Source organism: Rhinatrema bivittatum, chromosome 19 (assembly GCF_901001135.1).
Source record: "Rhinatrema bivittatum chromosome 19, aRhiBiv1.1, whole genome shotgun sequence".
Classification (NCBI taxonomy): Eukaryota; Metazoa; Chordata; class Amphibia; order Gymnophiona; family Rhinatrematidae; genus Rhinatrema; species Rhinatrema bivittatum.
In genome coordinates this window covers 38863724-39001471 of record NC_042633.1, presented here as the reverse complement: position 1 = coordinate 39001471, position 137748 = coordinate 38863724, and the positions used below count along the sequence as shown (strand labels likewise).

The 137748-nt window shown below is 51.1% G+C and overlaps 8 protein-coding genes across 20 annotated transcripts in view; 6 read left to right on the top strand and 2 right to left on the bottom strand.

Annotated features, from left to right (window-relative positions):
- PGLS (6-phosphogluconolactonase) overlaps positions 1-4810 on the top strand; it is a 5844-nt gene extending 1034 nt beyond the window's left edge. The window contains exons 2-5 of the mRNA XM_029585079.1: positions 2328-2435; positions 2736-2837; positions 3749-3889; positions 4402-4810. Coding sequence (XP_029440939.1) covers positions 2328-2435; positions 2736-2837; positions 3749-3889; positions 4402-4539 — 489 coding nt within the window. The 3' untranslated portion in view covers positions 4540-4810. The remainder of the gene's footprint in view (positions 1-2327; positions 2436-2735; positions 2838-3748; positions 3890-4401) is intronic.
- A 5635-nt stretch (positions 4811-10445) lies between these two features.
- Positions 10446-21420, top strand: NIBAN3 (niban apoptosis regulator 3). 3 transcript variants are annotated; one of them, XM_029585283.1, is made up of 12 exons: positions 10446-10717; positions 10945-11142; positions 12898-13028; positions 13351-13482; positions 15076-15180; positions 15341-15503; positions 15946-16130; positions 17374-17532; positions 17975-18091; positions 18421-18528; positions 18791-18902; positions 19633-21420. In XM_029585283.1, exons 2-12 carry the CDS (start codon positions 11043-11045, stop codon positions 20205-20207), a joined length of 1887 nt encoding a protein of 628 aa, XP_029441143.1. In that variant the 5' UTR covers positions 10446-10717; positions 10945-11042; the 3' UTR covers positions 20208-21420. The 3 variants fall into 3 exon arrangements, with proteins under 3 accessions (XP_029441143.1, XP_029441144.1, XP_029441145.1); XM_029585284.1 differs by lacking the exon at positions 10945-11142; XM_029585285.1 differs by lacking the exons at positions 10446-10717; positions 10945-11142; positions 12898-13028; positions 13351-13482 and adding exons at positions 14193-14530; positions 14621-14736.
- Positions 21421-22198: 778 nt separating this feature from the next.
- On the top strand, positions 22199-33653 carry COLGALT1 (collagen beta(1-O)galactosyltransferase 1). Its single transcript, XM_029584251.1, is given in 15 exon segments — positions 22199-22390; positions 22392-22504; positions 27516-27562; positions 27565-27625; positions 28072-28189; positions 28673-28807; positions 28927-29131; positions 29399-29518; positions 29816-29892; positions 30016-30122; positions 30300-30432; positions 30799-30926; positions 31104-31279; positions 31282-31309; positions 31978-33653. Coding segments are annotated over 15 exon segments (1824 nt in total). The 5' UTR covers positions 22199-22282; the 3' UTR covers positions 32246-33653.
- An 827-nt stretch (positions 33654-34480) lies between these two features.
- LOC115080163 (proline-rich receptor-like protein kinase PERK9) lies at positions 34481-41758 on the bottom strand. Of its 9 annotated transcripts, none has more exons than XR_003853531.1 (6): positions 41642-41758; positions 37592-39046; positions 36066-36164; positions 35893-35968; positions 35341-35455; positions 34481-34908 (listed from the first exon to the last, which is right to left on the bottom strand). XR_003853531.1 is itself a non-coding variant. In XM_029584259.1 (6 exons), exons 3-6 carry the CDS (start codon positions 36171-36173, stop codon positions 34506-34508), a joined length of 702 nt encoding a protein of 233 aa, XP_029440119.1. In that variant the 5' UTR covers positions 36174-36233; positions 37592-39046; positions 41642-41757; the 3' UTR covers positions 34481-34505. The 9 variants fall into 9 exon arrangements, 8 of the variants coding, with proteins under 8 accessions (XP_029440119.1, XP_029440116.1, XP_029440120.1 ...); XM_029584259.1 differs by having other exon boundaries at positions 36066-36233; positions 41642-41757; XM_029584256.1 differs by having other exon boundaries at positions 36066-38267; positions 38989-39046; positions 41642-41757.
- Positions 41759-44877: 3119 nt separating this feature from the next.
- LOC115080606 (adhesion G protein-coupled receptor E3-like) lies at positions 44878-73076 on the top strand. Its single transcript, XM_029584873.1, has 17 exons — positions 44878-44908; positions 48777-48830; positions 54019-54174; positions 58186-58350; positions 58562-58644; positions 59408-59503; positions 61265-61442; positions 63704-63829; positions 64422-64603; positions 65873-66040; positions 66683-66877; positions 67005-67240; positions 67392-67458; positions 69079-69170; positions 70158-70326; positions 70659-70763; positions 71182-73076. Exons 1-17 carry the CDS (start codon positions 44878-44880, stop codon positions 71212-71214), a joined length of 2136 nt encoding a protein of 711 aa, XP_029440733.1. The 3' UTR covers positions 71215-73076.
- A 7945-nt stretch (positions 73077-81021) lies between these two features.
- On the top strand, positions 81022-114242 carry LOC115080605 (adhesion G protein-coupled receptor E1-like). The gene is made up of 19 exons (XM_029584872.1): positions 81022-81471; positions 85202-85297; positions 85967-86180; positions 88501-88613; positions 92472-92570; positions 95134-95295; positions 97085-97161; positions 97508-97597; positions 98880-99054; positions 100264-100389; positions 100974-101155; positions 102885-103058; positions 103274-103468; positions 105192-105427; positions 106165-106231; positions 109082-109173; positions 111475-111643; positions 111968-112072; positions 112544-114242. Exons 1-19 carry the CDS (start codon positions 81441-81443, stop codon positions 112616-112618), a joined length of 2478 nt encoding a protein of 825 aa, XP_029440732.1. The 5' UTR covers positions 81022-81440; the 3' UTR covers positions 112619-114242.
- Positions 114243-115271: 1029 nt separating this feature from the next.
- On the top strand, positions 115272-118029 carry NDUFB7 (NADH:ubiquinone oxidoreductase subunit B7). The gene is made up of 3 exons (XM_029585551.1): positions 115272-115502; positions 116937-117105; positions 117842-118029. The coding sequence occupies exons 1-3, from the start codon at positions 115397-115399 to the stop codon at positions 117924-117926; spliced, it is 360 nt and encodes a 119-aa protein (XP_029441411.1). The 5' UTR covers positions 115272-115396; the 3' UTR covers positions 117927-118029.
- Positions 118030-120009: 1980 nt separating this feature from the next.
- TECR (trans-2,3-enoyl-CoA reductase) overlaps positions 120010-137748 on the bottom strand; it is a 21341-nt gene continuing 3602 nt past the window's right edge. Inside the window, exons 1-13 of one of the 3 annotated variants that reach the window (XM_029584750.1) lie at positions 135682-135786; positions 132005-132055; positions 126228-126279; positions 125960-126004; positions 124064-124167; positions 123847-123962; positions 123406-123511; positions 123201-123273; positions 122914-122957; positions 122554-122611; positions 122300-122388; positions 122034-122079; positions 120010-121304 (exon numbers count right to left, since the gene is read on the bottom strand). In XM_029584750.1, the coding sequence (XP_029440610.1) occupies positions 121177-121304; positions 122034-122079; positions 122300-122388; positions 122554-122611; positions 122914-122957; positions 123201-123273; positions 123406-123511; positions 123847-123962; positions 124064-124167; positions 125960-126004; positions 126228-126279; positions 132005-132055; positions 135682-135771 (1002 nt within the window). In that variant the 5' untranslated portion in view covers positions 135772-135786 and the 3' untranslated portion in view covers positions 120010-121176. Of the gene's footprint in view, positions 121305-122033; positions 122080-122299; positions 122389-122553; positions 122612-122913; positions 122958-123200; positions 123274-123405; positions 123512-123846; positions 123963-124063; positions 124168-125959; positions 126005-126227; positions 126280-132004; positions 132234-135681; positions 135787-137748 lie in introns of those variants that run through there. The other 2 variants (XM_029584751.1, XM_029584749.1) reach the window with 2 other exon arrangements.

Here is a 137748-nt window from a genome sequence, read left to right as displayed (position 1 = left end):
TGTCGTGTAGTGCTACTACCTCATAATTTCACAAGAGTATCAATATTATTCATAACCCTAATCGTTCGAATGTAAATATCCAACGAAGATCTCGTTTCGCCCGTTATCACGGGCTTCCTCAGGGACTCTTTATAATCACAAGCAAAAATCCTTCTTCATGCAAATGAGTTACATATGCTATACTTCTGATACTTTATATTCATCAGCTTCTTCCTTGTGATATTTTACACCACCGCACATAGAAGGGATCCTATGAAATATATATCATTCATATTAGACATAACCTTTAACTCATTATCACTAGAAATATATATAGTCGGCCATATCACAAAAACCTCCAACTGATACCATAATTCCAACATGCATCGCCTTGACCCGGTATCTTAAAACCATTCACCATAAATATACCCAGCGTGGCACTCCTTCACCGAACACCATATCCTGTACGTTTCGCAGCTTGTTGCATTTATGTATCTAAAACAAACGTATACAAAATATCCATTACTTGCACTCATTGTATCCGGTAGACAGATATACATTGCTACTTGACTCATCTTATACTCATACTCTAATGCTCCACAATTTACCACATTCTCATCATATAAACTACAAAATGTATTACAAAAAATACCAGAAACCCACACTTACCCAATTTAAACAAAGGCAGCGCTTCACGGTATATTTCACCTGCACTCCTCTGAATCCTTTCAACGGCCTCCGGGGGAAAGGAAACCGCTCTAACAATAAACAATTACTAACCACGCTCAAGCACGGCGTCCCTTTAAATTGTAAATTCTACCAATGAGCTTTATCCAATGTCACTTACGTCATCCCCTCACTAAGACACTATCCACACTCTGGCGCGGCTTACCTTTGCATCCATTCACTGCCAATCAGCTGTATCAAATATCACTTGGATCCTCATCTCACTAAACTTTATAGCACACATAAATCCCGAACAAACACATATTGAATCACGGTATATGCCCACCCCGAGCTACCACCACTATAACAAACACCGATTCAACATCTTCAACATCATTCCCACCATAGTGAACAAATATATTCCTGCAAATATCACAATGCCTCATAACAACCATACCACAACGAATCTTCCTACATTTATTGTACCGTGTCACCATTAACTAATAGAATGCCTCCCACTCTATCATCTCATTTAAACCCCATGGTTGCACTGTATTCCATAAATAAATATATTTTTGCTCAATCCTACGCAATGTATTAGTTACATCCCCCTGTTGATTAAATTGACATTGTTGAATCACAAAGAATTTTAAATGATCAACCTCATGTCCTGCCTCCGACCAATGTGACACTAGGGGAGCTCCTACCTTACCTGTTCTCAGTCTACTCTTGTGTTCTATAATACGCAATCTGATTTTACGGGTGGTATATCCAATATATACCAACCCACAAGGACATAAGATAGCTGTGCCAAGAAGTGCAGAGTCCTGCGTCTGGGGAGCGGCAATCCAGAAGAGCTGCGTGTGATGGGGGGTGAAGAGCTGCTGCGCACGAAGCGGGAGAGGGATTTTGGGGCGATAGTGGCTGGGGATCTGAAGACGTGGAAGCAATGTAACGAGGACATAAGATAGCGTAAATGACCATTGAAGAGTCACAAGAAAACTCTCCTCTTAACACAAAAGGCTGCTTGTGCTGAGATACTTGAAATGTACGTATTTCCAATACATTCTCGCAGACTGAACACCCAATATTTATATTGGAAATACGTACATTTCAAGTATCTCAGCACAAGCAGCCTTTTGTGTTAAGAGGAGAGTTTTCTTGTGACTCTTCAATGGTCATTTACGCTATCTTATGTCCTCGTTACATTGCTTCCACGTCTTCAGATCCCCAGCCACTATCGCCCCAAAATCCCTCTCCCGCTTCATGCACAGCAGCTCTTCACCCCCCATCACACGCAGCTCTTCTGGATTGCCGCTCCCCAGACGCAGGACTCTGCACTTCTTGGCACTGAATCCCAGCTGCCAGACCTTCGACCACCGTTCAGGCTTCCTTAAATCCCCGTCTCATTCTCTCCACTCCTTCCGGCGTGTCCACTCTTGCAGATCTCGGTGTCATCCACAAATGTACCAATGTAAAAATATAATCACATTAGTGCCTTATTAGTTCAGTGCATGAGTTTTCATTTGCTGATTGTATCTGCCACGCCGTCTGGGGGGAGTGGTAGCTTTCATGCAGTTTAACCATCTGTCGTACGATGGCACAGGGAAAAAGTAGTAAATCTTTGAATTCAAATTGAGAATGTGTTTTCTCTCTCCTCTTTCCCCCCCCCCCCCCCCCAGACAAACCTCCTCTCCAAGATCTCCATCCCTGAGAAGCAGGTGCTTGCCATTAACCCTTCGCTGCCCGTGGAACAGGCTGCGGAAGACTATGCCAGGAAACTGAAGGAGGTACGGGGCCGACGCGTCCACCTCTGGCACAGAGGGACTCTGCCTGAGGGACTCATTCCGCCCTCTTTGGGGGGGGGAGAGATTGGGATTCACACACGAGGGTCTTGAAGTGCCAGGTCTAATGCCAGCTACGTACCCTGTTAGTCAGAAGAGATCAGGTTGGGGTTCCCAGCGTGGCTAACTCGTCCTTCCCCGTTCGTCCCCCCGGATCAGTCCAGACCTCCTGGAAAGAGAGGAAGGGAATTCCCTTTTGCAGTCCCCGGCGCCTCAGGTTTGTTTTCTGCTCCCCTGTCCTTGCAGGAGTTCCCGGAGGATGACGTCCCCATCTTTGACGTGCTGATCCTGGGCGTGGGCCCGGACGGACACACCGCCTCCTTATTCCCGGACCACCCGCTGTTAGAGGTACCGCAGGGAGAAGGTGCTTGCACGGGGCTTCCCGAGGAAACGCTCGCTTTCGGAGCCGCATGCATGCAAATAGGTTACCAGCGCGTTTGGTAACAGTCGTCATGCCCTGGCTTTTACCGGAGGCGGGGAGGGGGATCTGCCATGTCTCGCGCTCTGCAGCTTCTGTTTTGGGTCTGCTGTGGCCGGCTCCCGAATCTCACCGGCTTCCGTTTCGGGCAGAGACCCTGTCCATGCGTCACTGGCGGTTGAGAGCTTCCGATGACGACGCCGCATCTGAGAGTTTAATTGTTTCCGAGCAGGCATCCCCTGTCCCTGGCATCGGCGCTGAGGAATCATTGCACAGGCCTGTGAGGATGCGATGAAGGCGGCAGCAGCAGCCCCAGTATAAACCTGCCCACTGCACCCTCATTTTTTTTTTCCTCTCTCAAGTTTTGTTTCTTGGGTAAATGTGTGTAACGGGATCATTTCCTAGCGTGTAGCCAGATGGACTCGGGACCAATGGGTTATGTGCTCCCCTGCCAGCAGAGGGCGGCAGAGCAAGGCTGTAAAGCTGAGGACACAGTACATGCGCCCCTGCAGTGACCTCAGCCCTTCGGTATTTCTCCGTCTCCAGCAGATGGCGGACGTGCATCTCGTGTCACTGTTTTTGTCATGCCAGCAGTCGTTTGGCCTTCCTGCCTCCTTTCTTATTGTGTGCATTGCATCTTTGGTCTCACGGGTTCTTTCCGCGTTCCCAGACCTTCCCACCGAGTTCGCCGTCTGCCATTACGGAGAATGCGCCGACCTTCGCGGCTCGCGGGAAATGTTTCACTCTGACCTTGCTCCCCGCCCTTGGTTTATTAACCCGCGTGAGGGGGCTGGAAGATGGGAAGGGGAGCGCTCTGACCCTTTTTTTCCTCCCCCCGCAGGAAGAGGAGAAGATCGTAGCGGCCATCAGCGATTCCCCCAAGCCGCCGCCCGAGCGGGTGACCCTGACGCTGCCCGTGCTGAACGCGGCGCGCACCGTGGTGTTCGTGGCGACGGGCGACGGCAAAGCCGCCGTCTTGAAGGTAAACCGCGGTGGGCTTCTCCCATTTAGGTTTGGGAGTTGGAATCCAGCAGCCATTGCGCATCTGGATGACCACAGCCTCCCCCTGCCCCCAGTGGCGTGTGGTGGTCCAAAGGGGAAATCCCACAAGGCCACAGTCAGTCCTGCCCGTATCCGAGCCCCTCCATTCTACGTGTCCTGTAATCTGGATGCTAGGCGGGTCCCGTGTCCTTAACACCTGCGTTCTCCGCTGCCGTGGCCTCTGTCGGCTCGTAGACGGGTCGCACGGTGCACCTGGGACTCGCGCTCCCGTCGCAGGAGTTTACCCGTCTGCGTTAAATGAGTACTTACCCTCTTTATCTGCCCGTGGTGGTTTGGAAGTTTTGTAAATCGTGCCACCGCAGCCGGACTCACCTGCGCTCTGATTTTAGCACCTCGCGGCTCTCCCCGTGCCGCTGCCTCCCCCCTCGCCCCCCGCCGGCCTTTTAATCTCACACAGACCCCCCCCCCTCCCCCCCTCTTGTTTCTCAACAGCGCATCCTGGAAACAGACGAGAAGGACCCCCTGCCGGCGGCCCGCGTTCAGCCGCACAGCGGGAGGCTGCTGTGGTTCCTGGACGAGGCGGCTGCCGGGGAGCTGACGGGCCCGGTGGAAAAGCACTCAGTCCTGTGAAAGCCGGCGCAGGGGAGTTTCACGTTCCGGAGCGGAAATCCGGAGGCAGCCTCGCTTCCTTTCCCTGGATGGCACCGGGGACTAGGCACTGTCGTTCCTTAATTTTATTTTTTTATTTTTTTTCAATCAAGGGTGCTTTCTAGCTGTCTGAAATTTTTTTTTTAATAGGGATGATGGGAGAGAACAGCTCTGATTTGTCATGTAATGGTTACTATGGTGCAAAAAGTGAATTTATGAGATAATAAAGTGTGTCAAAAACAAAAAACCCAAATTCAGCTGGGTCTCGTGCTTCACTCCCTGTCCTGCCCGAGTCTCTCGGCCCCTCTTATCTTATTAACACGGCTCCCACGTTTCTGTTGCTAAGCAGGGTCCGCCGCCAGTGCACGCCCGTGCCCCAGGCGGGCAGTCGTATCCCTGACGCTTTCACGTGGCTCTCTAAATGTATCATCGGCGTTTGCAGGGCGGCGAGCAAGTCTATGAAACCTGGAGCAAGAGGCTGCTGGGGGACGGTGCGGAGGAGCTCTCCCCTCCCTGAAGGAGGGGAGGGCAGATTTGCTGCTTGTGAAAGAGAGTGGGGGTCCTGCTTGGGTCCCTGGGGGAGGGCAGAGGCCGCTGTTGAGTAACAGGAAACACATTGACTAATGCAGCTGCCTCGGATACCACCTCGCCTGCTGGGTTTTGCCGTTATGTCTGGTGGAGAGGGGGAAACCACCTGCTGCTGTCTGGAAACCATACTGTGTGTTCCCCTAGGGCCGCTCCACCCCCCCCCCCCCCCCCCCTTTACCATGCCCCTGCTCTCCGCAGGGGAACCAGGAGGAGGGACGGCTCATTTCACCAGCAGGTCTGTAAAGTCCCTTGGTGCATGTCTGCGAATGAATTGCTGGGTGGGTAGAGTTTCCGCAAGCCCGTTGGCTCTCTGGCCCCACTGTGGATAGGAAAATCCCTGGGACAATTTTCTTTGCTGCTGTGTGAGCTGCAGGTGGATGAGGAGGAGAGGTGAGTCCTTGACCTGGTATCTGGAGGTGATTGTATCTGATGATCTTATGGTGGATAAAGTGAGGGTAAAAGCCAGAAAGATGCTTGGCTGCATGGGGAGAGGAAGGGTCAGCAGAAAAAGGGAGGTGACTCTGCCCCTGTATAGGTCCCTGGTGAGACCTCACTGGGAATACTGAGCACAATTCTGGAGATCGCACCTTCAGAAGGATAGAAACAGGATGGAGTCACTCCAGAGGGAGGCTGCTAACATGGTCAGTGGTCTTCATCCTAAAGCACATGGGGATAGACTTAAAGATCTAAACGTGATGCACCCTGGAGGAGAGGGGAGATAGGAAAGAGACATTCAGATATCTCAGAGGTTTCCATGCACAGGAGCTGAGCCTCTATCAATGAAAAGGAGGCTGCTAACATGGTCAGTGGTCTTCGTCCTAAAGCACATGGGGATAGACTTAAAGATCTAAACATGATGCACCCTGGAGGAGAGGGGAGATAGGATAGAGACATTCAGATATCTCACAGGTTTCCATGCACAGGAGCTGAGCCTCTATCAATGGAAAGGAGGCTCTAGAACGAGGAGGGGTCATGGGATGAAGGTGAAAGGGCTTAGGAGTAATCTTGGGAAATATTTCTTACAGAAAGTCATGGGATCTTTGAGGGAGGGGAAGGGATTGTAGAGCTGGGCAGGAAATATGAATGGGACACATGGTCTTTTATCTTCTTGCATAAGGTCATCTTGGGTTTCTCTTGAGAGCCTGTATGTATTTGTGTGAAAGCCTGTGTGGGTGAATGAGAATGGGAGCTTGAATGTGTGGGTGAGAATGGAATGGAGACATTACTTGCCTGATAATTTTGTTTTCCTTAGTGTAGACAGATGGACTCAGGACCAATGGGTTATGTGCGCCCCTGCCAGCAGATGGAGATGGAGTCAGATTTCAAAGCTGACGTCACCCTAGATACAGCCCTGCAGTGACCTCAGCCCCTCAGTATTCTCTTCAAAAGCCACTGTGGACATAGTATCGAAAAAATTTGATTAAAATTGGATAACCGTAACTGTGCTCAGCCACTGAAGCAAGGAGGTCACCCTGTTGATCACCCGGAGACTCTCTTCCATGGACTTTGTCCAGATCAACCAGTCGTTCAAGCATGGGTGCACCAGGATTCCCTCTTTTTCTCAGTGCTGCCACTACGACCCCTCTAATCTTGGAAAATGTTCTGGGGGCGGTGGCCAGAACTGCTAATGGCAACCCAGTACCGCAAAGCAAAGGAAACAATGTTCTCGGTGACCCTCTCTTGGGCTGCTGACTCCGCAAGGATTGAGACCTCTGAAATGTCGACTTTCTGTAGACGTGAAAGCGTTGGGAGCCCCTGAATTGACCCCTCGTGGGCGAGGGTCGCTGTATCTGCATTCTCTTATCTTCTGGTAGCCGGGGGTGGTACTGGAGATTATCCCATTCACGGGCCAGCTTTTCCGCTTCCCAAAGAGGAGTGATCCTTTCAAGGGCATCTTTGTGAGATTTGCCTTGGAGGTTTGATCTGATGACCAATAGCTGTCTTCTGGCCGCCACCACTGAGGCCACTTCTCTGGCTGAGGTACGGACTAGGTTCGAGCCCACGTCAGCTAAAAGGAGGGTGGCGGGTTCCATAACTGCTCTGGAATTCACCCCTGAGTCCTCCACCTCCTGAGAGGAGTGGGCACGAACAAGCTACCAGGGCACAACAAGAAGCAATCTGTAAGGTCATTGCTATTGTGTCAAGGCTTGTTTAAGGATAGATTTCATCTGCCTATCATGTGCATCCATTAAGGCTGCTCCTCCCTCCGCTGGGATTGTTGTTCACTTGGAGAAGGCCTAGACCTGTGCATCCACTTTAGAGAAACACAAACGTTCTCTCGCTGCTGGATCCAGTGGGTATAGAGCTTCTAACACTCATCCACCTTTAAAACTTGCTTATGGGGACAACCCACTTTCCAGGTCAATCAACTCCTGGATGGCTTCCAGTACTGAAAAGTAGCAAGGCTTTCCCTAGGAAATCAGACATGGGATTCTTCTTTGGTTCCATCATGGGGTCCACCGCAAGAACTCCCAGCATCTTCAGGGTCTGGGAAAACCAGGGCCAGCTATTCGTCTCTGGGACAAACGTTAACAAGGTCCCGATATAAGAACATAAGAAATTGCCATACTGGGTCACACCAAGGGTCCAATCAAGCCCAGCATCCTGTTTCCAACAGGGCCAATCCAGGCCATAAGCAACCTGGCAAGTACCCCAAACACTAAGTCTTATTCCATGTAACCATTGCTAATGGCAGTGGCTATTCTCTAAGTGAACTTAATAGCAGGTAATGGACTTCTCCTCCAAGAACTTATCCAATCCTTTTTTAAACACAGCTACACTAACTGCACTAACCCACATCCTCTGGCAACAAATTCCAGAGTTTAATTGTGCGTTGAGTGAAAAAGAACTTTCTCCGATTAGTTTTAAATGTGCCCCATGCTAACTTCATGGAGTGCCCCCTAGTCCTTCTACTATCCGAAAGAGTAAATAACAGATTCACATTTACCTGTTCTAGACCTCTCATGATTTTTTACACACCTCTATCATATCCCCCCTCAGCCGTCTCTTCTCCAGGCTGAATCTCCCTAACCTTTTTAGCCTTCCTTCATAAGGGATCTGTCCCATCCATTTTATCATTTTGGTTGCCCTACTCTGTACCGTCAAGAAAGCAAAGAGGTAGGCGATCTATGATAGCCGTCAGGAAAAACAAAAAAGAATAGATGCCTCAATCTTTTCCAATGTTTATTAAAATAGAGACGTGTTCTTAAAGTGCCCGACTCCGGCCGAGTTTCGCAGCTTGACAGCCGCTGCCTCAGGGGCTTGAACACTTCAATTTCAAAGATGAAACTCAGCAACATACCGAGACCGTGAGCAGGTGCTGCTCTTTTTGAAAGTTGGTCAGACATTTGTTGTTCACTGGATGAAACCAAATTTGCTGAGCTTCATCTTTGAAATTGAAGTGTTCAAGCCCCTGAGGCAGCGGCTGTCAAGCTGCGAAACTCGGCCGGAGTCGGGCACTTTAAAGAACACGTCTCTATTTTAATAAACATTGGAAAAGATTGAGGCATCTATTTTTTTTTGCTACTCTGTACCTTCTCCATCGCAATTATATCTTTTTTGAGATGCGGCGACCAGAATTGTACACAGTATCAAGGTGCGGTCTCACATGGAGCGATACAGAGGCATTATGACATTTTCCTTTTTATTCACCATTCCCTTCCTAATAATTCCTAACATTCTGTTTGCTTTTTTGACTGCTGCAGCTCACTGAGCCGACGATTTCAATGTGTTATCCACTATGACGTCTAGATCTCTTTCTTGGGTTGTAGCTCCTAATATGGAACCCAACATGTGTAATTTCCCCTTCTTCTAAGGAATCTGGATCCTCTTCTTGGTCCGTGCCATCCGGGGTCCCTGCCAGGGATACCTGGGTGAGGCGAGGCATGTTGCGAGGTCTGTGGATAGGCCTGGGAGAGGGAGGGCTTACCGGTTGAGGGGCCAGTGAGGCAGCAGACTGCACCTGTACGAAGGCTGGAAGGCCTTAAAAGAACTCCACCCAAGAGGGTACTGGGGTAGATGAAGCTAAATTTCCCTCTCCCATGGATGACCCAGTCCTGGGGGGATACTCAGTCCGGGGTACTTTCCGGTTAAGGCTGTGGCTGACCCATCCTCTGGATGGGAGGAGCCAGGTTTAGCAAAGTCCGACCGAAGAGGCCAACTCTCCCTGGGCTTCCTCACGGAGCTGACGTAAGCAAGACTCCAGGTCAGACTGTGCAGCCCTCATATTTATTTATTTTATTTAGTGGCATTTCTATACCGACGTACGTTGGCAACATCTCGTCGGTTTACAAAGAACAAAACTAGCAACAGGCTTTACATGGAACAAGTATGAAAAGCAGCGCAGAGAGAGAAAGGCGCTCATGTTTCTTCGCCGCCAGAGCCGTTGGCGATGGTAACTGCGTGTTCAGATGGCCCGCGCTTAAAATTTTATGTACAGGTTTCGGGCCCCTACGCAGGCTGCAGCAAGGTGTGCATGCGGCCCTTGCGCCCAGCTTTTAATTGTGTTCTGCTCCTAGTAAGTAATGCACGTACTGCACACGGCGCTGTGCGCAGAGCCGACGTGCGCTGCGTGTACCGAAGCTCCATGGGGAGGGCATTGCTGCTTTTTCCTAAGGTTGCTGTTATTTGAGTCCTGAGAGTCGGTGTGGCGGGGTTTGAGAGGTCTCTTTCTTTGCAGGGGTTTGTGTCACTTCACAAAAGGTTTAGCAGTGGAGGACTATTATTTTTCGCTGAGGTGACTGCAGCATTGGAATATTTTGTGCATGTTTGGTTGTATTAGGAATTGTTGCAGCTCTGCTCTGTCCCTGTTCTGATGATGATTTAAATCTATTTATTGTAGTTATGATGATTTCTGGCTTTCTGCAAAGAGGATTCATGAAAGAATACATTGATATTTGTTTTATCACATGATTGGCTCTGTTTGCTTTTTACATGATCTACTTGTGCATTTATAAAGTGCAATAAATATAAATTAAATTAAGACGGATTAATAAGGAATTTTCAATGCTGGTAAGTGCTTGAAATGATGGAGGTAGGATGCTTTAAAGTTTTCATGCAAGATGCATAATAATGGCTGTTGCTGCAAACTACTTAGGAAGCCTCTGTAGGGTGCAGTACCTGGCGCTATTTATCAGTGAGAATACAAGGAGTGACTCTCAGCCTGGGTGCCCTTCAGCCCACCCCCCATGTTAACCTTGTGCCCACCACAAAACTCAGTTATGGCTTACGCCTACTGGCCCGAGTTGCGAGTTTATTTTTAAGAGATCGGTGGGGGGAGGTGCTCAGTGCGCCCTCTAAACCCACAGGGCAGAAACTCGAGAGGGCGGGTGGACGGCTCTGCATCTGCCATTTCTAACCCACGCTTCCCTCCGAGGCCCTGGCACCAGAGAAAGTCGGGGTGGGTGGGGTGGACCCCGTCCGGGCCGTTCTCGGCGAGGTTGGGATCCCTCGCTCCCAAGCTGGGCGCAGGGTCACCTCTGACTTTGGAGGTGACGCTGATCTAATGCTTTTATTTTTTTCTTCTAATAGTTTTCGGTATCCTGTTAGTGCGGCGCGGCATCTGGTTTGAGTGGTAAGGAGGAGGGGGGTGGGGGAGAGCGTGGCCGCGTGTCTGTCTGTCTGTCGGTAAGCGGAGGAGTTTTCCCTTGGCGCGCTCCCTGCGCGTGGGTGCTAAGGACAGTGCTGTCAAACACGCGTTTATTCAGCTGGGTCCTGGCTCTCGGGCTGTCCGCAATGAATATGCATGAGCGAGAGCGTGCAAGAGTGTTTACGATGTGGTATTCATTTTTTAATATCCAGCAGCAGCAGTTGCTCGGTGGGGGGAAAGGCGCGGAGGTGCGATCGGGTCTGGCTCGGGCCCTCTCGGCGGGGAGCAATGGCCGCTCTCTTTTAACCCGATGCGCACGCTGAGGAGCGCCCGGCTCGCAGCACCCTGGTGGAAAATGGGAGGAGGGCACTCCAGCCGGCTGGACAAGCGACAGCAGCGGTATCTGCGAGGTGAGGGGGGAGCCGGAGGGCCATCGTGCAGTAGGTTGGGGGGGGGGATGACGCCCTAATGGGGGGATATTGACCACAGGGAAAGGTGGCTCTCAACCTCCATCCCCTGCTAACGTGTCTCTCAGCCTCGTGGAGGGGCTGATTTCGGTCTCTCTGCCCACCGGTTCTCGGGTCCTCTGCAGAGGCTGCCGGGGGGGGGGGGGGGGGTTCGGTTACGTGGGTGCGGCGCGCTGCTGCATGCCCGTGACCTGTCCTGGTTTCACCCCCTTCACTGCACGAGGGGAGATGCACTTCTGATTGCCCTAAGAAAGAGAACTACGTTTCCCTGCATGCACTGGGTGGGGTGGGGGGGGGGGCAGTGCATAAAACCAGGACTGGCTCGGTCTACCCCTCTAATGCCCTGGAATTGTTGGCACCCTCGGCAGTGCAGCTGCACAGTTTCCCTTCCCCGGATCTGCATGGAAAGGAAGCTCTGTAACGCTGGGGTTAAGCTTCACAGCTTCTGCATAAGGACCCATTGTCCACACTCATTAGAAATCCCCTCCCGGCCTTCCCACGGCTTTGCTGAACGGCTCTTTGTGCCCTGGCTTTCCTTGTGTTTCTCCATCTGGAGCGGAGGTTTGGGGGAGGGATGATGCCAGGGGAAGTGCTTGGGAGCACTGTCCAAGGGGGTCCTACCTGTCTCCGTGTCATAAGAAACTGGCGAATCCGGTCCTGGCTTTACCCCAGTACTCGCAAGGGTCTAAAGTTAGGGGCCTGCAATGGGGAAATCAGAACTACAGTTCCTAAACATACCCATATCAGTCCAGAGAAGCGGGTTGTGTACCCCTACCAGGAGGTGGAGTCAGAGAACAATTAGAACCTTGGGCACTGCCATATATACCAGTGTGCCCCCTGCAGTCCCTCAGTATTTCTCTGTCTCCAGCAGTTCCCTGTACATACCCAGATCAGTCCAGACTCCTGGGTTTTACCTCTCTGCCAGCAGATGGAGACAGAGAGAGTCTCACTGACACTGTACATAACCCAGTGTGCCCCCTGCAGTCCCTCAGTATTTCTCTGTCTCCAGCAGTTCCCTGTATGTACCCAGATCAGTCCAGACTCCTGGCTTTTACCTCTCTGCCAGCAGATGGAGACAGAGAGTCTCACTGACACTGTACATAACCCATTGTGGCTCCTGCAGTCCCTCAGTATTTCTCTGTCTCCAGCAGTTCCCTGTACATACCCAGATCAGTCCAGACTCCTGGCTTTTACCTCTCTGCCAGCAGATGGAGACAGAGAGTCTCACTGACACTGTACATAACCCAGTGTGGCTCCTGCACTCCCTCAGTATTTCTCTGATTCCATTAGTTCCCTGTATGTACCCAGATCAGTCCAGAGAAGTGGGTTGTGCACCCCTGCCAGCAGGTGGAGTCAGAGAGCAAAACTTTGGGCACTGCCGTAGATAACGAGAGTGCCACCTGCAGTCCCTCGGTATCGGAGTGTACCCAAGCCCTTAATAAAACGCAGAAAGGACGAAGCGGGTTGAACATTTCTCCTGGAAGTAGAATAGCGACTCGTTTCAGTCACCCCAGAAGTCTTTAATTCCCGGCGCATCTTTTGTCATCAGATCAGGGTGGGGGGGGTTGAACTCGGCTTGGTTTGCCTGCGATATGGAAAAAGGGTTGGGGGTTAACAGGTGTCGCACCCCTCTGGAACAGTCCCCCCCCCCCCTCCATGGTCTCTTACCCGCTGCCCTCGTCCCCCCTCTCTACGCAGGTCGGACGGGCGCCGTGCTGAGGAGCTTCATGCCCTACTACAGAAGACAGCTCGCCTTGGCGTTTCTCCGGCAGGTGCACGGGGAGCTGGAGCCGCCCGGGAAACACGGACTGCAGCTCCTCCAGAACAAGGTCAGCGCCATCTGCCCTAGCCCCCAAACTCGGACACCCCCCCCCGTCAGCGGCTCCTCCGCAGGAGGAACTGAGTTACTGTTGCCAGCAGGCGCTCAGCTGCTCTAACAAGAACAATATTAATAACTTTTTACATAACTGAATTATAGCAGGCAAAACGGACGGGTCCCCGCCCCAATCTCCATGGGAGGGGGGGGGGGGGAGTATTTCAGATGTGGGCCGCCCCCTCCTCCCCGGGGACAGGTATAACCCCGTTTTATCCTGCTGCCTCTAAGGCGTAAATCGTCCCTGACGTGGTTTCCCCCTCCCCCCCCCCCCCCAGCTGTGCAAGAATCCGGACGGCGTCCTTCACGAGGGATTCCTGCTGCACTACGAGGACAAAGCGGACAGGTGGACAGAGAGCTACGTCACCGTCCGAGGAGACTTCAGCCTGGAGTGGTTCCGTTACAGAGAGGTAACCGGGGGGGCCACGGCACGAGCAAACCCAGCCTCCTGCTTTATTGCGTGGGTGGGTTCTGGGGGTGTCCCGTCTGAGGGTCTCCTGGAAGATAGGGGTGGGAGGTTCTGCCTTCCGAGCCTTCGTGATACCTGCCAGGATTGTCGCCCCGTTCCAGGTCAACCAAAGAGGCTGATCCAGCCCCTGGCTTTGCCCCTTTGCATGGTGGGAGTTGTAGTATTGATTTTTCCTACTTAGGGGGGGGGGAATCGGAACTACGACCCCCAGCATGCACTGGGAGCAAAACCAGGTCTGTGCCGCTCACCCGACGCAGCCACCCACGTAATCCCCACTGACCTTCTCCTCCACTCCGAGCACTGTTCCTGCCTCTCCTCACCCTCACCCCCCCCCCCTTTCCACGCTCTGTCGGGGGGGACCGGAGGTTGATCTCCGAGGCTCCGGTAACGGGCGAGTCATCTGCTGCCGTGTCTCTCTCTCTCCCAGGTCCAGGGCAAGGGCCGCAGGCCCCGGGGCCGCGCCGCTCTGACGGGGTATCGGCTGGCGTCCTCGCTGAGCGAGTATTCCCGACGGAGTCCTTCTGCCAGGAGCTGACGGGTGAGGATCCCCGGGGTATTCCGTGTGCTTCTCCTTCAGCTCCTCTCACGCCGTGGGTCTCTGAAGCCGTCCGCGGGGGGGGGGGCTTTGATGGAAAAATGGGGGGCTTTGACGGAAAAACGACGCGCATCTCGTTTGATGGCCGTTTCTTCCCCGCTCAGGGCGGACGCCGGGCTGCCTGCGGGAAGAGGTGTGGGGGCCTCTCCCTGGCGTCCCCCAGCCCTCGCGCCTTCCTAAGAATCTTTCACCGCGATTCTTATTTATTTATTTTTTTCCCCCCAGGGTCCCCGTCGATCACACGGCAAGGACGCCCTCGGGTGCCCGCCTACCGAGTTTTCTCTCTTCCTCTTCCACCCCTACCGCCGGCAGTTCTGCTTCTGCCTGACCTCGGCAGAGTCGCAGGGCGCCTGGCGAGCAGTCCTCCGGGACGCCATCCGCTGGCGCAACACAGGTAATGCTGCCCCCCCCCCCCGGGGCGAGGAAGGGGGTGGGCAGGTGAGTGGGTCTTTTGCGCGTGTAGTAACAATCCTGTCTGGTCCAGCCCGGCAGCGGGGAGACGGCGCCGCGGCGGAAGCGTTCACGGAGGCCGTGCGTTTCTACCGTCAGGAGAGAGGCAGCTACGGAGCCGGCGACCACCTCCTGGGTGACATGGCCGAGGTCTGTTCCTAATCACTGTCGTCCCGTCCCCCCGTCCCCTGTATCCGGCGCGCTGCTTAATATCTCCTCCCTCCGATGACCCCTGCAGCCCAGTTCTTCACCATCCCTCCTAGTATCCGATGCCCGGGTAACTTGACCTTTCACTCCCGTGCACCCCCTCTCCAGCGTCCAACACGCTGCTAATTCCTCCTCGTCTTTCTAATCTGTGAGGCGCCAGTGATTATTATCCGCGTTATAAGGAGGCTGTTAACCCCCTGCGCACATGCTAACAGCACTGCCCGCGGCCGCTCCTGTCCTGCCGACGGGAAGGGAGCGCGCCGCCTGCTTCTCCCGTTCCAGGTCCTCAGTAACGTGGCGATGCAGGATTTGGTGCCCTGGCTGCAGACCCAGCTTCCGCCGGCCGGCAAAGACGCGCTGAGGAAAAAGAAGGGCACCTGCTTCCCGGTAAGTTACCCGGAGTGCCGTAAGACAGGGGGGGAAAGTCGCCCTGCCGCCGTGCCCGCGGGATGTGCCCACCCTGATTTCCAACCCCCCAACATCTCTGTCCCTTGCAGGGAGCGCACACCCTGATCCCCCCCCGCATCTCTCTCTGTCCGTCCCTCAGTTCCTGCAGGAAGTGTACGGTCTGGTTCTGGAACAGGTCTCTGCCGAACTCCGGGTTTATCAAGAGGAGGAAACGGAGCTTCGTAGGCAGCTGGAGAAGAAAATACGCCCAGACCTGGACCAGATGTTGACACTCAAGGCTCAGATTTCAGGGAAAATGCAAGGTGAGAACATGGGGGAAACGCTTATGCGAGCGGCTGGGCTATGAATTTGACACATGGCTTGTCCTAGGCTTTAGAGTTCTGTAATGACTCGGGGAGCAGCGTGCCCCCCCCAACGCCGTGCTGAGATAACTGCGTCGATAAAGATTCAGAGGGAAGAATGCTTTCCACTGACCCCCGTCTGTGTCCTTCCCTAAACAAACAAACCAGTGTTCTTGGAGATCTTCCGTCCTAACAGCTGGAGCCTGCAGTGGTAAGGGCAGGTCGGAGTACAATCTGTGCTGGCTCAGCATCCCGGGCAAAGCACCGACTGCTGGGATGGTAGCACACTCCAGCAACTTTCGTCTCTGGCCTGCATGCCGCGCGCCATACAGAATCCTGAATACTGCAGGACCTGCTAAGTCCCCGTCTCACGCCGCTGGCACTGTCTTTTTATGCCTCACAGCTATGGTGTACGGCGCGGCGCGGTCACTCTGCGACAGCAGCGTGGAGCCAGCCCTGGATTATGTGATCGAGGAGCTGTTGGAGCCCATCACCTCGGGCTTTGAGGAGGTACGCTCTCTCTTCGCCAGCAGGATCGACAGGATAATCGGGAGTGCTCAGAACCATCCATCTGCAGTGCTGCAGGAGGTAAGATCCGAGGGTGGAGGCGTGAAGAGAGGCTGAACGCATTAATCACAGATGGACAGGGCAGAAGGAAGAGTAGACACATGGATGGATTGTAAATGGAAGACAGATGAAGAGGAATGGTTGGGAGGAACTGAGTGAAGAGAGAATGGAGAAGCCGATGGTATACCTGATTGAATAAACACATGGATCTATGATAGATGGAAGATTGGAAAGCTGATGATGGAAGTTTAAACTGATGGATAATTTGGATGAATGGGTCGGTGGAGTGATGGATTTACCTGGTTGATACATAATGGTTGGGTACACGAAAGGATGAATATATTGATGGATAGGAAGGTGGTGGATAATATGGTGATTGGGTAGATAATGAGCGACTATATTGATGGATGGGTAGAGGAAGAGCACATGATATTGATGGATTGATGATGGATGGGTAGATGAATGATATTGATTGGTGGGTAGATGATGGATGGTGACATTGGGGGTAGATAATGAGTGACTATATTGATGGATAAGTAGATACATGATATTCATGGGATGGGTAGATAATGGATGATATTGATTGGTGGTAGGTGACAGAGGGTAGATAATGAGTGAATATATTGATGGGTGAGTAGGTGAATGATATTGATGGATGGGTAGATAGATGATATTGATTGGTGGTAGACAACAGGGTAGATGAGTGAATATACCTGACTGTACTTTGACCTGACTGTACCTGTTCCTATCTGTACTATTATTATGATCTTTGTACTACCCATTTAAATCATCTTTCTCCAATCGAAACTTGTAAACCGTTGTGATGGCAAAACCGAATGATGGTATATAAAAATCGATAAATGAATAAAATAAATATATTGATGGGTGAGTAGATGAATGAGATTGATGGATGGGTAGATTATGGATGATATTGATTGGTAGGGAGATGAGTGAATATATTGATGGATGGGTAGATGATGGATGGCGATATTGATTTGTGGATAAATGAATGATCCTGGACGGTAGATAATGAGTGAATATAGTGATGGATGAGAAGATGAATGTATTGATGGATGACAGTATTGATCAGTAGACAGTGAATTAATATATTGACTAATGGGTAGATGATAGTTGTATTGATGTTTGAATATGGTATTAGATGTTGATGGGATGGATACATAGCAGGATGATGTGGTGTTGATGGAGGGGTAACTTTAATAGTAACTTGCCTTGAAATTTTCTAAAACAAATTGGTGTGATCCAGGTGTTTAACCTCACTGAGATGCCCTGGAACTCTGTGCTGATGCAGCAGTGTTACGAGAAGGCCACACTCTTTCTGGATGGGCTGCATGGGCTGGGAGATCGGTTTGGTTTTCACAGTGTGGCCGGCCTGGTGCTCAGAGCCCAGAACCTCATGCAGGAGGTACGGTAGGCGACAAGCATTTTGAGACCTGACTTGAGGTCAGGAAGATGCAACTTCTGGAAGGGAATCAGAGGTCTTGCTTGGGGCTGGGGAAGGAGGGGAAAGGAATCTGCTTTTCCCTTAACAATTTTAACTTTGATATCACCTTCAATCCCCTGGCAGAATGCACACTTTTGGGGCTCTGCAGGTGTTAACAGGATAGGTATATCCTGATATTAGTTGCTCCTGAAGGCCTATGCGCAGTAATTGCATAGCCTAGTGGGGAAAGGACACGGAGACAGATCAGCCCGGCGGTTCCACTCCAAGCACTGCCTGGACACTTTCAGGGCCAGGAAGGGTAGGGGGGAAGGTACAGAGGTGGACGTTGCTGGAATGCGACATGAGTTGATCAGGCTGTGTGGCCATCCAGCTCTTGAACGACTTTTGTCCTTGTTCTTTCTAGTTAATGGAGAACCTCGTCTTCACGTTCCAGCATCTATCCAACCTGCACGTAAAGTGCATCGTCGGCACGCCTGAGGTCATCCGGGCTTTGGAAAAAGTCAAAGGTCGGGTGTTTAAGGTGAGAATCCCCTGCAGGGATTTCTGTCCCGGAAACGTCTCCGGCTAGGTGGAAGGTCTCTCTGTGCTTCAGATAGATCTGTGACGGCTCTTCATCCCCGTTCTTGGCTGATGTCGGTCTCCGGTCCCCCCCCCCCCCCCCCCCCCCCCCCCCCGTCCCCCCCTACATTTCTCTCCCCTCCAATCCCGTCTTTGGCTCTTAACTCGCCGTTCTGCTCAGAGCTTAACCTGAGTTTGTTTGTTTTTTTCACTTGCTCCTCATTGTCCACCCCGAAACCGATTCTAGCCACAGTTGCGGACTCGTACTCCGATTTTTTTTTTTTCTTTCAGAAGTTTGACTGCGACAGCAGTGCCATCCGGAAGCGGTTCACCCAGGAGGCTCTCGTCCAGATCTTCCTCCCGTTCCTGCTCCAGCGCCTGGAGCCCAGCTGTAAACTGGTGAGGATGGTGGAGGTGCTTCACCGCGTACAGCGGTTAGCGGGTGAAGGAGAGGACCCGTATTACGTGAAACGGTTTTTGGAAGGGGGGTGGAGAGGTACGGACGGGTCTTAGGGAGGCCTGTAGGTAGAATGGAGGTGTGGGAGGACCGGCCTGCCCCGCGTGACCCAGGCTGTTGGCGGAGGGGGAATCGCCTCGCTGCCCCCCCCCCCCCCCCGGGCTGTGGCTGCTTCTCCGGCCCCCGTCTCCTTTGTTTCCTCAGGAGCTGCCCAGGTACGAGACCTACGTTTTCGCCGACTGCAGCTCGGTCGTCAGCGTGGAAAATATTTACGAAGAGATCGTCCTCGATCTGCTGCAGGAGGCCATCGGGAAAGGTACAACTCTCCCATCGCGTCATGGCCCCCACCCCCCCCCAGAGACCGCGGAAGCGACATTAACCCCGGGGGGAGAGGGGGAGGAAGCCACACAAAACGAAACTCTTGTCTTGCCTGCGCTCTTGGCGGGAGACCCTGGCGCATTGACGTTTCGTTCCCGCCGTTGGAGGGGGGGGAGGGTCCTCGGGGAGAATTGCTTTACTGGAATAATTTTTTGCGGCTCTGCTTTAAAGATGGCGGTCGGCACTCTCTCCCCTCCCCCCTCCCCACCTTAGCTTCCCTGCCTCTTCTGCATTGCAGTGGATGGGGGGGGGGAGGGGCTGCGGGGCTTCTCACGGACGGAGCCGAGGCAGAAACGGAGAAAGCAGTGGCTCCTCCTCCAGACCTCGGCGGGACCGAGCGAGATGAGGGAGCAGGTCTAAAATTTCATAGCGACGGTCTTTTCTTTTTCTAATATATATATATAAAGGGGAACGAATCACGGGGGGGTGAGGACAAGCATGGGACCAGTGTGCTGGGACGTCCGTTTCCACCTGGCGCTGCTCCTTTAACAGTCCAAGTGAACAGCGTGTAATTAGCACTCGGGTCTTAACTGCACACGTTTCTCCTCCTCTCTACTGAATATGTTATGCGCAGGTGAATGTGCAAAAAAAAGGCTTTTCACTTCTTTGCAGTTTCCCGCAGGCCTTTCCTACATCTTCCATTATTTTTTTTTTTCTTTTCTCTCGAGGTCTGAAAGAAGCCTCGGGCCGGAGCAGGTACAACCTGTACAGCGACAGCTTCGTGTCGGTTTTCGGCAGCTCGGAGGACCTGCCCGGGCACACGGTGGGACTGGCGCCGGGCCCCCGCCCGGGAGGACGTGGCGGGGAGGACTCCCCGGGGAGCGAGGGGAATCCAGCCGCCTCCGGCGACGGCCGGGCTGGAAGCACTCCCGAACGCAACCGAGCCCCGGCTGGTGCGGGGGGGCCGGAAGACGGGGTCTCGTCCGGGAGCTTCCGGACGGCTCCCCGCCCGGCTCTGCCTGGCAGCGGAGAGCGGGCGGGCCCGGCGCCGGCCGTTCCCAGCGGAGGCTCGGCCCGTCGCGGCCCTCGCAGCTCGGGCTGGACAACCCGTGGGAACCTGCACGTCCCCGGAGAAGCAGAGGGGGCCGACCTGCGGCCCCTAGAGCTGGACACTGCCGAAAGGCAGCTGCTGCTGGACGGGCTCTCTAGCCATGGAGATGGCAGTCTTTCAGATGGACCGGGACCTACTGGAAATGGACTTAAACGACCAGAGACGGCACCTTCAGGCTCCTCTCCCTTCTGAACGGTCCTAAAGCCCCTGGGGGCTAGCAGTCAGCAGAAGAAAGCCTCCGGGATGTGTTAACAGTTGTTGATTTAAATCCAGCCTTTAAACCGTCACCGAGAAAGCCTTATTATTACTAATCACTATGGTAGAATATTTTTCTGTGTAGCAGCACCGTAGAGATGCCGGCGTCCCGCTTCCTTGCCTCTTAAAATCCAGGCCCAAGCAGGTCGGGGAAATAGCTGAAGGTCGCCCAGTGAAATCGACGGCGGTGGTGGAACTGGAATCTGGGCTTGCAGGCGCCGGTGCCGTCCCAGACGGTGGGGGGGGGGGGGGGGGGGGGCGGTGGGACCTCGGGTTCCGTGAAGCGCCGCCCTTGCCCATAATCACCTGCAGAGCTGCGGCGCGATCGAGGCAGTGTTATCCCGGTTCTCGGGCCGTCTGTGGTGAGCCCTGCGTGTGAATTCCCCATCTGGTCTCGGACTATCCGTCCGACCAAGGAGGAGTTATTTTACATTTAGTGCGGCAGGGTAAGAGAGCCCCAGATGCAAGCAGCAGCACGAGAGGGGGGGGGGGGGATCCGTGCTTGCAGGTATTTTTTTTATTAACGTTGCCTACCGCTTTGAGTTGTATCGTTTGCAAAAGGAGGCGAACTGTAAAAGTGTAAAAATTGTATTTCTTCCTCTGTAACTTGGGCAAAATCGGTCCCTCCCTTTCTTTGCATGCTTCCAAAATGCTCGACCGCTCTCTTATGCCCTCCCGCTACATCGGCAGCGGAATAGGCCAACATGGCATGGGCAACTAGGGAACTTGGGTGGTGGGTGGGGGGGTGTGTGCATGGTCTCCCCGCCGCTCCCTCCGTGCTTTTGTGGGACTGCATCAGTTTGCTCTTTGCTGATCTCCTCCTGCATTGCATTGCTGCACTGCAGTCTGGTTCAGCTTCACTTTGACCAGGTCGTGCCCCCGGTCTTCTGAAGCCGCTTCGGTGGGTACAGTTCATGCTTTTACTCGCCAATGCGTGGGTTCACTCCGCAGCTCCTCATTGGCGTCTCTCCCGCTCCGTGATGTCCGGTTTTAAGCAGGTTACAGGCTGCCTCGTGTCAGACGGGTCCACCAGAGCGGCTTTTAGAAAGTGTAATTTATTAATGAAACTGTTTCTAAGAGTTTTGTTGTGGGTTTTTTTTAATCCCTCTTGTAATGGTTTATGTAATAAATCTGCAAATTCCTAGTAAAAGATTGGACGGGTCTGTGTTCTCTGCAATCCCCCCCTTTTATTGCCTGGTTGGGTTAGCTGTTGGCTCTGATTTTTGTAGGCACCAGGGCTGTGGCTTCCCCGGGACGCAGCCACGTGCAGGTCCGATGGCAGCCTCCCTTGGCACCATAACTAGAACGGTGCTTGCCAGCTCCCGTCCAATAGGCGGATCTGATCCTGGTTTTTGTCTCCTGCCCCAGTGCAAGCTGGAACTTGTAGTTTTCCTGTTTTTTGCCTAAGGAGATTTTGACCCGTGAACAAGTCCATGAATTGCACTGGGGTTGCCCTACCAGATTGGATAGGCCGAGTGTCTGTGCGTACGTGTATGTGTAAGGGGGAGGAGAGAGTGACACAGAAAATGTGTGGGAGAGTGGGGAATGAATGTCACACGGTAAAGAGAGAGACGGACATGGTTTCATATCCCTAATGCATATGCATGAGGTAGATTTGCATAGACTGGAGCCACTGCCTGCGGCTCTTGTCACCCCAGTGCTCTCCTGGTGCACGAGACATCCAGACCCTTTAACGGAAGGCTCTCCTGACAGGGGGCGGGCCCTCCTCGGGCAACGGTTTTCTCTCGCTGACGTCAGTGATCCGCCTCCCTTAAAGGCGCGCTGCGACTGGCAGTGCAGTGAGCGCTTAGGCTCCGCCCCTGGGGGGGCCCTTTCCCCTTAATCCCCCGGGTCGGCGGTCAGCAAATCCGCGGTTAAAGGCGCGGTGCAGGAGGCGTTGAGGCAGCGCCGCGGCCCCGCCCCCCGGGAGGCGGTTTCCCCTTTAATCCCTCGGGCCCGGCGGCGGAGGGCAGTTAAAGGCGCGGCCCCGGTACTTTCTTTTCCTCCCCGAGATGGCCCGGGCCCGGCCGCTGCCGCTGCTTCCCGCTCTCTTGGTCCTGCTGGCGACCTCCGCGGCCGGGTACTTCCCGGAGGGGCGCTGGGTCCCCGAGTCCCCGCTGCCAGGCCCCGCCCGTCCTTCTCGCCCTCATGGCCCGCAACGCAGCTCACTCCCTACCCGCCGTCCTGGGCTGCATCGAGAGGCTGCACTACCCCCCGCACCGGCTCGGACTCTGGTGAGTGAGAGAAGGGGGAGAGGGCTCTGTGGGGAGGTGGTGGGGAGAGGAGAGGGCTGAGTGGGGAGGAGGGGAGAGGAGAGGGCTGAGTGGGGAGGGGGGGAGAGGGCTGAGTGGGGAGGAGAGGGCTGAGTGGGGAGGAGAGAGGGAGAGGGCTGAGGGGGAGAGGGAGAGGCGAGGGCTCTATGAGTTGGGGAGGGGAGAGGGCTGAGTGGGGAGGTGGGGAGAGGGCTATGGAAGTTGGGGAGAGGGCTCTATGGGGAGGTGGGGAGAGGGCTCTATGGGGAGGTGGGGAGAGGGCTCTGGGGGTGGGGAGAGGGAGAGGGCTCTGTGGGGAGGGGGAGAGGGACTCCCCCCTGTTAACATTTTTTTCCCCATGGAGATGTAGGATGTGCTGCAGGAAGGGGGTGGTTGTTGGATCATGAAGTGTTGGGGGGGGGGGGTTCGTGCCTGCAGAGGTGGGTGTAAAGCACCTGGGGGGGCGGCACTGCTGCTGCTCTGACCCTGACCGGCACCCTCCGCTCCGATAGGCTGGGGAGACCTACGGCATGGGGTCAGCACATGGTGCAGCGGGTGGAGGGGGGGGCTTCGTGTGGGTCACCGCCGGGGTTACTCGCACCATCTGAGGTTGCACGACCAGCAGCGCCCGCTGCAGAGATGCTCAGTAACATAAGAACATAAGAACGTGCCACGCTGGGTCAGAGCGAGGGTCCATCCAGCCCAGCATCCTGTTTCCAGCAAGGGCCAATCCAAGTCACAAGTACCGGCACAGTACCCAAAGGTGTAAACAGAGCCCAGCGTACCAATGCTTGGCAACAATGGGTGGCCTCGTCCCTATTGTTTCCGGGCTTCTGCTCCAGGATCTTAACCATTGTCCCCGGTCGTCTCGCCTCGCAGCACAGATTCGAGGGACCCAAAAGAAACAAACAAAACCCTATCCATCTGCACTGTGGCGTGTCCTGCCCAACCCCTGCCGAAGCACCTTGGCAGGCAGCACCTGGGATGATTTCAGACACCGTGGCTTGCTGAGGCGATGACGTGTCCAGCCCTGCCGCTCTAAACTCGCTCCTTTCCATCCTTCCCTGCGGGGGTGGTGGAGGCCCTTTACTTTAATGTAGGGGTGGGGGGAGAGCTGCATCAAACCCGTCCTTCCCAGAAGTGGGCCATGGTGTCGCCTCCTGAGGCCCGGGATGTGGGCTGTCCCGCAGCTCTATCCGGTTTGACAGCGCGGGGCTTTAATGGTGCCCCGTGGTGAGAGGGGAGGAGTGGGGGGGTGCCAGTGCGTCTCCTCTGCCTCCCTTCTTATGAACGGAGACCCTTCGGCCCACGTGGTCTCTGCCTGGCTCGGCTCCAGCGCCGCGGACCCCAGGAGCCCCCCCCCACCCCCCGGCTGTCCCCTCGCTACCTCGCAGCCGGGGATCCTCTGGGGTCCGTCCCGGGCTCTCCTGGTGCTGGCTTTGCTTCCCTCGCCGGCCACTCGGGTCGCGGGTGGAAAATTCTCAGCTGCCTTAGGAACTGGCACCCGCGACTGGGCTGGAAAAGGAGCTGCCGTGGCCGCCCTCTGAGAAGAGAGAAACCCGGAGAGCGCGAAAAGCCTGAAAAGAATGGGAAAGCGATCAAAAAAAAAAAAATCAGGAAAACTCTAAAAAAAATCTTTTACTTCTTCTCCTATTCCTAACCCCCCCTCTGAAGGTTATGAGGGAAAAGCCCCCCCCCCCCCCGGCTTCTGAAAGTTTGGCCGCTGCCCAGGTTGTCAGAGTGCGTCCCCTCCCTCGTTTCCAGAAAGAATATTTTCCTGCTCTCGCTCCTCTCTGAGTCGTGCACCGTGACGTGACGGTGGGAGAAAAGGCAGACGTGGCCCACCCAGCCTGCCCGGCGAGGTTGCAAGGCAGCCGCGACCCTCGTTCACGATGAGACGACGGGCACGAGAAGCCGCCCCCCCCCCCCCCCTCCAATCCGTCTCTCCTCTCCTCTGGGCTGCAGGGTTTAGGTCCTCCTATCTCACGGCTTCGGTGCAGACCCTGCTCCGTTTGGGTCGCCTTTCTCTCCACTGCCTCCAGTTCTGTCTCCGTTCAGAGGTTACAGCCTCTAGACCTGGACTCCGGTGAGGTCTCGCCAGTGCCCCTGTACAAGGGGCTTATTGTCCTGTGCGCCCCTCTGGCTCTGGTCCCCACCTGGCCACGCTTTCGCTACATCATATTTATCGACGCGATCGCCCCCAAAGTTTGTCTTGGTCGGTGCACGTCAGCTTCTCACCAGGCGCCCCCCCTGTAAATCGTGTATGGTGCCCTCAGATTATTGCACCCCAAATGCGTGCCTGCACATCCTAGCTGTCCAGCGCCTCGTTCCATCTCTTCCCCCGGGGGTGTCTGTGCTGCAGATCTTAGTATCATCTGCAAAGGGACAAACCTTTCCTCCTGTTCCGTCTGCAGAATCACATGGGGGGGGGGGAAATATTGAACAGAATCGGCCCCTGGATCGATCCCCCGAGGGATTGTTTTATTGTAAACTGCCCCCAAACCTTGGAGGGCCCGATGAAGAAATCCTTATTTAAATAAATAAGGATCTCCCATTTATCACCACCCTCTCTCTCCATCTGTCGCTCAAGGGGTTCCCTGACCCACTCGGCCACCACGGGCTGCTCGGTTTCTTCGAGTGTCCCGCGTGGGGACGCCGGGGAAACGTTTTACCGAGATACATTACAGGAGGACCTTGTGAGACTGGAAGATTGGGCATCCAAATGGCAGATGAAATTTAATGTGGATAAGTACAAGGTGATGCATATAGGGAAAAATAACCCTTGCTGTAGTTACACGATGTTAGGTTTCCATATTAGGTGCTACAACCCAAGAAAGAGATCTAGGTGTCATAGTGGATAACACATTGAAATCGTCGGCTCAGTGAGCTGCGGAAGTCAAAAAAGCAAACAGAATGTTGGACTTGTTAGAAAGGGAATGGTTATAGAAACGGAAAATGTCATAATGCCTCTGTATCGCTCCATGGTGAGACCGCACCTTGAATACTGTGTACAATTCTGGTCGCCGCATCTCAAAAAGATATAATTGTGATGGAGAAGGTACAGAGAGGGCAACCAAAATGATAAGGGGATGGAACAGCTCCCTATGAGGAAAGGCTGAAGAGGTTAGGGCTGTTCAGCTTGGAGAAGAGACGGCTGAGGGGATATGATAGAGGTGTTTAAAATCATGAGAGTCTAGAACGGGTAGATGTGACTCGGTTATTTACTCTTTCGATAATAGAAGGACTAGGGGGCACTCCATGAAGTTAGCATGGGGCACATTTAAGGCTAATCGGAGAAAGTTCTTTTTCACTCAATGCACAATAAAGCTCTGGAATTTGTGCCAGAGGATGTGGTTAGTGCAGTTAGTGTAGCTGGGTTCAAAAAAAGGTTGGATAAGTTCTTGGAAGGAGTCCATTAACTGCTATTAATCAGGTTTACTTAGGGAATAGCCACTGCTATTAATTGCATCAGTAGCATGGGATCTTCTTAATGTTTGGGTACTTGCCAGGTTCTTATGGCCTGGTTTGGCCTCTGTTGGAAGCAGGATGCTGGGCTTGATGGACCCTTGGCTGACCCAGCATGGCAAGTTCTTATGTTCTTATGGAATTGGGCAAGATGCAGTTCATCTGTCTTTCATCATCGTTGGGCCGTTTGACACGCTCTGCCTTTGGTTCTGGGATGCTGCTGAGATCATGGGGGCAGTGCCTCGCCCTTCGTTGCTCCCTTGGTGCCCTGTGTGACGTCTGTGGCTTGACTGCTCAGATCTTCCGAGAAACCCCCCCCCCCCCGCCTGCAGTGGGGGGGAGAGCCCAGCACTTCCCCCCCTTTGTGGCTGGTCTTTTCAGAGAGCCGGGACCTGGGAGGGGGGAACCTGACACGGTCACCCGATACAGGGCTGGGCGCTTCTGCGGGCCGCGTGAAGCTCCCCAGCCTGTCCCTCGTGCGCCGGGGTGAAGGGCTGCTCTCCTGACCTGGGCTATTGTCGTCCGTCCCCCCCCCCCCCCCGCCTCGCACTGGAGTTTCTCACGGCCCGAGTGCTCTGGCTGCTGTGATGGCGGAGTCCCCTGGGAGGGCTGGGTGTAGGGTGGTAACAGAAGCTGCGCTTTCCGCTGAGTGACCTGCTTTGTGCCCCGGGTGTCTGGGGAGAGCCCGTCCCGGATACCTGAGCCACAGGGAAACTGGAGGGTTTTGTTGCTGCCCTTTCTCCTCCTGATGATAAAGGCTTCTGCTCACCAGCCTTTCCCACCTCCCTCGTCCCGTCCTTGCTGAATGGCGCTGGTACCTGTGTGCGTGGGCCGGGCAGAAGGCTGCAGCCTAGGCTTGCTCCAGATATTTTTTTTTTAGGACAGGCCTGGTTCCAGTCTGAGTTTTCCCCCCTTTGCATGGGCTTTTACATCCGGACCACAAAACTACAAGGCCATGCAGGCAGCTGGACAGAACCAGGACTGGATCGGCCTGTCCTGAAAGTGTCTGGCGCTTGTTACAGTGCATTTGTGTGACTGCCACTAGATGTCATTGTATGAACGGGACGAGGTCCATGCCTTGCTCTAATGATAACACTTAAGTAGCCCAGGAGAGCATGGGTTTCCTAACCTCTGTGGCGCACGCAGCAGGAGCAGCACTGGGAGTGCGAGCCCATGTTATCTTCCAGTAGAATTTTAATATTCCCTGCAACTGATGTGTTGAGCGGAGAGCGACATACCCGGCACATCTAGCGTTTTTGCAAGCGCAGTGTTTGCGGTTCTTGGAGAGCTGCTGAGAGAGGAGAGAGCGTGTCTGATGTCAGATCTCCATCGCGTCCCGTCGCACCGTGCACAGTGACCTTTCCGGCACTGCCCTGGTTCCCCGGTCTGAGTACTGTAGTATGCCGAGCGCGCCCCCCTTCCTGGGATAGAGTGGGCAGTGTGGAGGAAGGGATGTGTCCTGTGATGTCTCTGTTGGTGCTAAAGGCAATCGCCTCCTCGTTCTCTCTCTCTCTCCGGCATTTTGCAGGGTGGCAACAGACCACAACACCGATAACACCACGGCGCTCCTGAGGGAGGGCTGGTTAATGTCCAGGACCGCTATCACTATGTGGAGTGGAGGCCGCAGGAGGAGCCCAGGTGAGAAGCTGCCTCGTGCCCGGGGTCCCAGGATGGGTGACAGACTCTCCCGGCGTCCGTAGGACCGGGAGTTGTGGTGGAACCCGTGGCTGCTTGGTTGGCGCCTCCCTGTTCACCAGCCGCAGAGGGCGTGCCGGCTCAGCCCTCAGAAGTCCTGTTGTAGCAGCCCCCCGTGGCTGGGGGAGCCAGGGAACGGGTGTCGTCAAACACAATCGATAAAGCCGGTTTGAGACTTGGTTTTCATCCAGAGGGCTCGGGCTCGTGCGTAGCCTGCACAGGCCACCACCTCCAGGTCTGGCTGTCGGCGCCACTTAAAATCATAAGAGGGAGGGGCGTGTCGAGGCATCACTGTGACTGTGCCTCCTCGGCCCATTAGATGGTGGGTGGAAGGGGCATCTCTTGTTTCCTCCCCTCCCGAGGTATTAATGCAGATTGAGTTCCTGCAGGTCCTATCCAGATGAGGAAGGGCCCAAGCACTGGTCCAACACTCGCTATGAGCACGTGATGAAGCTCAGGCAGGCAGCGCTGAACTCTGCCAGGGAGATGTGGGCTGACTACATCCTGGTAAGGACCAAGGGAAGGCCGGAGAACGCCAAGGGTTTGACCGTCGTAGGGCTCAAGGTCTTAGACTGGTGATAAGGAAAGGAAGGGGCAGGAGTGTCCTGGGGAGGGTTGTAGGGCTCTAGGTCTTAGACTGGTGATGATATATCTGGGGAAAGGATTGGAAGGGGCAGGAGTGTCCTGGGGAGGAGTTTAAGGGTTGAAGGGTTCGAGGTCTTGGACTGGTGATAAGGATATATCAGGGGGCAGGAGTGTCTTGGGGAGGAGTTTGAGGGTTGTAGGGTTCGAGGTCTTGGACTGGTGATAAGGATATATCTGGGGGCAGGAGTGTCTTGGGGAGGAGTTTGAGGGTTGTAGGGCTTGAGGTCTTGGACTGGTGATAAGGATGTATCCGGGGGAAGGATAGGAAGGGGTGGGAATATCAGCCTGGTCCTGTGCTGTATGATAGGTCAGTAATAAACACAGATGCCCCCTCCGTTGCTGCAGTTTGTGGATGCGGACAATCTCCTTACCAACCCAGACACCCTAAGATTGCTGATAGCCGAGAACAAGACCGTGGTGGCCCCCATGCTGGAGTCCAGAGCCGCCTACTCCAACTTCTGGTGTGGGATGACTTCTCAGGTAAGGATGCGGAGCAGCTGCCAGGTCCCCCTGATCCTGAGCTCTGGGGTGTTTTTTTTAATTCCTGAATGTCTCTGCCGCTGATCCGTTCCTGCCTGTGTGACGCTCTTCTGCTCCAGGGCTACTACAAGCGCACCCCGGCCTACATCCCTATCCGTAAGCTGGATCGGCGCGGCTGCTTCGCCGTCCCCATGGTGCACTCCACCTTCCTGATGGACCTGCGGAAGGAGGCTTCCCGGGACCTGGCATTCTACCCCCCGCACCCAGACTACACCTGGGCCTTCGATGACATCATAGTCTTTGCGTTCTCCTGCAAACAGGCAGGTGAGGGAGGGACCGCCGACACCCCAAAACCCTGGCTGCCTCGTGTCATGCACCCCCTAAAGGCTGCGGCTTGTCAGCAGGGCTTCTTACCCCCCCCAGTACGAATTGTAGCTCTGGTTGTCTGGTATCGCACGTCTCGCCTGCCGAACGTTTACTAGTCCTGTGACGCGGTGTGACGTGGCTGCTGCGTCTCCTCAGTCTGCCAGCACGCAACGCGATGCCGTACCCGAGGCCGGCTACTCACGGCCGCTTCTTCTGCTCTTCCAGAAGTCCAGATGTTCGTGTGCAACAAGGAAGTTTACGGCTTCCTGCCCGTGCCGCTGCGGTCTCGCAGCAGCCTGCGGGACGAGGTGGAGAGCTTCCTTCACGTGGAGCTGGAGGTCATGGGTGAGTGACTGGGCCTGACTCCAGGCTGCCGGGGGGGGGGGGGGTCATAGCCCACTGCTTTATCCATCTGTGGCCTTAACCCTGTCTAGCAGGGCCTCCGCTGCGTGCCTGCCCTCGCTGTATCCTGGCTGTCTAGTGGGGGGCGTTTCCGCTCCTCGCCCTCCATGCCAGGCAGGGGATTGCGGTATCTCCTGGTGCCACTTATTGCAGCTGTACGGTGAAGTCCAAGCTCGGGGGAGCCGTGCTAGTGCTTCAGGCATGACTTTTTTCTCTCTCTCTCTCTCTCTCTTCCTGTAGTCCGAAACCCTCCCGTGGAGACCTCCCAGTACGTTCACGTCCCCCCCAAGATCCCTGACAAAATGGGCCTGGATGAGGTGAGGCTGGCGCGCAGCGTGCCGCAGCTGGTTACCGGCTTGCGGTGAGGGGGGAGGGGACGGTAGCCAGTGCTGTCATGTTTATGCATTGGGACACCCCCCCCCCCGATATCACCTCCGCAGGTGTTCCTGATCAACCTGAAGCGGCGTAAGGACCGGCGGCAGCGGATGCTGAGGACGCTGTACGAGCAGCAGATAGCGTGTAAGGTCGTGGCTGCCGTGGACGGGAGGTGAGCGTGCATGACCTTCCCTTCCCTTTTTTGTCCTGTGCTCTCTCGCTCCCTCCCCCCAGGCCCTGCGGGTGAGTGCCTGGAGCCGCGCCTTGCCGTGAAGGCGTGCGTTGAGCAGGAGAATCGTCCTGCGGGAAGGAGCCGGGAGGCTGCTGACAGGATTCTGACTTCTTGCAGGGCCATGAACACCAGCCAGGTGGATGCCATGGGCATTAAAATGCTGCCGGGCTACAAAGACCCCTATCACGGGCGTCCCCTCACCAAGGGGGAGCTAGGCTGCTTCCTCAGCCACTACAAAATATGGAAAGAGGTGAGTCTAGAGTCGCTGCGTGCCCGGGGGGGGGGGGGGGGGTCTCTGGCAGGCTCCGGCCTTCTACACCTTCCTATCCCTGCCGGGGCGCCCTCTTAGGCCTCCTGCCCCTGGCAGTAACTGGATATCCGGTTCCACGCACTGATCTCTCCCCACCCTGTACCGGCTAAGGTCTCGCCGGCAGCCAGGCTGAGCTGCCTTTTAAAACAAACAAACAAATCTTCAGGCTGCCGAGCCAGACAGGCCTGGTGCCCCCCTCCCAGAATGCTCTGCAGGGTCTCAAGCAGAGGGGGGCAGGCAGTGTAGTGGCAGGCACAGCCCCCCCCCTCCCGTGACGGACGCTTTCCCTCTTGACCCCCCGCGCAGATCGTGGAGCGAGGGCTGGAGCGGTCGCTGGTGGTGGAGGATGACCTGCGCTTCGAGATCTTCTTCAAGCGCCGCCTGATGAATCTCCTGCACGAGGTGAAGGAGGAGGGGCTGGACTGGGACTTGATGTAAGTGCCGGGCTGGGGGGGGGGAGGGGAGTGGGACGAGGCACGTCAAGGCCGGGGCTTTGATGCTCTGTGCTGCCTCTTCTGTGGGAGAGACTCGAGCTCCTGCTTGGTCTCCTTCCCCAGCGACGAGCGGGGCAGCTGTCTCGGTCTCACCCTCCTCTGCCCCCTCCCCCGCAGTTACATCGGCCGGAAGCGCATGCAGGTGGACTACCCGGAGAAGGCCGTGCCCCACATCCGGAACCTGGTGGAGGCGGACTACTCCTACTGGACGCTGGGCTACGCGATCTCGCTGCAGGGCGCCCGGAAGCTGCTGGAGGCGCAGCCGCTCTCCAAGATGATGCCCGTTGACGAATTTCTCCGGTCATGTTCAATAAGCACCCAGTGTAAGAAGCTGGGGGGGGGCAGAGGAGGGCAGGTCTCCCCTGAGGCTCGCACGGTGGCGGACTTCCCTGGCCCAGTACCGGGGAGCGAGGGCAGCAGGGGTGGGCAGCACGGGGCAGGAGCTGTTATAGGTGGACAAGCCCTCTCCGGTGGGAAGCATCCGGCCCTGCCTCTGTGCTTGGAAATAGTTCCAGCATCTCTGGGCCCAGCTGCTAACAGCTGAAGGGGGGGGGGGGGGGGGAGACTCCACCTATCTTCCTGTTCCCTCCCTCTGTCTCCTGGGTACCGATAGGGGTGGGAGGAATTCTCTGCTAGCAGGGTCTGCATTGCTTGCGGTCTTGGCCCCTTTCTGGCCACAGCTGTAACGTTTTTTTTTTCCCAGTGCAGCTGTTTTAAGGATTTAACCCATTTTCTGGCACAGATCGCGTTCAGCCTGAGGGCCGCGCCGGCCTTATCCCTGTTACTTGGTGTGTGTTGTGCAAGGAAAGGGGACGATGCAGACAGAGTACAGGAGCTGGCCCGCTGCAGAGTGGTTAGGGGCCTTAGCAGTAGGGCCAGCGGGAAACCTCTCCTGGGACTGGAGCAGGAGAGCAATGTTTTTTTGTGTGTTTGTGTAAGAAACCGGCTTTAATCCCTTTTTTTTTTTCCTTCCCTGCTCCTCTCTCACCAGCGAGAAGTACATGGAGCACTTTGAGAGCCGGACGCTGAAGGCTTTCTCGGTAGAGCCGCTGCTGGTCTACCCCACGCACTACACCGGCGACAAGGGCTACGTCAGCGACACGGAGACCTCGGTGGTGTGGAACAACGACACGCAGAAGACGGACTGGGACCGGGCCAAGTCGCAGAAGATGCGGGAGCAGCAGGCGCTGCGCACGGAGGCCAAGAATTCGGACGTGGTGCAGTCCCCTCTGGACAGCGCCGCCCGGGACGAGCTATGACCGGGGAAGGGCTGAGTGCATGAACCGTTTCACCTGCCTGCCCAGTGGATGTTAACATTTTTTTGTAACGTGCCCATCCCTCTGGCTTGGAGCAGGTTAATTTATTGCCATAAAGGGTGCAAGACTGCCGTTGCTGGCGTAATACGGCCATGACGAAGGGCAGCAGGGGGCCTGTGCCTTACTCCTCTCTTTTTAACGTTTGTCCCACGCTGTTGCTGTTTTTCTGGCCTGTTAAAGCCGCACCGCAGACTCCATGCCTGGTGACTGGTCCTGGCGTTGCCCTTCATGTGTGTGGATATATATTTTTTCCTTGTGTAGTTCAGGGTGGGGTCAGCCTGATTGTGTCTGGGTCGTACCGCCGGTGCGAGGCTGAAGGATCATCCTAGGCCCTGGCTTCATGTGTGGTGCCTTACCCTGAGAGCTTAGCCGAATTGAGGTTTAGTGAAGAATTTTGTCTTTATTTTAAGGCGAATGTAAATTAGTGGGTTTCAGGCAGGGGCCATCTCTCCTATTTTTAAAGGCTAATGTTTTGGGAAGTGAAGTGCATCCTTCCTCCCCCGATCACAGCAGGCACTTCACCTCACCCTCTGCTTCCTTTTACTGAGATGGATGATGATGAGGCAACGTTTGCAAGCTCTGCTTAGCTGCTGCTGCTGCCGCCTGTTTCAGCAATTTTGTCCAGGAGCTGCTCTGAAATTGTCTAAGCCTGAAAGGAAAGCACCGGCCCCAGGGATCCTGCTTTCTTTAACTTTCTGGCTAAAACGATCAGGTGCTAATCCACTTTAGATCCCAAGGAGCGGCAGGGACACAGGGCTCTGCTGCAGGCCAGGGACGGGCATCGCACCAGTTGCTTCGCTTCCTCTCCCCCGGCGACTGGACTGGGTCCTGCCCCAAACCAAAGTTGCTGGGAGAGGGTGGTTGTGACCTTTAATGTCTGTCTGAAGTAAGTGGCGGTGCTTTTAGCGATGGAGGTGGGGGCAGAATTCCTGGTGCTTGATGCTGTTCTGGGCCTGGTGCGGTTCTGTTCTCTCTCATTGCATGCGGGAAGGGGCTCCTCGCCGCAGTAACCTTGTGTGTTCTCGGTTAATTTGTAGCCCCAGCTCTGTGGCGGGCTGCCCCCCCCCCCCCCTCCCCTGCACCGGTACGAGCTGGCACAGGATGTACTTGTCCGCATCGCCGCCCTGCACCACATCAAGCCCAAGTTGCAGTATTTCTATTTGAGGCCTTTCACTATCCAAAGCAGGCTTTCTCCTGTGTGATAAAGTGGGAGGGGGGAAGCTGCTCAGCAAGGGCTAATGAAACCGGCAGCCATGGTGCGGTGTACGGTGCAAAAAACCAAACAACCCCTCTTCTGTATGGACGGTGTTTTTTATACTTTTTAAATAAAGCTTTATTGGGGAAAGCAGCATTCAACGGGTTGGCTGGCCTGGCCCCTCGCGTCTCCTTGCCAGCTGTGACCAGGCCTTAGGAGAGATTTTGTTCTGCTTCCTGGGGAGGCAGGGTGATCGGGTAAGCTTAGGCTGGATGGGGGCAAAGCCCTGACTATCCGTGGTGCTAGACTGCCCTACCCATGGAGAAGAAAGTACTTATTGAGTTAAAACTAAATACCTTCCCTCCTCTCTCTCTCGTCTAGGTCCGTTCTGTCTTGTAACCCCGCTCTGCACTTAGGAAGGGCGGGTGATAAATAAAAAAATGTAATAAGCGCTGTTGCAATGAAGGAGGAGAGAGTCCAGGATTACGTGAGGCAGTGGTGCTGGGAGACACCTGCAGCTCTCGCCCGGATCTGTCTGACGTCCGGTTTTAAGGCGCAGGCCCACCCCTGACCAGCAGGAGTCGGCAGGGAGCGAGAGGTCGTCCGCCCCATGCCACCCTGGAAGGGAGTAGGCAGGCGTGCAGCACCTTGCGGTTTAATACTGGGACTGGTGGCTGAAGGGGGGGGGGGGAACTGCAGCCAGAGCCGCTGCGCTACTGTGTACACAGCCCTGTACAAACACAAACGGGCGTGACCGACCCCTGCCACGGAGTAATCTCAGTCTAATCGAGACCAACCTAGAGAACGTTAGCAATTTCATTTATTAAGAAAACGGGTAAATGTTTTAAAAAGGCTGTGAGCGGCATAACTTGGACATAAAAATTCAAATGTTTCCAAACAGGCTTACAATAACACCTCATCGTCACCCTATCCCCACACCCCCATCCCTCTCTAACCCCTCCATCAGGAACAAAAAGCATCTATTGATCTGAGAAGGGTAAACTTTTATTAATATAAAACTCTGCTGTGGCCTTGACTCCTCCTCCTCAGGCTGTTGGTAGAGCAGGGCCTCGGGGCTCTGTTTCCGTTAAAGTTGCGCGGGTCGCCGTTACCGCCCGTTCGCCTGCTGGCGGGAGCTGCCTTCGGCTTCCGGCTTTCAGCTCCACTCGGGGTGGATGAGGTACTCCGGCGCCTGCCCCCGCCCCGAGGCGCTGAACATGGACCAGTGGTAGGAGGTGTGGTGGTCGGCGTGGGTGGGCATCCCGTGCCAGGTCTGGTAGAGGCTCCTGTTGGCCCTGGTGGCGGGCGTGAGGAGGCGGAGGTGGCGCGTCTGGAAGGGGGCCGCGCCCCGCTCTGCGCCGGGAGGCGGGAAGGGGCCAGGGGCGGGAGGCGGAGCGTCTCCTCTGGGGCTCTGCGGGTAGAAAAGGGAGAGAGAAAGTTACCCGTACAGAAGCTGCGCTCGGCAGCAGGAAGGGCGGTGGCAGAGCGAGTTCCATCCAGGCAGATTTTAGGTTTTTAGCCTTGTGCTATGTGCGTGTCGGGGGCCACAGGAGCAGTCCCAGCGGGGAACGTTGCAGATTTTTGGAGCCTGGGACGTAGGCCGCCGCGTTCCTTCTCACAGGAACTTCAGGATAAGGTAACTGATCGCTTTAAGGGGGTGGAGCACCAGCCCCTGGCATTATCCACCTAAAAAGTGGGACATTGCTGCCGTGTTTAAAGTCCATTATAAAGTGGCGGAGGTCCGTTCAGTCGGTGCTGGGAGGAACGGGCCTGACCCTCCCCCAGGGTGCTGTGTGCTTTAAATTTTCCTCCTTGGGTTAGGGCGACTCCTTTTTGTACTCACTGTGACTGTTCGGTTTCTCTCCGTCTCTTCTCCACCCCGCGATTGCTCCGCGGAGGCCGCGCGGCCTTTCTCCGTCTCCTGCGAGAGGGAGGCAGGGGGGACGACCTTCCTATCTCTAAAACCAACCATAAAGTAGACGCCACGTTACCTTAAGCAATCGGCACGCTTTCCCGTTCTCAGGGGTGCAGCCCAGAGCCTAAGTACAAATACCCGAACCTACCTCGTTGCAGGGGGTCAAGGTCGGGGCCTGATTCACCTTAAGGCTTCACTTCACCCGTTCTGTGCCAGGAGCTTGTACCTTGGGCCCCCTCTGTTTTTAGTGCATCCTAAGATCACTTCTGCCCGTGCGTGTCACCCTGAATCCCAAAACCTGTGCGAGCGGCTTCCTGGCTCCTCAACACCCCCAGAGCCTGTGGAGAGGGCGCAGGCCTGGAGCTGAGAGAGGCCAAATCCCAGGAAGGGGATGCAGTGGTGACCTGCTTTCTGCAGAGCACTCCTCAATCCCCCCACCCACCCGTGTTCCTCGACTCCCCTCCTGCTCTCGTACTCTACCTGCGCGGGCGGCTGCGGCACGGCCGGCGAGGGCTCTTCCAGTACCGTCTTCTCCTCGCACCTTTTCACCAGCTGCCTGCGGCAGAAAGCGAGAAATGGTTTGCATGAGCCTGGGACCGATGGTGGCAAATCAAAGTGACTGTCGCCTGCCCGTCTGCGTGAGCCCCTCTCACCTCTTCCTGCTTTCCAGCCGGGCTGCCGAGAGCTGGCGTCGGGGTGCGTCCTCTGCTTTCCCTCTCTCTTTCTCCAGGGCATCCTGCCCGCCAAAGCACCTTAACCATTGGACATGATTTCTGCGTTAGCTTGGAGAACCGTAAGCAACAATCAACGCCGCTCCCCTGCTGCAGGGGGCAGAACAACATAGAAACTGATTAGAAATAGCTCCCGTGTTTTCTATAAGAAATCAGCCTCTCTCTGTCTTCTCTCCAGCCCAGGCCCCCCCCCCTCCCAAGGATTTTGGGTGCCCTGCATGAAGCATCAGGCTTCCTTCCCTCGAAGATGGTAGCAGCCAGCAACGGCAGCGCATTGTGTGGTGGGTCTAGCACAGCATCCCCCTTACTCTCTTCTCCCACCTGCTCTGCCTCTTCCCGCTCGTCACCTGTTCTGTACTTCTCAGCACCTTTTCTAGCCACCCCTCCACAGTACACGTTCTCTGTCCTTCACCTGCCCTGTTCCTTCTCTCCATTCTGCCCCCCACCACCACCACGCTTACCCAGCTTTTCCCTCCCTCTCCTACTAATTCTGGCAGTTACACGCGCAGCATACGAGGGCCCTGACTCTTACGGTCTGGTAAACTGATAAGCATGGGGGGGCAACCTGCACAGTGCGGCAGATACTGGCATAAGCTTGCTGGGTGGACCGGGTGGATCATTTGGTCCTTTTCTGCCGTCGTTTCTATGTTTCTGTGCTGTACCAGCTCCAGTCAGCACCCGGGCTGCTGAATTCTGCGCAACCCGTGAGGCATACAATGCAGTCTTTGGGATTCCCTACTCGAGTGAATCGCAATAGTCCATGAGGAGAAGTCTGCAATTCCAATAGCGGTTTGAGCCTACATCACCCTCTTAGCTTAAGAAAACTATTTCTAGCAACTGCATTCAATGGGGGGGCATAGGAAGACTGCAAGACTCTGCACTGGAAATGAAATCTATTGTGAGATAAGCAGGATTTAACAGCGGATAAACAAGACAGATACAAACTGAAAAGATAAATCCAAAGAGGATGGGACTGGAGAAAAAAAAAACCCTGAATGCTGTCTGCATAAAATCGATACTGGAGTTTGAGAGATGATAAAAAGGGCTCGGCTATGTGCTGAAAAGAGGGGTAGTGTAGTGATTTAATAAATGCTTAGAGCCAACAGCTTGATGAGAGAAATATATAGATATGTATATTTTTGGTAAAAGCTACACCTACTATAATAAGTTATACCTTCTGGAGAGTGAGTAACAGAATGCCAGGTAGGGACAGCCCTACAGCTCTCTCAGAGCTCATGTACTGATACCGGCCTTTATAAAGGGGTAACACCCCTAAATCAAAAGAGCCACCAAAATGATGTAATGCCTGAGAGCTTCATAAGAAGGAAGAGCTTGCAAAAACTCACTTTAAATATTGCATATACCACTTCAATGGCCTGCAGCTCAGACTTGTAATTATGGCTCTCTTAGAAAATTGCAACGCTAGATTTTTTTTTTTTAAGGCTTACCTTTGTTAATTTTGCATATAAATTCTTCTATCAGTTGCAGATTGCATATAACATCTATCTGGGCAAGAGTAAGGAGAAATTCAATGTAATGACAGTTTCAATGTTTATAGCAAGAGCCCTGAGAACACCAAGCCTGACACGATTCGTTTTATGTCTTCTTCAGGGGCGATTAATCCGGCAAACAGAAAGCTCAAGATTCCAGACCCAAAATATGTTTGTGTTTTTTTCGTGGAGCGCAAAGTTTCACAAAGGCCATGCGGTTGTTGACAACTGGCAAAACGTATTTATGATTGGCCAAGTCAAACGATTATTCCACATGGCTATAAGCAAATGTATCACTAGGCAGCAGATATCCGTGTGTGAGAGGGGCTTACAGCTAGGCTGTAGTGTCAGCACTGACCTTAGCATATTCATGTGTAAACAGCCCGGTCATTTTCCAGCTTATGCCAGCAGTTTTCTCTAGTGCATTTTTAGGCAGCATGCGTCCGTCTGTCTACCAAACGGATGCAAAAAAATGAAGTAATTATAAAGCTACTTATGATCAAAAAAATTTAGGAGGACAAAAGTAATGACTTCTGCATGCTTAAAGGTGTTTTGCAGCCTCGTCACTGCTCTCCAGTACCGGCATGATCGCACTGGGGCCCGTAACACCGCCTTCAGCAGAACGTGCTGAACCCTGTGTTGTTAGTAGAGTACAAAGTGAACGATGAGAGAACTCTCCCACCAATTTCTAAACCTCCACGGCTGATCAGGATTTCATGATTTACAGTATCAAAACGCCACAGAGCAATCCAAGGGCACTAAAACACAGTTTTTACCAGGGGGTCAAAACCACATTGAATCAAGCCTACGGTTGGAATGAACAACAGTTGGGGACTTAACGAAAGCCAAACTAGAATCTAAAATGGGGTATTCTTTCACGAAAGTAAGTTGGTTTGAAACAGCAGCTTTGAATTGCTTTGGTCAAAGACAGCCATGAAGAGATTGGCCAGTAATTTCCCTAGCAGGATGAGTCCAAGGTAGGTTTTTTTTGTTTTTTTTATTAAAGAGAGGATGTGCAGTTGCCTATTTAAGACTGGAAGAAATCCTTCACTCAGAGAGAGATTAATGAGCCTCGTTAGAAAAGGAGCAATAGTGTCTCTGATCAAAGCACAAGCCTTCAGGCTGCAGGAGCAATCGTTCGTGTTGGCAGTAATCTGTGTCGCTTCTGTCATGGAAACGTATTGAAAGTCCTTCCATTTGGAGCTGCCAATTCCATTAGCAGCAGAAGTCCCTGAAAACAGAGTGGGATTTGTCCTAATTTTTTCAAATTACAGAGCACAGTTTTCAAAGTGGGCTGGGGGGGTTACGTAGACGTGTTCTGTTAGTGCCCGTAGGTCACCCGCAGTGGTGCTTACCCGTAGTGAGAGTGGGCAGGAGCAGGAACCTCTCGGGCAGTGTCCAGCCCATAAATACCTGCAAGAATCAATAGAGATCCTGAGGAACATAGCCAGTCCCGAACCCCCAACACACAGTTGCATCGCTGGCCCTTTAAATCCCTGCATCTCTTTAAGGAAGCTGGAAATTCAGGACCCATGGGTTCCCTTGGGGATGAGGGGTTTCGCCCCTCTCCCCAGACCCTGCTGCAAACCCCCCAACCCCGTGGCCAGGGTTGCATTCACGGTTTGATCACACAGCCGCCTGACTCGCACCTTCTCTACCTCGATTCTTGAAAAATGCAGCTTTTTAAAAAAAAAAAGAAATTCACCGTTTTGAATGAAGTTTATCAGTTGATTGAATAAATAATTTATTGTATTCCCAGTCAATATAGAATAAAAGGGCAACAAATAAGCTGTAGTTGATAGGACTCAATACAGTTGTGATAAGCTTTCAAGGGCTCTGCTTCCTTCAGTGGGCCGCCCACAATGCTCCGGGAATGAGGTTGCCCCAGTATCGAGGTGAACCACAGTTTGTGTTGATGTGGCAGTGCATGTTTTTAGAGCAGCAAAGAGCCGTAAGGTTAAGGGATTTGTGGATGTTGGGGGGGGGGGGGGGGGGGGGGGGGGGGGGGGGGGAGAGATGTAAAAAGCTAAATTTATAGCTGCAGTAGGAGAACTATGTCTGGTAATGAGGGCAGATACCGATGCCTATTTCTTTCAAAGTCACTTCTATAGTGGGACAGTGTCATCCGCCGGCTCATTCTGTGCTGGCCTAATAGAGGAGGCAGAGATCTCCAAACTTGTCACAAACGTATTCAGTGGGTACAATAAAAGGTCTCATCTATAGCTTGCTGGCACTTCTTAGAGAAATTTTACCTTTCTTTGAAATATCCTTCTTTAGAATATTTTTGAGGGATTCAAATGGGCATTCTCATTTCTGTGTTTTTTTTTAATTTTTTTTGAGAGAGAGATTACCGGTTATATTTCACTTTGTCCAACTAATGAGGGAAAGGTTAGTAAAAGCTCATCCAGTGAAAGCTGATATATCATATTCTAGGGATGTGCATTTGTTTAAAACGAATCAGCACCGAATGAAGCAGATTTGTTTTGGATTTCTTATAATGAATATAAATGCCAATGCCCCTGAAAACCCAAAACAGTTTTGGATTCGTTCATTTTCTAAATAGTGTGCACTAATTTCCCAAAAATGAATAATAAATGAAAAATGTCTATGAAAGCATGAAATTTTTGGCGTGCACAGCCCGATGGTTGAAATTGGACGGTAAAGAAGAGAAGTGAAGACAAAATAAAATAACCGAAAGACAGCTTAGAAACCACACCAAGCAATTTCTGTCACCCTGCCAGATTAAAGTAATGAGGTCCTTGTTTCCCAAGAGCCAGAGAGAGAGAGAGAAAAAGTGAATAGGATGACAAGAAAATCACCAAACCCATCCAGTCTCTCTTTTATCTACCTACTGCAGCAGCACAGGCTTTTCCAATCATTTTCATCTACCACGCAAGATCCCTGACTTTACCTTTCACTTTTCTACTGCTGTGCATTTTCGTGGTGTCCCAGTCTTTACTCCTCTCCATCATCATGAAGGTTTCTGTGTCCATTCCATGCTTTACCCTTTACTCCCCATTACTGAGGATCCTCTCCACTCATCCCAGTCTTTATCCCTCAAGCATCCTCTGTGCTTATCCCCGGATTTACCCCTCACAGCTAAGGATCCTCTGTGCTTATCCCAGGCTTTACCCCTCACTCCCTCCCACAGCTCCTATGTGCTTATCCCAGGCTTTACCCCTCACTCCCCCACAGCTAAGGATCCTCTGCTTATCCCAGGCTCTACCCCTCACTCCCCGACAGCTAAGGGTCCTCTGTGCTTATCCCAGGCTTTATCCCTCAATTCCCCACAGCTAAGGATCCTCTGTGCTTATCCCAAGCTTTACCCCTCACTCCCTCCCACAGCTAAGGATCCTCTGTGCTTATCCCAGGCTTTACCCCTCACTCCCTCCCACAGCTAAGGATCCTCTGTGCTTATTCCAGGCTTTACCCCTCACTCTCCCACAGCTAAGGATCCTCTGTGCTTATCCCAGGCTTTACCCCTCACTCCCCCACAGCTAAGGATCCTCTGTGCTTATCCAGGCTTTACCTCACACTCCCTCACAGCTAAGGATCCTCTGTGCTTATCCCAGGCTTTACCTCTCACTCCCCCCACAGCTAAGGATCCTCTGTGCTTATCCCAGGCTTTACCTCTCACTCCCTCACAGCTAAGGATCCTCTGTGCTTATCCCAGGCTTTACCCCTCACTCCCCTCACAGCTAAGGATCCTCTGTGCTTATCCCAGGCTTTACCTCTCACTCCCCCACAGCTAAGGATCCTCTGTGCTTATCCCAGGCTTTACCTCTCACTCCCCCACAGCTAAGGATCCTCTGTGCTTATCCCAGGCTTTACTCCTCACTCCCCCTCCTCTGAGAATCCCCAGGCATTTTTAAATGCTGTCACTGTTTTTCTCCCTGCCACCTCTCCTGGGAGCCGTTCCATGTTCCCACCACACTCTGGAGGGAAGGAGTAGGTTGTACTGTTCATACTGTGGAAGAAGGGAAGGGAAAATGATTGAAGGGTGCTTACGGTGCTGCTCATGCTGGGGCGAGCTGGAGCTCTCTCGGCTTCTGTTGTTTCAGAGGCTCGGAGAAGTTTACTGGTCGCTAAGGAAGTGACGGGGAGGAGAGGCAGACGTTTTATTGGAGGTGGTCCAGGTGGAGCGGAGAGCCAGAATGTCCATGTGGCATGGCCGGTCTCCAGCCTCCCCTCCGCAAGAGGCCGGTGGCTGAGAATCCCTTTTAAGCGGCACACGTGTGCTCCAGTTAGGAGCGTGATTACGGGAAGATGTTACCAAATGCATGTGTGAGCTGTAACCCTATAGAAAGCGCTTGTGCTGAATAAAAAAAAAGTGTTTAATGCAATACACGCTATTGTAGTTTAAAATTTAGCATGCACCCACCGAACCTGCACCTGCAAAGTTTTTGTAGTCGCAGGGCAGTGAAACACCTGGGTTAGCAAAGAGGAATGGCGAGGTTGACATCACCGATCCTGATCAACCTCCGTCAGTTTTCAGTGGGGCAGGGAGGCTCCACCATAAGAAGCTTTCTGACCTGGTGACGGGTTTTGGAAGAATCAGGGGACTTAAATATTTAGTGCATGAGTTTTGTAGTAGTTAAAGTAAGAGGCTTTGTGACAGAATAGAAATCTCAAAACACCCCCCCCCCCCCCAGTGCGGAATTGCTGGAGGGGGTGGCACCCGGAGCAGTTTTTCTATAAATTTTGGGTTTACGTTTCGTTGCTCATCCATTTCAAAATTTTATCAGAGCAGAAATCTGTCGATTTTTAACAGCAGCAGTAGACCTGAAAAGTGAAGTCAAGTTTCTTTTCTTATCCTCTAAAAAAAAAAAAAGAACCTGCAGGTTCTGGTTAACCGCATGAGTACTGAGAAGGGCTTTAGAGAAGAGGCAGAGCCATCGTAAGTTCTTTTCAACAGAATAATATTCCTTGGAAAGAAGAGAGATGCATTAGAAGCAGCAAAACCCTAGACACATTTGCCAGTTCTGAGCTATTCTCCGGTATTTCCAGCTCCTGCGCTCTTCAAGACAACTTTAGATTATTAGAGACCGATGTCACCTGCACCAGCTCAAGAGGGTCTTCTATGTACAAGACTGCTTGGAGCATCTTAGAGGAAAAAAAGCCAAACTTGTCTCATTCACTGGGATCTTCCAAGCCCTCTTCTTCACTTATTATGCAATGTGCACCCTTCTGTCATCATTTACCACAGGAGGAGACATGGAGGTCAGATTCACCCTCCCAAATATGATAAGCACTGACATTTATACGTGTGATATCTAATATTTCTATCTGCACACGTTCCTCCTCTCTCCCCCACCACAACCCTATAACTCTCTTGAGTGGCCCGGCAGGCTGTCTGGTACATCCTGAGCATCATCATGCTTCACTTTCGCTATTCATTTTACCTGTGGGTGTGACAGACACATGGTTACTTACTCGGGTAGCACCAGGCTAAGCGAGTCCTGCTTCAGCCCAAGCGACTCTCTCAGAAGAATAGGAATAGGACTGGTTCAGTCTGGCGCCGATGGCCTAGAGCCCCCGGGAATGTACCTCAGTGTCCCTCAAACCTGGTATATGAAAGATGGGCCTCCCTCTGTGTCCAGTCTGCCACGCTTCATTTTATTGCAGAGAGGAAGGTGATTCTGGCGGTGCCCTTCAGTTGGCGACGCTGCTCGTACATGGGGAAACTCAACTGTTTTCTCAGCGGGGGTTCACCATGGATCCAGTATGGGCACATGGACCTTTCGCCTGGAATTCCTCCCTGTGCAGTCCTGGACTGTGTTCCCGGATGCCCTCTCTGACCTAGACTAGCAGTCCTGGACTGTGTTCCCGGATGCCCTCTCTGACCTAGACTAACCTGATCAGACTTGTCAGCCCGTCTCTAACTTAAGTGAAGGATGATGGACAGGAGGGGAGGGGGGTCATCTTAGCTGGCAGAAGGGTTCCCCCAGGCTCTCATGCCGCGTTGCAGGTGGTGATGTTGCTGCTCAGGGCAAGAGTTTAATGCAGGGCGCAGGGAGGGAGAGCATGCATGGAAGGGTGGAGAGGAGTCGCACTATTCCGATGCAGTAACTAAGGCAGCAAACGTTGAATGTCTGGAAATGGGTGACTGTGTTGTGCTTTCTTCTGCAGAAAGTTAGTTTGCAAAATACAAAAAAAGGGGAACACTGATAGCAATCAAGTGCAGTGCCTGAGAATTTAGGGAGGGTGCCTTAAGAGCTGCTCTCACTTTGAGTCTACGGGGAAAAGCAATGCAGACCTGCTAGTCTTTTACATGTGTTTTGTAAGGAACTCCTTTGCTCAGCTCTTCTCTTATTTTGATCAGCAGCGGGGTTTATGCAAACAAAGGCAAATGCAAAAAAGAAGTTAAAAGCGGTATCAGGAAAAGAAGTGATAAACTTTCGGCCTGATTTTTAAAGCTGTATGTGCATAAAACGCAGTTACAAAACAGCTGGGAGGCTCACTTTGCATAAAAGTGTGCACGTAATCCAGTTTCGTGCAATCCGGGGAGAGGCGTTTTAGGAGGACTTGTGTGCATACTTTAAATGTTTTTCATAATTACCATAAAAGACAGTATAAAAAAAAAAAAAGTATAACAAAATCACAAAAAACCATGGAGGCGCATCACCTTGCTTTAGGATCCCCATGTCTAACTTTTGTCCCTAACCTAAGGTCACCTCTGTGGCCACTCAAGTTTTAGGCACTCATCCCTGGTCAGTTTTCAAAGCTTGAGATTATTTAGATGCCTAACCCCCTAAAAATTAGGCACCCAGAGCCTCTGCAAATTGACCCCGTGTAACTTGTTGGAGGTGGGAGAGGGGATCGGGGGGGGAACTGACTCAGGATCTTCCAGGTTTCACAGCTCTGTGCCGCGTCCAGTGAGGGCAGTTGGGCTTTCTGTCTGTGGGGAAAATGCGTGGCTGACTCGGGTCCTTAACATAGAAATGATGGCAGAAGAGAAGACCAAACGGCCCATCCGGTCTGCCCAACAAGCTTTCACACTTATTTTTTTCTCATACTTATCTGTCACTCTGACTGCTGAGGGTAACTTTTTTTTGGTTCTAATTTCCTTCCAACCCCTGCCATTGATGCAGAGGGCAGAGCTGGGGCTGCATAAATAACAGCCGTCCTAAGGCAAAACCCGAGCCTGCTTGCTTCTCGCACCCAGTCCCTTGCTCCCCCTCTGTGCCGCAGCACGATAAGGAGAACTGCAGAGCCCCCTTTGCCGTCACAGACCGTCTGGCAGGATGGGGAACAGACGCATCTCACTGCTGCTGGGTAAGACACCGCTTTTACCGTTCAGGAAGGAAGAGGGGTACGGTGAAAGGGGCTACAGAGAGCCAGCTGTACCCGGGACTGGGGCCGCTCCCTGTCTCGGGTCTGTGGGAGGGGGGAATGCCTAAGCTTACTTTATGATGCTTTCACAAAACAAATAGCAACAGAAAGCTGGAACATATAAGGTAAATATTTAAGACACAGGACTTCAGATCATGGGGTTACTAGCTGAGGGCCTTGGGGATTGATCCTCGGGCCGGTTCTTTTCAAGATTTTCATGAGCGATGCTATAGAGAAGGGTTGAGGAGATAGGTTCGTCTTTTTGCCAACGACACCAAAATCTGCAACAGGGTAGAACAGCCAAGAAGGTATGAAACACATGAGAAGGGACCTTGCGAAGCTCAAGAAATGGTCTAAAGTTTAGCAGCTTAAGATTTTATGCCTAAAAAAAAAAATAAAATGCAAAATTATGCATCAGGAGTGAAATTCTTCTAAGCAGAAAGTAAGAGCAGGATATGGGGGTGATGTTATTTGATGATCTTATGGTGGATAAAGTGACGGTAAAAGCCAGAAAGATGCTTGGCTGCACAGGGAAGGAAGGGTCAGCAGGAAAAGGGAGGTGATGCTGCCCCTGTAGAGTCCCTGGTGAGACCTCACTGGGAATACTGAGCACAATTCTGGAGACCCCACCTTCAAAAGGATAGAAACAGGATGGAGTCGCTCCAGAGGGAGGCTGCTAACATGGTCAGTGGTCTTCATCCTAAAGCACATTTATTTAATTTATTTATTTAAGGTTTCTTATATAACCGAGGCACCGTTTGCAAAACATAACCTCGTTCACAATGTAACATAACTTAGCAACAGGCTTTACAATAATAACATTAACAGGGGGAGTGTTAACAGGGGTAGGAGATAATACAGGACTTATATACAGGAATTATATACAAATGTACATGTTCGTTTTAACAAGGGAGTTAAAACAAGGCAGTGAAGAAAATTAGCAGGGGGAAGTAAAAGATGGATGGGAGGAGGAGGAGAAAACCTACAGGGGGGGGGGGGAAGGGAGAGAGTTAAAGATCTAAACATGGGGAGAGAGTTAAAAGATCTAACATGATGCACCCTGGAGGAGAGGGGAGATAGGGGAGATAGGATAGAGACATTAGGAAGGGAATGGTGAATAACAAGTAAAATGTCATAATTCCTCTGTATCTCTCCATGGTGGAGCCCGCACCTTGAATACTGTGTACAATTCTGGTCACCGCATCTCAAAAAAGATACAATTGCAATGAGAAGGTACAGAGAAGGGCTACCAAAATGATAAGGGGAATGGAACAGCTCCCCATGAGGAAAGACTAAAGAGGGTAGGGCTGTTCAGCTTGGAGAAGAGATGGCTGAGGGGGGGATATGATAGAGGTCTTTAAGATCATGAGAGGTCTAGAACGGGTAAATGTGAATCGGTTATTTGCTCTTTCGGATATAGAAGGACTAGGGGCACCTCCATGAAGTTAGCAAGTAGCAATTTAAGACTAATCGGAGAATATTCTTTCACTCAATGCACAATAAAGCTCTCTGAATTTGTTGCCAGAGGATGTGTTAGTGCAGTTAGTGTAGCTGGGTTCAAAAAGGATTGGATAGTTCTTGGAGGAGAAGTCCATTACCTGCTATTAAGTTCACTTAGAGAATAGCCAACTGCCATTAGCAATGGTTACATGGAATAGACTTAGTTTTTGGGTACTTGCCAGGTTCTTATGGCCTGGATTGGCCACTGTTTGGAAACAGGATGCTGGGCTTGATTAGACCCTCAGTCTGACCCAGTATGGCGTGTTCTTATGTTCTTAAGTTCAAATATCTCCAAGGTTTCCCTGCACAGGAGCTGAGCCTCTTATCAATGGAAAGGAGGCACTAGAACTAGGAGGGTCATGGGATGAGGTTGAAAGGGCTTAGACTCAGGAGTCCAACAAGATCAGGAACAGGCCACACAGAACATGAAGACCTGAAGCAAGGGCGACGAGGGAGTGAATGAGGAGCTCTTTTTTATAGGGCTTGAAGACGGTCATCATCAGGTAGTGCCCTCAGGCTTTTCCCGCCGCAGGACCTTTAAATCCAAAGAAGAGGCATGCGGCGCACCTAGAGAGCTCCGTGAAAGTGAAGCAGGAAGTCTGTGGCGGCAGCTGCTGGAGCCACAAATAGGCGGCGTCCCATTGCAGCGGGATGGCGCAAGAGCGTCTCCCTGCCACAAAGAGGAGACAGTAGCACAGCACTGGGCAGGGAGATGATGGCCCTCCAGGCTGCAAAGTGCAGAAGCATGTTGCTGGGGGTAAGAGGGCTGCTCATGGGCCCGACTGTGAGCGGCCATCACAATAAGTACTGTATGTTTTGACTTTTGTTTTATTTGTCTTTTTATGTTACGTTTTGGATTCTGTTTTAAATTTCATTTGGGATTATGTACCTCATTTTGAAAGATTTTATTGTAACTGAGCTATAATAAATGATTACATTTATTTAATTTTATTTAAAATATTTCTATACCGGCCTTCATGAATGGGATTCATATCAGGCCGGTTTACATGAAACAAGGGAAAAACCAAGTAACTATAAATAAGAAAGGTCGAAACAATCAAAGTTACAATGGGCAAAACAGAACAATTCACTGCTATAATTTTAATTCTAGGGTATAAATATGTTTTTGTTGGGGGTAATGTTATTATCTATTTTATTGTATAATTAAGGTTTTATTTTGGGGGTTTTTTTGTATTTCTGTTTTTCATTTTATTGTTCATTGCTTTGGAGGATTTTATTGTAAAACCTGGAAAGCGATTCATAAATGTTATAAGCAAATAAAAATTGGAAAGCAATTAAGTTTTTTTATAAATAAATAAAATGTATATGACTGGGGAACAGGCAGTGGCAAATACCAGTGAAGAGGATGAGGATGCTGGCAGGAGGCAGGGGCAGATGGGGGGGGGGGGGGGCAGATAATGTGAAGGGCATCAGGCAGGGGGGCAGGAGGTAGATGCTTGGGAAGAAGCAGGGGGCGATACGGTGAAGGGGGTGAAGACATGGGACAGATGAGGGAAGAGGCAGGGACAGAAGTAGAGGGTTTGGTTAGAAAAAGGGATAAATGCAGCAGAATGGGAAAGGAGGAATTACAGGGACGAGGACTGATCTAGAGGTGGAGGAACAGGTGCAGGGATGGGAAACAAAAGGAATGAAAGTATAGAAGTAGATAAATGGAGAGGAGTGAAAGAGAGAGATGAAGGATGTGAGAAGAGCTGCAGAGGAGAGATGCCATGGAGGAGGAAGAGATGGAAGTTGAGAAGAAAAATAGAACAGAAAGCAGCTGGGGATCAGATACAGGATGGCAGGAGAGAGAGAGAGAAAGGAACTGTGATGGAGGAGGTAGGAGAGGACTGGAGATCGTAGGGAGGAAAGGGCAAGGATTGGGCAGAGGGAGAATGGACCCGTGATGGAGGGAAAAGGGGAGAGAGGAGTGAGGATGGTGGGAAGGGAGAGAGGACAGAGTATGGGGCAGAGGGAGAGAGAGAGAGAGAGGACTGGGGATGCGGAGTGAGAAAAGAAAGGGCCCTGAATTTGGTGGTGGTGGTGGTGGTGAGGGAGGGGAAGGAACACAGGGAGATCATGGAGGAGAGAAGAAAAAGGAGGCGAAATGGGAAGAGGAGAGAATGCAGGAAGAGATAAGAGGAGGAGGAAAGCAGGAGAACAGAGAGATTAAGCCCTCTGGGGCAGGGGAAATACCTACAGTGCCTGAATGTAATCTGCTTTGAAGTGCAATATAAATAAAAACAAAACCACGTACAGGGCAGATTATAATAAACTTTTTTTCTTTCTTCCTCTTTTTTTTTTTCTCCAGGTATCTTTCTCCTTGCTTCTCCTAGGCAGTATGGACTTAGCTACAGCAGCACAGGTAAGAGCTGGCATTTCTTTCTTTATTTAAAAGATTTTCTAACCCGCACTGCTCACAAAGTCAAGGCAGGGCACAAACAGAGGCGCCCGTGAACAATTCGGACATAAAATGCGCATTGGTCGGTCGATTCGTTTCATTCATTCTCACGAATGGGCGGTGGTGGGAGCGCAAAGCTGATGGGCACGCGTGCGCCTAGGTAGGCAGCTAAGCTAAAAAGAAACGTCTTTCAAGGGAACGGAAGAGGGATCCGGACGAAAACGGAAACTGCACAAGGAAAACGGGCAAGTCGGGTGCAAAGCGAGAATCTGAAAAGAAGCTCTCGCGGTGGGAAGCAAATAATAAAAACATTTTCAGGTACGTTCGAAGTAAAAAAAAAAAAAAAAAATGCGAGGGAGTCGTTTGGACCAGGGATCAAGGGGTAAAGATGAGAAAGCCATAGCGGAGAGACTGAAATGAATTCCTTGCTTCGGTCTTCACTGAGGAGGAAGCTTGCTGGGCAGACTGGATGGACCATGTGGTCTTTTTTTTTTTTCTGCCGCCAGCACTGTGTCACCTACATATAAGTAATAGAGTTCAGGCGATTGTAAATATAAAATGCTCAGCAAGTATACCGAAAAACCTCCCGGTGAGGGGAGAAAAGCACCGACGACCCGAGTACACCAGCAGTGTCGCAGAACTATTAAAAAGATGACTTTATTAACATATTCCACACAATGAAAGGAAACAAAACAAACCAAAGAGAATGTATAATCTCGCCACGCCACTAACAGAGCTCCGTGTTTGAGGAAATAACTGTAAATAAACCGCACGTCATTAGGCACGACTTACCTTTGGGTGCCCTGCAGAGACCCGCAATAGCTCCCAGCGTGTGGGACTCCTCCTGGGGAGGGACCTTTGGGGGTAACCTGATTAACTAAACCTTAGGTAAAAGGTGAAAAGCTTTGTTTTACGCAGGCACGGTAATAGCATTTCAGAATTCAGAAGGCCCAGACCATCGTCTCCTTTAACTTAAGCTATAATATCCTTCCTTGCTCTCGCTGTTGTTGGTTTTTTTTTTTTTTTTTATCCCAATGGATGTTGTGTATAGCTTCTCTGTCTTTAAGACATAGCCCTCTACACCATCCAAAGAAAGAGACAAGAAAATAATATAGCTGAGCCCTGCAGTACCATATAGACAGCACTTAACCCAAAGGCGGACACTCTCGATGGCGTAGATAAAATGAGACACGATCGAGAAAGCTTGAGGCCCTGTTCAGTTCAGTAACGTGCATAATCATGCATTTGGGGCACAGTGATCCATGGAGTAGTATAAGCAGGGTGGGCGAGACGCTGATACGTCCCAGACAGGACAGGGATCCCAGGGTGCACATATCTCATGATCTCAAGGTGCCAAAAGTGTTTGATACCTTTGGATATCCCAGAGGGGATCCTAGAATGCACAGGAGAGGCACGACCAGCGGGAGAGAAAGTGTTAATGCCTCTGTGTAGGTCACTGGTGATCATACATGGAAACTCTCCGGAGTTTTCCCAGGGAATCTGCATCAATTGCCGGGTCTCTGGGAAAACACTAAAAAGCTTCCAGCCACTCCACTTCAGTAAAGCCTGCAGGTAGGGGAAAAATAAGCCTGGAGCACAAACACTGCAGGCTCAGGTCCCAAACTCCACGTTATGAACACCAAAAAGCTCCTCCATGCGACTTCAGAGTTTTTCTCTCTTGTGTTACAGATATTAACGAATGCCTGGTACCCCAGCTGGTAGACTGTGGTCCTTACGCGGAGTGCAAGAATACACCTGGAGGTTACCACTGCAGTTGTGAGCAAGGATTCAAAACCAAATCCAGGGCGGAGCAATTCAAGAATAAGAATGAGACAGTCTGTGAAGGTAAGATGTCTGCTGAGAAGCAACAGACACGGCACGACTAGCGGTCGGTCTAATGTCCATAAATTCCCAATGCATCCTCTACCTTAGGATCAAAGGGTCAGGGATGGTGCCTTGGCTTTTCCAACTGGCCGATGGATTCATGAAGGGCAAAGAGCAAATGCTGTTTCGCTGCACTTTGGGACTTGCTGTGAGCTGAAAGTGAAAATAAAAGTCCAAAACCAGAGCAATAGGGGTATTTTTGGCACTGCCTCATTTAAGACGCCGGCCGTCCGGATGGTTTTGTGGGGAAGTTCTATAAGATGCTGAGGGATCGGGTATCTTCCCCATGGCTCCTTTTCCATGTGCAGTTCCTGGAACAGCAATCATTCTCACCCCATGCCAATAAGGTCCTGATTACGCTTGTCCCAAAAAAAAAAAAAAGAGCAAAGATCCTCTACAACCGAGCTCTTATCGGCCAATATCGCTGTTGAATTCTGACGTTAAGTTACTCACCAAAATCTATGCAGATCGCCCCTGCATGTGTTGTGCCTGCGTTAGTGGGGGATCACCAGGTGGGTTTTGTGTGCGGGGGCCGCAGTCTGTCTTATTGCGCGATGGGCTTTGCCCGGGCGTGGCTCGTTGGATTAACCTTCTCTGCTGATCAGCTTTGATGCCGAGAAGGCCTTGGACCGCGCTGCTTGGGATTATCTAGTCTTTGTTTTGGAGCAGTTTGGGTTTTTTTGCGGCGCATGGTTACGTGTGGTCTGCCTCCTTTATTCAGAGCCGAGCGCTCAGATTCTAATTAATGGCTCTCTTACGTCTGAGTTTTCATTGCGACGCGGCACACGACAAGGTTGAAACCGTTATTGTGGGTTATCCAACAACACGAGGGGATGTCCAGTATTCCAACTGGGACTGCTACTTTCAAGGTGGCGGCCTTCGCGGATGATTTGCTTGAACATCTTAGTAGCCTCATGGCCTCTCTGACCGCGCTGATGGAGGAATGTATGTTTTTTGGCTCTTGTACGGGATTTAAAATTGAACATGGCCTTCCCAGAGCATTATCAGTTGGATTGGGAAAATAAATACCTTATTTCACTGTCCATGGGAATGCTTCCACATACAGAGTTTCTGGAAATGTGTCATGCAACCAGTAATACTGCAATCCTCCTCTCCTGCTCTTTGTATATTGAGTTTTCTAGATAAATAAATATTCGTTGGGAGATTTCATACATTGCTCATATTTTCGGTTGACCAAGAAATGTATCCTTTACAGATGGTCAGGCACTTTCCATCGGGGAATGGTATAATCGAGTGGGTGGGGGCTGTCACTATGAACATGGAAGGACTGTGCTATTTTTCGTCAGATTTGGACCCCCCTGCCAGAGGGATCTGCAGAACCTGCTGAAGCATGGGGTGGGCGGGAGTTACCCCAGTAATACACAAGTGCTGCTGTACTGTCTTGATCAGTGGTTTGGGTTTCCAGTGTTAACTGAGTGGGTTTGTTTCCTGTGGGATGATTTAAAACTAATGACTCTGTGCTCGCCGTCCCACTGTTATTTGACTGAATTATGCCAATCAAAGTACTTAAACTTATAAGAGAGTTTCTTAATATTGCAGATGAGAACGAGTGCCGGATTTCGAGTTCCTGTCCCTCAAATTCATTCTGTAGGAACACCATTGGAAGTTACTTCTGTGAGTGCAAGGAAGGCTACGAGTCAACGTCTGGAGAAAGGAACTTTACCGGTGGAGAGACACAGTGCAAGGGTATCCATGTGGGCCAAAAGAAAAGTTATTTGCATCCTATAACAGGGGAAACAGTTACACCACATGTTTAGTAACACGCAGGCCAATATTAAAAAAAAAAATCCCTCAACAGATAACTTATCCAAAACACCAATATAATGTTTCAGAACAGCACACGTCAAACATCATCCGGTAATGAAACTAGTAAGGATTAGAAAAATCTGCTGCTCTCCAAATCTGGGTTTTTTTTAATTATTTCCAGTCAGCCTAAGACTGTCATCGATTAGGAAAAGGGGGCCACACAAAGTTTATCCTCTCTCTCTCTCCCTCACCCACAGACACTCTCCCTTCTCTCTCTCTCACACACACACACTCAAATACATACCCTCTCTCTCACACATAAACTCAATCTTCCTCACACGCGCTCTCTCACACACACGCGCTCGCACACACACACACTCAAATACATACCCTCTCTCTCACACACAAACTCTATCTTCCTCACACACACACACACACACGCTCTCTGCCTCTCATTCTATCCTCGTTCATTGTAATTTCCTTTCTCAGTTAATTGTGAACCGACATGATGTGTCCTACGAATGCCGGTATATAAAAAGTGTTAAATAAATAAATAAATAAATAAATAAATAAATAAATATATTCACATATGCACACGCTCTCTGGTTCTCATACAAAGATATCCTATTACCTTCCTATTAGAGGCCTCCAGTAATTACCAATATTACAGGAAAGCTTCCTACCCTATAAGAAACAAATAAAGCAAGCTAGTGCTTCTTAACACACACAACTGAACTTGGCACACCGGGTGCTTAAGTCTGATGTTCCATCCAAAATCACATCTCATTGCAAATTACTTTGCAGATATTGATGAATGTGCACAGCACCCTTCGGTTTGCGGGCCGAATGCCAACTGTGCCAACAAGCGGGGCAGCTTCTCTTGCTGGTGCCGTGACGGATACGCTTCCCACCATGGAACAACCGGCAAAATCAACTGTACAGGTAACATCCTCTTCCAGGCGATATTCACTGAGTGGGCTATGACGTCTCTCCGCTCATCCTTCCTTCCTGAAACCACTACCACTACTCCGCAGGAACGCCCGGCTCCCCGGGGGCCTCAGACAGCCTTAATTACGTTTTGAACAATATCCCTCCCCCCCAGCAAACCCCTATAATCTAGCTATGTCTACCAGTACAGTACTCCTGTTTATCATGAACACTCGCTATAATTATATGAATGTTTTTACCTGTAAACCGTTGTGCTCCAGTGATTCTCACGTGGCCGCGAGGGAGGCTCGACATTGGCGGCATCTGGCCGCGTCAGGTGAAGAGCAAAAGCAGGGTAAGATGCCTGGTCGCGGGGGGGACGGGACACACCTCTCTGCGCCTGCTCGCTCTTGGCACATCGCAAGGCAGAAAACACATCTCAAAAGCCCCGTTAATACTTGCAGCATATTTTCAGTATTTTATGATCAGATTTCATCATGAGGCCCAAATTCCACGTTATGACACCAAAAGCTCCTCCATGCAACTTCAGAGTGTTTTCTCTCTCGTGTTACAGATATTAACGAATGCCTGGTACCCCAGCTGGTAGACTGTGGTCCTTACGCTGAGTGCAAGAATACACCTGGAAGTTACCACTGCAGTTGTTTGCAAGGATTCAAAACCAAATCCAAGGCAGAGCAATTCAAGAATAAGAATGAGACATCCTGCGAAGGTAAGCTTTCTGCTGAGAAGCAACAGACCCGGCAGGACTAGCGGTCAGTCTATGTCCATAATTCCCATGCACCAGGGCTGGGACCGCAGAGAGTTCCCACCCACTACTTTAGGATCAAAGGGTCAGGGATGGTGCCTTGGCTTTTCACTGGCCGATGGATTCATGAAGGCAAAGAGCAAATGCTGTTTCGCTGCCCTTTGGGACTTGCTGTGAGCTGAAAGTGAAAATAAAAGTCCAAAACTGGAGCAATAGGGTATTTTGGGGACTCCCTCATTTAAGGCGCCGGGTCCGGACGGTTTTGTGGGGGAGTTCTATAAGTTGCTGAGGGATCGGGTATCTTCCCCATGGCTCCTTTTCCATGTGCAGTTCCTGGAACAGCAATCATTCCCATCCCATGCCAATAAGGCCCTGATTACGCTTATCCCAAAAAAAAAAAAAAAAGGGGCAAAGACCCTCTACAACTGAGCTCTTATCGGCCAACATCGCTGTTGAATTCTGATGTTAAGTTACTCACCAAAATATATGCGACTCGCCCTGCATGTGTTGTGCCTGCGTTAGTGGGGGATCACCAGGTGGGTTTTGTGTGGGGCCGGCAATCTGTCTTATTGCGCGATGGGCTTTGCCCGGGGCATGGCTCGTCAGATAACCTTCTCTGCTGATCAGCTTTGATGCCAAGAAGGCCTTGGACCGCAATGCTTGGGATTATCTTGTCTTTGTTTTGGAGCAGTTTGGGGTTTTTTTGCGGCACGTGGTTACGTGTGGTCCGCCTCCTTTATTCAGAGCCGAGCGCTCAGATTCTAATTGATGGCTCTCTTACGTCTGAGTTCTCATTGCGACGCGGCACACGACAAGGTTGAAACCGTTATTGTGGGTTATCCAACAACACGAGGGGATGTCCAGTATTCCAACTGGGACTGCTACTTTCAAGGTGGCGGCCTTCGAGGATGATTTGCTTGAACATCTTAGTAGCCTCATGGCCTCTCTGACCGCGCTGACGGAGGAATAAGGTATTTATTTTCCCAATCCAACCGCTAATGCTCTGGGAAGGCCATCGCCTCCGACTCGCTTATCCCGTACAAGAGCGAAAAACCATACATTTCATTGTCCATGGAAATGCTTCCACGTACAGAGTTTCTGGAAATGTGTCATGCAACCAGTAAGACTGCAATCCTTCCTCTCCTACTCTTTGTATATTGAGTTTTCTAGATAAATAAATATTCGTTGGGAGATTTCATACATTGCTCATATTTTCGGTTGACCAAGAAATGTATCCTTTACAGATGGTCAGGCACTTTCCTTCGGGGAATGGTATAATGGAGTGGTGGGGGCTGTCACTGTGGAACATGGAAGGACTGTGCTACCGTGTTTCCCCGAAAATAAGACATCCCCCAAAAATAAGACCTAGTAGGGATTTTGCCGAATTCTTAAATATAAGACCTCCCCCGAAAGTAAGACATCCCTTGTAAACAGGGGCGGATTGACCTATCGGGGGATCGGGCTTCCCCCGGTGGGCCGGTCAATCCTGTGACGTCATTTTTTATTTTATTTTATTTTTTTTAAATAAGGTTTCCAAAGTATTAGGGGCAGACGCGAGCAGTGGTATCCGGAGGGGAGCCGATGCGCCCGGGCGCAAGGAGGCTCATGCGGCCGTTGAGCCTCCTTGCCCGAAGAAAAAGATCGCGTTCGAATGCACTGATGCTCTTTCTCCTTCCTGCCTGTGCGGCCCCGGAAGTAAACGTTGACGGAGCCGCATGGGCAGGAAGGAGAAAGAGCATCAGCACGTGCAGAAGAGGAGCCGCCGCGGGCTGCTGCGAATCCCAAGTCGCAGCGGCCCAAGAAGAGGAAGAGGCCCGGTAGCAGGGCCGAGGAAGAGGCCCGAGAAGTTCAGGGCCGCTGCAGAGCCCATCCTGCGGTGACCCGCGAAGAGGAGGCCCAGAGGTGAGAGAGAGGCTGAGGGTCTGTAGAGGGTGTGTGTGTGCATGCGTGTATGAGATGAGTTGAGAGATTGTGTGTGAGAGTGAGGATCTGAATGTTTGCAGAGACAGCATGTGAGAGCCTCTGTGTGTGTGAGAGAGACAGCGTGTGACGGTGAGAGCCTATGCTTGAGCAAGACAGCATGTGGGAGTGAGAGAGAGCCTGGGTGTGTGAGAGTCAGACAGCATGTGCAAGAGAGAGACTGTGTGTATGAATGATTGTATGAGAGAGAGAGCATGTGACAGTGAGAGCCTGTGCTTGAGCAACACAGCATGTGGGAGTGAAAGAGAGCCTGGGTGTGTGAGAGTCAGACAGCATGTGCAAGAGAGAGACTGTGTGTATGAATGATTGTATGAGAGAGAGCATGTGACAGTGAGGGTCTGTGTGTGTGAGAGAGAGAGAAATGCATGTTAGAATGAGAACCTGACTGTGTTTGAGAGAAGAAGACGGAGGGAAAAGAAATACGGAAGAAAAAAGGACGATATAAAAGGAATTGGCAAAAAAATAAGAAAGAGAAGGTGGAAAAAAAAAAAAGCCTGTGACCAACCGATTAGAAAACTAACATCAGCCAGCAAAGGTAAAAAACAAGATAAATTACTTTTTAGTGATTGGCACATGTAATCTTTGGGAATGTGCAAGAATAGCACTTTCTCTATGCGGATCTCACAATGTACGAGATCAACATGGAGGAAGTGGAAGCCCACGGGGCCTGCACAGAGGAGGCAGCAGAATGGGCTTCAGTGCTAATAGCAGCAATCAGCACCTCCCAAATAGCCATGCGACAGCAGTGACAGTGGCAGCAAGATTACTGACATCTGGGGATGGTGGCAGTACCAGTCGGGGGACCCCTTCCAAGCAGTGTGCAGAGGTTCAAAAGCAGCAGAGTCAGCCCAAGCTGACTCCCATGAATGCTGCACACTCCTACCTCTCTCTGACAGCACACTGGTGAGGCATGGCTGACGCAGGGGCAGCCAGCAGCTCAACGGTATTAGACATCCCCTGAAAATAAGGCCTAGAGCATCTTTGGTAGCAAAAATTAATATAAGACACTGTCTTATTTTCGGGGAAACAGGGTATTTTTCGTCAGATTTGGACCCCCTGCCAGAGTGACCTGCTGAAGCATGGGGGGGGGGGGAGCGGGAGTTACCCCAGTAAGTCGAAAGTGCTGCTGTACTGTCTTGATCAGTGGTTTGGGTTTCCAGTGTTAACTGAGCAGGTTTGCTTCCTGTGGGATGATTTAAAACTAATGACTCTGTGCTCGCCGTCCCACTGTTATTTGACTGAATTATGCCAATCAAAGTACTTAAACTGATAAGAGAGTTTCTTAATATTGGTGATGAGAACAAAGGTAGGGGGGGGGGGCTTAGAAAGGGCTGGGGGGGTGGGGAAGGGAGGGGAAGGTGCGGGGGGGGGGGGGGGGTTTTGAAGTACTTGCAATGGACTTAGCGTAGTTTGTGGGAGGCCTAAAAGGAGAGAATTAGAGTAATCTAGTGACACAAAAATTAAGGCTGGTAGCACTGATCGAAAATCTTTGGCATCCAGCAGAGGTTTTAATTTTCTCAGAACCAGCAGTTTATAGTAACCTTCTCTTGGTTTGGCGGTAATATGTTTTTTTTTAAATTTAGTTGACAGTCAATGGTTATCCCTAAATCTCTTACTGAGTCGGAGAGAGTTAGATTAATAATATTTGGCAAAATAAGGGTATTGTTAGTCATATTTTTTGGTTTTCTGTGAAGTAGAATGATTTCTATTTTCTCCATATTTAGAGCCAGTTTCAGTTGTTTAATAGCAGTCAGGTAAATGGTAATTAATTTAAATGTACCTCAGCATTTTGCCAGCGTTTTTCCCTGCTTACCGCTGTAACTTCCCTCACTGGCATGAAAGTGATCTCGCTCCTACGTACCTAAGCTGCTTCTTTTTTTTTTTTGTAACTTGTTAATAAATGTCATATTGGCTGTCTCTACTCTTCTGAAACCCTTTGTCCAGCTTCCGCGCGGCTCTTGCCCCGTCACCTGCTTCTCTTCTTCATCTTTTCAGCCCTCGGAACGAGCAGTCAGGAGGAGATGTGCGTTTTCCCTTTCAAGTACAGAGGGCAGAGTCACGGCGCCTGCATCACCGCGGGGCGAGACGACGGCAGGGCCTGGTGCGCCACGACGGGAGACTACGACCGTGACCTGCAGTGGACGTTCTGTCCCGAGCCAGGTGAGGGTCTCTGTGGTAACGCTGGCTGTAAGATTATGAACTCATTCAAGGTACATTTCTTTCCCCCCCCCAGTGCGGCCTGAAATAAGCCTGACGCCCCCTGTGTGTTACAAATTCTGGGGCGGTTTTTGTGCACAGGTAACCGAGTCACTTGACCGCGTAGAGAAAGGTAAAAGGTTCAGTAACCACCTCTGGATATTTTGTTTTGCAGACCCTGAAGTAAAATGCCGAGGTGGTTTTACAGCCAATAACAGAGAGATAAGCGAATGCATATCTGAGCCGTCATCGGAGCAGGTAACTGTATCCACGTCCTCTCCCTGTGCCCCAGTGCTGCGTGCACCATGTGCCCGGGTAACTTACCTTTTGTGCACGGATAACTCCGCTTGTGCCCGGCCGGCCGGCCGAGGAAGGGTTTCTAAAGCCCGAGTTACTCACGCCCAGGGCTTGGGGCTCTGAAAACCGCTGGGTAGAGTCTTAATGCGCACGACGCGCTCGCAGACCTCGCCGGGGAGTTTACAAAATGCAAATGAAAGGATAAACCCCACTTGTGAAATAAACTGCAGCCAGGCAGCCATCGACGTTAGAATATCGTTTTATTTTTGTAGTCCTGGGAAGCTGATTTTAGTATATTTATTGTGCATTATTGTTGTTTATTGTTGTGAGCCGTTACGACGGAACCCGAGTGGCGTCACACGAAAACCAATAAATAAATAGATAAAAAACGGGGGGGAAACGCCTCCGTCACCGTGGAGCAAAGAGCCCTCAATAAGAGGCAGAGGACATCACAAGTCTAAAAAACCAAAAACCTTACGATTACCGTCCGGCTGTAGTCGTATTACAGTAAGTGGGGTTTAGCCTTGATTTTGATTTTTTACTCATTCGCCTTTCTTCATTTTTGTATTATAAAATTACCCCTGGCCGCGGACCATTCTGTACGTTTTTGGTTGCTTAAAAAGAGACGCGGCGCTTCCCTCAGAAAGCTTTTGACCAGTTTTTTGCCGTGGCCCCCCTAACTTGCCTTTTTTTTCCTTCTCGTCTCCCTCCTGGGCCCGTGAAGACCCCCTTCTGTTCCTTACTGAACCTGACGCTGGGCATCAACGCCGACCCCTGCGGAAAGGACAACGCTGCCTCCGCCGCTGGCGTTTCTCTGGAGGTGAGACCACGTCGCTCTGCACCCTCCCGTCCAGCCGTCAATGCCTCAGAAACAAAAAAACAACCCGCTTGCCAGGTGTGCAGAACCTGATAACGTTTCAGCTTCCTCTGAGCGGAGACGGTCCAGCAGCAGCAGCAGCCTCCCCCCGTCCATCGTCGCCGCTTACAAGCTTGCCTGTATTTATTTACTTATTTGTTGAGACCTTTCACGCACCCGTCGTCCCGAACGCAGAGCACGACACTTTACAAAAGGGACATTCGTGCTATGGAGCCACATGGCAGGGGGGAGTCTGCTGCAGACTGACTGAAGGTTTAGGACATCAGGTTAGCGGTCTGGGAAAGTCCTGTTTCAACCATTTTCCCATTAATCGTCAGTAGGTCTTTCTTTTTTTTTGCTTTATTAATTAGTTCATGGTATTTTGTTAGGAAAGATCTCTGTTTCCCTTGGGATTCAGCAGAAGGTCTGTGTTTAGTGCATCTTGTACCCTGGCCTTTTCCGTTTGCAGGTATTTCTTTCTTTTCGTCCAGGACCGGATTTAGCTTTTCAGCTGTTTCCCTGACTACCTTGTTCCCGGGAATCAAATGCCGAGGGGGCGTTATCTGGATTAAACTGAACGAGGGGCAGAGCAGTGGGCCGTGAGGAAGGGGGGCGTCCTGGTGGCCGATGCCGTAACAGCGCCATGGGTGGGCCATGGTTTGCTCGGCCCTCGTTGCCAGTCTGTTTGTTTGCATTGCTGGGTTTTAATTTAGTTTTTTTGTGGGGAAACAAAAATCAGACAACCCCCTTCTCTGGGAATAGTTATTTATTAGCGAGCACGATACAGTGAAATCATTATAAAGGATCTTTACATGACCACTTGCAAATGGGGTGACGTACACATAGAATAGGCAGACCTCCCCCCCCCCCCCCCCCACAGAGTCTCAGCAAGGAATTTATACTCTGTTTGCTGGCTGAAGCCCTGCTTTTACTCCCCCCTTTTTGACCACACTGATAAGCAGGGGGTGTGTGCCTATTCTATGTGTACGTCACCCCATTTGCAAATGGTCATGTAAAGATCTTTTATAATGAATTCACTGAATTGTGCTCGCTAATAAATAACTATTCCCAGAGAAGGGAATTGTCTGATTTTTTGTTTCCCACAGTTTTCATCCCGCGTCGCTTTGGGCCATCTGCTTTTGGTCGGGGTTCGCGATAAAGAAATATTTTAAAATTTAAGGTGAACTTGAAATGTTGCCTGCGGGGAAACCTTGGCCCATTACCGTTCCCGAAATTAGGCAGGTTTAGCTCTTGCTTGCAAGGGAGCCTGCTTATATTCTGTTAGAAAAATTGCTTTATTAGGCAGGCACGCCAAAAAAAAAAAAGACGAAAGCCGTGTCTGTCTCACCGCCAGTATTTATTTATTTATTTACTTTATAATGTTTATATACCGCCTTTACAATTCAAAGAATTAATCAAAATGGTTTACAATAAACATACATAAAAATAACATAAAATAACATAAAATTTTGACCGCCAAAACAATCATTAAAAATTAACAATATCAGCAACAAAAGCACTAAAAACAATTAAAAACCAAAGAACTAAAAAAAACGAATGAATATCATGAATCCGTAAAAATGATTAAAAGTATGGAAGCATGGTAAAATTATTTTGTGATAGTGAAAAACAACCAGAAGTTAATGATACCAAAATCATGTATGAATGCGCGAGTATCGATAAGGAAAACATCTCGTCTTTCATGTGATGTGGCATCTTGTGCAGGGCACCGTGAGGCGTCTGGACGCCATTCTTAACACAACGGCCTTGTGGGAGAACCTCAGCCCCGAGAAGATCTCCGTCGCCGGCACCGTCTTCCTGGAGGCCCTGGAGCGCGCCGCCCTGTCTGCCATCGCCAGGGCGACGGAGGACGGGAGTCAGAGGGTGACCGAGGAAGAGCTGGGTACGCCTTGGTGGGGGGGGGGGGGGGAGAGTGCGGGCACGGGTGCCTGTAGGGGGGGGGGGGAGTAGTCATTCGATGGTGCGCTGAGCATGAACTCGAGTTGCTAGTGCCCGCCACGTGCCAAAGAAAGCTGCCGCCTTCTGGAGCTTTGCAAGCTGTAGTATACAGGGGGGGCAAGGTAATCAGGGCGGTGGTGACCAAGAAAACAGGGGATTGTTTCTACGTCTTTCTGTCCCATTTTTCGGGCTGGTTGACCCCAGGTTAGGGGGTGCCTGGGCTGGGGAAGCATCGCCAGGAGTAAGAATGTACATTCCTGGGTGCACGCTGAGGGTTGATAATTACATAGGTCCATCTCCAGTGTTGCCCCCCTTCTGTAAGCTCGTTTCCTGTTCTTCTACCTGGGAGCCCAGCTGGGTGCAAATCCCGCGGCTTATTTTAGTACCTCCGCTTATTTTAGAATCTCCGTTTCTCAAAGAATAAATAAATGGACTCTGAGACATTCAGGTTAAAGCACCGTCCTTAAGTTTTTAACTTGTACACTCTATGGTAAAATTTCTTTTACCGGCCTATCTTCTTTCCAGCTTGTTGCAAGCTTCCAAGTTTCTCTCCCCCTGTTGATTGTAACTTTGACTTATTCCTACTTATTGTTATCTTTCGTTTACGTGAATTTGTTACTCTAGTTTTTTCCCTTTTTTCCCTTTGTTAAATTGTAAACCGATCCGATATGGTAATTTACTATGAAGGTCGGTATAAAAAACTGTTAAATAAATAAAATAAAATAAATACCTGTGGATCCGGTAGCCTAAATCCCGTGTGCATCTGGGTAGGCGGGCGGTACAGTCCCACAGACTTTGCTTTTCTCTCAGGATGCAGGAAAGGGGGGGCGGTGGAGTGGAAGTGCAAGGTTTGAAAATACCTTGCCGCACGTGCAGTTTACTTAAACCGGTCCCCGAGAAGCCCTCTCTTTTGAAGAGTTTATGTTCAGCGGCCCACGCAGGGCTAAAGCCTGTAGACGTCGGCTCGAATTTTCCAAGCGGACTTGACCTGTACGAATGTGCTTTCCCCACCCCCTCGGGACGCCTCCCTCCTCCTCCTCCTCGTGTACATACAGGCAGGTCAGGGAACGGCGTTTCCCTCCCACAAAACCCGGGTTCATTTTCAGGGCACTGCTTGCAGGCTTAAAACAGGACTTTACACCTGCAAGTAGCTCTGAAAATCCCGCCTTTAGCGTGTTTGGGTTTGGGTTGGTTTTTTGTTTTTTTTTTAAAGAGCAACATAGAAAACATAGATACAAGAAATAAAAAATGAACGATGCCCGGTGAGACTACCAGCACATTCACCGTTAACGATCAAGCTGAATGCTTAGCTCACGCGCACACCTATAAAACCGCGTGCAGTGCTTTCCAAATCAAACGAAACCGACAGCCCATCGCCGTTTTCTACAGCGAGGGCTTCGTCCCTGTGAGTTCGACACAGTCAGCTCCACGCTCGGCACTTAAGCCGGGCAAACAACTCTACAACCTCAAGGTTGGGCTCAGGTGCTCTCCCCTTGCTTTTTTTTTTTTTTTCTCTGCCGGCGCAAAACAAGTTCTGAATTAAATTTTATGAAAACAAAAAACCGGAGAATAACTCGGTCGGACCGGCGAGCTTATTCTGGGACTAGCACAGCGGCAGCGAGGGGGGGGTTCCAGCCAGACTCTCAGACGCAGACTCTCAGACGCAGGAAAGGCAGGTGGGACCTCACTCCCGGTGACGAGTAAAGGGGGTAACGTAAGCCCTCTCTCGAGGGCCAACCAGCTCGGCGTGCTCTCTCGACGTTCCCCCTTCAAGGCCAGAGGAAAGCCCGGTGGTGAACGGAGAAATTAGGAGGCTTCGCCCTTCGTTGAGTCTTTGCACGCGGGTTCAGCTTCCCCAGACCTCCACGGGGTGTCCTTCTCCTTTCTGGGGAACGCGTCTTCTTGACGCCGCCGACGGTATCCTCAGGGTAAAGCCCCACGCGTAGGCTTGGGGGGGGGGGGACGGGACACTTGTAAACCCAGGTAATGGCGGAGAGAGACAGACAACCCCTGGCAAATGAAAACCCATAGGCTGGTGATGCTCTGGTACTGGGCGCCTCTTCCCGCCAGGGATGGATTCTCTAAGCGCAAGAAGCGTTTAGAAAGAATAAAAAAAAACAGCTACCACATTTCCTGTTCTCTTCAGATTCCTATCTCTCCTTTTCTCTTCGGCCGTTTCCCACTTTCTGCCCTCGGTCTCTCCAGAGCTGGAAATTAAAGTGATCGGAGACGGCCGGAGCTGCGACGCGGGCGGCGTCCCGTTGGTCTTGACTGCGAAAGACGACCACATGAAGATCCACTGCAGCACCGTCACCGGAAGCAGAGCGCAAGGTGGGTACCCGGTGGGAGCAGGTCCCGTCCCTGAGGGCGCGAGCACGCGGCTTGGACTTAGAAGCGGGAGGGTGCGCCAGGATGCTGCTCCGTACCTTCTGGCAGAGGAGATTCGTCAGCAGCAGGGTCAGGTTGGGGAGGGGAAGAGACCGTATTAAAGCCTTTTGTAAACCGACCTGTTCTGCTGCAGAACTCATCACCCCACCTGGCACCACAAAAGAAGACCCTGACAGTACCCTGCTGTCCTTAATAGAGAGGAATTTTATAGAAGAAATATTGATGCCCTGATTATGCATTACATAATTGTTTCCTTACTAAAGGGATATCTTCTAACATGCAGATGCCGAAATGCACCGAGTTCCTTTGTATTTAATGCCATAATTTCACGTGAATAAACTGTCCTGCTGTCCTTAATAGAGAGGAATTTTATAGAAGAAATATTGATGCCCTGATTATGCATTACATAATCGTTTCCTTACTAAAGGGATATCTTCTAACACGCAGATGCCGAAATGCATCAAGTTCCTTTGTATTTAATGCCATAATTTCACGCGATGAAAGCCTCCTGCTACGTTTCTGTCCTGTTTTCCAGGCTCTGCTGGAGTTGCTTTTGCTTCTTACACGGACTTGGGGAACTTCCTGAACGGAGATTTCTTCAGTGACCAAAAGCTTCGGGACATCGAGATAAATTCCAGAGTAGTGACTGGGGCAATAACCAGCACCAAGAGGAGCAATTTCACGCATCCCGTCAACTTCACCCTACAGCACATCCAGGTCTGAACACCCGCGGAGACCTGCTTCTAACTAGTGTGACGGGAGGGGGTGTTAGCAGTTTAATTTGTTGGTTAGAGCTTACAACCCTTATGGTCACAGAGCCAGCGTCTAATCCCACTGCTGCCACCAGTTCACTGTCAGCTCCATTTTCAGTAGGGACATCTCACTTGCAACACATGCACATATTTTTTTTTTGGCCCACACAATCCCCTGCCAACTGTCAAACACAAGGTATCTGCATACACTGTGCTTGAATATCAGCTTGTATTGCCATAAAGGAATGAAGAAATGCATGATATTAAATAAACGTGTGATAGTGCCACTCTTACCACATGCATGCATTCCTTAATCCTTAACGTACATGCATTATTTCCACCCAAAACACTCACTGGGCATGACTGTTGCGAAAGCACACGCGTATCTTCTGGGCCTAAGTGGGTCGGAAAATTACCGCTGTAGAGCATGAATATAACTTTGTGTGCTTGTGGGAAGTGCAATTTTCTGTAAGGCCGTTCCTGCAGGTAAAGCGCTACTCTGCCCGCGGAATTACCCTCTCTCTGCACACGTTACGCCTGCTGTCATGTGCGCCGGTATTTTTTTCAGGAAATTCTCGGCGTATACTTTTGAAAATACAAAACTATGGTTGCAAGTGGAGACCCCTCCCTAACGCTGCCCCCAGGAAAGCCGTCACTCAGTTTGGGTAACGTTTAAACACACACACACAGGGTCAGGCGCGCATCAGTTTACCCGTCTTATCGGGCAAGCGGTTTTCATAACAGCGAAATCTGCAGCCAGGGCAGCAGTGCCATTGAAACTTGCACTCCCCGAGTGATTGTTTGGCAGCGGTCAGAGAATGAACGGGGGCCTCCGAGCCGCCTGCAGCTTGCGGGCGCACTGTGGCTTCGGTTGGGAAACTCTTTCTGCCGTACCCGTGGGAGGCAGAGGAGATCTGCAGCGCAGGCGGTTCGGAAGCCCTGGCAAATAATCCCCGAATTTAGGAAGCCCGTGCTCATAAAACGCCGAGTGCAGTGAATAAATGCTCCTTTAACCTTCTGCACCCGTTTGCATGGTCTGAGTCTCCCGGTACAACCGTACAGAGGTTCATTGCGGTGACATTCCCAGCTCCAACCAGCCCCGAAGGAGAGACCTGAGCGGTGAGGAGCACCCAGGCCTCTCACTTATCAGGGTGGAGCGCTAACCCACTGGGTCACCGGATTGACCTCTTTTCAGGATTTTTTTTTTCCCCCTAATTCTTTGTGCTCTTTCTAGAACAATTTCTCTGGCACAGCGATTTGTGTCTTCTGGGACCATGGCACAGGAACCGGCAGCTGGTCCACAAAGGGATGCGAGGTTCTCCGTTCTAACGGGACGTACACGGAATGCAGCTGCGATCACCTGTCCAGCTTCGCCGTCCTCATGGCCACCGAAGAAATGGAGGTAAACTGGCCATTCGTTCAGAAGGGAAAAGTCCCCTTTGGCGTGGGGAGCGACCGCACAGAGTGGGCACAGAAGAACGAAGCGGCCGAGGCAGTTTGATCTTATTTATTTATTTATTTACAATTTGTTTATACCGACGTTCATTTCAAAAAGAGATATCACATCGGTTTACAATAAGGTACAATAGGTAATTCACTATCCCCTAAAAGGGCTCACAATCTAAAATCTTTGTACCTGAGGCTAAGAGATTACAAAAATAAAACCATCAAAATCAAAGTTCTTAACAATTAAGCAAAAGGTATAACAAGGAGCATATTAAAGAAATAACACAAAGGGTTGCACGAAGGGGTGCACAAAGGGGAGTGCCCCTTTGTCGCGCCCCTTCGGCGCGCGACGCACGGTGTGCGGCGCCTGCTGGCTTGGCGCCTTTCAAACTGCCTGGCTCCGTTTGCGAGGGTGTCAGGGGAGGGGGCGGGTCTCAGAATCATGGCTTTCCACACAGAAATCTCTTCTCAGTTTCAAAGTTTCTTCCTGCCAGTCTGATGTTTCTGGCCCGCTGGGAAGAGACAGAGCTGTTCTCTCACGCGGCTACGCTCGCGGATCCAGTGCAGATGGAAGCTTACCTGTCTCTTTCCCTTGCAGGATGACTCTGCTTTGTCGATCATCAGCTACGTTGGCATAACGTTCTCTCTGGTGTGCCTGGGCCTGGCGATCCTCACCTTCCTCTTGTGCCGGCCTATCCGTAACGCAAACACCTTCAACCACCTGCAGCTCAGTCTCTGCCTGTTCCTGGCGTTGCTTCTGTTCCTCGTCGGGAAAGACAGGACCTACAATAAGGTAAGGCCTTGTCTAGACTGTGCGTGTGATGCCGCTGGGGCCTCTGACGTGCGATTTTCCTGGCGTCACTCTCTCCAGACTTGTCTGATTCTGTGCCGCGTCTGTTTCTCCCCCCTCCCACCCTCAGACCCTATGCGCCGTCATCGCAGGCCTCTTGCATTACTTCTTCCTGGCCGCCTTCTCCTGGATGTTCCTGGAGGCGCTGATGCTTTTCCTCACCGTTAGAAACCTGAAAGTCGTGAACTATTTCAACACCCGTAACATTAAGACGCCGCACCTCTGCCTCTTTGGCTACGGATTCCCGGCACTGACGGTGGTTATTTCCGCGGCCGTTAACCCCGGTGGCTACGGGACACACAAAATGTAAGTGATTAATCTTTATCCCCCCGTAAGGAACCAAGCAGTGCGCTTCCCCCCTTGCAGGAGGGGGTTTCACAGGTGTCCTTGCGATCTGAACGGCTGCTTTAATGTGACCCCCTCTTCTCATTCGTTCATTGCGCTTGGCTCTCTGCAGTTGCTGGCTCAGCACAGAAACAAAGCTGATCTGGAGTTTCTTGGGCCCCGTGTGTCTCTTCATCCTGGTAGGTTTGGTTGGGTTTTGGTTTTTTTTCTCATGTCCTTGAAACTGTCCTGGGTTAAGTTTCTCTCTCCGCTCCCTGCATCTCCGCCCTGTCACGTACGAGTTCTCTTCCCGAACCTCTCTCTCCCCCCCCTCCATCCGTTTCTCACACTCCTCCTCTCATCTCTTTACCTGGAGGCTCTTATCTTAATTATTTTTAGTTTCCTTTTAACTCTGCTACTTTTTTTTTTTATTTTAATTTCTCTGTTTGTAATTCTGGTTATTCCATGCCTACTTTCTGTAATCAGCAGGGCCGGGAGGCGTCCTGTACTTTTGCAATAAACCCAGAATACATGAGAGAACCAAGACAGTTCCATGTTTATAAAGTTTTTGGAACTGGATCCTGATGGAAGCCAGCGAAAGCCAATTGCTTTACCCAAATCAACTGTTAGGCAGGTTGGGGTGGGTGGGAGATAGGTGCCTGTATGTAAATGCCAGAAGGGAAGCTGGTCCCATGCTTCTGCCACCCTTCCTGTATAGAAAGATTACTCCTAAGTCACCCTCATCCCATGATCCCCCCTCTCTGTCTCCAGTCTCCTTTCTCTCTGAAGAGGCTGCCTCGTGTGCATTTATTCCTTGGAGATAAAACTGCGGCTATCGCATTCCTCCGCACAGATCGATGACGTGACCTCACACCTTGAGCGCCACGTGCAGTTCTGGCAGCCCCACCTCGAGAGATATCTAGTGGATACAGGAAGGGGCAACAGTAACGTCCAAGGGGACGGGGAATGGCTCAGACTCGCTTAGAGGAGAAATTTGTAAAGCGCATCTCATAAATTATGAGGGTAATCTTCAACAGTCGATGCGAGCTGGCACCGCTAAAGTTACGGCAGGATTTACTGCGTTGCTGGAAGCCGCTCGGTTTATAAAATACCACGGCTTCCCGCCTCCGACGAATGCGTCGGCACGTGCGTGTTTTTTTTTTTTTAACACAGGGAGCCGCGTACTTTGTACACCTGTTTTATAAAAGCAAGCGCGCGTCTCCTCCACGCAAAACAATTGTAAACCGTTTTGGTCTGTCTCCATCTGCTGGACGGGAGGCTCAGCCCACGGTCTGGACTGATCCGCTGTACTACAGGAACGAAAATTAACAGGTAAGAACTAATTCTCGCGTCTCCTCCGTGCAAAACAATTGTAAACATGCGCACGTAACGCGTGCAGGCAGGTATTCTGTAAGGAACGTGCATCCTCCCCCTAGGAAAATACTTGCGCGCGTGCTTTCGGTCGGTCGCCAGTTCAGGCGCGCTCCTCCACCCAGAAACTGCAGACAAATGACTTGCGATTTCAGGTGCATGACTCGGTGAGCAGGGAGAAACGCACCGGTCTCCGTTCGGTAATGTGTCAGCTTGTACGCAAACTCCCAAACGCTGCCCTAGAACACTGCTCTCCACCCTCTTAACGTTTAGGACAAGCAGACTTCAGGCTTTTGCAAAACACTACTGATGGGTGTGCGGGCAGCTTACACGCATGGCATCCTGTTTTAAAGACCGAAGCTTTATGGAAATTCAACCCTGTGCATGCAACTGTGTGGGCAGAGGGGCACAGCAGTGATCCCCTCTCTTTCTCTCTCTCCCCCACGTAGATTAATTCCATTCTCTTTGCCACGACGCTCTGGATTTTAAGAGCAAAGCTCTCCACGGTCAATGCCGACGTTTCGACTCTGAAAGACACCAGGTAGAGCGCTGTACGGCTGCAACGTAGCTTCTGCTTTCCTGATTTCTGGCGGAGAGAGCTTGGGAGACCCGTGTGCCGGTCGTGAGCGGGGGCCAGGCTCTTACGTCCTCCTCTGCCGCTGCTGCTGCCCCTGCTGCTGTTTGCTGCTTCACTGGTTCTTCCTCTGCCGCTGCTGCTACTGCTCCTGCTGCTGTTTGCTGCATCACTGGTACTTCCTCTGCTGCTGCTGGTATTACTACTACTAAACCTTTCCATAGCGCTGCACAACAGGCACTCCCTGTAACTGATTTACATGAGACGACGACTCGTACAGCAGCAACGTTATAAGTGCTTTAGGTTTCGCCACAGCTGAACGCTTTATGGAGCAGAAGCTTTTATAATTCAGCCCCTGCTTGTTCAGAGCATCGCTCTGAACAAGGCACAGCTTTCTGAATTAGAATTCCTTTGTATCTGTAAAGGAAAGATGCGTAACGCGTCAACCACTGTGCACGATTTTTGAAATGTAAGAAGCGGCAGCTCGGGGGATATTTCCCTGTATAGTCTGCTTTCAGATTTGCAGGCTCCAGGAGTATCCCACAAGGAAACCTATGGAGAGAAAAAAAAAAAAAAGCACATTTTGGAAGCTTTCGGCAATCCCCACTAGTCTCGTTGCTTTGAGATTGAAAAAAATACGAATGAACAGATCGTGACCCCACAATCGGTTGGGTTTTCAGGAGATCCACAATATGTCTGCATGAGATATATTTACAGATATTGGAGACCCAGTAAACGCGCATTTATCTCATGCACAGTCGCCGTGTGAATATCCTGGACGTTCCACCGTAGGCCTTTGGAAGTGACGTAATCTCCCCCGCTCTCCATTCATCTTTCATCTGGCACTAGAGATGTGAATCGGAACCAGAATCAGTTCGGATTTCAGTTCCGATTCACATCTCTATCTGGCACTGTTAACGTCGCGTCTTCATGTTTTTATTTCTTTTCACTTAGGTTGCTGACGTTTAAAGCTGTCGCCCAGCTTCTCGTGCTGGGCTGCACTTGGGTTTTTGGACTCCTTCAAATCGATCCCATCGCTGTGCTCATGTCCTACTTATTCATCATCGTCAATAGCCTGCAGGGAGCCTTCATCTTCCTGATTCACTGCGTCCTGAACAGACAGGTAAGGCTGCCCCCCCCCCCCCCCCTCTTTGAGCTTTGCTTTCTCGCATGCTGGGTCTCGGCCTGTAGCGAGCTAAAGCTGGGAGACTCTCTCTTTTTGGGTTGACAGAACCATCACCTTACAAGCAGGAGACTGCTGGTTCGAGTGACAGATGGAGCACGTTTCCTCACAGTGATGTCGGACTGGATATGAATTTTGCCCTTCTTGCTTTTTTTTTGGCTGCTCAATGAAGCCGATGCCTTTAGACCTGGAGCTCACCTGCTTATAGCACTGGCTGGAGCACAGTTCCTTGCAAGCTGACAGTGGATGCGATTGTTTTATTTAAATTACAGGTGAGAGAGGAGTACAAGAGATGGTTTAAGAGAATCCGCAAACCAGCAACGGAAAGTCAGGCTTCAGGTTTATCCATGTCCATTGTGCCAATGACCTCAAAAACGGTAAGAAAGCCGGAAGTGACTGTGTGGTGCATTTTCATGCCTGCTAAATATGTCCTAACTGATAGACTGTGCAGGATGTATGAGCAAAGCAATACATAAGGGCCAGATATACAAAGCAGTTTTCCCCTTAGCCATAAAACAGGAGTTGTATTGTGGTTGAATCCCAGGTTGCAAAAACCTTTGATCCTACTGCTCCCTTCTCAACTCATAAATGGTAGGCAAGGGACCCATCTTCCTAGCCATGTTAGAAAGCAGATCCTTTGCTGTTACAGTTTAAGAGAGTCACATAAAAACAACATTAAGATAGGAAAGTACCCTTCCCTCTGTTCAGGGTGCAGTCCCATTGCCTTCCTGCTGCATGGTGGGATATACAGCTTCATAAGGAACCTGACTGATTATGCTTGCTTTGTCTTTTAAGACGGACGCCACCACCGAGGCAAAGGAAAGATGATTTTCCACGGGCTGATCAGCAGGGGTTGCCAGGAAAGTTTAGGGTGCATGAGCAGCCGTCTCTGAAGACTGTCTGAAGACATTCAGCGCTCACGGAGCCCCTGGACATGAAAGAAACCAAACTGTTTGCTGCAATACTTCTCAGGACTCTGTATCTTCTTCACCTGCTACAATAACCCCAGAATGTGCAAACGTACAGTGTAAACTTGTGCACGAGTGATGTCAGAACCTTCCAGGCTAGGGAAATGAGACCTCATCTCACGGAGCCCCTGGACATGAAAGAAACCAAACTGTTTGCTGCAATACTTCTCAGGACTCTGTATCTTCTTCACCTGCTACAATAACCCCAGAATGTGCAAACGTACAGTGTAAACTTGTGCACGAGTGCTGTCAGAACCTTCCAGGCTAGGGAAATGAGACCTCATCTCACGGAGCCCCTGGACATGAAAGAAACCAAACTGTTTGCTGCAATACTTCTCAGGACTCTGTAACTTCTTCACCTGTTACAATAACCCCAGAATGTGCAAACGTACAGTGTAAACTTGTGCACGAGTGATGTCAGAACCTTCCAGGCTAGGGAAATGAGACCTCATCTCACGGAGCCCCTGGACATGAAAGAAACCAAACTGCTGCAATACTTCTCAGGACTCTGTATCTTCTTCACCTGCTACAATAACCCCAGAATGTGCAAACGTACGGTGTGAACCTGTGCGCAAGTGCTGTCAGAACCTTCCAGGCTAGGGAAATGAGACCCGCATGGCTCTGCAGTTTTATCGTCTCTGACAGGCATTTAAATAAATAGTTAAGCAGTTTTACCATGGAGAGCCACCAGATTTCGCAGTAGCCCACGGCTCACCAAAACCCGTCCTTCGCTGAACCTCTGTAGCTCTTCCATACAATTTTTTTTTTTTTTTTTTTTTAGGAAGCAGGTAAAAATCTTTCTTTTGGTGATAACTGCGTCATTGTGACCTCGGAGTGAACAAGGGCGTAAAAGCCCCGTGTGGTACAGCGACCGGTGAGAAACCTCCCACCAAAATGCCTGAATGAGAGGGCGTTCCCACCGTAAATGAGGTAAAAAAAGAAGCCACACCATCACATCCCTTCCAACATCTGTCTGAGGAAAAGCGATACAACTTAATAGGAGTATAATACTCAACGTAAAATTACTTTATAGCCATTTTCTATTGAGTTGGCTGTAGCCATAAATAACAGTTCTCCAGTCTTCCTCAGACAGAATTACCCCCAGATTGTGTTCTCATTGGAAGATCTTTTGTGTAAGAGAACATACAACTCAGACAGTATTTCACCATTTTATCTGCATTTCCACACATTGATTCAGACACGGGGAGACCTCCTGAGTCATAATATGCCGAACGGTGGATCCAGACATGAGCAAAAGAAAAATGAAGAAGTGACCAGCCCAGTGAATTCTCCAGATCTGCCACACATGTAGTGTTTGATGAACCGAGGGAGCTAGACATCCCCCCCAGGTCCTTTTAGGTAGCCAAACCGTAGCTTTCAAGGACATCCAGCCTATTATGGCCTGTTCCGGAGAAACCTTCATGGCACTAACCAAGGGGGATAACAAATTATTACACCATTTACCAATCAATACTAAAGTGCAACCAAAAAAAAAAAATAGAGTGTTGTTTACAATATTATTTTATTACGACATCCATCCCATAATCATAAAATATCACATATATTTCAGTGTGCAATCATGTTTGAAATGCAGCGAAACATACTTTCCCCACCACAAAGGTATGTGCATATATTGCATGGGTAATATTTGTAAACTATGCATGTAATAACCATCAGTAATATGCTGAGACAACTATTTAATAAAGTGTGCATGTATGGCGACACTTTTATCAGTACTCGCGTGCATATCTGGAGTCACCAGTTCGCCGACCGCCCCAGCAGTGATCCACACCTCCATCAGTTCACCTAGGACCCTCCCACCCAACAGTGTAATTCCCTGCATGGACCCGGATCAGTCCAGACGGTGGGTTGAGCAATGCGGACGAGTGGTCTGGTAACGTATGCACGTGCCAGTCGCAAAATAGCGGCCCGTGCACCAACTTCCGACTCCCCTTCCTGGAACGGCCCTAACCTGTCCCTTGTTTTTCCCTTTAGCGTTCATGCGCGACACACTGCTGGCACAAACTTGAGTTTAGAGGAAATAAAGCAGGAGAGAAGTTGCCATTTTATTCAGCAGAGGCTCAACTTATTACATTTAATGTTCGGTGAGATGAGGCCGTTTTCTCCCTGAACCGAAGTGATTTCGTGGCCAACATGGAACGCGCGGAATTTATCGTGGCCGCCTCATCACCCCCAAGACTTGCAAAGAATTTCATCTGAAACGTTCGTCGGATGCTGATTTCTGGCCAGAACTGCAGCGGGGACTTTAGGGACGCACTTTTAATTTGACTGCACCGAGAACTGAAAAGGGGTTGGGTCAGCGATTTTCTTTGCGTGATTCTCTCTGATGATAACACCTATAGGAACATGCGTCTTGTGTCCCGTACAGTGCAACAGGTCTAAATGTGCACGATTTTAGAGATTGAATGCATGGATGGCCTAGTGGCAGTCATTTTTCACTTCCCCGGGCTCCCTTCCCCCACCTCCGAGAAATACTTTAGCCGTGTCTGCACGTTTTCTTATGTCCGGGTTCAAACTGCGCAGCCGGGAAGTAGGGATTTATCTCTGCAACCTGACCCCTGTGGCGAAATCGCCGGCAAAATTGGGGGCTGTCCCAAGATTGCGCAATTATCCTAGCCCTGTGATCAGGGGGAACCACCACTGCTCTCCCCCCCTTGTACGGGTTAACTGGTAGTAGGGGGGGGGGATTACATAAACACTCTGGTTTCAAAATGTAGTCCTTTCTGTGGCAGAGGGTCCCCCAAGCCCCTTGTTAGCAAAGGGGGGTTAAATAGCGAGATAGGAAGGAATCTAATCCTTTCCTCAACCTCGAGCCATTCTGACTATGGGAGCTTCCATATTAATAAGCTTTCGGATCAGAGGAAAACGGGGAGGTCAAGCTTTCAAGCACCTGAGTTTTCTATGTAAAGAATGGGGCTCTGGGAACAGAACAGAAATCTCAACATCCAGTGCAGAATCGGGGGGGGGACAGGGGCTTGAGAAATGTTAATGTCAGCACACAGAGGTTCTTCTAGCAGGCACGTGAATCATAAATCTGGATTTATGTTTAACTCATCCATTTCAACATTTTATCGGAGCGGAAATCTGGCAGTTTTATTAATAGAGGAAAACATGAAGGAAGTCGAGTTTCTTTTCTTCCCCTCTAAAAAAAAAAAAGAGAGAACCTGCAGGTTCTGGTTAACCGAATGAGTGCTGGAGAGACGAGGCAGAGCCGAGATGCAGTGGCCATCGTAACTTTCTTTTCAACAATAAGAGAGAGTTCCTGCCTGTACCCCAGATCGGTCCGGACGAGTGGCTTGTGCATCCCCTACCAGCAGATGGAGACAGAGAACAACAAAAAAAAAAAACGTTTCAGGCACTGCTGCGTAACCGAGCGTGCCGCCTGCAGTCCCTCAGTTATTTCTGTCTCCGGCAGACGGCAGAGGTGCAAAAAACCTGCAGTCTGAGTCAGAGTAGTTTAAAAAAATAAATAAATAAAATAGAACAGAGAGAGAGAGTCAGAAATCAGCTTGGGGGGCTCCCTGAGGTGCTAGGGGCGCCTTCGTGGACCGTCCCCTCAGGTGGAGCCAAGTGGGGCGGGGGAGGTGGGTAATCCCTGGACTGGCTCTGCCCGCACCATCCCGGGGGCCCGATAGCCAGAGGTCCTGGCTCCTCCTCCACGCTGAATGGCAGCAGCGGGAAAGTAGATCCTTTTCTGGGGTAGTTTTTTGTTTTTTTCTTCAAAAGAAGTGGCCAGGCCGCTGCCGCCGGGTGACCACTGGGCTTAGGAAGAGGTTTGCGTTCCTGATGAAGCCGGGGGCAAGTCAGAAGCGCCGACCGGAGCCGTTGCAGGATTTTCTGCGGCGGGCGGCTCAGGCGAGCGCGCCCAGGGGGATGGGCCCCGTCGGGCCCGTGGCCGCGCTTTGCAGCGCCTGCGCCCCCCCCCCCCCCCCGGGGGGCTGCAGGGAGCCGGAGGGCCACCCCGTCGGCAGGGCCACAGCGGTTTTTTTCCTGAGACAGGTGGGCAGGCAGGTGGCAGCGCCAGCAGGGTCCCGGGCGTTTTCCCCCATCCGCTGGCAGAGGTTGCATCCAAGCTGGACACGAATCTTAAGCAGAAAAACAGCGCTCGTCTGACTAATTCTATAAACTCCCACCTTCTAACTTCGCCCACGAGTCCCGACGTGAACCGCTCCCGTTTTGCCGGAGTCTCCTCCGGTGTTTTCAGCCTTTTACGTTCTGCTGCAATCTCTGGCACCATCTCAAAAGTTCAATAAGAAAGCATTTTGTGTGAGCACTTTGACCATAAGACATGTTCTGCACCAGTCCCATCACCGTCCCTGGGCAGGGTTGTCCTTGAAGGTGGACAATCCAAGCTTTGGGGCCCCTGGGCTGCTCTGGTATTCTCTGCTTCTGAAATCTGACATGGCTTCCTGTTAGATTTCACTTGCCTTGAGACATGTACGCCCTGGACCAGAAAGTACAGGGTCCCCTCTTCCCCCACTCTTTCATCTCGGTGGACTTGCCTTTTTACTCTTCAATATCTGTTGGGTGTGGTGGGGAGGAGGGGGGGCAGCTACTGCCCCAGATCCTGCAACCGATAGAGGTGAATTTTAAAAGCCCGACACCTGCATTAATTGTCGGGAGCAGCAGTAAAGTTACGCAGGTTCCCAAGCCGGCGCGCGCCACAGCCGGCGCGCACGCGACGCGCGTTAAGCCCGCGCCCCGCCCCCTCATTCTCCGTGCTCGGACGGGTGCGTGCGCGCGTGCTTCGCAGCTTCTTAAATCTTCCACGCCGCTCGCTCGTGCGTGCGGGCGTTTTTTTTTTTTTTTTGCGGAAGCAGTGCTTTTGAAATCTGCCCGGCGGGGTTACAAGAACTTTTTCACGAACAAGATCTTCTTGGCCTCGGCGCTCAGGGACTGCGAATTTACGATCCAGCTTACAAGGAGGAAGCCCACTGGTGTCGGCTGAGCTCAAAACTCCGTTGGAATCAAAAGTTGATGATTCTACTTTATTTTGTTTAATTTTTTTTTCCAAATTTGGACTAGATACAGAAGTGTTTATAGGAAAGAGGGTTTGCTTCACTAGTATTTGCTCATTTCCCCCCTCCCAGTTAATGGCTTGACCCCCTCAGTTTTTCTGGGAAAGTGTTATTTAGTTTTCTAGCTTTTATAAACTTGTATCTAGCTTGAAATGTGTTGCTGAGGGTTGAACAGTTCAGGGCATATTATGTACATAGATGGGAAAACAAAATGAACGTGCAGACTTTTTTTTTTTTTTTTTTTAAGAAAAAAGCGCTAAAAAAATGAGACGTGCAACGTGCTGGCTGAGATATGACTGCTTTCACAATGAGCGTAAGAGGAAGTTTAGATTGTTAGAGGCTGATGTCATCTGCACCAGCCCAAGAAGGGGATTCTAGGGTAGAAAACCTCTTGAAGCAATCCTAGAGGAAAAAGGAACTCGCCTCGTGCACTGAGATCCCCCAGGCCCTCCCCTCAGCCCCAGCCGCATACCCTTCTACAACATGTACGCCAGCAAATGTCAGCATCACTCTCCCGGGTGATCAGAAGCACTTAGAAACATGAAATTCCATAGGGACATCTGCACCCGTTCGTCTTCCCTCCCCCGAAAGGAATCCGACGGGCTAGAAGGTGCATCTTCAGCGTCTTGTCCACGCTGATAACTCGTTTTCTTTTCCCGGCTATCAGGCCGACGCTATACCGTGCGCTGGCTTGCGGCGCGTGTGGCTTAACCCGCGATTGGACGCTCGTCCACGGCGCCCCCCCCCCCCCGGTGCAAAACGGGGGCTGGCGCGTCCAAAACGTGCGTCCAATCGCACGCCTAGCTAATGGCACTCATCGCGTGCAAATGCACGTTGGTGAGGCTATTATCTGTCACCCCCAAGGCACGCATTTCTACTCACCAAAATGAACTCCATTTGCATTGAGCGCCCCGGTCAGCGCACGTTGAGGGAGCGAGCGCCGATATTGCATCGGCCTGTATGTGCTTTAAACACAGGGGTTACTTACTAGGTAGCTGCAGGCCATTAGAGGCAGGCTAAGTGAGTGCCCTAGACTTGTAGGATCACTCTAGTGCTGAGCCCCCCAAGCTGTTCTGTTGTTCACCCCCACAGCCATTCAGGGTTTCAGAATAGCCTCGAGGAATTATGCACGAGATCAATCTGCCTGCATTTCAGGCCTAGTATCGGTAAATTTATCTCCTCTTATCAAATCGAGGTTCAAGGCACATTCATCGGGATTATCCTGAAAACCCAACTGGCTATCTGATCACCGGGCCTCCTGAATCCTCCGATTCCTCCATTCCAGCACTTCAGGGTCAGAAAGCTTTTTTACTCAACGCACAATTAAACTCTGGAATTTGTTGCCAGAGGATGTGGTTAGTGCAGTTAGTGTAGCTGTGTTTAAAAAAGGATTGGATAAGTTCTTGGAGGAGAAGTCCATTACCGGCTATTAAGTTCACTTAGAGAATAGCCACTGCCATTAGCAATGGTTACATGGAATAGACTTAGTGTTTGGGTACTTGCCAGGTTCTTATGGCCTGGATTGGCCACTGTTGGAAAACAGGATGCTGGGCTTGATGGACCCTTGGTCTGACCCAGTATGGCATGTTCTTATGCTCTTATGTACTGCCGGGTGTTGTCATGCTATATGGAATTACTTCCACAATTCCTCCAGTATAAATCAGATGATCTACCTCTCATCTCAGTACGTTTAAGCAGAGAGTCACATCTGTTCTGTTCTTGCGATTCAGATAGTTAATCCCTAATTCAGCACGATACAGGAAGACAGCCTCACTTACTGAAAACAACTGGAAAACCGAGAACTTATTGTGCAACCTTACAGATATATGTAAATAGCTGTCACTCGGAACTGTTCCAGCTGTTAAAAGCCTTTCTTTAAATACTTCTGCAGGCTTAGCTTAAAAAGCAGCGCTTTCACTAAAGTCTGGAAGCCATGTGACCAATGCCGCAGGCCATGTAAGGCTTGACTGAGAGACATCCCACACTCCCAGCTCTCATCAATCATTTACCCTCCCCAATAAAAGACTTTTTTTTGAATGTATTACGATGAGTAGCTTAAGTCTATGCTAGTAATTTCTTAGTGATAGTTGGGTAAGTAGGTGAACTGCAAAACATGTCTACTGTGACAACATACAAAAAGCGCGGTCCTGAATTCGTGCAGGAATCCCTCTGTCCTCCAAAAACCCAGTTACTGGTGTCCCGACATCAGCCGACGTTTGAGCCCTAGCCTTCTTCAGAGGAGCCAAAATATAAACAGAGAATACTTAGCTGGTAGAAATTGAAAGTCAACTGAATGATCAATAGGACCATGACGGTATCACGAAACTTCTGTCCTCAGCATGGAGATTTTTATCACTCCTTATCAGGCCTCTGCAATAAGCCTAGAGCATGGGTTTACCACCTGCTCGGACGTGTGTTCTGGGCGCGCAATAATAGCATCCGACGCAGCAGGGAGATTAGCACTTCTGAAACGCGCACCCTAACCAAAGCGCCTTTTAAAGTCCATTGTAGATGACGTCATTAGCTATTGACGCCCAATGCAACATTTTTTTTTTTAACGCAGGAAATTTTAACTCCAGCTCTGAAGGTGGAGTAAAGTAACTCGCAGTCCAAGGACTCCTTAGTATCGTTGCGACTCTCGAATTTACTGCATCGGTAGAGGAAAATATTTCGCAGCACTGCTTTTCCTAGTATTTTAGCGTTGAAAGGCGGGGTTAGAGATTGTTCGATAATTGTCCCAATCATCAATTCTGCCAGTTTTTTATTTTTCTTAGGATTGGTTTAATCGTATCTTGTTTTGCCCCAGCGGGGACCAACCCTTCTGAGAGCCAGCGGTTGATCGTGGTTGGGATCGTCGGAGTGGTTACGCTGTGGACTCTTTTCAGGAATACTTGTGGGGGATTGGGTCCAGTTGGGTGGATAGCAGGCTCAATTTTTGTAACGATTTGGAGAATTTCAAGTTTGTGTACGGTGTCAAATGTTTTTCCATTTTTGCTTGCCCGATGTTTTCCTTCGGGTTCTTTTGTTGGTAAGCAGGAAGAGAATTGTGTTTTTTTTAACCTACTGATCTTTATCTAACAGAGAAGTGGCATGGTCATTGCAGGAATTCTTTCAGAAGTCGTGCTTATTCGAGGTGGAGGAAGATGGGTCCTGGATTAGGGTTTTAACTGGAAGAGAAATTTGGAATTAAATATTTCGCCATGAATCTGTTCCACGTAATAGTCTTTTATTTATGTATTTATTTATTTGCTTTATTGATTTGTTCATGGTATTTTGTTAATAGGGATTTGTAATTTTCTAGGGATGCCGTAGATTGGCTTTTCCGCCTTTGCTTTTCAGATTTACTCAGGGTTTGCTGGTATGTCTTAGTTCTTCGCTATATCAAGGTTTCCTTTTGTTTAGAAGTATTGTGTCCTTTTGGGAACTTTTTTTCCTGGACTGGGCATAGGTTATTGGCTATTTCATTGATGACCTTTTCCCCAACAGTCAAAAGCTGAGGAGGCATTACCAAGTTTAAAATCAGTTATCTTATTTTTTTTTTAATAGTTTCTTCAAGTATTTTCAGTTCTATCTTTTTTTCTGTATGTGAACGATTGATTAATGTATGATCTTGTTTGCTGTGTGTTGAGGAGGGTTATTTCTGCTTTTATTAGCTGGTGATCAGGCCAGGACAGTAATGTTGTGGGATGAATTGATTATGAAGTTACTGTGATTGGCGAATATTAGGTCCAGGATGAGTCCTGCTTTATGAGTGGGGGTTGGTTACAAATTGTGACCAACCCATTGCCTCCATAGTATCTAGAAAGATTTCACACACTGTGGTTTTAGGTGCACTGTCTGCATGTAGATTAAAATCCCCTACGATTAGAGTGCGTACAGGTGATGGAAATTTCAATCAGAGGTGAGCAGGTGGGCAATAGACCGTACCTATATTCAGTTGTGTTGATTTTAGTATTGCCACCTCGTAGGGAGGGTTAATCTCAACTCTGTAGGGATTAAGTTATTACAGACCCCCCACCTTTACGTTTGTGTCTGGGGAAGTGAAAGATATCATAGTCGGGGTGATTGCCTTTCAGCCATATTTCGGTATTGCAGAAGGTAGCAGGTTTCAGTTCTTCCAGCAGATCATTTATCAATAAGATTCTCTTTGAGGGTGATTGAATGTCTAGCAATGGGAGAGTAAAATTAGGCAGTAAGAGGTTACAGTAGAGTTGCTACTCAACGCTGGGTAGATCAGCTGTAGCACTCTTCCATTGCTTGTGTTTGGGGTTCTATGAAGATTTCCATATACATTCCTTATCTTGTGATCGCTTCAATGAGGATGTGTTGGCTCCATTATATTAGCTGTGTGGTAAGGGCGGTATTTAAATATTTATTCAGGCGCCACTTCAAGTGTGCACAAAGGGGCAAGCTCCTCCATTGCGTTCCTTCGTGCTCGCGCCCTCACGGCACAAGCACCTTCGGCGCTGCCGCCGCGGTTTGGTGGTCTCGGTGGGTGGGCAATGGCGCGGAGCGGTTGCGTGGGAGCCAGCGCGGAAGAACGCCTTTACTGGGGGTCGTGTAATTCATCTGCGAGGTCCTGGCATCTAGCATTGAAAATCAGCACTATACATCCAATTTTTCCCCGGCTCTAGGTTTGCCCCACTTCTTAGGAATTTAATTTTAGGACCTTCACCCTAGCCAATTTCAAAAGTGCCAGTTTGAATGCCTAACAGCCTAAAAATTAGGCACCCAGAGCCCCTGCAAATTGACCCCCGTGTAACTTGTGGGAGGACGGATAAAGGGGGAAACTGACTCAGCATCTTCCAGGTTTCACAGCTCTGTGCCGTAACCACTCAAGACGCGTCCAATGAGGGCCCAGTACGTCCAGGGCTTTTCTGTCCGTGGGAAAATGCGTGGCTGACTCAGGTCCTTAAATAACAGCCGTCCTAAGGCAAAACCCGAGCCTGCTTGCTTCTCGCACCCAGTCCCTTGCTCAACCCTCTGTGCCGCAGCACGATAAGGAGAACTGCAGAGCCCCCTTTGCCGTCACAGACCGTCTGGCAGGATGGGGAACAGACGCATCTCACTGCTGCTGGGTAAGACACCGCTTTTACCGTCCGGGCAAGCTGGGTCCGAAAGTTAGAGGGGTACGGTGAAAGGGGCTACAGAGAGCCGGGTGTACCCGGGACTCCTGTCTCGGGTCTGTGGGGGGGGGAAATGCCTAAGTCTTCCCCGAACAGAACAACAAGCTTATTTATTGAACTGCTGGAAATGCCCATTTCTTATGTGGAAAGTGTGATGCTTCACATGAGATCTCCAGCACAAAGCACTTTTTTTTTTTTTACAGCAGACTCTGTCAGGAGGTTCGTGGGTACCAGGGAAGGAGCCCGTCTTCTCACTGATGGGGAAGGCAGGGGATGGGCGGCAGAGGTGAAATATCCAGGAGATATGTCTGGATGTTAACGCCTGGAAGATCTGTCAGGCCAGGTCAAGGGGTTAAGCGTGACAGGAAGAAGACAGGGCAGACTAGCTGGGCCCCACAGGTCCTTATCTGCCATCTTACTCTGAGTTCCTGTGCTAGCTCCTTACTCTGAGGGTGGTGGTTTTTGTTTTTTTTTTCTTTTTGTGATAAAGATTCTCACTGCAGCCCCGTGGGTACGACTTAGGGCTCAGAATTGTCTTTAAATATGGTTTTTGTTGCCGTACCTCTGCGCCCTCCTGAAACTGGTTTTAATGAAGAAATGCTTCGAAGGGCTCCTGCTGATGATTCAGCTTTCAGGAACCCCCTAGTGCCCCCCCCCCCTCTCACTCTCCTCAGCAGTGGCCCCTCCACGCTTTCTCATTCCTGCCCTCTCTCCTGGGTACTTTCTGTCTCCTCTGGTTATTGCCCCCTTTCTCTCTCTCTCTCCTCAGCAGTGGCCCCTCCACGCTTTCTCATTCCTGCCCTCTCTCCTGGGTACTTTCTGTCTCCTCTGGTTATTGCCCCCTTTCTCTCTCTCTCTCTCTCTCTCTCTCCTCAGCAGTGGCCCCTCCACGCTTTCTCATTCCTGCCCTCTCTCCTGGGTACTTTCTGTCTCTCTGGTTATTGCCCCCTTTCTCTCTCTCTCTCCTCAGCAGTGGCCCCTCCACGCTTTCTCATTCCTGCCCTCTCTCCTGGGTACTTTCTGTCTCTCTGGTTATTGCCCCCTTTCTCTCTCTCTCTCCTCAGCAGTGGCCCCTCCATGCTTTCTCATTCCTGCCCCTCTCTCCTGGGTACTTTCTGTCTCCTCTGGTTATTGCCCCCTGCCTTCTCTCTCTCTCTCTCTCCTGAGCAGTGGTCCCTCCACGCTTTCTCATTCCTGCCCCTCTCTCCTGGGTACTTTCTGTCTCCTCTGGTTATTGCCCCCTGCCTTCTCTCTCTCTCTCTCTCCTCAGCAGTGGCCCCTCCATGCTTTCTCATTACTGCCCTCTCTCCTGGGTACTTTCTGTCTCCTCTGGTTATTGCCCCCTGCCTTCTCTCTCTCTCTCTCTCTCCTGAGCAGTGGCCCCTCCACGCTTTCTCATTCCTGCCCTCTCTCCTGGGTACTTTCTGTCTCCTCTGGTTATTGCCCCCTTTCTCTCTCTCTCTCCTCAGCAGTGGCCCCTCCATGCTTTCTCATTCCTGCCCTCTCTCCTGGGTACTTTCTGTCTCCTCTGGTTATTGCCCCCTGCCTTCTCTCTCGCTCTCTCTCTCCTGAGCAGTGGCCCCTCCACGCTTTCTCATTCCTGCCCTCTCTCCTGGGTACTTTCTGTCTCCTCTGGTTATTGCCCCCTGCCTTCTCTCTCGCTCTCTCTCCTCAGCAGTGGCCCCTCCACGCTTTCTCATTCCTGCCCTCTCTCCTGGGTACTTTCTGTCTCCTCTGGTTATTGCCTCCTGCCTTCTCTCTCTCTCTCTCTCTCCTGAGCAGTGGCCCCTCCACGCTTTCTCATTCCTGCCCCTCTCTCCTGGGTACTTTCTGTCTCCTCTGGTTATTGCCCCCTGCCTTCTCTCTCTCTCTCTCCTGAGCAGTGGTCCCTCCACGCTTTCTCATTCCTGCCCTCTCTCCTGGGTACTTTCTGTCTCCTCTGGTTATTGCCCCCTGCCTTCTCTCTCTCTCTCTCTCCTCAGCAGTGGCCCCTCCACGCTTTCTCATTCCTGCCCCTCTCTCCTGGGTACTTTCTGTCTCCTCTGGTTATTGCCCCCTGCCTTCTCTCTCTCTCTCTCCTGAGCAGTGGTCCCTCCACGCTTTCTCATTCCTGCCCTCTCTCCTGGGTACTTTCTGTCTCCTCTGGTTATTGCCCCCTGCCTTCTCTCTCTCTCTCCTCAGCAGTGGCCCCTCCACGCTTTCTCATTCCTGCCCCTCTCTCCTGGGTACTTTCTGTCTCCTCTGGTTATTGCCCCCTGCCTTCTCTCTCTCTCTCTCTCCTGAGCAGTGGTCCCTCCACGCTTTCTCATTCCTGCCCTCTCTCCTGGGTACTTTCTGTCTCCTCTGGTTATTGCCCCCTGCCTTCTCTCTCTCTCTCTCTCCTGAGCAGTGGTCCCTCCACGCTTTCTCATTCCTGCCCCTCTCTCCTGGGTACTTTCTGTCTCCTCTGGTTATTGCCCCCTGCCTTCTCTCTCTCCTTGCTCCTCCTTTTCCCTCTGCTGTTTATCTGCTCTCCCTGGGGTGGCCAGGGCCGGCTGTAAGAGCTGCGGGCGCCCTACGTCGCCCCTGGGAGTGGAACAAGTGAACAGGCCGGATGACAATTATTTGCTCTTCCAAAAAGCACTAAGAATGGGGGCATCCCCATGGAGCTAACAGGTGGCAGATTCAGCCCCACCTCCTATCCCAGCAATGGATCTCCTCTGTGGGATCTGCCAGGTACCTGTGACCTGTTCTGGCCACCACTGCAGACACAGGATGCTGGGCTCGATGGACCTTTGCCCCGACTCAGCACGGCACTCCCTGCTCTCTCTCCTGGGCAGTTCCCCTATCTCTCTGCTTGACCCTGTGTTTCTTCTGGCTGCTCCTCTCCTCTCCCTCCCCACCACAGGGATAACACCTTAAAGACTGAGGCTTAAGATTTATCTGTAAATAATAAAACAGCCCAGGTTAAACAACATATGGGGGGTTACAATACTGAATCACCAAAAGGAACATTTTCCCACAAAGGCTTTTTCACTATTCAAACAGGAATGTGCCGAATTTGCACTCTAAAAATCAGCAATACTGGTGACGGAGCTGCAACAAACTTCCAGCACCCGCCACAGTCAATCACCTTTTCTTGCTGTTTTCCACAGGAAATCCCAAACACGCTCAACAACTAAAAACTAAGTGACTGTTCTTATTGGCGCTGCAGCTGTGGATGGTGTTTGGGCTTCCCGTGAAAAATAGCGTGCAAAAAAAAACAAAAAACGGTGCCGACTAGGGTGGGGAGTTTTGGAAATGAGGAAGTATTATATGGAATTTTTAACAGATATAAAAAAATGATAAAGAGTTAAAAGCTTTGGAGATCAGAGATTAAAATGCAGAGGAAACTGATGTAGTGTGTAATGCAATGAACACGCTCACCGCTACTAGGATGGTCCCAAATTGTATTTATAGTGATGGGTCAGTGTCGATTAAATAATAAGAAGCAGAGTAAGAACAACAAAAAAAAATGACAGAGGTTTCTAAGACCTTTGCTTTGAGTAATTATCAGTCCGGATGCCAATCAGAATTATGTACGCCCTCCATGCCCCCGAATCTACCCTCGCAGACAGCCAGAGGGGGGGCCTTCCCTGTAAAACCAAGCACAAACAAATCTTAATAAACTTTTTCTCTTCTTTTTTTTTTTTTTCCCCTCCAGGTATTTTTGTCCTGGTTTCTCCAAGCACTGGGCAGGTTGAGGAGTTTTACATTAAGCCAAATTGTATCAGCTCCACACAAAGCCCAGGCACGACAGGTAAGAGATGGCAATCGATGTTCCTGTGGTTGTGAATTTTCAAAGGCTGTCACAGAGAGAGAGAGAGAGAGAGAGAGAGAGAGACACACGCACACACACACAGGATTTTCTATAGACTACCAGAGATCCCGAGCGATGGAAGAGTGGCCAAAATAGGAGTGGGGGCTGTAGGGAGGGGGAGGGCCCTTCCTGATGGGGGCGATGCATTTGCACAGTCGACAGAATCTAGTCAGACCACGAAGGAAACAGCGCAGCCTTCGACTGCCCCCCCCCCCAATCAGCTCAGCAGAAAGTGCCGGTGCTCTTCCACGGAGCTGACCCGCGAGGCGAGGTCCAGGCGGTGCACGTACAGAGCATTTCCGCCCCGCAGAAAACATCAGGCGCGAGGCCCAGCCGCCCGGCACTAGACGCAGAGCTAGGGTCGCCGGGCCCCCTACGTTCATACAACTGCCTGCGAGCGAGGCTCCGGCCAGGGTGCAGGAGATCGGCCAGGGCGCGCGAGGTCGGAAACGGGAGGAACGGCAGACTGCGAGCGGTGGGCAAACGGGAGGCGTGAGCCAAGCTCCGCTGCGGCGCTCGAGCTCCACGACGATGGGTGACGCTAGAACGGGGGGAAAAAATGTTTTGTTTAAAGGTGACCCTGGTCTTTTCCTTCCCCCGCCCTGCTAGGTCTCAGCCGGACTACCGTGCCCTCCAAGCCGACGCGGCGCGAGGTGGCGTGCGAGGGCTACTCCATCGGACTGCGCTGCCCGGACGGCGACGTCATCGTGGTGGAGAGAGCCAACTACGGGCGCACGGACGGCACGACCTGCGTCAGGAGGCTGGACGAGCTAAACGACCTCCAGTGCTACTTTCCCAACACCTTGACGATCGTGTCCCAGAGGTGAGCGTCCCGCCATCCCCGGGGGGGAGGGGGGGGCGGGGTCATCCCAACTCCGGACCCTACCCCGCGCCCACCCGTGGTGAAAAAAAAAAGTAGGACCGGCCACTCTGCCCGGATCCCTCTCCCGTTCCCCCGAAACTCAGAATTCCCCGCGCCGGGAGCGCAAATTACCCCCCCCCGCCCAGGTTTATGCTTCAGCGCTGAAGGACGTAACTCACCAACTGCGCTGAGCCTGAATTCAGCAGGAAGGGGATTACAGGCACCATCTCATTAGTCAGAAACAAGTCGGTGGATGTGGCTTAAAGAGAGCGCACAGTTACAAGGGAATCTGAGGGGAAAACGGAAGCGCGCGACTGGGGGACACGTCTGCCTTTGCTCCGAGTCTCTTTGCCACGGTGGAAGGTGATGCACGTAGGGAAAAAAAAATAACCCTATGCCAAAGTTACACGATGTTAAGGTTCCCTATTAGGAGCTACCTCCCAGGAAAAAAGATCTGGGCGTCACGGCTCAGTCAAAAAAAAAAGCAAGCAGCATGCTAGGGGTAGCATGGCCGAGCGGTCTAAGGTGCCAGATTAAGGCTCCAGTCTCTACGGAGGCATGGGTTCAAATCCCCACTGCTGCCAGGGTCTCTGTTTTTTTGTTCTTGTGGCCTGCTTTGGCCACTGTTGGACGTAGGATGCTGGGCTTGATGGACCCTGGCTCTGACCCAGCATGGCAGCTCCTTGCATTCTTATGATCTTCAGATTAAAAAAAAAAATAAATCCTCCCCATGCCTGGAAAGCACATGTTAAATAGCTTTAGATCCTGGCAGGGATTGGCTAAGGTAACAGCGAAGATGGCTGGACCTGCAGTCTTATCAGTGTTCTCCAGTCTCCGGGTTAAATTCAAACTATCATCAGGTGCAGTCGGGTGACCTTTAACCTCCTTCTTAAAAGGGGGAAGGTAACACGAGGGACAGACTGCGCAGGAATTTTCAATATCTGCATCCCTGTGGGAAATACCAGTGGTATTTTCGGAACATTAACCAGAGACAAGTTCTCCAGGTTCTTCAATTTAGAGGACGAACTGAGACTTTTCCTTCATCGCAGCCCGTGCCGACTAAGCCGGTACCTCCAGAGCTCCACCAGCTGTGGGATTTCTACCCGGGGTGGATCCGCCCATCCCAGTCGGACCTTGCTTTGGCGCTGGAAGTGGCCTCGCGGGCACCCAGATCCCTGACATCGTCTGGTGTTCGCCTGCCTGGGAGCTGTGCTAAGCAGAGGGGGGTGGTACTGGTTCCGGACCTTACGCGGGTGAGATTTCGCCGCTCCAGGGTGGACTGCCCAGTTCGCCTAATGGATCCTTTTCCCGGTGTTGTTCTAACCGATGTGTGACTGACGTTTTTATTAATGACCATTCTTACTATGTACAATAAGCTGCATCCTTTCGGGGGGGGGGGGGGGGGGTCCGATGTTTCTCACTAACTGTAGTTCCCTATTCGATGGCATCGCCATCCGTTCAACGGGTAGATTTTCATAACATTTTTATGTTCTTTTTTTTTTTTACATTTCTTAAGCCGTAGCCGCAGTTGTATTTCTCAGGTTCCTAGCTAAGCTTCGTAGCTACCTCAAGTTTCCATAAATCGACTCAAAATAAAGGGAGGGGAAAAAAAAAAAAAGCCGTGATCAGGTCAAGTGAGAGCCTTCGGCCGCAGATGACCGGGTCTTCCGGCTCCTTCGCCGCCCGGGGTGCCGCAGGCGGGGCCCAGTGGCCGAGGGTCCCGCGCTCTCGGCATGGTCTTCCCCTGACTCTGAAGGTCTGTGCGCCGGCTCCCGGTCATTCGGCGCGTGGAGTTTAAAATCTCCCTGCCCCCCCCCCCCCCCTGTAAGCTTCCGCTCTTGCGTGGGTGCTGAGCTAAAGATTTACGCACCTACTCCTTACCTGCGCGATGTGACAGAGCCTCAGCTCTCCCACAGGGCTGCTGGGAGTACAATTAGAGGCTCTCCCATCCCTAGACAGGAGTCGGAGAGGTACAACGCAGCAATGCATCTCTCTGTGGGGCTGTCTCTTGAAGACACAAGGGATAGGGGAGTTTAAAGCCAAGTCCATTCATTTTTTTAAATTTTATTTTATTATTTTTTCTCTGCTGTTGCCCTGCCCTGGAAGTTTTTTTTTTTCCCCCCACTAAGCACCTGCTTCACCCCCACTCCCAGCCACAGGCTTCTCTAACAGCCGGAGCGCCGGTGAGCGAAAGGATAGGGCCGGGCACGCCCGTGGTTTATATTCTGGTAACGCGCGCCCTGACGTGACCGGCAGCGCCCTCTGTCTTCTGTCTTTGCAGGTGCAACAGCCGGAGTCAGTGTGAGGTGCCTGCCGACAATTCCTACTTTCAGTCGGACCCCTGTGGCAACACCTACAAATACCTGGAAGTCGAGTATTACTGCGAATCCCGACGTGAGTCCCTCTTCCCTTTTTGGTTTTTCCAGTATCCGTGCCGAACAAAAAAAAAAACAAAAATGTGGCGCGAGACGTTCCGAATGTGACAGGTTTGCTCCTTAAGGTTCTGAGTGTCTTTTTTGGCAGAGTTTTGCGTTACTTCGCAATGTGGTAAGGCGACACACAGGCTTAAGGAGATTCATCAAGGGGACAGTTTTCAAACTGTCTGCATCTGCAAGGATGTAGACGGGCAAGAGGTAATCTAGACTAGAGAGAGAGAGAGGCTACCAGAATGGTGCAGATCCACGCCAAAGATAGATGTGTATTCCCCGGAGGAGAGGAGAAATGTGACAGAGGCATCGAAATGCCTGAAAGGTACAAATATCTTATTTTTCCTGTAGAAAGGAAGTCCTGATCATGATAGGAAGTCCTGAGGAGAAAGAGCGAGGAGTAACGTCAGGAGATAGTTATTCACAGAGAGGATGGTGAATGCAAGAATACCGACAGATTTAAAAGGAAGCAGGAGATAAGGGCAGAGGAAACTCTGGTGACAGGAAATGAAGGAAGAGCCAGAAGCCAAGCAGGGGCCTGTAGCACTGCATCAGCAGCAGTGCTAAGGGCAATGGGCAGAGGCGTTCTACGTGAATAGTTTTAATTTCTATCCATATCCTGGGAGCAGAAGACCTTGGTGCTTATTAATGCAGAGGTGGTGAACAAGGAAACTGGAGAAGAATATGTAAAATCAGACTGAGCATAAAGAGACAGTCAGCAAAAAAGTGCTGCGGTGTCCCAGGACATCCCGCAGGCCCGTGAAGGAGTTGAAAGCATTCACAGAGTCATAGCGGTAATGGGAAGCCGAAGGCATAACTTAAAGGTTAAAGGCTTCGGGGAGGTCCCTTTCACAGCAGGATAAAATTCATAGGAGGTCATAGACGTATGTGATAGGTACAAGAGATGCTAAAAGGCCCGCTATTCATCAGTGCCCCTTAGCTTTGGGCCCTGGCAGCTGTGAGCGATGCCCTGTGTGTATCTGGGCACGGCGAGCAGCTCAGAGAGGTCACCGTCAAGCGCTGGAAGATGACGCGACCGGATCTGAACCCCCTAAGCTTCTGCTACAAGCACTAGGGGCTATTCCTCCCTCGGTTTGTTTAGCCGGATGAGCCTAGGGCTGCCCTTCTCAGCTTAATCTGAATAACTGTAAGATAGCAGAATATACCGGCTGGTGCGAGCGCGAAGCTGAATTATCGCGGCCCAAGTTAAATGGATACGTCTATCCGGCCGGATAGTGACCAAATATCGGCCCCTACAGGCTCACAGGGTGAGGGCTAAGGTTTACCTTCACAAGTTAGAAGTAAAGAAGAGTAACTTGGCAGCAGGGTATCTGGAGGCCGTCTCTACAGCTTGCCTAAGGTGGCGAGGGTAGTGCCGCCATAGTGCTACGGTAGCCAGGCAATGCTTATTTGGTGCAGAGTTTAGATTTCATCTCTGGGCTTTGGCTGTTTGAAAGAGCCGTGGTTTTTGGGGGGGGGGGGTTTTAGCAGCTTTCCAGCAGCTCCGATTGATTGGCGGCAGCGCGTTCCGCAGTGGCGGGACTGCGCCTCTGTAGATCCTTTTACTGGCGCCCACGAGCGCAAAGGGGCAGGGAGGTGCATATGATGGCCGAGGCAGGTTTTTGGGGCACTGCTTGTAAGGGCTTTGTAAACCAAAGCTAGGATTCTGAATTTGGCACAAATATAGAGCGTCGGGGGACCGGTGGGAAGGCCTTTTTAAGGTTGGTGCGATCTTACATTTGACTTTCTCCCATTCGTGAGCACCTGAGCTGCGGCGACCTGAACGAGCCGTAGCCACCGGGTTCGGTTTTGGCGCCCATCCCGACGCAGAGCGCTTTGCAGCAGTCCGGGTGGGAGAGATCCCGGGCGGTCCTGGATGATTGTGTGCAAAGGGAGGCGTCTTCAAGAAGCAGTCGGGCGTGGTAGCTGGCCCAGCTGGAAGAAAGCTGCTTCGGTGACCGCTAGGACCTGGGGCTTCGGAGCCAGTAGAAACCCTAAGGCTTTGAACTTGGCGACTGTATTTATTTATTTATTTATTTAGCATTTGTTTATATACCGAGGTACAGCTGACATAGCCTTCACTCCGGTTTACATTATAACAAACCAGTTACATTTAAATTCATAACAGAGTGACAGAGAATGAGTCAGAACATTAACTTAACAAAGTCAATAAATACATTGAACAATACCTTGAACAATAGTTATGAGTGTAAGCAACACTTGAAGTAGACGGTTGAAACCGTTAAAGAGAAAAAAGGTTTCTGCAAGACAGGACGAAAGACAGAAGGAGGGGGTTGCTGGCATAAAAAGGAACGTGAAGGTGGATAAGAAAAAGATTATGTTCATTTGTCATTGGGTGAGCAGCCATTGTACGACTGTGAGAGTAGCCAATCTTTAAGATCTTTTTTAAAAGATTTAAAGTTTTTCTTGCGAATTGAGGTGTTGAGGTAGTGCGTTCCATAATTTTGGGCCGATGATGGAGATGGCTCTATTTCTTCTGTAGGGAAGGCCTGTAACCTCCCGGGATAACCTTTGATCCCGGGCAGCTGGGATCCTTTTTCCTCAACCCACAGCATTTTAGTCTTTTTTTGTGAGCTGAGTCTCGGTTTGTTTGACCAAAGCCAGGCAGAAATTCCTTCTATAAGGAATAGTTGAGGTCAATTTGCTTTGCCTGGGTCAGGATCAAGTTGCATCACAAGCCGAACGTTATGTGCACAGGAATCGGAGGTGATCTGATGGCCTCTGATCTTGGTAAGGGGGCTGTATCAATAGTCCTCCACACGCAGCTGCCAGAGACAGTCGGAGCAGTTGAGGTAGGATTTCAACCAAGTGAAGGCCGAGGCTGTTGGGCCTAGCTGCCTTAGTCCAGTAGTCAGAACCTCATTGTCTTATCATATCAAAGGCAGCGGAGCAGATTCTCCGTGATTCAAGCAGGTCATTTACGAGGCCTGACAGGACACTTTCTGTGCTGCGGTGCAGTATTAAGCCCTGCTGGTATGAGTCAGGGGCATTTGTGGCCCTATAGGAACTCGGTTGTAGTAGGACAAAAAAGGATTGGATAAGTTCTTGGAGGAGAAGTCCATTAACTGCTATTAATGAAGTTTACTTAGGGAATAGCCACTGCTATTAATTGCATCAGTAGCATGGGATCTTCTTAGTGTTTGGGTACTTGCCAGGTTCTTGTGGCCTGGATTGGCCTCTGTTGGAAACAGGATGCTGGGCTCGATGGACCCTCGCTCTGACCCGGCATGGGTAATTGGCTGGGATTCTTTGTAATCGAAATAAAGTAATTTTCCATCAACCCTTTCCAAAAATGCGACTTGTGCTCTTACATTCATTCCCGAGTGCCTCACACAGCTGCTTCGTTTAAAACGGGTTCTCGCCACTAAAACACCCTCCATCTCATTTAAATGTTATCCCCGGTGATGTAGCAGTGCCTACTCTTGAGCGTCTGTTTTTAATGTCGCCCGCAGGACGGCGCTTCCCCTCTCTCTCCAGGACAGTTTCATAAACTCTTTTTTTTTAAATGTTTCCCAAGGGCACTTTTGCTGTGAGCTGACAGAGGGACAAGATCTGCTTAGCTGGCTAAATACAAAAAAACCACTTCCCTGCTGATGAAATTAGGTTTAGACAGTGGACAAAGTCACGACCCTAAGAGTCCAAACCGTCGTCCGCTTTTATTATTCTGCTCGCCTTCTTTTCATGAACTTGGCCTGCGCTCTGAACGCAGCTCGTCCGCAGCAGAGCAAGCGAAGAGGCAGGAGATGCTTTTCACCCCAAGTCAACGAAACGCACCGCATTTATTTTTTTCTTTCTTATGCCGCAGATGGTACGGATTCCAGCGCTGGTGACTCCAACTCGGGGGCGTGGGATCTCCCGAACTACAAATATGGTTTCAAAGACTTTGACGACTGGGACGCTCTAGGTATGTACAGGAAAGATTCGGGCCATTTAAGTGCGTTTAATCTCTCTCTTTATCCTTCACAGGGCCGCAAGCTCTCTGGGGAAACGCGGTCACGGGCCCATCTTTCTCTCATCGCTTTGCCCCAACATGACGTGCGTTTGTCCTCCCCTCCGCATAATCGGCTAATTTCTATTTGAGCGTTTACAGGCAGCGGCTGGAGGGGGGGGGGGGGGAGAGATATTTAGGGCGCATAAGCCTTCAGCTTCCTCCCTGCACCGAGCCACCTTCCCCCCCCCCCCCGTGCTCTGAACCCGGGTGAGCCTGCAGCTTCCTCCTCAACACCTGCTCTCAGATACTTCCGCCACAGCATCCCCTTTTCTCTTAGAAAAAAAGCTGTGCCTAAGCTGCTCGACTCTTTTTTTTTAACTTAAAGCAGCGGCGCTGTCCTGAAGTCACTCAGCGGGCAACCGAGACGAGCAAATTGTTACAGACACGTTGTTTTTTTTTATTTGGGTTCAAATGGTTGGATTTCCAAGGGAATATTCACAAAGTTTCGAAAGCTCCTCCTGTTTATTTATTTAAAAAACGCTTATTTTCCCCCTGTGACAGACCGGCTCTGCTAAGCCGACGACGATAAAAGACGTGTATTGATCTCTGTTTTTAATATAACGTCCGGAAATTACAAGCAAACTTCTTCTAACGGTGGTTAAAAGAGGAAACGCCTCTGGGAACAGCACCTCAAGCTTCTTTTGGAAAGCGAGGAGATCAAGGATCGTTTTTGCACGGATTCGGGGAAAGGTTCATTCCACAGAGTGGGGGGGGGGTGCCCCCGATTGCGGAGAATGCGCCCCTGACGCGTTGATGCCCACAGGCGAGCGCCGTGCCTCATGCTGGTCAGCGGAGCGCAAAGCTCCCCCCCACTGCGAAGATCAGACTCGCTCGGACGGCGGCCCTTTCGGTTTTATGGCTTTAAAAACGAACGCCAGAATTTAACAAGGGGGGGCGCGCGCCATGCGATATTTAAATTAGGGGGCGGGATAGCGAAGAGGTGCTAGGGTTGCGACCTTAGCGCCTCCTTGCTAACGCGAACCCAATTCGGTTTTCGTGACGGCCGCACGCTGGTCACGAAAACCGAGGCCAATAAACTCGGCTTCGGTTTTTGTGATGGTCCGACTGCCAATTTTATTTTATTTTTTTCACTTTTGTTTCTTTTATTTTTCCTATCACAACGATATTAAGTAGGAGGCAGTGCGGAGAAGCAGTTTTTACTGCTTTTCTGTACTTTTTTTTTTTTTATGCGCACGGCTATTAGCGCCTGCTCTGGGCAGGCGTAAATAGATGACAGTTAAATGTGCATCCGAGACGCACGGTTTTTCTTTTGGGTTTTTTTTGCATCGGGAGTGAATGCGTAATACCCTCATTCACGTGCGATTGCGTGCGACGATCGCTATTATATCCGCTCCACGTTGGACGCGCGTTGAATAATGCGCAAATCTCCTTATCGCATCGGGGGATTGATTAGGGGGCCTTATCCTACCCGCGTCCCGACTGCGGGTTAACAGCGAGCTCGGCTCGGCGTGCCGTATTGCATCGGCCCCAGGAATGCGGAAAGCCCATTAGTGCCCGGTCCTGTAGAACGGGGAAATGAGTTATTGCCTACGAGTATGAAAAAAATAAGGAGGAAAGGATCAATAGTAGGAAAAAAAAAAAAAAGCAATATGAGAAGAGACTTGCCGGTGGTGCAAGAGGCTACGTGAAAGCTGGATGAAACTATTCAAAAGAATAGACCCGGCCACGTTACGTTCTTAAAGAGTTCCAAAAAATAACTTGCGTATGAGTGAAATAACACTTAATACGAGTATGAGAAGCTGCGGTGATAAAACAGGAGAGGCGCGCCGGCAAAGCTGGTGTATTGCAAACAGCAGAGATGATCCCTGAAAGCAGACTCAGTGCTGCATTACAGCAATGATTTACAGAACGTGCAACATGAATTCCAGATGGCGATGGAGAACACGGGCGAGAACCAGCGCAGCACCCCAGCACCCCACCCGTGTGTCGGCCACTGGCTTGCCCTCCAGGGGATGCAGGCGACGCTCTTAACCAGAAAAGCCGATGCAGCGCAAGCCAAAAATCACAGCGTGCCCTGCAAGCAAACTTCGAAGGAAAGTTGTTGTTTTTTATGTTTCTGGGCGCCACTGACCGGGAAGAGAAGGGGGAAACGTACGCCTACGCCGGCGATAAGTCGCCCAGCGCAGATAATCAGCAGAGCTTCTCCGCGCTCCCCGTCAACAAGAAGGACAGCGTGCAGGGTCCCTCTGAACTCTTAGCTCCCCGTGAGGTTAATCCTGGAAGAACCTGGCAATAGTTTCTGGTTTTTTTGGGGGGGGGTTTGTTTGTTTTTTTTCAGTGACTGAGGACACCTTTCCTCTGCGTCCCCTATTTCACTTGCCACTTGTAAATGTACCAAGGGCCGAGATTTCACTTTGCTGCTGTGGTTTTTCTCACTCTTATAAAAGTTAATTTCACTCCTACACCAGTTATCTTTTTTTTTTTTTTTTTTTTTTTAATTTCTTCATCTTTCCAGATGTCCCGGCGAGCGTGCAAGGGAAGTGCGTCTTCCCTTTCAGCTACAAGGGGCAGCGTTACCGCACCTGCACAACCGCGGGGCGCGACGACGGCAGGGCCTGGTGCGCCACCACCAATGACTTTGACTGCGACGCCGAGTGGATGTTCTGCCCCGAGCCAGGTGAAAGGGGTTCTGGGAAGTTCCACCATGGCTAATTCCGGGGGGGGGGGGGGGGGGGGTCCCTGTATACTCCCTGCATCTCTCCCCCCCTCCACCCACCCTTCTCCCACTCACTGGAGGAGGAGGAGGAGGAGAGCAGCAGCGGTCCCCAGGCCTTATGATGACCCATAGAAAGGATGCGGCGGAGCAGGCGTGAGTGAGGGGAGCAGAGAGAGAGAGGGGGGGCTGTGAGCTTTAGAGTAATCAGGGCCCCCTAAGTTAGCACCGGAGGCAATGGAGGGTGCAGTGACCTGCCCCCAAGGTCACGAGGGATCTGAACCCCCGCTTTACCTGGGTTTTAGCCCCCACTGCTCTGACCCCTCGGCTGCTTCTCCCCCTCCCCTCCCCAGTCTCCACTTTCCTCCACGCTCCCTCTGCCCCCGCCGCCTGAGATCCCATCTCCGCGCCCCCTCCTCTCAAATCCTCTCAAATCCTCTCCCCCCCCCCACCTTAGCCCCCAAATTCCTTCTCCCTCCTCCCTTCCCTGCACCAATTACTGACATCCCCCTCCCCCCCCCCCCTTCTAAAAAAGAAGAAATAAATGAACTGGGCATGAAGCGTCAGAAAGCCTGATTTTTAATCCCCAAAAATAAATGGACATAAGAGTCAGAAAAGTGATTGCAGCTGGGAGACGAGGGAAGAGAGAGCAGGGGGGGGGGGTAGTGGTGCTCCGACACTCCCCAAGCTGCGGGTGATTTCACAGAAGTCGGGAAACAGCAACAGGGAGGGTGAGGGGGGGGGGGTGTCTCGGGAGGTGGTCTCTGCTACGGAGAGGGCTCCCCGCCCTGGGAGCTCAAGGACAGGGATACTTGTGTCCTGGGGCCCGAGGCTGAATTCCTGGGAATTCCTTCAGGCATCTTCCTGGGATCTCACACTCCTCCATCAGACAAGATGTTTTGGGGAATCGTAGGGAAGACTGCCTGAAGGAGCGTCATTTAGGGGTTTCCGAGGAATGTAAACGTTGCAGCATCCTACCTGGAAGGAGCCTGCAGCTAGCACTGGGGAAATGCCCTTTTAAACAGCACCTACTGCCAGGAAATGGACATTTACCAGTGTCTTTGATTACTGGGGGTTTATTTTCTGTATTGACGTGCACTAAGCAGCAGTGCATGTCCCCCTTTGTGATTTCCACCTGCTCCCAAGTTTCAGGAAAAGGATTTTAAGTTTTGAACAGCCAGTGTGTGCATGTAGGGGTGTGTGTGTGTGTGTGTGCATGTAGGGGTGTGTGTGTGTGTGCATGTAGGTGTGTGATTGTAGGGGGTGTGTGTGTGCATGTAGGTGTGTACATGTAGGGGTGAGTGTGTGTGATTGTAGGGGATGTAGGTGTGTGATTGTAGGGTGTGTGTGTGTGTGATTGTAGGGGGTGTGTGTGTGCATGTAGGTGTGTGATTGTAGGGTGTGTGTGTGTGCATGTAGGTGTGTGATTGTAGGGGTGTGTGTGTGATTGTAGGGTATGTGTGTGTGTGTGTGATTGTAGGGGGTGTGTGTGTGTGATTGTAGGGTGTGTGTGTGTGTGTGTGTGATTGTAGGGAGTGTGTGTGTGCATGTAGGTGTGTACATGTAGGGGTGGCAGGGGGAATACTCCTTCCCCTTCCCCATCCCCAGCCTTTTTTTCCAGTGCAGCCCCCGCATTCAAATGAGTTCGACAGTCCTGGAGTGGACGGACAACAAACGTCACTTCAAAGACTTTTATGGTGCAAAGGAAGGAAGAGCAGATTGCAATGACCCTCTCTGGGTGTTCACTTTCCAGCCCTTGACTTGGAATGCCGAGGCGATTTCATAGAAAACAACCGCCAGATAAGAGAGTGCCAGTACTCGTCCGAACAGGTACTGTATCCTCCTCAATCCTCCTCCTACAGGTTTAAGAGCTAAGCAGATCTGCTGGAATTGAAATGCCCTCTCTCTTTGAGAACGCTGTGCTAGATTTCAGCGCGCGACCCCCCTGGGGTGAGCCGCTTCACCTCCTTCCCGCCTCTGGCACAGCCTGCACGCCCGCGCGCGACCTTGGCGTCATGCGATGCAGCGTGTGTGCAGTGCTGCGTACACCGCTGTACTAAACGGTAACGCTGAGGGCCATGTTCAGCCTCTGTGCGGCTCGGCTAACTAACTTGCCTTTTGTTTCTCGGCCCCTAACTTGCCTTTTCTTTCTCGTCTCCCTCCTGGGCCCGTGAAGACCCCCTTCTGTTACTTAGTGACCCTGACGCTGGGCATCAACACCGACCCCTGCAGGAACGACACTGCCGCTGCCAACGTTTCTCTGGAGGTGAGCCCCGTAGCTCCGAATAATGGGGCATGCAAACGCCAGTCCTGGTTCTTAGGATAGTCACAAAGAATATGCATGAGGTATATTTGCATGCAGACTCCACAGTTTGAGGATATATATTATGCCTATTAATTTGCATGCCCTGAAAAGCAGGCTGCTACCCCTTGCACTGTATTATCCCAGCCAACCCAAGACCTGTGTTCCAGCCGTCAGTGGCTCAGACGTCCGAAGAAGAAGAATTCATAATATGCGCAAAATGACGTTTCAGCATTCGCTGTAAACGTGAAACCGTGCCTGGGGGGAGCGGCAGGACACGGGGTGTGATTCCGCATTTAATAGAAGGTCGCGTGCTCGTGGCATTTGTAAACGTGAAACCATGCCTGGGGGGAGCGGCAGGGCATGGGGTGTGATTCCGCATTTAATAGAAGGTCGCGTGCTCGTGGCATACGTAAACGTGAAACCGTGCCTGGGGGGAGCGGCAGGGCACGGGGTGTGATTCCGCATTTAATAGAAGGTCGCGTGCTCGTGGCATACGTAAACGTGAAACCGTGCCTGGGGGGAGCGGCAGGGCACGGGGTGTGATTCCGCATTTAATAGAAGGTCGCGTGCTCGTGGCATACGTAAACGTGAAACCGTGCCTGGGGGGAGCGGCAGGGCACGGGGTGTGATTCCGCATTTAATAGAAGGTTGCGTGCTCGTGGCATACGCTTCTCTAGTCTTTTTTTTTTTTTTTCAGGAAAGATTTCCGGATCCTAACCAGCACAGAACCTTGGCTGGGTGTCACTCTAGGAAAGCTTAGGCCATTGTAATCTGCAAAATTAGGCACATTTCACAGCGGAAGTAGAAGGCTGTGGAGGGAGGGGCTGGTGGGGGCCTGTGGATTTTTTTGTCCATAAAAGCTTACGCTTCGGTAGAACGGTTAAGTCCGTAAAACGCCACTGGGGGCCTCTGTGCTTCTGTGTCGTCTTCCCATGCTGACCTCAATGGGATCCGAAACAGTCAGGGGGGTCTTAATGTCACCTGGCAAAGGCTGAGACAGTGTACATAGGAGAAAACGAAGGGAAAAGGAGTTTAAAAAATAAAATAAGTAAACCCATTCCTAAGCCTTGCTTACAAGGGAACTTTCTCGATTTCTGTTAGGAATGCTTTGCAATTCCCCCCTCACCTTGAGTGCGACGCCTCCAGGAAAGCATCAGGTTCCCCTTGACAATTAAGCACCCATGCCCTGAAGTGTCCGGCGCAGGACCTGTCTCAGCCCCTTCCGCCATTGTGTCTTGCGCAGGATACCGTGAAGAGATTCGACAAGGTGCTCGCATCGGTCTCCTGGAGCAGCCTCGGCCCGGAGAAGGTGTCCGTCACCGGCACCGTCTTCCTGGAGACCGTGGAGAACGCCACGCTGGCCGCCATCTCCGGAGCGGCGGAGAACGGAAGTGGGCGTGTGAACACGAGAGAGCTGGGTACGGGGAGAGCGCGCGCACGCAAGTCTATTGGCGCGAACGCCAAACCTGAAACTTAGGAGATAGGCGGGTGGGGGGGTGGACTTAGCTCGCTAAATCCCAGCCAGCTAACAAGTTAATTTAAAACGCGCCCTCTCGGGGGCCGTATGCCTGCGTAAGATAAAAACCCAGACAGGTCTTCGTGAATCGCTGGGCCCCGGGATGGGATAACAATAAGTGCACCGCATCCAGGTCTGCGTGGCAAGGCCATCTGAGAGTTACTGAATATCACTAGCTCCCGATCCCCGCTATCTTCAGCCACCCTCTGCCCACCAAGGGCTGTAGAGGAAACCCCCAAACTTGGACAGTCCTGAATCGGGCCATCCGGACCGGGCGAACTGGGTTTTTCTTTCCCTCGCCTTGACGTTCCTGCCGGTGGCCACCCGGCCCGTTTCTGGTTCTCCGCCTCTGACCGCCATCCAGGACAAAACACCCAATCCGCCAGCCGCGCCGCGTCTCTGGGTCCAATGCGTCCAGGCTGAAGAGATCCACTCGCCTGTTCACACACACACCCCCCCCCCCCCCCCCCCCCCAATTCCTGCCACGTGGGCTACCGAGAGCAACCTCACCCCCCCCCCCCCCCACCATGGGCCCCTTTCCGCCTTAACAGCAGATCAACCTGTCCTGCCACGCGAGGATGCTCGGTCCCCCCGGGTGATTCAAGGGGTCACTGCCGTAGCATCCTTAGGAGAAGCTGCAACCTCCTGACCTCAAATGAAACCGCAAAAAACAAACAAAAAAAACAAAACCAAACCAGAGTGAGGGACCGTTCAGACTCTGGCAGGTTCCAAGCTCACGAGATACCTTGGGTCCCATTATCGAGCTCCCCGAACAGGAGGCTCCAGATCCGCTACCCCAAGCCGCCAGCACTAGTGAGCGCCAAATAAGAACCGCCCTCCCTCCAAAAGTGCAGGTCCTAAACACAGAGAAGCCCACCTCGTGCCCCCACCGCAGCATCAGAGAGGCCCAACCCCGGTGACGGCTCTGCTGCCTCCCACTGCATTCAGAAAAAGAAATCCTACAAAATGTGGGGACCACGCGTCTCCTCTCTCCCTTTCCTCTCTCTCTCTCTCTCTCTGGCTGTGTTTCCTCTCTCTCTCTCTCTCTCACTTCTTCTTCTTCTTTGTCTTTGTCTCACTGCTCCCCACTTTCTGCCCTCGGTCTCTCCAGAGCTGGAAATTAAAGTGATCGGAGACGGCCGGAGCTGCGACGCGGGCGGCGTCCCGCTGGTCTTGACTGCGAAAGACGACCACATGAAGATCCACTGCAGCACCGTTACCGGAAGCAGAGCGCAAGGTGGGTACCCGGTGGGAGCAGATCCCATCCCCGAGGGCGCGAGAATGCGGTTTGGGCTTAGAAGCGGGAGGGTGCGCCAGGATGCTGCTCCGTACCTTCTGGCAGAGGAGATTCGTCAGCAGCAGGGTCAGGTTGGGGAGGGGAAGAGACCGTATTAAAGCCTTTTGTAAACCGACCTGTTCTGCTGCAGCACTCATCACCCCACCTGGCACCACAAAAGCAGACCCTGACAGTGTCCTGCTGTCCTTAATAGACAGGAATTTTATAGAAGAAATATTGACGCCCTGATTATGCATTAATCGTTTCCTTACTAAAGGGATATCTTCTAACATGCAGATGCCGAAATGCATCAAATTCCTTTGTATTTAATGCCATAATTTCAGGCGATGAAAGCCTCCTGCTATCCTTAATAGACAGGAATTTTATAGAAGAAATATTGACGCCCTGATTATGCATTAATCGTTTCCTTACTAAAGGGATATCTTCTAACATGCAGATGCCGAAATGCATCAAATTCCTTTGTATTTAATGCCATAATTTCAGGCGATGAAAGCCTCCTGCTACGTTTCTGTCCTGTTTTCCAGACTCTGCTGGAGTTGCTTTTGCTTCTTACACGGACTTGGGGAACTTCCTGAACGGAGATTTCTTCAGTGCCGAGAGGTTCCGGGACATCGAGATAAATTCCAGAGTAGTGACCGGGGTAATAACCAGCACCAAGAGGAGCAATTTCACGCATCCCGTCAACTTCACCCTACAGCACATCCAGGTCTGAACACCCGCGGAGAACTGCTTCTAACTAATGTGACGGGAGGGGGTGAAGCAATATGGTGAGGAAGTCAAGTTAACAGGACAGGGACCATTCGCTGGCACAGTTTAGGGGAGTGGTTAGCATCTAGAACCCTGATGCTCACAGAGCCAGCTTCTAATCCCACTGCTGCCACCACTTCACTGTAAGGTGCATTTTCAGTAGCATTGATCTATTTATTTAGAATTTTTTTGTATACCGACAACCATTTGCACATCGTATCGGTTCACATAGAACTTAGAACTAAGACAGGAAAGCTGTCTTTTAGGCAACGCCTTTACAAGGAACACGGATAACATAAAACGCATAAGAGATTAAACAGGTGCATGAATAGTAGCAGGGGTAGGGGATGAAAGGTGCCAGGAGATAAACATTTAGAAGATACATAGTAACGTAAACATTTAGAAGATACATAGTAATGTAAACATTTAGAAGATACATAAACATTTAGAAGATACATAGTAACGTATCTTCTCACTTGTAACACATGGGCATATTTTTTGGGTCACACAAACCCTGCAGACTGTCGAACACAAATTAACCTGCACGCATTGTTACAATATCAGCTTTTGTATTGTTTCCCGCCTAGAACTGGTGATGGTGCAAGAGACGCATTAATTAAATAAATAAGTGTATGCCCAAATGCTGACATGATGCATCAGTGGTAAGATGTATTCTGTAAATATAAATGTACATGCATTATATACAACCACCCACTGGAATGACTTTTTTTAAAATAACGCTAAGTTATCTGTCTACTTTCTGGGCCTAAACGGCTTTGAAAATTATCCCAGCGAATCCCTCCACACACACACACACTCACCCCCTGCTGACATGTGCACAGGAATTTTTTTCAGAAATGCAATACTAAGGGTGCAAGCACAAACCCTACCTCGGACTCAACCCAGACCCGTTTCTACGAAGACAGGGTCAGGCGCGCATCAGTTTACCCGTCTTATCGGGCAAGCGGTTTTCATAACAGCGATATCTGCAGCCGGAGCAGCAGTGCCATTGAAACTTGCACTCCCCGAGTGATTGTTTGGCAGCGCTCAGAGAATGAACGGGGGCCTCCGATCCGCCTGCAGCTTGCAGGCGCAGGGTGGCTTCGCTTTGGAAACTCTTTGTGCAGAGGAGATCCGCAGCGCAGGTGGTTTGGAGGCCCTGGCAAATAATCCCCGAGTTCTTACAAGCGCGGCTTCCTAAAGTACCGAGTGCGGTGAATAAATGCCAGCACGCGTGCTTTTTGCATGAAGGCTCGCGGCGCGTTCGCCGAGACTTAAGGTTGCCAACTCGCTCCAGATTTTCAGGGCAGGCTGGCTCTGCTCCTGCTTTTTACCCAACTGCATGCAGTCTTGCTTTTCTTAGGAACTGCAGTAGCGAAATCAGAACTACTACATGCAATAGGGGTTAAAACTGGGACTGGAGCAACCTAAGCGGAGAATGTGGAAGCAGTTGGCACCCTGAGACTCCCGGGAGGAAAAATAAAAACGGCGGAACCGTACAGAGATTCGTTTCAGAGAGATTCCCAGCCCCGACCGCTCTGAAAAGAAACCTGAGCTGTGAACAGCATCCAGGTCCTCTCACTTATCAGGGCAGAGCGTTAACCCCACTGGGCCACTGAATTAACCTCCATTTTCAGGATATTTTCCACCCCAACACTAATTCTACTGTTTTACTTACTTGTTTTTAGCAAAACCACCAGTGCACCCGCACAGCGATTTGTGTCTTCTGGGACCACAGCACAGGAACCGGCAGCTGGTCCACAAAGGGATGCGAGGTTCTCCGTTCTAACGGGACGTACACGGAATGCAGCTGCGATCACCTGTCCAGCTTCGCCGTCCTCATGGCCACCGAAGAAATGGAGGTAACTGGCCCGTTCATTCAGAAGGGAAAAGCCCCCTGTGGCGTGGGGGGTGACTGCACGGAGTGGGCACGGAAGAACGAAGCGGCCGATGCAGTTTGATCTCCCTGCCCGTCTGGTGTTTCTGGCCCGCTGGGAAGAGACAGAGCTGTTCTCTCACGCGGCTACGCTCGCGGATCCAGTGCAGATGGAAGCTTACCTGTCTCTTTCCCTTGCAGGATGACTTTGCTTTGTCGATCATCAGCTTCGTTGGCATAACGTTCTCTCTGGTGTGCCTGGGCCTGGCGATCCTCACCTTCCTCTTGTGCCGGCCTATCCGTAACGCAAACACCTTCAACCACCTGCAGCTCAGTCTCTGCCTGTTCCTGGCGTTGCTTCTGTTCCTCGTCGGGAAAGACAGGACCCACAGTAAGGTAAGGCCTTGTCTAGACTGTGCGTGTGATGCCGCTGGGGCCTCTGACGTGTGATTTTCCTGGCGTGACTCTCTCCAGACCTGTCTGATTCTGTGCTGCAGATTGTGATAAATTGCAGGGAGACCTTGTGAGACTAGAAAATTGGGCATCCAAATGGCAGATGAAATTTAATGTGGATAAGTGCAAGGTGATGCACATAGGGAAAAATAACCCTTGCTATAATTACACAATGTTAGGTTCCATATTAGGTGCTACAACCCAAGAAAGAGATCTAGGTGTCATAGTGGATAACACATTGAAATCGTCGGCTCAGTGTGCTGCGGCAGTCAAAAAAGCAAACAGAATGTTGGGAATTATTAGAAAAGGAATGATGAATAAAACGGAAAATGTCATAATGCCTCTGTATCGCTCCATGGTGAGACTGCACCTTGAATACTGTGTACAATTCTGGTCGCCGCATCTCAAAAAAGATATAATTGCGATGGAGAAGGTACAGAGAAGGGCTACCAAAATGATAAGGGGAATGGAACAACTCCCCTATGAGGAAAGGCTGAAGAGGTTAGGGCTGTTCAGCTTGGAGAAGAGACGGCTGAGGGGGGATATGATAGAGGTGTTTAAAATCATGAGAGGTCTAGAACGGGTAGATGTGAATCAGTTATTTACTCTTTCGAATAATAGAAGGACTAGGGGGCACTCCATGAAGTTAGCAAGTAGCACATTTAAGACTAATCAGAGAAAGTTCTTTTTTACTCAACGCACAATTAAACTCTGGAATTTGTTGCCAGAGGATGTGGTTAGTGCAGTTAGTGTAGCTGTGTTTAAAAAAGGATTGGATAAGTTCTTGGAGAAGTCCATTACCTGCTATTAATTAAGTTGACTTAGAAAATAGCCACTGCTATTACTAGCAACGGTAACATGGAATAGACTTCGGGACGGATTTTAAAAGGGTTACGCACATAAGGTACGCGCGTAACCCTTTTAAAATGGCCCTGCACGTGCCGAGCCTATATTGCATAGGCTTCCGGCGCGCACAAAGCTCCAGGATGCACGTAAGTCCCAGGGCTTTCTTGGGGTGGGCTGTCGGAGGCGTGACGCGGTCGGCGCATCATCCGGAGGCGATGCCGTGGGTGTGGTTTCTGCCCGGGGGCATTCCGGAGGCATGGCCGTGGCCTTCGGACCAGCCCCCGGACCAGAACTTGGCGCCGGGCAGCCGGTCCGGCGCATGCAAAGTTACGCCTGCTTCGAGCAGGCGTAACTTCTGCAACAAAGGTGGGGGGGGGGTTAGATAGGGCTGGGGGGGTGGGTTAGGTAGGGGAAGGGAGGGGAACGTGGGGGGAGGCAGAAGGAAAGTTCCCTTCGAGGCCACTCCGATTTCGGAGCGGCCTCGGAGGGAATGGGCAGAGCGCACAGGGCTTGGCGCGCGCAAGTTGCATAAATGTGCACCCCCTTGCGCGCGCCGACCCCGGATTTTATAAGATACGCGTGGCTACGCGCGTATCTTATAAAATCCGGCGTACTTTTGTTCGCGCTTGGTGTGCGAACAAAAGTACGAGCGCGCGCTATGTTTTAAAATGTACCCCTTAGTGTTTGGGTACTTGCCAGGTTCTTGTGGCCTGGATTGGCCTCTGTTGGAAACAGGATGCTGGGCTTGATGGACCCTTGGTCTGACCCAGTATGGCATTTTCTTATGTTCTTATCTGTTTCTCCCCCCTCCCACCCTCAGACCCTATGCGCCATCATCGCAGGCCTCTTGCATTACTTCTTCCTGGCCGCCTTCTCCTGGATGTTCCTGGAGGCGCTGATGCTTTTCCTCACCGTTAGAAACCTGAAAGTCGTGAACTATTTCAACACCCGTAACATTAAGACGCCGCACCTCTGCCTCTTTGGCTACGGATTCCCGGCACTGACGGTGGTTATTTCCGCGGCCGTTAACCCCTGTGGCTACGGGACACACAAAATGTAAGTGATTAATCTTTATCCCCCCGTAAGGAACCAAGTAGTGTTGAGGCAAGCAGTGCACGTCCCCGTCCCCCGTCCCCCCCTTGCAGGAGGGGTTTCACATTGTGTTAGCAGAGAAGGGCAACCAAAATGATAAAGGGGATGGAACAGCTCCCCTATGAGGAAAGACTGAAGAGGTTAGGACTTTTCAGCTTGGAGAAGAGACGATTGAGGGGGGATATGAAAGAGGTGTTTAAAATCATGAGAGGTCTAGAACGGGTAGATGTGACTCGGTTATTTACTCTTTCAGATAATAGAAGGACTAGGGGGCACTCCATGAAGTTAGCAAGTAGCACATTTAAGACTAATCTGAGAAAATCTTTTTCACTCAACGCACAATAAAGCTCTGGAATTTGTTGCCAGAGGATGTGGTTAGTGCAGTTAGTGTAGCTGGGTTCAAATAAGGTTTGGATAAGTTCTTGGAGGAGAAGTCCATTAATGGCTATTAATCAAGTTTACTTAGGGAATAGCCACTGCTATTAATTGCATCAGTAGCAGGGGATCTTCTTAGTGTTTGGGTAATTGCCAGGTTCTTGTGGCCTGGTTTGGCCTCTGTTGGAAACAGGATGCTGGGCTTGATGGACCCTCGGTCTGACCCAGCATGGCAAGTTCTTATGTTCTTAGGTCCTTGCGATCTGAACGGCTGCTTTAATGTGACCCCCTCTTCTCATTCGTTCATTGCGCTTGGCTCTCTGCAGTTGCTGGCTCAGCACAGAAACAAAGCTGATCTGGAGTTTCCTGGGCCCCGTGTGTCTCTTCATCCTGGTAGGTTTGGTTGGGTTTATGTTTTTTTTTCTCATGTCCTTGAAACTGTCCTGGGTTAAGTTTCTCTCTCCGCTCCCTGCATCTCTGTCCTGTCACGTACGAGTTCTCTTCCCGAACCTCTCTCTCTCCCCCCCTCCATCCGTTTCTCACACTCCTCCTCTCATCTCTTTACCTGAAGGCTCTTATCTTAAAACGGCTGCCAAACTAGTAAAGGAATCAGCTCAGCTCCACTAATTATTTTCAGTTTCCTTTTAAGAATTTGTAATTTTGGAAGGCTGCAGTGGTTATTCCATGCTTACTCTCTATAATCAGCAGGGCCGGGAGGCGTCCTCTACAGAATGCATGACCTCAGAAGCAAGACACAGTTCAGGGTTTATAAATACGGACCTTGGCTTTCAGTTTATTTTATTACAACACTCAGGAGCAAAAGCAGTAGAAAAAAAATCAGTTTTCACTGCTTTTTTTTTTTTTCTAGCATTGATATTCCCGGGCAAAATAAGAAAAAAACAAACAAAAAAACCTGAAAACTAAGATTCCTGTTTACTAAACACATGTCATAAATCTGTACACTGAGAGGGTAATACAGCATTGTACACAAGTTAACCAGCAAACATGCATGATAATGTACACCAGTTTTAAAAGCAGACGTGCGCATGATTTGGATATTATCATGGCAAAACCACGTGCATACAATTACAGCTATTCGGTGGACATAGGTTTTGCCGAGAGAACTTACATGCGTGCTTTTTAAACAGGAAAAGGAATGCAATCCTGCCCAGACTCCACTTCCTGCAGTGCCTCTCCCTATGCGGTAGCATTTACACGTTATTCGTCTTACGTTTTCTATAGGACTGTTTCAGCAGGTGAAGCACTACTTTACCTACAGAAATCCCTTTTAAAGCCATAGAAACCTGATGGCAGTAAAAGACTCTATGGCCCATTCAGTCTGCCCATCCTTCCAATTAGTGTAGCATTATAATTCTCATCACTTCCTCAGGGATCCCCTGTGTCTATCTCCTGCTTTCTTTAATTCATACGATCCTCGTCTCCACCATTTCCACTGGGGCTGTTCCATGCATCCACCTCCCTATCTGTAAAGAAATATTTCTTAAGATTACTCCTGAGTCTACCCCCTGTCACCCTCATCCCATGACCCCTCCTCGTTCTAGAACCTTTAGGATGAAGACCACTGACCATGTTAGCAGCCTCCTTTCCATTGATAGAGGCTCAGCTCCTGTGCATGGAAACCTCTGAGATATCTGAATGTCTCTCTCCTATCTCCCCTCTCCTCCAGGGTGCATCATGTTTAGATCTTTAACTCTCTCCCCATGTGCTTTAGGATGAAGACCACTGACCATGTTAGCAGCCTCCCTCTGGAGCGACTCCATCCTGTTTCTATCCTTCTGAAGGTGGGGTCTCCAGAATTGTACTCAGTATTCCCAGTGAGGTCTCACCAGGGACCTATACAGGGGCAGCATCACCTCCCTTTTTCTGCTGACCCTTCCTCTCCCTATGCACCCAAGCATCTTTCTGGCTTTTACCCTCACTTTATCCACCATAAGATCATCAGGCGCGATCACCCCCAGATCCCGCTCTTCCTCTGTGCTTAGAATAATTTCACCTCCAATGCTGCACCTCTCCCTTGGGGATTTTGCATCCTAAACGCATTACTCTGCATATTTTAGCATTAAATCTCGGCTGCCAGACCATTCCTCCAGCTTCGCTAGATCCCTCCTCATGTCCTCCTCACCTTCCTGGCTGCCCACCCTGTTACAGATTTTGTTATCATCGGCAGGAAGACAAAACTTTCCCCACGACCCTTTGCGTTATGTCGCTCGCAAAAATGTTGGGAAAAAATCAATCCAAGGACCGATCCCTGAGACAGAGAGCGCTAGTAACACCCCCCTCCCTCCTCAGAGACCTCTCCATTTACCTCTCCCCTTGGTCACCTCCCTCTCAGCCGGTTCCTGACCCGGTCACTCACTCTAGGATCCATTCCAAGGGCGCACAATTCAATTATAAGTCTTCTGTGCGGAACCGTGTAAGAGGCCTCGCTGAAATCCAAGTTCTAACTCCACTTCACTATTGCAACTCCTTGTATTTAGGATTACCACAAAAATCGCTGAAAAGCCTCTGCGGCTAGGGTTATTACAGGGCTAAGATTGAGGGAACATATAACTCCAGTGAAGAGTTTACATTTTTTGCCAATCAAGTGGAGGATTACTTTCAAAGTCATTGTGCTAGTGTTCAAGGCTATTAATGAATTAGCTCCTCCTAGTCTGGATGTAATATTAAAATCTTATCAACTGTCTTGTTATCTGAGGTCTTCCTATCAACATCTTTTGATTGTACCAGTGCCCAAAAGTATTCGACTTACTGAGATCAGGAAGAGACTTTTTTTTGGTGCAGGGTCCCTGCCCTTGACTTAAAAGAGGAAGTATCATTATTAAGATTCAGAAAACATCTTAAGGCTCACTTATTCTCGCAGGATCGCATTGGTGCATAGCTATAGAAAAATTAAGCCGAATAGCTAAGAGAGTTAAGATAGTCCGGAATTTAGTTTAATGCAGCTGAATAATTGATAGATCAGTGAGTTCATTTATTTATTTTATTTTATTGTTGATATTATTTTTATTATTATGTTTTTTTATTATTTTTTATTTTAGTGTTTTGTCTGATGAGCTTATTGTGAATGTACTTATGTTAAACCGCATAGAAATTCTGATATGTGGTATATACACTTTTTAAATAAAAAAAAAATAAAAAGTACACTACATCCCTGTGTATGCAACTGTGTGGTCAGAGGGGCACAGCAGTGATCCCCTCTCTCTCTCTCTCCCCCCCACGTAGATTAATTCCATTCTCTTTGCCACGACGCTCTGGATTTTAAGAGCAAAACTCTCCGCGGTCAATGCTGACGTTTCGACTCTGAAAGACACCAGGTAGAGCGCTGTACGGCTGCAACATAGCTTCTCTTTCGTGATTTCTGGCGGAGAAAGCTTGGGAGACCCGTGTGCCGGTCGTGAGCGGGGCCAGGCTCTTACTTCCTCCTCTGCCGCTGCTGCTACCCCTGCTGCTGTTTTCTGCATCCCTGGTACTTCCTCTGCTGCTGCTGCTGCTGCTGGTATTACCACTACTAAACCTTTCCATAGCGCTGCACGACAGGCACTCCCTATAACTGACTGAGAATGCTTTAAGTGGAATAAATTTATTTCCCTCATTCCAGACCATGTTCCAATCGCATTTAAGGGGCCGACGGAATAAGACCCGTGCTGAAACTGGCGCCATTTTTCTGCGCGTATTTTTTTTTTTTTTTAAAAGCCCACACTGGAAAAAGCAGGCGCCTCTGCGGGATGTAATAACGGGACGGCGTGCAAAACGAGATGCGCAGAAAACCCGCGGAATACCTGATACGTGTGCCGATTTATCTGCACGAGCCCCGATGCGGGCGGCCGTGGGTGAAACAGGCACTAAAATAGGTGCTAATGAAAAAATGCTGCAGGCTCATTTCTAAAGATTTCAAGATACTAGTATTCGAAAATGAGAAATTGCTACTTACCTGATAATTTCCTTTTCTTTAGGACAGTCAGACGGGTTATGCACCTCCACCAGCAGATGGCGATGGAGTAAGCTGACGTCACAGTGTGTGTATATATATATATATATATATATATACATACATACCCTTGCAGTGACCTCAGCCCACCAGTTTTCTCTGCAAAAGCCACTGTGGACAGTGGCTTTTGCAGATAACCATGTCAATACTCAGCCAACAGGCAACACTGAGCTCAGATAAGAACATAACATAAAACAGTAGACTGGGGACTGGAGATCCACTCACCAGTAATCCCTGTAACATGTAGAGACGTACAGGAGGAGCAAAATGCAACCGAGGGAGGGAAGCCGGACTCATCTGACTGTCCTAAAGAAAAGGAAATTAGCAGGAAAGTAGTAATTTCACATTTCTTAGCGTCCAGTCAGAGGAGTCCAGAACAAGTGGGATGTATCCAAGCTGCTCCCGAATCGGGCTGGAGGCCGCCCGCGGTCCGGCGATCTCCGGGGGCTACAGACAAGCGCCGGGACCGGTACCGAAAGCTGCCAGAGTTGGTAGGAGCGATCGCAGTCGGCGAGCCCCCTCCCCCCGGGTGCCTCCAGAAAGGCGCTTTCACCTAACTCCTGCCCTGACGCAGGCGCTAAAAAACCCGCTTAAAACAAAAAAAAAAACCAACAACTCACTAATCATTCTCTCTGCTAGCGCAGCTCCCTGCTTAGCCCGTGAATAGATAATTGCCTTCTTTACGTGCCGTTTGCACGCACTCGCACGAAACTTGCAACTTCTTTTTTTCCGCGCAGGTTTTATTTTTTTTCTGCGCTGAACACATCTCATACGTGCGTAAGATCGGCGCGGGAAGGTCAGCACAATTGCGCATGCAAAAAAAAAAAAAAACCCCAGCAGGTTCTGCGCAGCTTATTACATTGACCCAATATACATTAAAAAAAACAAAACTTTTTCATGCTTAGCACGCAAGACAGCAGCTCCTAAAATGGCAACGTTGTCGTAATGATTTCAGATTTCACCAAAGTGTTTGAAATTCAGCCCCTGCTTGCTCACAGCTTCGCTCGATTGTGCTTCTGGTAATCTGATTATTCATTGTTATGTATTTGTTCTCCGTTACTGAAACCTGAGTAATGAGAACGCAGCAGGAAACCGGGGTCGATATTTCCGTACGGTCTATATAAAACAGCGCACAAGTGAAGAGAGACCAAAAACAGCACTCGCTGAGAGTCGGGTGCTCACCCCCACGTTAACAACCACAGCTGGGAACTGGCGCTAATATTTCCAGTCTATGTAAAATACCAAACAATACCCACTAAGCCAAATGCTCGTGCCCCACGATCAATCACAGGGCACAACTCGAACTGTGGCTGATATTTCCGCAGCAAATTATCCGTCTGTCAAAATGTTCTACATTCAGCCTCAGCCGTACATGTCAGACCTGGTGGTTAGGTGACAGCTCAGTGCTTGCATCTGCTGGTGCAGGAACCCTTATCTCTGTGTGAGGGGCAGTGCAGGCCCTGAGCTCCTGAACAAAACAATACGACACTGGAAGAATAAGGGCCGTCTGCCTTCACGAGATGTTGAATCTTGCAGTTGGAATATGCTGAAGCTGCCATTCGTGTACTATTTCTTTTTCTTTTAAATATAGATCGGCCCCTCTGTTTGTTTATTTCTTTTCACTTAGGTTGCTGACGTTTAAAGCCGTCGCCCAGCTTCTCGTGCTGGGCTGCACTTGGGTTTTTGGGCTCCTTCAAATCCACCCCATTGCTGTGCTCATGTCCTACTTATTCATCATCGTCAATAGCCTGCAGGGAGCCTTCATCTTCCTGATTCACTGCGTCCTGAACAGACAGGTAAGGCTGCCCACCCCTCTTTGAGCTTTGCTTTCTCGCATGCTGGGTCTCGGCCTGTAGCGAGCTAAAGCTGGGAGACTCTCTCTTTTTGGGTTGACAGAACCATCACCTTACAAGCAGGAGACTGCTGGTTCGAGTGACAGATGGAGCACGTTTCCTCACAGTGATGTCGGACTGCATATGAATTTTGCCCTTCTTGCCTTTTTTTTGGCTGCTCAATGAAGCCGATGCCTTTAGACCTGGAGCTCACCTGCTTATAGCACTGGCTGGAGCACAGTTCCTTGCAAGCTGACAGTGGATGCGATTGTTTTATTTAAATTACAGGTGAGAGAGGAGTACAAGAGATGGTTTAAGAGAATCCGCAAACCAGCAACGGAAACTCAGACTTCAGGTTTATCCATGTCCACTGTGCCAATGACCTCAAAAACGGTAAGAAAGCCGGCAGTGACTGTGTGGTGCATTTTCATGTCGGAGACTCAGCCTGCTAAATATGTCCTAACTGATAGACTGTGCAGGATGTATGAGCAAAGCAATACATAAGGGCCAGATATACAAAGCAGTTTTCCCCTTAGCCATAAAACAGGAGTTGTATTGTGGTTGAATCCCAGGTTGCAAAAACCTTTGATTCTACTGGTCCCTTCTCAACTCATAAATGGCAGGCAAGGGATCCATCTTCCTAGCCATGTTAGAAAGCAGATCCTTTGCAGTTACAGTTTAAGAGAGTCACATTAAAAACAACATTAAGATAGGAAAGTACCCTTCCCTCTGTTCAGGGTGCAGTCCCATTGCCTTCCTGCTGCATGGTGGGACATGCAGCTTCATAAGGAACCTGACTGATTGAGTGCCCCATTTTCTTGACAACACAGTATGCTTTTTAATTATGCTTGCTTTGTTTTTAAGACGGACGCCACCATAGAGGCAAAGGAAAGACAATTATGCACAGCCGCATCAGCAGGAGTTGCTTGGAAACTTTAGGGTGCATGAGCAGCCTCTCTGAAGACTGTCCGAAGACATTCGGCGCTCATGGAGCCCCTGAACATGAAAGAAACCAAACGATTTGCTGCAATACTTCTCAGGACTCTGTATCTTCTTCCCCTGCTACAATAACCCCAGAATGTGCAAGTGTACGGTGTGAACTTGTGCATAAGAACATAGTATATAACAGCAGATAAAATCCATGTTACATTTAATATTGCACAGAAAATACAGTAATCCCTCCTGCTGTATCACATATCATACTTTGATTGGCCCCGTGGAGTAAGAGCTATTTTGTCATTTCCTCTGCCAAGTTTCACGGGCTCTGTTGAGAAGCCTCCTAAGGACTACCAGAACTGTAAACTGTTTCACTGATGCAAATTGAGTATTATTACCGCTCACCTGTGCACAGTACAGAGAGAGGTACAGCTAAAGATAAAAGAGCTTACCTCCAAGGCTGGGACATTGTAATTTGGAATTTTCTGCTTGGAGAAGGGAGATTTGAGGAGAGGGAGATCGGGCTATGATCAAGGCCCCCGGTTTCCTATGGCAGCTCACAAGGAAGATCTGCTGCAGCACCTAGACCTAATTTAAAATGTATATTTATAGTGCTTAATATGAAAAACCTGCTAGTTTTATTTTATATGATTTAACCTCCTTTCGTGCTATGTTGTCGTGAGCCTTCATTTACAGCTACCAGAGGAGCCATTGCAGTATCGTGTGTCCAAATCGTGCGTCCAAACTGGGCACCCTTTTTTTTTTTATCGCATGCACACAAACCTCTCCTGGGCCGCCCAATGCAACAATCTAATCAGCTGCTGCGCTAAACAGGACGAGCTAAGGATAAATTGTGCATGCCTAGCGCGTCCATGGCATCTAGCACCCAGGAGACGTGGTTGTGGGCAGGTTACGAAAATAGATGCCCAGAACGAGCGTCCGTTTTATCCCGCGGCAGCTAATTTAGCAGCACAATATACACGCATAGTATGCACGGCCTGGAGCGTGTATATCGTCAGTGTATAATGTGCGCCAAGAAATTTTTTTTCCCCTCGTCAAGCCTTTTGATTTTTTTCATGATGCTGCTTTCCGAGGTTCCTCCAACTTAAGTATTGTGACTATCCTAGGTAGGAGGAACCACGGGAAAGCAGTATTTTTGGTTTTTTAGTTCAGCCTTCTTGCTTGGCTCCGCGATAGGCATTAAATTTGACGGGTTAAAAACATATGTTGGGCGCACGGCGATATATATATTTTTTTTGCTTTGGGGGCTAACAACCTCATGGCATTCACACGTGATGAGTGCTATAGGCTATGTCTTTGGATGTGCCGATCCCCTTGTTGCATAGGGTTAGTCTAGTGCATCCAACTGCTCGTTAACCCGTGCATGTTTTATTGCATCGGCCCCAGATTTCTTTTCCTGTATTATGTGCCATTCCCACTCACTGAAGTGAACCTCCTGAGCTCCGGCTCCCTCTAGAACACAGCCGTAAATCCACTGGGATTTACCGCTCCAAGGTGTTCCCACTTCACCCCCAGTCTAAAGGCAGCTCGCAGCGCTGCTACTGAGCCACCAAAGCACTCATTTTTCATTGTTAAAACTTTAAAATAAAATAAGTTGTCCAACGTTTGCTGTGTGTTGGTTAATTTAAAAGTGAGTGGGAAGATGGCAGGGCAGGCTAAGGCCTAGTTATTCAGGCAATGATGGCTTCTATTAGTGAGCGAGGGGTGGGGGTGAAAGAAACAAATCTTTCTTGGAAGGAAAGACAGTGACCCCAAGTTAAAGGTTTTATTTCAGGTGTCTTACACAGTAGGCACACCCCCACAGGCTCAAGCAGTGCTTTTTATACCTTTTCCTGCCTATGCAAGCCCCCTTTATCTCTTGTGTATGAACAAGATATTGTTCTAAGTGCAGTTTTCTTGCTATTGCTATGCAAAAGTCCTTGCTAAAAGGGGGACCGTCTTCTCTCTCTGACAATCCGTTGTTCACATGCCCCCTCCTCTGTCTGTACTATATGTGCTACTCTTAAGCAGAGGGGGCTTTCTAATTTGTGCTTATGCATTATTTATGTCGGGGGGGGGGGGGGGGGGAGAGAGTATGAATACTTGAAAGAAAGGAAATGTAAACCCACCCCCCTCCCCACAAAAAAACTTATACACACACACACACATATATGTTTAAACATTTTAACAAACACACGAAGAAGTCCATGAAGAACAAAATAAACGAAAAAGTGAAATAAAAATGAAACACGTTGAAGGCAAAATGAAAAACTGAAAAGAAGATTTTCTAGAAAAAGAAAAGCAGAAAAGAAACAAAAGTGAACCCTAAAGCGAAAAAAAAAGCCAAAGCTGAAAAATGACCCCAGCACAGAGCCAGAGAAAAGGAAGGCAAACCCCCGAGGAGGAGAAGTGACTGCCCCTGATTAGTATTTATTTGGGGGCAGATGTGCGTATATAATTATTTTATAATTATTTTGTTTTGCTCTTATTACTCATTAAGCGGATTTTATAAACAGGAGACGCAGACGGGGAGGAACGAGTGCGCTTGCGCACGCAGGGGGCTCGAGAAGGGGAAGGGACGTGTGCCGCGACGTCACCTCGCACGTTTTCACGCGCCTGTAACGAAGGCTCCCCCTCCCCCCCCCCTCGGCTCTCACTTAGCGACTTCCTCTTGGCTCCCGGAAGCAGTTGCTGGTTCAGGAGCTGGAGGTGACCCCCCCCCCTCCTCCTTCACCCCGTTCCCCTTGCCTTCTGGGAGTTTGGACCGGACCGGGAGAAGAGATGGGCGCGCACCTGGTCCGCCGCTACACCGGGCAGCCGGAGCCCGAGCCGGAGAGCCCGCCCACTTTCCCCCCTGAGATGGGTTTCGGCGAGCGCAAGGAGAGAGGTAAGGGGGAGGGGGAGGGCGAGCGCGAGATCGAGATCGAGATCCAGGTTCCCTTAGGAACGGGCCGAGGTTTGCCCTCTGGAAGAAGTCGGAACCACAAGCCCCTGCATGCACTGGGGGAGGAGCAAGCGGGAAAACCTGGACTGGATCAGCCTGAGCTGCAGAAATGGAGCCAAAACGGGAGGGGGTTTTCTTCCAGTTTAATCCTCTAGGATACTGAGTGGTCTCGGGTGTGGCAGCCACAGTAGGCCCCATAGACTGAAGCTGCTGTCAGTGTGGGAGGCCCGCCCAGGATCTCCTGTCATTATAGGCGGGCTGATCCAGGCCTGGTTTTATCGTCCACAAAAGACAGAGACTCCAGCCCAGTTTACAGCTTATAGAGAGCAAAGTGGTGCATCTCAGTTTTACTAACGTAGCATGGAGGAGCAGACTAATGGTTAGAGCAGTGGGCTGCAAACCAGGGTTTAAATCCTTGGGCAGGTCGTCTCACCCTCCATTGTCTCGCGTGCAAACTTAGGGCCTCATTTACTAAGCATTTTTCGTATAGACACGGAATGGGAGAAAAGTCTTAATAAATCAGGCCCAGATTGTAAGTCATTGGAGGATAGGGACATACCTACACTATCTGCATGTAATCTGCAAGTGTCAAAAAGTGGAATATAACTTAAGTACAAAAACACCTACTCTCCGTGATAGTCCCTGGGATTTTTCTGTAATGCCCATGTGTAAACGGCATTGCGTAGTCCTTTGATTGAACAGGAACATGCTATAGAAGCTTAAGATTATATTAATTATTTTTTTTTTATCAGAAAACCAGCATGCCATAGGGCTAAAACCAGGACTGGCTTAGTCCTGTCCTTCCTATGGAATGGTTGTCAAACCTCCATACAGGCATAAGAAGTGCCGTGGTGGGTCAGACCAAGGGTCCAGCAAGCCCAGCCTTTTGTCTCCGCCCTTGCCCAGACCAGGTCTGTTGGAAATACTCAATGATCCTGAATGGGGAGATCCCATTCCCTGTTGAACATTCCCAGCTGTCGAATGTTTCTATCCCCCACCTCCCTCATAACCCTGCCCAAACCTTGTTTTTTTTTTTGTTAACCAGTTGTGCTATTAACATTGACCACATCCCACAGCTTAACTGGGCATTGACTGAACAAATACTTCCTTAAAATTTGTGGGTGAGGAAGGTAAGAGAGAATGGAGGCAGTTGCTCGGTCTGGAGCGGGGAAATACCAGCCTGGGAGAAACACAAGATCTGGAGCAAGGAGAGATGATTGTTAGCATGACATATTAGTATGGCAAAGTATTTCACCACTGCACATATGGAGTTATGGGAGAAAACATGTTTTGCTTAATGTGAAGTGTCAACATGCTGGGTATGTCAGGGGAGACTGAGATCCATCGGTCTTTGTCCTGCCCTCTTTCTCCTCATAGTGATGGTGGCAACTCAGGAGCAGATGAATGCAGCCCAGCTGCCCCTGGACCAGAGGGACTACTGTGCTCACCACCTCATCAAATTCATGAAATGCAAGCGAGATAACTGGCCAAACTTTCTGGCATGCCAGCACGAACGTCATGAATGGGATTACTGTGAGCATCTAGAGTAAGTAGCAGAGCGTCCCCAGCTGCTATAATGCAATAGCCCATCCGGTCCAGTTCACCTCAGGGTGATGTTATAAGAAATCCTGGCGCTGGGTAGTCATTTGGCTACCTGGTAATGCAAACTAGTATCCAAAATAGTTATGGTTAATACTCCAGCCCCACTGATTCCTCACTGAAGAATTTTTAATGTTTGGAGTAAAGAACTTAATTTTGCATGTATCATCTTCACCATTGTCTTATTAAATTTGGGTATTCAACTGGTTTACAAGCTCTTTGCAGAGGTGGCATGGAAGCTAAATTCCCCATTCTGAATGTGTGGGGGGAGCTTACACTGCTCCTGCCCATGCTGTAGCTATTTCATGGTGGGAGCTTGCAAGAGCATTGAGGAAGAAAGGGACGGGACCATGCGGTGGCTACCAGGCCTGTAATGCTAATCCCATTCCAGAATAGGCAGCCTCTGAACAGCCTATCTGCGTTATTTTACAGAAGTGTCTTTCTGGATAAATTCAAGACACTGTATTTTTAGGAAATTAAATATCCAGCGAGTCCCATGTGGAGTAACTTGACTGTAAACATCAGAACTAGATTCCTCTCTTCAAAGGACAATCCATCCCTGCCTCATCTGCAGTAGCCGAGTTAAGCCGTCAGTCCTTGGGGATTACTTCCCGCTGCCTTCAGGACTGGGTACTGTTCTGGCCGCTGCTCGCGTACTGATACCGTCTCTCCTTGCTCTGCAGTTACGTGATGCGCATGAAGGAGTACGAACGGGAGCGACGCCTGTTAGTGAGGAAGAAGAGGCTACAAGAGAGGGAAGCAGCATGAGCCTCAGGCAGGGCTCTGCTACAATACAGGAGCTCGCTGGCATTTGTCCACATTTGCATGTAATTATTTCTGGGAAATTAAAGGAACCAGGTTTAAAAAAACCCCCAATATCTGCTGGCTTCAGATTGGTGAGCAAGTTGCGAAGCATGGATGAATGATCAAACTATAAGCATTCGTGAGAGAGTGCCTGGCTCTGCCCTTGTGTGTATGTGACCTTGCCCACGCTGCTTTTTTTTCTCCCTGGGCCTCGGTTTTCTTACTTTTGGATTGTAAGAATTGCCCGAGTACCGCACCCTAGCGTCTCCAGGCGTGGCTCATCCGGATCCCATACCGTAGATCTAATTCTGGACTTTTCCCCCAGGACCCTGTCCAAACCTCTTTTAAACCCGGCTGTGCTCGTGGCCCCGACCGCATCCTCTGGCAGCGATTCCTCAGCTCGCTCCTGTGCTGAGTGAAGAAGTGCTTTCTACAGTCTGTTTGGAATCTGCTCCCTGTCCCCTTCTTTTACGACTTCCCTGCATTTTGATTTGTATTTTTTAAAGCACAATGTGAAACACACAGGCACTCTTCTGTGACACGCTGGCTGATGCAGAACAGAGGGTAAGGAACGGTGGCTTTTTAAGCTCATTTTTCTTAATGACTGCCTATTTAATTATTGAGTATTATGTAATGTGTCTGCTGTTTTGAAATATTTTATTGATGTTTGGACAATTTTTATTAATGTTTGAGTTTCTAATTGTTGGATGTTTTTCTGTTCATCAGCTGCTTTGTAACATTTATTAGTATAGCTTTACAATTATTTCTGTGTGGGGCTCTATAGCAGCTTGGCTTGTTCTGTGTTCCTAATAGGAGGTGTATTGGTGTTTAAGGGTTGTTATGTGATCCATAATGCAGGTGTAACTGTGTGCGGGTTAGTTTCTGTGCATTACTGCAGATCCTGGGACTGTGTTAGGTGCTATATTTCTCTTTCCAGTTCTCCAGGTTCGCACTGCATACAGAGTGGCTTTTTTGGGGTTTCCATTCCAGTCTGTCTCCATATTTATAATTTGTGATCTTTCTGTACTTGGTGAAGGTCAGTTCTGGGTGTGTGTGACAGAGGTGAGGTATTTTACTAGCGTGTAGGCATTTTGTATCAATCTTATTTCTCAATGGGACATGCATCAGTGGTAAATTACTGTCTTTTCATAAGGAGTAGAGGGAGTTTGTTTTGCTTTTACTGAGATGGCACCAGAACATCTTTTTTCTATGGTGAGTTGTACAGGGTGATGCCCCAGCTCTGCTCTGCACTCATTGCTGGGGGTCGAGGGGGTTCCCGTGGATGCAGAGTGCAGGTTTACATTTACCCCCGCGCCGGTCACATGTTCAGTGTGTCACGCACGTGAGAACCATCCGGCAGGTGTGTCCCGGCCGAAAAGAGGTTGAGGACCACTGGTACAAACGGTTGAAATTCAATGCTGCTAGGGATTCCAGCAAATTCAGGCGGAGCCTTGCAGAAGGAGCCTGGTCACGTAATTACCAGTGAAGGGATGAGGGGGGCCCTGGTTTCCAGCTGAATGACACCTTAAACGATGGTGCTACATAAAACATTGGGGGGATGAGTGCAATGTTGCGTATTTATGACCTCCTTTGGTCTCTCGCGTCTTCGCGGAACGGTTCGTTGGCTGTGTCATCTCCGTGTCCGTCTGAAACCCGGGAACCTCGCAGGTCCGGTCCTCCCACAACCTTCGGGAACCAGCATGGATGTTTCCGGCGGGCCTTTGCTTACAGATTCTCTCAGACTCCCCCCCTATCCTTTGCCTTGTGCTGTTTCCTTTTGTTAAACTCGGTGCAGCAGAGGGTATTTCAGTTGCAGGCAGCACTGCAAAGTTGTGCTTTTTGATTTAGTTATTTTATGAATGTTTTTCACGCGTAAGCCACTTTGAGCAGTGCTTGCATGCAGGAAAGCAGTGTTTTTAAATAAATGAAGGGTGTGAAGAGTTTTCCAAGACCCTGTACACAGACAGCCCCCATCCCTCCCAGTGCCTCCGCTGTGGCATCCTTTCCATCAACGCTGCACTGCTCCATCTATCAAACAAGGCTCCGGGAGGTGTTAACGTTTCCTTTTATTCCAGCAATTCTTTGACAAGGTTACCCACAGTGACCTACGACGAAGATCCAGTAGAAAAGAGGAAAAAAAACAAACCCCCCCCCAATTGTTCCTTGGTTACTGATTCATTGTGTCTGGAACTGTTCTGTCAGACGTCATTTGATGAAGAAGCAATGATTTGTACTCGTTTCCTTTACACTGGGGCAGGCAAGCCTAACGGAGGAAGCAGCAACGCTGCAATGGGATGGCCTGACAGACGAGGCTCGCTCAGTCACTAAGGTTTTTGAAAGGATGCCCCACTTTTCTCCCCCTCCCACCATGCTGTGGCCCCAGCTTGGTGCTGGTTCCTCCGAGGTAGCAGCTGCCAGACTCCACCCCCCCCCCCCCCCATCATGCACTGTTTGCACCAAGCCCCTGAAATTATGCACATGGTCAGATCTCTAAGGGGGAGGCCGTGCCAGGACTCGAGCAATCTGTCCCTTCTTTACCACTGAAACTAAACTCGCCGGCCTTCATTACTTCCCTTCCCTCCCACCCTTTCACTTACAAATCCAGCTTCTGAAGGAATCTGGAGAGCTCGTGCAGCATAAATACCCTCACCCCTAACTTCAGGCCTCTGCTCCCCCCCCCCCCCCCCCCCCCCTCTCGCTGCGAGACAGATCAACGCAGCGCAGGCTTCCACAGCTGGTGAAGCTGCAACCAGGCAGTGCTGATGCTGCATCCATCCCATTAGGCACCAGTGGAGGGCCAGCAGCAGCAGCTGGAGCAAGGGGCACTGCTGCCCCCTCTGTAACAGAGGAGTTTTAATGGGCAGGCAGCCGGCCACCAACTCGGCACTGGTTGGGTTCTTGTTTTGACTGGCGGAGACTGCAGGATTTCCTACCCAGGGAGCTTTAATGCCTCTGCAGCTAAACCAGCCCAAGGCTTGCGAGTGAACTGCGCCCCTACCCCAGTGTAAAGGAAGTTTCATGATTTAAGCACAGGAGAACGTGGGAGGTGAGGGTTATCCTGTGCTGAAGGGGAGCTGCAGAAAGGCAACACTCACATTGCTGCAGCTCTCTCCCCCCCCAATCAGCTGCCATCACAGGTTACATCCATGGATCACAACAGAAGCTGCACAGTGGGCCACAAGCTCCCAGCCGAGGGCTGCATGCAGCAGCTCCGTCAGAGCAGGAAGGGCACGATGGGGGACCGCAGCGGGGGGTAGTCCCGGAACTCCTTCAGGTAGCTGCGGTGCTTTCCCTTCGCCCAGATGGTCATCTGGATGAAGCCGACCAGCGTAAAGAGAGCCACTGCAGACAGGAAAGAAAAAGCTGTGAGGAACAGAGGCAGAGGAAAGCCAAGCCGCTCGCCCTGCCCTAGCATTTCCCAGAGACTGCTTGGAAGTTCTCCCTCTCTATCTGCACCCAGACGAGCACATCCCTGAAGGGGAGAGCCGCACGCTGGTATAAAACCACTCCAAGCCGCTCACCCTCCCCTAGCATTTCCCAGAGACTGCTTGGAGGTTCTCCCTCTCTATCTGCACCCAGACGAGCACATCCCTGAAGGGGAGAGCCTCACACTGGTATAAAACCACTCCAAGCCCTCGGTTTATGAAGATGTGAAACGTGCCACCTCCTGCTAGCGAGCTCACCCAGGAAGGCTCAGCTTTTTACTGAAAGCAGCGTGCAGGGAGATTTTGCCAGATGTCCCGAGTTGGACAGTGTATTCAGGCACATTGCTGGGAGCAGCCTTTAAGGGCAGGGTGGAAGTACAATTTTCCAGCACCGGCAGTGGGCCTGCAGCTGCAGCAGCTCCACATAGCTAACATTGTTTCCACCCCAGCTCTTCTCGCAGGGATAATATAATTTACAGCCCTCTTTCACCACACAATAAGTCAGCAGAGCCGTTTTAAACAGACTAGGATTAAAGGGGGATAAAGAGAGCCAGGCCAGGCCCACAGGTAACATTCCTGGGATTTGCAGGATAAGCGAGGGCCCCCCTGCCCATAGTAAAAATGTCACTGCTGCAGAGGCACTCACCTGGGAGACACTGAGTCATGATGGCAAAGCCGACCCAGGACCCCACCTACGGAGAGAAAAGCGCGTTCAGAGAATGGATTCGGCAGTTTGCAGCGCGGGGACTTTGCCTGCCACGCCCTGTGACAGTCAGAATCAGGGGGAGCCCACCACACGGCCGGACAGGCTCTGGGAGGCGCTCCGGTTAATACGTGCACGGGCGTAACACAGAGGCGGGAATCTGCACCTCCTCGCTCTCCGGCCTGCTGGCCACGGCAGGCGATTCTCACCTCGTAGGTGTAATTGGGGCAGGACACCAGTAAGAAGAGCCAGGTGAAAGGATTCCTGGTCGGGTAAGGGATCTTCCTGGCCTTGGAACCTGGGAGAGAGAGAAAGGCAGCTGTGATTTCTGGCAGAAAAAAAGAGCTTTAAATGCACGAAGGCAAAGCTGGGCCCAGGCCAAAACCAAATCATAGATGAACAACAACATTTCCATCTTGCACTTTGCTTTAGGCCTAGATAATGATAAAATCTGCTCACTCACCAGCAGGACGGAGGTTCCTGAGGGCAATGTGAATGGAGAAGTTTCCCAACTGGCAGAACTGAGGGGGGATAGGGGACAAAAAGCAAACTTTCAACATGGTGCACACGCACTAGAATCCCCCCCGCCCCCTGTCCCCAGCAGAACAAACGAAAGCCCCTTCCCCTCTGTCAATAAGCCTTCAGTGTCGGGCACATGACTGCAGAGGCCTCCCTGCCCCCCCCCAAGAGAAGAGGTCAGAGACCTAGACTACCCCACCATCTGCACGGCCCCTGCCAGCCCGTGAAACCCTCCTCCTTCCCCTGCAGGTGCTGTGTGGACAACGTTAAAGGTTACTGTGTATTCCCTTCTGCCTTTTCTCACCAGGAATATGATGAGCGCCAGCTTCACTTGCTGATCTCCAAACACTGGAAAAAAGATTGCAAGAGATTAACAGGAAGCAATGGAAATGGTCCTGTTTCACGGGTGCACAGGGCGAGGTCGGACAAGCGGAGGGAAAGGGTAGGACTATGGCAGAGCCTGTCCTGAGGTTTAGCAGAGGACGAGCAGATAGTTAAAGGCAGAACAGTTTTGGAAGGAGGAGGATGATGAGGAGGACCCAATGCAAGCGTGCACAGGGCAGCTTCGGGGTGGGAGGGGAGCTCACTTACTTGGCGGCGTGTAGAGCGGGTGGTTGATGTAATACGCCATCCAAGCTGAAAATCCCCAGTAGTAAGTACAGTTCTGCAAGAGAAGAAAACGGTTTATGGCCGACTTCGTGCGCCGCAGAGCGAGGTTGGCCTGGCTGCAGCGTCCGGCAGGGTGGCGCGCGGCGGGTGCCATGGGCGGTCAGCGGGCCGAGCCGGCGGCTCTCACCTTGAATATGTTACGGAGCGGCATCGTGCCGTGCGAGAAGCGGTGCACAAACAGCGTCTCCAGCAGGCGCTTCACGTAGTGGAAGGAGTGGCAGATGCAGGCCAGGCTGAAAGAGAAAAGGCAGCAGGGTTTGCAAGCACTGAAGTCCCCCCGTTTATTTGCCGTGGCGCAGCACGAGGTGAGGGGCTCCCTCCCGCCGGTTTGTGCTCCGTGCTGCGCTGAAGAGAGAACATTGCCCCTCCCAGTCCCATAAGCAGAATGAATATGCATGAGAGAGAGAGAGAGAGATGCTGCATTACAATGCAGGCAATGCATGCGAATCTCTCTCAGGCATATGCACTGAGGATATCCTGAGAAAAACGGACTGGATGTGTCCCAGTCCGTGCCACCTCCCCCCCCCCCCATCTCTCGTGGTGCAGCCTCCGGTCGCCAGGTACTCACTGCACCACCGAGTGCTTGCTGGAGATGAAATCGTAGCGCGGGCCGTAGATGAAGGGAACCCGGAAATAGAACAGCAAATAGATGAGCAAAGGCCCTGCGTACTCGGTCAGGAACACCTGCGACAGGAAGAGAGAGAGAGAGGAGCGTTAAGGGCGTCCCCCTGCCTGAGGAGCCGAGGGCGGGCCCCTTTCAGGGCTGTCCCTGCTCGGACGCCTACCGTCACCCAACTGATCTGCGCCCCCAGGTCGCGGAAGTAGAAGGTGGCGGTGGTCCCCACGGGGAGGTGCTGCAGGATGTCCTCATCCTTCAGGGATTTGCCCTCTGCAAGAAGAAGAAGAAGAGAGGTTGGGTGGACGCCTGCTGCCCGATCTGCGACTGCAGGAAAAAAAAAGCACGACGCCGGAACGCGCAGGGCAAGGGAAGGCGGCAGAGCAGGACCTGCACCCGGGGGCTACCACCCCCCCGCCCCTTTTTATTCTCTTCCTGCCTCCGGCCCTCTGGATGAGAGGGGGGCAGACCGTGCTTCCCCCTCCAGGATCTGCTGTGAGTAAAGCTCATGATCCTGTCCGGGGTGTGCTGCCCTTCAGCAGTGCTTGGGGACTCCAGAACGTCGCCCCCTCCCTCCTCCTCCTCCACAGAATTAGAGCTCGAGAATTAAACCCCTCAGCCATCGGATCGGCCCCTTAGCAGATCGCTTTTAAATAAAAAAGAAACACACAAGTGTGTCTGAAAGTAATCGAGCAGCAGCAGCACCAAACCCCCTTTCCCCAGCCTCGCATCATTCAAATGCATCGATTCACAAACGTCGCCGGCAAGCACCCAAACCCAAAGGGCAGGCAAACTAACCAGAACATGAGCAGCCTCTAAATAAGATCTAAACCCCCCCCCCCCCCAAATCAGGCTTGGATGACAACAATGCAATGGGGAGGAGGGAAAGGGGGGTAACATTGGAAGGACAGCTGCTACAAAAACCATGCAGGTAAGCCAAGCCCCTTCCTGTTGTGCCGAACAGGTGGAAAGCAGATAAATCACCCCCAGCCGGGAGCTCAGCGGCTCTGGGCTGAAGAGACTGACAGGGCCAGCTCTCCGACCAGAGTCAGGAGGCTTAACGGGACTTCCTTCAGCTGCTTTCACACACAAGCGAGGAGGTCCTACCACCACCGACCCCAGGCAGCCAACGCCACCGCAGCCAAAAAACAAAACAAAACAGGGAACCCGTGAGGAGGAAGGCCAGCAAAAAAGATAAACATCCAAAGAGAAGAGCAAAACAGAGCGACGCCCAGCAGCAGCGCTCCAGCTTAGGACGGCGACGCAAAGCTCCAGACCTTCCGCGACCGACGCGTCACGCCATCAGAGCGCCTGCCGTGGATTCGATGCGCCCGCGCGACACCGAGCTACGCCTGCTCCGCGATCCCCAGGAAAGAAAAACATTTAAATAATCAGGCAGACTGCACCGAATGGTGACGAAGGGGCCCGTGCGGAGAGGATGTCACATGGTGTATGGGGGCCACTGTATGCTTAATATGAAAGCCTACAGGCCACGGGAGGCCTCTCACGCCAATCCCACCGCTGCCTCCCCCACCCCGGACCCTATTCCTTTCCGCGTGGCACTGCCACTTGTACAAAAGAGCATGGCCTCGGTTCAGACCAGCTGCGCCCTCATCCGTCACAGGGCGAGCCCAGCCCGGGAGACAGCGTTCTGGCCTTCCAGCTGCGCTGGTAAAGGTCACAGCCTTCCCTCTGAATGCCACAAGAGCATGGCTCCTCCCCCCCCCTGCACGCTGTTATTTCAGGGGCGCACGGGCAGGGAAGCCAGCCTGGTGCTGAATTTTGCAATAAAAAATCTCCCTAGCACCAGTGTGCAGCGTGCATGACTCTGGGTGCACAGCAAACCCCCCAGGCATCAGAACAGTTCTGTGCGGATAGGCAGCCTCCGACAACGGTGCTTTCGGTTTCTTTTCGCTCCCCCCGCCAGTTTGCACTTTATGGCTTTTCACAGGAAGCTGCTGGGGATCTTCCAAAGGTCAGGGCCGAGTCGCAGGTTCCTCCCTCCCACCCAAAGCTCAGCGACAGCAGCCTGAAAGCTGGAGGATCAGCAGAGAGCCAGACTTACTTGGATCCAAGCGGAGCGACTGCCGGGCTGCGTACCACTGCGGATCTGGAATGAGAGGACACAGGGTGTTGAGCGTTGGCCCTCTCTCTCTCCCCAAAGCCAGTCGGAGGCTTGCACGACAGCCACGAGCGTGCACGGGATATATCCGCACACCCCGGAGGCCACGGCGTGCAACGTTTCTCTCACACGTATATTTACCCAGGCTTAGCACGGGGTTTGGGAACTAGAATAGCCATGCCCAACCTACGCGTTCAGTCCCGGTACCTACGAGATTTAGTGAACAGGTTCTTGATCTCGGCTATCGTTGCATTGGGCTCCACCTACAAAAAAATAGAAGAAAAAAAAATTTACTCAAAACCATGAGCGGCTCCCTCCATCTCTCCGTCCCCTGGGACCGCAGACGGGAGCGAGAGGCGGCTCGCTAGTTCGGGGGATCTTCTCTATGTAAGGAAGGTGGCGGAGGTCTGGGCCAGGCAGGTATCTGCACCACGCAGGCTGCGTAAGGACTCCCGGGAAGGAGAGAGGTCCAGCGCCGAGCTCCATGTCCGTGCGCCGGCCACTTGGAACATTTCATCCAGCGCAAACGTAAGGGCGTCCAACGCACCTAACCGCCACCTAAGGAAGGGATGCGTCGTGCGTCAGGAACACCCCCTGCCTGCATCCTGCTCTCCCCGATGCCAATCAATCCTCAGGCAGCAGGGACAAGAGCCGAGAGGATTGCGGTTTCCCAAGACACCTCAACGGGCACAGGTTAAAAAGTCCAGCAGTGCTGAAGGGAAGAGACGGTTTGTTGCAAAAATTAAAATTTTTATTATTTTTTTAATAATACGGGACATGAAATGTGACCGACTTGCCCGAGAGCCTGGCAGCAGAGATGCTGGGGCCCGACCATCGGCCGCATGAACTGCTGAGCTGGTACATTCAGTCCTGGCGAACCACCACCGCCAATTCCAGGGCAGCCGATCGAGCCCTGGCCCCGAGCAAGTCCAGCTGTCAGGAAGGATTTAGAGGCGTGAGGGGATAGGCATGTCAGGAACCCAGGTGCCAGGCTGGAGGGGGGGGCTTCATTCGTACAGTTAAAATCTTAATGGAAGAAAACTACGAGCTCCAGGGGCCGAAGACGTCTCAAAGTGCCAGCTTGCCACCCTGGTATCCCACGGATGCCACTGCTTCCTGGCTCCCCCATGCGCGGATCCGCTCCAGCCTGCCTCCCAGCAGCTCCCGGCTCAGGCTCTGAAGGGCACCTGATCTGCTGGGCACGCACCGGGCCTGCAGACGCAGCAGCCGTCAGACCACAAGAGCATTGCTCTGCTCTCCGCTCGTCAGCTTGGAGGAGGAAAGGGGAACTTAGTGGTCATCCTGGCCCCTGGATCTGGAGCAGGATAGTCCTAGGCCTGTGTAAAAAACTTTCTTGCTTTTCATGAACGTGTGGCGCCTCCAAGCAGCAGCAGGGGATCTCCTGCAGCCCAGAAGGATATTCCCTTACAGCGAGCACAACCTGGCTGCTGTCACTTACACCCAAACAGCCTGTGGATTAATTTTCAGCAGGCCCCTTGGTTTTGGATGGGCCAAGGTGGCAAAAAACTTACCCCTCCACCCCTGCTGAAGTTATGTCTGCAGATACAGAGAATATCACAGAATGCTGGGGATTATTAGGAAAGGGAATGGAGAATAAAACAGAGAATATCACACTGCCTCTGTATCCCTCCATGGTGAGACTGAATCCTGAGCACTGTGTGCAGCAGCAGCAACCAAGAAAGCAAACAGAAAGCTCAGGATTATTAGGCAGGGAATGGAGAATAAAACAGAGAATATCACACTGCCTCTGTATCGCTCCATGGTGCAACCTCATCCTGAGCACTGTGTGCAGCAGCAGCCAAGAAAGCAAACAGAAAGCTCAGGATTATTAGGAAGGGAATGGAGAATAAAACAGAGAATATCACACTGCCTCTGTATCGCTCCATGGTGCAACCTCATCCTGAGCACTGTGTGCAGCAGCAGCCAAGAAAGCAAACAGAAAGCTGGGGATTATTAGGAAAGGAATGGAGAATAAAACAGAGAATATCACACTGCCTCTGTATCCCTCCATGGTGCAACCTCATCCTGAGTCCTGTGTGCAGCAGCAGCCAAGAAAGCAAACAGAAAGCTGGGGATTATTAGGCAGGGAATGGAGAATAAAACAGAGAATATCCTAATGCCTCTGTATCCCTCCATGGTGCATCCTCATCCTGAGTCCTGGGTGCAGCAGCAGCCAAGAAAGCAAACAGAATGCTGGGGATTATTAGGCAGGGAATGGAGAATAAAACAGAGAATATCCTAATGCCTCTGTATCCCTCCATGGTGCAACCTCATCCTGAGCACTGTGTGCAGCAGCAGCAACCAAGAAAGCAAACAGAAAGCTGGGGATTATTAGGAAAGGAATGGAGAATAAAACAGAGAATATCACACTGCCTCTGTATCCCTCCATGGTGCATCCTCATCCTGAGTCCTGTGTGCAGCAGCAGCCAAGAAAGCAAACAGAATGCTGGGGATTATTAGGCAGGGAATGGAGAATAAAACAGAGAATATCACACTGCCTCTGTATCGCTCCATGGTGCAACCTCATCCTGAGTACTGTGTGCAACAGCAGCAGCCGCCAAGAAAGCAAACAGAAAGCTGGGGATTATTAGGCAGGGAATGGAGAATAAAACAGAGAATATCACACTGCCTCTGTATCCCCTCCATGGTGCAACCTCATCCTGAGTACTGTGTGCAGCAGCAGCAGCCAAGAAAGCAAACAGAAAGCTGGGGATTATTAGGCAGGGAATGGAGAATAAAACAGAGAATATCACACTGCCTCTGTATCCCTCCATGGTGCATCCTCATCCTGAGTACTGTGTGCAGCAGCAGCAGCCAAGAAAGCAAACAGAAAGCTGGGGATTATTAGGCAGGGAATGGAGAATAAAACAGAGAATATCACACTGCCTCTGTATCCCCTCCATGGTGCAACCTCATCCTGAGTACTGTGTGCAGCAGCAGCCAAGAAAGCAAACAGAAAGCTGGGGATTATTAGGCAGGCAATGGAGAATAAAACAGAGAATATCCTAATGCCTCTGTATCACGCCATGGTGCATCCTCATCCTGAGTCCTGTGTGCAGCAGCAGCCAAGAAAGCAAACAGAATGCTGGGGATTATTAGGCAGGGAATGGAGAATAAAACAGAGAATATCCTAATGCCTCTGTATCACGCCATGGTGCATCCTCATCCTGAGTCCTGTGTGCAGCAGCAGCCAAGAAAGCAAACAGAATGCTGGGGATTATTAGGAAAGGAATGGAGAATAAAACAGAGAATATCACACTGCCTCTGTATCACTCCATGGTGCATCCTCATCCTGAGTCCTGTGTGCAGCAGCAGCCAAGAAAGCAAACAGAAAGCTGGGGATTATTAGGCAGGGAATGGAGAATAAAACAGAGAATATCACACTGCCTCTGTATCCCTCCATGGTGCAACCTCATCCTGAGTACTGTGTGCAGCAGCAGCCAAGAAAGCAAACAGAAAGCTGGGGATTATTAGGAAAGGAATGGAGAATAAAACAGAGAATATCACACTGCCTCTATCACTCCATGGTGAGACTGAATCCTGAGCACTGTGTGCAGCAGCAGCAACCAAGAAAGCAAACAGAAAGCTGGGGATTATTAGGCAGGGAATGGAGAATAACACAGAGAATATCACACTGCCTCTGTATCCCTCCATGGTGCATCCTCATCCTGAGTCCTGTGTGCAGCAGCAGCCAAGAAAGCAAACAGAAAGCTGGGGATTATTAGGAAAGGAATGGAGAATAAAACAGAGAATATCACACTGCCTCTGTATCCCTCCATGGTGGGACCTCATCCTGAGTCCTGTGTGCAGCAGCAGCCAAGAAAGCAAACCGAATGCTGGGGATTATTAGGAAAGGAATGGAGAATAAAACAGAATATCACGCTGCCTCTGTATCCCTCCATGGTGCATCCTCATCCTGAGTACTGTGTGCAGCAGCAGCCAAGAAAGCAAACAGAAAGCTGGGGATTATTAGGCAGGGAATGGAGAATAAAACAGAGAATATCACACTGCCTCTGTATCCCTCCATGGTGCATCCTCATCCTGAGTCCTGTGTGCAGCAGCAGCCAAGAAAGCAAACAGAAAGCTGGGGATTATTAGGCAGGGAATGGAGAATAAAACAGAGAATATCACACTGCCTCTGTATCCCTCCATGGTGCATCCTCATCCTGAGTCCTGTGTGCAGTTCTGGTCACCAAATCTCAAGAAAGATAGAGCAGAATTAGAAAAGGTACAGACCAAGATGATAAAGGGGATGGAACAGCTCCCCTATGAGGAAAGGCTGAAGAGGTGAGGGCTGTTCAGCTTAGAGAAGAGACCTGGGGGTAGATTACCGGACTCTTTAGCTGCCGGCACGGTTTCTCTTTGGTCTTTCCCCAAGCCGGCCGGAAATGGAGGCTCAGCAGCCACATCTGGCGCCCAGGCTCGTGGGTTCCTAAGGGGGCCAAGGTTTGTGGCCCCTGGCTGGGTTGAGTTGGTGGTGGGGGGGGGACACGGACGGACATGAGAACAGCAAGTCCCCTTTCCCACCCCCTGAAATGAAATCTTTCCTGAAGCAGCAGGAGAAAAGGCAGAGAGAAAGCAAAATGGAGAGGTAGAGACCAGCAGGGCCTCACCAAACCAGGGTTAACCAACTCAGGGGAGGGAGTTCTAATCCCCACCTTGAATGACTAGGCTTGGCTTCATAACACTTAGGGTAAACCTCCGCCTTTATTCCAGACACAGAGCAACTATCAACTGAAGTCTGCCACCCCTGAATCGTAATTCACTGCTAGAGCTGGGGCTCAATGGATCCATCCTTCTTGCTCGTTAGCAGGAATAAGCAGTGGCTTCCCTAAGCCTGCACGGCTAGGAGTAGTTTAAGGGCCTTTTCTCCAAGAGCTTGTCCAAACACTCTTTAAACCCAGCTATACTAACCGCCTTCACCACATCCTCCAGCAATGAATTCTAGAGTTTTATTGCATGCAGAGTGGAAAAAAAACAAAACACTTTCTCCAATTTGTTTTAAATGTGCTACCTATTAGCTTCCTGATGTGTTCCCCAGTCCTAGCATGGTTTGGGAGGGTAACTAACCGCTTCCTTCCACCCCACTCCTGATTTTATAGGGCACTATCCGTCTCCCCTCAGCCATCCTTAGCCTTTCTTCATGGGAGAACTGTTCCAGATTCTCTCTTTTTTTTGTCACCCTCCTCTGCACCTTTTACAGGTCTGCCATGCCCTTTCCCGAGATGGGGAGACCAGAGCCGCACACGGTACTCAAGGTGCGGTTGCACTATGGATGGATAGAGAAGCTTTCCCTTCTGTGACTCGGATAACCTGCCAGCCACCGCCAGCTCAAGCAGAGACTAATAGTCCCCATCAGTTCCGGCAAGAGTCACATAAGCAGGTGTTTGTCGATCCTCCAGGAGCCGCCAAGCCTCCCCAGCTGCTGGTGGAGATTTCAAGCTGCTCCTGGCGTTTGGACCCCCCCCCCCCCCTCCCTAAGTGAATTCTGCTGTCTGCAGCGAGCAAGGCAAAGCCAGCCGGACTACAAGGCCCACAATGCACTGGAACACCCCCAGGACTGGCTCCAGGATTACAATTTTTTTCCCCCCTCGCTATCTGGCTGTAGCCGTTCGCACCGTGTGCGACTGTCTGCAGAGACCTCAAAACAAACGGCGTGGTTTGCAGACATGGAGTCCTTCCAAAGCTCCCCACCCGCCCTGCCACCCGGCTACGCCTCTACGCAGCTGGACAGCAGGACAAGCTCTGGCAGGTCCCCCCTTTAAGATGCTCGTTTTTCTTCCGGCCAGATACGGATTTCACGCTTCTCCCCATAACCTTTTTGCAGTGCCAGTGCATGAAAGCAATTCCCGGCTCGTAAAATGCTTCCCCCCCCCCCCCCCCGGGGGACTCCGTCACGCAGGACATTCAAAACCGCTCGGGGTAGGAGCGACGGGGAGTACGGGGCACGCAAAGCCGGCTCCTTACCTTGTCCAGAAAGCAGAGCTTCTCCCGGGTCTTGGCATCAAGGATCTCCACCTCGAAAAAGACAACAGCTTTTTTAGTTTTCTTGACCGGTTTGAGGGGGCTCTGCTTCGGGGCTGCCCCACTGGCGGCTTTCTTGCCCGGCTGGTTCATCTCGCTCGCTACCATATTCATATCCATGGTCCTTTTAGGCTTCAGCTGCTTTCACAGCAGATCCCAACCACCCCCCCACCCCCCCTTCCCCACCACCCAACAGAATCTACGTCCGCAGATCCGGACAGAGAACGAAAGAGGGGGCGCCCCCGGCAGGAAGAGATCAGAGAGCCCCGGAGCCAGCTGCAGAGGGACCCGGCGCCCCTCCGGGACGAAGAGATCTCGCCGCGGAGAGGCGGCTGCGCTCCGCGTGCGGCAGGCAGGCAGGTCTCGCTCGGAGATGTGTAACACGATAGCCTGCCCCGTACGGGCGGCTAAATATAAAACCCAGCCCGGCCGATCGGAACCCGCTTCCCAACATCTGCTCAGAAGCGCCAGCAGCAGCTGCAGCAGCGAGGAGAGCATGGGGAGGGGGGGGGGGTCTCGGTTTTACAGAGAGCAAGGGACTGAAAGGGGGGGGGGGGGGGGAGGGAGAGGAATTCAACCGAAAGGCTGCGGGACATCTGTCTCAAGTCTGTCCAGTCTCAGACTCCTACAACTAATCGCTCCTTTTCTCTTGGGGGACTTGCAAGAATTTGCCTCTGGTTTCACATTCAGCCTATCAACTTTGGTATTTCAACGATTCGGCCAGCAAGCCACCCTCCCGGCCGCCCACCTCCGGGGTATCCGTGTCAGCTCTGGCTTTTCCAGAGGCAGGGAAATAGGTTTCAGCTTCAAGCCACAGATCTTCTCCCCCTCCCTCTACCCCCGTCTCCCAGACCCGTTTTTCCGGCTGACAGCAGCTCTCCCATCCCTTCTGCTGCCTCGGCATCATTTCTAAGTCAACCAACGCCTTGAGCGGTCATCCTGGCGAAAGAGAAGCCACAACCCAACCGCCACCAGCAGAGACCCCGAAAACCCATTTCAAGACCCGTCTGGTATTTTGCTCCTTTTATACCGGGCGCTTCCTGCTTCTTCAGACCCTGGACACGGTGAATATACAGAAGTCAGGCCGATATTTTTAATACTCCCATTCAGCCCAAGCTTTGCCGATCTCTAACCAAGAACTTCTTACCAGCTGATCAATAAAAAGGGATCACAGCCTTGTGAACCGCAACAGGGCTACCTGATCTCTGCCGTACGGAAAACGATATCCGGATAGCAAGAGTGCATTTATTTTCCAATAACGGATGCTAAACAAAACAAAACAAAACATGAAGGCTGGTCAAACCCAAGCCTCCAAGAATAGCAGCTGGAGAAAAAGCCAATGGACCCTGGAAGCGAGGAAAGCTCTCGACTGCTGTTCCAGTTCAGGATCAAACTCGGGCCCCAGCTTACTAGACCACAATGGTTGCAGGGCCGTTACAGAAACCTCCTCCCAGCTTTCATCCACGTTACAGAAACCTCCTCCCAGCTTTCATCCACTGTCTCAGGTCGGCATCACATGACCTTGAGCACTGCATTCAGCCGCATGGTTCTCTTGAAGATTTGACCTTCCCAGTATCCGAAGCAATCTTGGCCAGGTATTTACTGGGAAGGGAACTGGAGGGGATTTTTAAGCTGGACACTTGCTCCATAGCAAGAGATTAGTGTGGTCAGTGTTTGATTAACGAGAAGACCATAACCCGTCATCTTGGATCAAACCCCACACATGGACATTGGAAGGCTCTCGAGGGGCCTACCCCAAGGTTGTTCATCTTCTGATTGGGATAGTTTTTGACTATCCCATTGGTTGACAAAAGCAGAAGGGAGACATGTGACTGGCGAATCTTAAAAAAGCCAAAATCTACCCCCTGTGGTTGATACTGAGGAAGACCGATGGCCATCCGCCATGATTCTTGTAAATCCCCCTGTAAAGGGTTTAGTTTGAGGAGTGAATTTTAACTTATTTGCTTCAGCGAAGGATGCCTTGTGGCACAGGCATGTGCTGAAACACCGGCCACCTCACAGCTATCCGTGGCCTTAAAACCCAACGTGGGCCACCATGGATGCTGCAAGGGGTAACAGACATCTTTGCCAAGGCTACCCGGTGATATTTTATTTACAGTTACAAAGGACTACGGAAAGACCACCGTGGTACGCAATATCTGGAGCACTATGGTCAGACTGGTTCTCTCCTATTTGGGGCCTGTTCAGATTTTGTCCAGGCACTTTTCTAGGACCTCTGTTTGAAGCCGTGTTAATGAGAGCAGAAACTGGGAGCTGGTTTAGATAGGGCCGTGCAGTTTGCTTGTGGACCAGTTGTGCCCTTGCGTAGATAGTTTTAGGGTTTTCTTTTGCGGTGCCTGCAGACGACTTCTCCTCCTGGGGCCTAGCGGCAGACTGTCGCCTCATTAAGTGTTAACTTGCTAGTAAAGGGGCTCCTGGAAGCCGTTCAGCAATCTCAGCGGATAGCAAGTTATATTAATAGACCCAGGCGCTGTCATAAAACGCCTCCCCTCCCACCCGCCAAGCGTGCCAGCGAACCGCTGGGAATCTCCCGGGAGGAGGGTGGCACCTGCAAAAAGTGCTGAGTCCTTCAGCATCTTAAAATAAAAACCCAGCCTCTCCCCCCTCTCAGCCCATGCAGGGAAACAGGAGAGGAGGGGAGAAGGGAGGGGAGGGGAGGGGGCGCAGATGGAATCGGATGACGGAGGAAGCCTTTCATCTGACAGAGGATCCAAAATATATATTCACGTTTGGTTTTTCCTCCTGCAGGGAAGCACACAGAGGCTTGGCTGCTACTGCTCAGGGCCATGCTCCCAAAAATCAGGCAGGAGGGGTGAGCACGGCACCCGGCTTGTGAGGGAGAAGGCCTTCACCGAGCGAGGGTGCGACCCTGAGAGTGAGCGAGGAAGCCCCTGTGCCCACAGGCCCCGCAGTGCGGCTGGAGCGAAAAGGACTTGTACCCTGAGCTGGAGAGATGGAAGCCCCCCACCCCTGGTCCCACCTTCAATCTGCCGGGATAGCAGCGGGCTCTGGTGGCTGCTGCCTCCTCTGCTTGTAGCCCGTGCTCCTGGGGTGGGGGGGGGGGGTGGACAGCAGCCTCGTCCCACAGACTGGCCTGCGGGGACCAGGAAACAGCGGAGGCCTGCGGGGACCAGGAAACAGCGGAGGAATAGCCTCGGCGTCCGCTGCGGCAGGCCGGCCTACGTGGATCGGGACGGCGGTGGGAGAGGGGGCCTTGGCGCGCGCAGGCCAGCAGGGATAAGCCTATGGTGTCGGCCTGGGTCACCCAGACAAAGCAGGGAGTGGTGGGGGGTCCGATGGAGACGGAGTGAGAGAAGGGGGAAGGGAGGAGAGGGCGCGAGCACAGGGTCTTCCTAGTGGAAAGCCAGGGGAGGGTGCGGCCTTAGGAGGGGGCAATGCTGCACAAAACGTTTCCCATTCTGCACTGAATCCAGTGCACAGAGACCCCCCCATAGACCTTGGGCGCAATCAGACCGAAGACCTTGCGTTTTTCTGGACTTTAGGTCCCTCGGTCCGACAGTTTTTTTTCTGCTAGTGCTAACCATGCTGGGGGGAGGGGGGGGGACACAGGAGAGACTGAGCAGAGCCTCACTTCTTACCACCCACCTCGGCGCAACCTGTCCCGGGCCCCTGCTGGTCAGGATCTCTGCCAGGAATATGCATGAGGTAGGGTCTGCATGCAAATCCATTTCATGCCTACTCCTTGCAGGCAGCCCGGGGGGAGAGATCTGGGAAGCACCGCACTGGGACCATCGTGGGGCGATTTACATACAATGAGAGACCCAGATCCATGACCGGGCAGGAAAAGCCCGAGACGACCAACGAGGGTCCAGAGGCAGAAAGGCCCCCGTCTCACCTTACAGGAAGTGGCGCTGAGAACGGAGTGACCCCCCCCCCCCTGCATGAAATGGAGGAGGAGGAGTCCTGTCGCTTTGGTCTCTTCATGACTTGCACCATTACCTGCCAGGCAGGGCCATCCCAATGCCACCGGGAGCCCACCCACGCAGCTCGGTCGTATTTTGGCTCCAAACGGTCCTGCACGAGTTCTTTTGAGTTTATCACAGGAGCAACCGCTGCAAACACTAAACATTTTCCCCGAGTGCCGTCCAGCAGCTGAGGGGAATATCTGTCACAGCAGGGCTAAGCGGAAACCCGAACCGTCCAGTCGATTCCTGGCGCAGCCGAGGCTGCCCTGCGGGCCATGGAGGAGGCTGGGACAAGGGACTGCCCTGGCAGACGCCTTCGATTGCGCCTCCGTGTGACCCGGGCCTTTGAAAACCAGCCTTCTCGTCGCGTCTCCTCGCCGCTGGCTTACGGCAGTCCCGTCGCCTGCGAATGATCGGGGACACCCGGGGCCACGCGGCGGGTTCCTTCCCGGGCTGCTCGCGCCTTACTTTTAAACTGCTGAAAGGGAGGGAGGGCACAAACTGAACTTTAGAAAGTAGGAATCTTCAGCAGAGGGAGGGGTGTGAAGGAACGAGGGCCGTCGGATACCGAGGGGACGCACGTTTCACCACAGGAAAGCCAGAGACAGACAGGCTGCTCGGGGTCAAGGGTCGGCAGGAAAACCAGAATTGTGCGCCATCAGCAGCAGACGCTAGGGTCTGGAAAGCTGGCAGTCCACCTCCGTCTCTTCCAGGCTGAACGCCCCCCCCCCCCCCCCCCCCCAAACCACAGCATCCGCCAGGGGACCTGCAAGTCACCCACCCAGCTCCCTCCAGCCCTGCCCTGCCCGCATATTCCTGGGGAATATCTTGGCGAGCCGAGCACCGGCTGCCTGTCCCTTCAGTAAAACCCTCTTTTGCAAGAGATTCATTGAAAGATTAAAACTTGCTGGCAAGACGTGCGTCCCGCCTGTAGAGAGATATTCCCACATGCGCAGGAACCAATCCAAACGCTGCATCCCCCCCCCCCCGATTAGTGGCTGTTCCCGTTGATGGGAGGGCAGGTGAGAAGTCACATTTTCAGTTGGCACAGCATTTTCCACAGTGCTACAAGCACCAGCGGCCGTGACATGCACTGGGGGTAACCTGCACCCATCAGCAGAGGCCCGGCAGCTCTCGTTCATTATTAACTTCCTGCTGTGTTTCTGCCAAAGGTCGCAGGCTCCGGGCGGAAACCTTTCCAGTCTGTGCAGCGACCTGCTCTCCTCTGGGGACTGGGCCGTAGCCCGGAGCAATAAAACAAGCTTTCCTTAGGAACAGCTGACATTATCCCAGCCTGCCTCACACGCAGGACACGTCTGGGCCATGTAGCACAGCAGGACCGACCGGGGAGAAATAGAACCGGTCTGCCCATACAGGGGGGGGAAAAAGCTAGAGAAGGCCTTGGGTGCACAGCAAAGATGGCTTTTGATACTTCCAGAAGATCTCGCCCTCTAGCTGGGCAGTCAGCGGTAACCCAGGGCCAGGCCTGCAAACCTTACTGACCCGATTAGCTGCACCAAGCAACAGGTGGGGGCTCCAGCGGCCGTTGTTGGAGGGAGGATCGCGTTGGCTTCCCAGGCTTTTGCTTCACAAGGAACTCTGGTAAATCCCTACAAGACCTGCCCCACTTCAGATTTCTATAGAGAGGGGGGGGGGGGGGAAGACTCCAGAGAGAAGACCTGGAGACCCACCCCCTGGGGTCTGGCTCCCTAAGCCCCATCGAGGTCCTGGCGGTCTGTC

Coding starts and splice junctions, on each gene's coding strand:
- NIBAN3 (XM_029585283.1), top strand. CDS start 11,043: ATGCGCACGCTGAGGAGCGCCCGGCTCGCAGCACCCTGGTGGAAAATG. Junction 15,181..15,340: donor AGAAGGGCACCTGCTTCCCG/GTAAGTTACCCG, acceptor TCCGTCCCTCAG/TTCCTGCAGGAAGTGTACGG. Junction 17,533..17,974: donor CCCAGAACCTCATGCAGGAG/GTACGGTAGGCG, acceptor TGTTCTTTCTAG/TTAATGGAGAACCTCGTCTT.
- LOC115080163 (XM_029584252.1), bottom strand. CDS start 39,135: ATGCAGGGATTTAAAGGGCCAGCGATGCAACTGTGTGTTGGGGGTTCG. Junction 35,969..36,065: donor CGGCTGGAAAGCAGGAAGAG/GTGAGAGGGGCT, acceptor TTTCTGCCGCAG/GCAGCTGGTGAAAAGGTGCG. Junction 34,909..35,340: donor AGAGAAACCGAACAGTCACA/GTGAGTACAAAA, acceptor TTCTACCCGCAG/AGCCCCAGAGGAGACGCTCC.
- LOC115080606 (XM_029584873.1), top strand. CDS start 44,878: ATGGGGAACAGACGCATCTCACTGCTGCTGG. Junction 66,878..67,004: donor AAGACAGGACCTACAATAAG/GTAAGGCCTTGT, acceptor TCCCACCCTCAG/ACCCTATGCGCCGTCATCGC. Junction 67,241..67,391: donor GGCTACGGGACACACAAAAT/GTAAGTGATTAA, acceptor GGCTCTCTGCAG/TTGCTGGCTCAGCACAGAAA.
- LOC115080605 (XM_029584872.1), top strand. CDS start 81,441: ATGGGGAACAGACGCATCTCACTGCTGCTGG. Junction 92,571..95,133: donor TGACGACTGGGACGCTCTAG/GTATGTACAGGA, acceptor TCATCTTTCCAG/ATGTCCCGGCGAGCGTGCAA. Junction 106,232..109,081: donor CCGTGTGTCTCTTCATCCTG/GTAGGTTTGGTT, acceptor CCCCCCACGTAG/ATTAATTCCATTCTCTTTGC.
- NDUFB7 (XM_029585551.1), top strand. CDS start 115,397: ATGGGCGCGCACCTGGTCCGCCGCTACACCGGGCAGCCGGAGCCCGAG. Junction 115,503..116,936: donor CGGCGAGCGCAAGGAGAGAG/GTAAGGGGGAGG, acceptor TTCTCCTCATAG/TGATGGTGGCAACTCAGGAG. Junction 117,106..117,841: donor GATTACTGTGAGCATCTAGA/GTAAGTAGCAGA, acceptor CTTGCTCTGCAG/TTACGTGATGCGCATGAAGG.